The sequence below is a fragment of the Amphibalanus amphitrite genome, unplaced genomic scaffold, assembly GCF_019059575.1.
Source record: "Amphibalanus amphitrite isolate SeventyFive unplaced genomic scaffold, NRLGWU_Aamphi_draft 000435F_arrow, whole genome shotgun sequence".
Classification (NCBI taxonomy): Eukaryota; Metazoa; Arthropoda; class Thecostraca; order Balanomorpha; family Balanidae; genus Amphibalanus; species Amphibalanus amphitrite.
Genome location: NW_024881929.1, coordinates 1 through 127473, shown reverse-complemented (window position 1 = coordinate 127473; position 127473 = coordinate 1). Strand labels below are relative to the sequence as shown.

General features: G+C 49.8%; 6 protein-coding genes across 7 annotated transcripts; 2 read left to right on the top strand and 4 right to left on the bottom strand.

Annotated features, from left to right (window-relative positions):
- Positions 1 to 12537: 12537 nt before the first annotated feature.
- On the bottom strand, positions 12538 to 60301 carry LOC122391378 (WAS/WASL-interacting protein family member 1-like). The gene is made up of 7 exons (XM_043385190.1): positions 60268 to 60301; positions 46062 to 46429; positions 45151 to 45380; positions 44697 to 45066; positions 30691 to 30870; positions 17251 to 17476; positions 12538 to 12731 (listed from the first exon to the last, which is right to left on the bottom strand). Exons 1-7 carry the CDS (start codon positions 60299 to 60301, stop codon positions 12538 to 12540), a joined length of 1602 nt encoding a protein of 533 aa, XP_043241125.1.
- Positions 60302 to 61984: 1683 nt separating this feature from the next.
- LOC122391377 (galactoside alpha-(1,2)-fucosyltransferase 1-like) lies at positions 61985 to 63082 on the top strand. The gene has a single exon (XM_043385188.1). It carries the CDS (start codon positions 61985 to 61987, stop codon positions 63080 to 63082), a length of 1098 nt encoding a protein of 365 aa, XP_043241123.1.
- A 794-nt stretch (positions 63083 to 63876) lies between these two features.
- Positions 63877 to 65589, bottom strand: LOC122391376 (plectin-like). Its single transcript, XM_043385187.1, has 2 exons — positions 64786 to 65589; positions 63877 to 64668 (listed from the first exon to the last, which is right to left on the bottom strand). The coding sequence occupies exons 1-2, from the start codon at positions 65587 to 65589 to the stop codon at positions 63877 to 63879; spliced, it is 1596 nt and encodes a 531-aa protein (XP_043241122.1).
- A 14145-nt stretch (positions 65590 to 79734) lies between these two features.
- Positions 79735 to 85556, top strand: LOC122391380 (peroxiredoxin-4-like). Of its 2 annotated transcripts, XM_043385192.1 has the most exons (5): positions 79735 to 80222; positions 81331 to 81448; positions 81840 to 82079; positions 83088 to 83253; positions 84958 to 85556. In XM_043385192.1, exons 1-5 carry the CDS (start codon positions 80075 to 80077, stop codon positions 85018 to 85020), a joined length of 735 nt encoding a protein of 244 aa, XP_043241127.1. In that variant the 5' UTR covers positions 79735 to 80074; the 3' UTR covers positions 85021 to 85556. The 2 variants fall into 2 exon arrangements, with proteins under 2 accessions (XP_043241127.1, XP_043241128.1); XM_043385193.1 differs by lacking the exon at positions 81331 to 81448 and having other exon boundaries at positions 79986 to 80222.
- On the bottom strand, positions 85526 to 106954 carry LOC122391379 (solute carrier organic anion transporter family member 74D-like). The gene is made up of 12 exons (XM_043385191.1): positions 106783 to 106954; positions 98316 to 98489; positions 95636 to 95754; positions 95040 to 95261; positions 89997 to 90221; positions 89386 to 89526; positions 88769 to 89134; positions 88258 to 88453; positions 87758 to 87902; positions 87211 to 87416; positions 86882 to 87090; positions 85526 to 86508 (listed from the first exon to the last, which is right to left on the bottom strand). The coding sequence occupies exons 2-12, from the start codon at positions 98477 to 98479 to the stop codon at positions 86363 to 86365; spliced, it is 2139 nt and encodes a 712-aa protein (XP_043241126.1). The 5' UTR covers positions 98480 to 98489; positions 106783 to 106954; the 3' UTR covers positions 85526 to 86362.
- A 5717-nt stretch (positions 106955 to 112671) lies between these two features.
- On the bottom strand, positions 112672 to 127144 carry LOC122391401 (V-type proton ATPase subunit H-like). Its single transcript, XM_043385255.1, has 13 exons — positions 127049 to 127144; positions 125344 to 126008; positions 124201 to 124373; positions 121913 to 121985; positions 121344 to 121539; positions 120738 to 120953; positions 120177 to 120382; positions 115856 to 115940; positions 115351 to 115529; positions 114762 to 114894; positions 114415 to 114509; positions 113882 to 113995; positions 112672 to 113605 (listed from the first exon to the last, which is right to left on the bottom strand). The coding sequence occupies exons 1-13, from the start codon at positions 127142 to 127144 to the stop codon at positions 113521 to 113523; spliced, it is 2316 nt and encodes a 771-aa protein (XP_043241190.1). The 3' UTR covers positions 112672 to 113520.
- Positions 127145 to 127473: the final 329 nt, after the last annotated feature.

Below are 127473 nucleotides of genomic sequence, written 5' to 3'. Positions count from 1 at the left end.
GTGGTGGTGCCGATGGCTGCTGCGTGGGCTGGTCTCGGAGCGGTCGGCGCCACTCGTGGTGGCGTCGTCCGAGTCCACTACCCGCTTCCAGCGCCGGTGTACACTGTCGTAGGCGATACTGGTGCCGCTGGAGGTCTTCTGCGCCTTGATATTCCTCTTGCTGAGCTCGCCATCCTGCAGGTGCTTCCTCTTCTTCTCGAGGTACCAGGCTCCCTTATCGTGCACGAGGTGCCGCTCCCAGCCGGTCTCGGCCTCCCGCTGCGCCTCCAGCAGGTGCTGCGAGCTCAGCGGACCCATCCGCTTCCGCTTCCTCTTCCACACCTTCCGTGCGCTGTCGTACACGATGGCCGAGCCGCTGCCTGTGCGCTTCAGCAGCTGCTGCGTCTTGGTCGGCGTCGGCACGTCAGAGGGGTGATCACGCCAGCGCCGCCACTCCAACCGCTGCTCGTCGTAGTAGATCTGCGTACCGCTCGCTGTCCGCTTTGCGTCCTGCTGCTCGGGAGTCAGCTTGTTGAAGTTGACTGTTTTGTGACGACGCTCGCGGTGCCAGTAGCCACGCCATTTGTCATACACAATGGGAGTGCCGCTGTGGGTTCGCTTCAGGTTGGTAACGGACGGTGTCAGCTCCTCGAGCGTCAGCGGTCCCGTGCTCTTGTGCCGTTTGCGCACTCCGGCCACATCCCTGCGCCATGCCTTCAATATTGGATCGTAGAAAAGCGCGTGCCCACTTTCTGAGCGCTCGACGGAGCCGTAGCCGGCGCTAGACTGACTGCTTGAGCCGGGCGCCGAGCTATCGGCAGTGTCCAGTGGCTGTCGTGACCGACCTGTGAATCGTTTGTGGCGGCGCGGCGAAGACTCGTCGGCACTCTCATTCTCACTCTGTGCCTCGTAGCCACGCTCACTGGTGTCCGAATCCTTGCCTTCATTGTCTCGAGCACCCATTTATGACAGGTTAGAGCAGTATTACTAAATCTCCGCCTGCGGTTGTTAGGCGCCGACCGCTCATTTATCGTCATAACTGTTCTTGATTGCATTATTAAATTGTCGGGTTACATTATCACGTTTTCGTGACAATGTAGCTTTTTTTGCTAGATGCGAGACTAATCAGCTATGTATACCATACGTTTTTGTCTTACGTTTTCTTAGCAGCAGCGAATATGTGTGTGCCTTGTGGGCTTACTTTTACTCACTTTTGCTTCCTCTCGAATGAGCCATACACAACTCGCTTGCATGGAAAATAAGTCTTGTAATGACTGTGCTCATAATCAATGCCAGATTGAATGAAGCAAGTTCACAAATATGCAATAATGCATTTTTATTGGAAATATGCTTTATTTTTCATTGTTTTCAACGTGGACAAAAGGTCAAAAAGCGCCATTTTTGTAGGTTGTCGAGAGGTGACCGTGAAGTATTGCGATATCGTGACAAAGTCAAAGCTGTACCTCCGTTGAACTAGCACTTCAAGAGAGCGTGGGGTCGACAGCCTCCGGAAAAGCGTGGAAGCTGAGTGGGTATTTCAGCCAGTCGTTTGACGTTTTGTTATATAACAACGACATCGATTGTTTCTTTTTAATAGGGATCTCAGTCAGTTGTTATCGTTTTTTTTTTTTGTCATCGAAATCAGCTTTAATCCTTCCCCTCCGGCTTTTCTCGGGGTGGGGGTTTCTGAAAACGCAGTTAGGTACGTACCGCTCGCCCTACACGCTTCACCGTGTGAATTATTGCTTTGAAATTGAATCTTTTGTTCATTGACAAGGATGGCATGATTCAGGAAAGATGTGTACCTACAAAAAAATAGGATTTGTATCGATGCCCTAAGGTCCGGTCACGTTGCTAAGTTCTTATAATTACCTAAATGCCTAAGCCAACGGGAGAAAAGGAAACTGCGTTTCGTTCTGACGAACTTAGTGGGTTAAGGCCGAGACAACTTGAAACGTTTACTTTTCCGAATTAGAATAACGTCATTCAGTTTTTGTTGAGAACCCTCCCGTCGCATTTATTCTTTTCAGTAATTATATTTGCTTTCGAGTAGGTAATTTGAAATGTGTGAATGGCTGAGTGAACGGTACTTTTATAGGTATAAAAGCTGTGGGTTGGTGTTGGGCTCGCTGTGGTGATCAATGTCTTTCCGTGAACAAAACACTGGCTCTTAGAGAGAGAAAATATATGAAAAATTGACCTCTCCTCGACATTTAAAATTATTTGAATAGCCAAATATTACTGTATTGATATTTCGACCAACAGGTCTTCTTCAGAATAAGACAGTGTACACAAGTGTACGAGAATACAATAATCGTTTTGAAGGTTGTTGTTTCATTAGACAAACACTATTCGTTAGAATTGTGTTTTTCTATTGAAAAACAACCGGAGCGGTCCTTCTCCGGGCTATGTTTTGCATGTCTGGCCGCGAATTGGGGCAACTTGAGCGGGGCCTAGACGAATCGTTCAATCTTGGTAAAAAGTTCAGTGTATGGGCTCCCGCAGGCGATCTTACGATATTATTGTATTCTCGTACACTTGTGTACACTGTCTTATTCTGAAGAAGACCTGGGGCCGTATTCACGTCGATCATTTTCGTAAGAATTGTCTTACGCACGACCTACTTCTTACGAAAATTTGGTATTCACGTCGACAGCAAAAATATCTTACGAATAAAAAAATTGTCGTAGACAGTTTGCGATTCACGTCGACCTTTTCTTAAGAATTCTCGTAAGAATGTCGTAAGTGCGATTCACGTCGTGTCATCTTAAAAATTTCTTAAGTTTTTCGTAAGAACATAATGTTAACGGTATGGTGAACTTACGAATACTCACCGAGCTGTCGTAAACTGACGCAACGATAAATCAGTGCAGTAGGCAAAGAATGAAATGACGAATTATTTTAAGAATTGACACTAACGGTTGTCTGGACTAAGAATGGCTGTTATTATTGAGCAAAATTATTACCAGCGAGCGAGTGAAGCGAAGTCTTTTCAATAAAACGAGAAAATATCAGTATGAGCGGCCCGGCCCGGCCTGTAATGCTTTTGGAGGCCTATATCTCATCAACCGCTAGACTGATTGACCTGTGACCTTTTTGTTGGGCTGCCCCATCCCTTCTAACCCGCAATTTACTACCTTGATGCATCTAATTGACCATCGTGTCACGTGCCACGTGAGAAGTCAAGGGCGTCCAAGCTCTTTGCAGAAGTAGCGCTTTTGAGACTACCAATTTCTTAAAGTGGGCTTATATCTCAGCAACCACTGCATTAGGACGTTTGACTTGCGGTAATTTTTTAGGGTAGCTGCAGCCCTTCTACTAAACATCGGGTACCTACTCTTGATTCATGTGAGTGACCACCCGCTGCACGTGCAATGTACAAAGTACAGGTGTCACGTTTGTTCTTATTACAATAACTCGGCAATTACCGGCCGGATTGTGTTGAAACTTGTCATGTGGGTAGGCACCTACCGGGAAATGCGTTGTCATATGTCACGGTTGAGGTGCTACTGCACGTGCGCACGAGCAGGGGTCGCTTCCAGATGTCGAGAACGCCTAGACCGTTTGCACTCAAACTTGGCACACGGTTATAGGGACCGGTGCGAAGGGTGCCGGGCAAAATCCAGTTTGAGCCATTTTACACGTGCGCACGTGCAGGGTGCCGCTTCTACATCTCAAGAACAGCTGGGCTGATTGCGCTCAAGTTTGGTCAGCGGCCAAGCCGATCAGCGGCCAAAAGGCTGGGGAGTCTTACGGACCCCCCGCCCCCCGTGGTGTAACTTTCTATATGCATGGGGGTGCAGGTGCTTCCCCATCCACTAAAAGTGCATGTCCATCAATGTCAAGAAATAAGGCACCTCATGCAGAAGTTGGGCTTGCCCAGTAGAAGAGGGGCGCCCCCAACACTCAACAGTGGCGCATTTTTGGAACATTTGGAAGTCCCTCGGACTTCTGTACAGTGCATGTGTGGGGGGCTCACTCGCGCGCTGGCTCGTTTGTCGCCCCAAAAGGCGTCTTGCTGGTTTCACTAAAATGAAATGCACAAATGCATGGATAGTTGTAGAAAAACACGGAACAAATGGTGCATGGGCGCGTTTCGATTATTAAATCTTCATCAGCATGACATAACCACAAAGAAAACAAGATATCTTGTTTTCTTTGTGGGTATGTCATGCTGATTAAGATTTAATAATCAAACAACCTATACCTCAACAACCGCTGGACCGATTGACCTGTGGTCTTTTTGTTGGGCTGCCCCATCAATTCTAACCCGCAATTTACTATCTTGATGCATCTAATTGACCATCGTGGCACGTGCTACGTGAAAAGTCAAAGGTGTTCAAGCTGTTTTGCAGAAGTAGCGCTTTTGAGACTAGGCTTAGGTATACAGGTATACTTATAGTACCTGCACCCCAGTAAGTGGTGCAGTGGTAGCAACCACTGCACTGGGGCGATTGACTTGCGATAATTCTTGTAGGGTAGCTATAGCGTTTCTACCAAACATCGGGTACTCCTGACACGGTTCGTCGGAAGGTCATTTCATGCTCAAAAGGAACGAAATATACCATTCGAAAGCTGATGGTGATTGTAATTTTTATCAAACTCGTTCAATTGCCTTTTTTTAATTGCATTTTTGTTAAACCGTTATATTTTTTTATTTAACGGGCTGTCTCGGACATTCTTGAAATCATGGGCATGTTTTTCATGTCCCAGTGAAAGCTGAACGCTAAAAAAATATGTAGCGAAAAATATTATCTCGAAAAAAATATCCGTTTTCCACAGCCGACAAAAAGGCGCAATCACACAGCTCAATTTCACGATGGACCAAAGTCAGCCACAGAGGAGCGTGTAATGACCCTTATCGACTCACAGCCCGGCATTCTCGGCCCGCCCGACCGACCACGGAAGGAACGTTCGGCTCTCGTTCTACTAAACGAGTGTCATATTTGTTAGCTTAACCCGCGAGTTGCTGGGGGGGGGGGCGTTAAACGCCCCCACTTTTTTCACCGGGCCATAGCATAAAAACGGCGCGCCGCAGGCGCGCCAAATTTTGGATACCTGTAGGGAATTGATTGAAGTTTATTGTGACAAAGTTTCAAAAAAATCGGTCGGAAAATTTTTCAGATATCTAGGTTTTAGTGACGTCATGGATTCTGAGTTTTCGACCAAAAACGGCATGTGTTCAAAAAATCATATAAAATCACAGAATAGACATACAGACATGCCGTAAACGCCATTAGACTGCCAATACCATGATCAATCAAATGGCTATCTTCGATTATTGATTATCGTTCCGCATTTTCCATAATCTTGAACCGAATCCTGGCAATTTTTCGTGACTACTTCACGACCATGATACATGCATTTCTTAAATTGAACTTTTTGAGCCAAACACGTACACATATGATAAAATGAATGTCACCATCATGTTCTACGCCCCAAATTACTTATAAAACATGTGTCACAGGCTGCGAATATCAGTTTTGATTTTCGGGGATATGTGCCTACCCGGTTGACCTGACCTTGACCCTGACCTACGCTTGACTGACCCCGACATGGAGCTGACACTCTTGTAGGCCTTATATGATGGATTGTGCACCGTTTGGACAGAGTTTATGACGAGAGGCGCCCATTGCGAAGTCCTGAAGTCCATGCTACTGAAAGCCCGATTTCAGGTGTTTGACCTGACCTTGACCCGACCCGTGACCTCAAAATTCAACTTTAAAGTACTCATCTGAAGCGTCTCGTCGCGTTCTTTCGTTTGCCGCCTCGTGCGTTTCGCTGCGCCTATTGGTTCTCGAGTTATCGGCTGGGGGCGTTTAACGCCCCCCCCCCCCCCAGCAAACGGTGGGTGGCGAAATACCCCAGCAACTGCCGGGTTAACGGTCCACATCGCTATCAAAGTTATTCAAGATACCTGTGAAGAAAATTCATTGCTCTGCTAGATTTACAACATGCTTTAACCCTCGCCCGTATTGGTGTTTTTCCAGCCGCGTACGTATAAGGGGGGGGGGGCGTTGGACACCCTTGCCGTTTCGCCCGTGATCGAGCTAGAGCTTCGCGGAAAAAAACGAGCGTGTTGCCCATGACGAGAGGAAGCCGATGATACCCAAGTTTAAGGTCCTAGGTCATTGGTTGACCTTCCATGTCAGGTCAATGACCCAAAAGTTGGGAAAATCGGGACCTGTTAGAACGCCGTAAAGTGTCGCTGCTATGGGTTTTTTCGGGGTGCTGGTCACGAATATCATGTTAGTTTTTATCACAGATGATGTCTTCATGCATTTAGGCCAGGTCGGGTCAGGTCAGGTCAGGTCAACCAGTAGGGGTCCTGCCGGGTATTCGTAGTAGGTGTCAACCGCCTCTGACAGCTTCGTAACATGTTACGAAGGCACCAAAACTACTTCGTAAATGTTAATATGGTTGCTAAATTCGAATTCAGCTCCAAAAACTGGCCTAGAAACATGTAAAACTCGAAAAAGTGAACCGAGGTCATCAAAGGTCAATGACCTGACCTGACCTTCAGGTGACCTTGACACCCACCCTAATGCATGGGGGCAACATCATATCACATGTTTGAACGCTTGAAACCACGAAAAGACTGCAAACGCGCGGCTAATGCGAGCCGACATACGCCGAATCGCGATTCCGGCCAAACATGGTCTCGAAAAGTAGGTCACAGGTCAAAGGTCATTTGGGTCAGGGTCAAGAAATTTTCAGGGTGGGTGTAAAATTAAATAACGCGAGGGTACTGAAAGTTTCGTCGCGATCGGCCGCTTTTTACGCGAGTTATTCTCGAAAAACCGAGGGGAGGTCCGTTCGACCCCCCTCCTATACGGGCGAGGGTTAATTTACATTTTCTTATACATCCAGCTGCGCTCAGTGCCCGCGCAGGGAAAATCAGCGGGGTTTCACTGTCACTTGTCAGAGACTATACTAACGACAGCTGTTGGGCCGCGCGACCGTTCAAAGGTTACCCTGCCCTATGGGTGTGGATTTCCGCCGAGTTCGGGGTGCCCGAGCTCTCCCCATTCCACGCCGGCTTGGCTTTGGAGCCCACCCTCAACTCAGCGGGAATCTACACCCATTGCCCGGCTACATTCTGTCTCGTGACTTGCGTCGCAATGCTTGCTTGCATGACAAGCGTCTAGTCGTATCGTCCCCAAAAAATGAGTGAGTAGGGCACCCCAGTAAAAGCGGGACTTCTTGCCAGAAGTAGAGCGTCCACCGCAGAAGTGAGCATCTCCAACAGAACTTGGGATGGTGAAGCATAGGACGGGCGCCCCAGCAGTGGAGGGGCGCCCCCCCCCCCAGTAGAAATGGGGCGCATCAAGCAGACGTTGGGCTCACCCAGTAGAAGAGTAGCTGTATCGCTGGCCATGTATTCAGCTTGCAATCATGACTGACGGCTTCTACAGTTTTCAACCAACACAACAAAAATGAAATTACCACATCTGACCGTGGGTTTAAATTACTATAGTAGCCGTACCCTCTATATCTTCACACATTCAGCGCGGGGCGTGGCTCACCTTTTCTAAAACAAAACAACCAAGGTTTTTAGTATACCTGCCACGATAATGTGGAGCCCCATAACCTGTGGGGCGCCACAAGGGACCCTAGTGGGACCAGTAGCCTTCCTGGCTATGATAAACGATGCCGCCGTCCAAGACGAAAGGAGGCTTAAATATGTAGATGATTTAACAGTCTTCCAAGCATGCTCTGTGAATCAATTTAATGAAGAATGCACCCTACAGCAAGTAACGGATAAATTGTCGGAATGGGCCAACACGAACAAGATGGTGCTGAATACAGAAAAATGTCAGATTCTTCACTTCTACACAGCCAAAAAGCCTATTATCTTACCGGATATAGACCTTAATGGCAGCAGTATACCAACAACTGACCACGCAAGATTACTTGGGATCACGATATCCGGTGACATGTCCTGGCAGAAACATGTTGATAACATTGTGTCCAAGGGATCCCGAGCCCTCTACATGCTGCATGTAATGAAGAGGTTTCGGCCGCCACAAGAGCAGTTGGTTAAGGTATATACCACATACATAAGGCCACTGCTCGAGTACTGCGCCCCTGTATTCCACGCCGGACTAACTGTTCAACAGGCTCAGAAAATAGAAAAGGTACAAAAACGGGCCGTCAAAATAATCGCCGGATACGATGAAAGCTACCAGGACATCTTACAACGCCTTAACCTGGAAACACTCGCTAATAGAAGACAGACTTTATGTTTAAGACTCGGTAAACAGATGCTCAAGTCGATAGCACATCAAGACTTATTCCCGAAATCGAGAGGCTCGATATCCGGCAGAGAAACGAGAAGTTCTAACACTCTTGAAACGTTTTGCTGTGGTACTCGCCTGAGGAGGTCATGCATTCCACATATGACCTCGCTCATTAACCTGGATATCATGTCGTCCAGATAGAATATGGCCTGTACGCTACTGTTATCGTAATTGCGCCAATGTAGTTGCATTTGTTTATTTGCAGTGCCTCAAAACTGCTGTACTGTTATCACATGCGCTATATGGGCAAATGCTCGCAGCCATGAACTAAATACACCGTATCTCTCTCTCTCTCTCTCTCTCTCACGCGTCGGCCAGCTGACGCAATCGCGCCTCTAAAACACTGCCCAAAATGAATATCTAAATCACACACAGTGTTTGACGCTCAACTAATCAAACGTAACTTTCGCGAGCAAAACAGTAGCGCCCCCCTCCCCCCACAGAACAGAGGCGCATTTTGGAAGTGGAACATTTGGAAGCGCTGGCGGATCCAGAAAGGTGGTCTTGGACGCTGCGGGGGGCATGCCCCTCAAAACATTTCTCTCCAAATTCCAAAAACTTGTCAGGTTTCGAATCCTTACCCACTGCTATGCAGTTTTAAACAAACTTTTCTTAATATATATTTTTTGTATTATTCTCGGAAAAAAACGCGAATACTCGTCGATTTCAGACGCTGCGGAGGGGAGGGGGCATTTATTTGCCCGTAATGCCCCCGGATCCGCCAGGGTTTGGATTCCCCTCGCACTTCTGCAAAGTGCATGTGTGGGTCTCCATGCACTCTCGCGCTGGCTTGTTTGTGGCCCCCAAAAGGCGTCCTACTGGTTCCAATAAAATGAAATTCAAAAATATATGAATAGCTGTGTACATCCTTACAAGGAGGATCCCTAAATCTCAATGGCAAAAGTCAATTATTCAAAATAATTTATATTAGGACCAAAACGCGTTTCGATAATATCGTCATCAGTTGGTCCTAAATAAATGACACAAAATACCATGTTCAATCCAAAACACTTGAAAACCTACGGTAACATTTCACGTGGACATCTCAATGCATTACATTCACTGGGGAGAAGTTCAACACTCAGTCGTGACCTATCTCGTCAATAACATGTACAATGTATATACCTACACATAGAATTTTACAGTTGATGAACAGATAGAATCAATTTTGCGGCTGTCTCGGCTAATGTTATCCTACCACTTTTGGGGTTCATGCACTCATTTATTTCAAGAATGGCCGCCTCGAGCGCTATCCTTGTCATTTTGTCAATGTTTTCTTTGACACTCTTAGCCGCTCTCCAGTCTGGCAATGCTCCACATTCATGAGTGTGTTTCACAATGGTTTTGTCTCTCTGATATTGTATATCTTTCCGATGTTCCCTCAGCCGTATATCCAAACCGCGACCGGTTTCGCCATAGTATGGCTTGGAACACCCAAGACAGGGGATCTTATAAACAATGCTGTTCTCATGTCGTGCGTTCCGTTTGCTTCTCACTATTTGTTCTATGCTTTTTCCCGCTTTTTCCCTCAGTACTCAATGATTAAAGCAAAGGTCATTGCACCAAATACTTCTTAAGAATTTCGTAGGATATTCCTACGAATTTTGACGTGAATACCGATTTTCGTAGATATCCAGACATTTCGTAAGAAAAAACTTAAGAAGTGTCGACGTGAATACCAAATAATACTTACGAACGAAAATTGACTTACGAAGTCGACGTGAATACGGCCCCTGTTGGTCGAAATATCAATACAGTAATATTTGGCTATTCAAACCAGTAAAACGCCTTTTGGGCGAAGAACGAGCGAGCGAGATAGTGAGCCCTGCACGTGCAGAAGGGCGAGAGGGTACTTCCAACGGGCTTGTGCAAAGCACCCTTCTAACCGGTCGCCAGCGGTGTACCAAATTTGAACGCAATCGGCCCAGCCGTTCCTGAGATCTGGAAGCGGCATTCTGCACGTGCGCACGTGCAAATGGGGTCCAAAATGACTTTTGCACGGCACCCTACTAACCGGTCCCCAACCGTGTACCAAATTTGAGCGCAATCGGCCCAGCCGTTCTCGAGATCTGGAAACGCCCCCTGCACGTGCGCACGTGCAGTAGCACCCTAACCGCAACACATGGGAATGCATTGCCTGGTGGGTGCCTGCCTGTATACCAAGTTTCAGCGAAGTCGCCCCAGTAATTACCGAGTTACTGAAAAGGGAACAAATTTGGCACCTCTTATTGTTGTATTTTGCACGTGCAGTGGGGGTCACTCACATAGATGAAGAGTATCCGACCTTTGGTAGAAGGGATGCAGCTACCCTATAAAAATGACCGCAAGACAATCGCTCAAGCCGCTGCTGAGATATGGGCCTCTCAAAATCATTACTTTTGCAAAACTGCTTGAACACCCTTGACCTTTCACGTGGCACGTGCCACGGCGGTCACTAAGATGTATCAAAAGTAGTCAATTACGGGGTAGAAGGGATGGGGCTACCCAGCAAAAAAGACCGCAGGCCATTCGGTCCAGTGGTTGCTGAGATATAAGCCTATCAAAAGCGTTACAGGCCGGGCCGGGCCGGGCCGCTCATACTGAGATTTTTCCGTTATATTGAAAAGACTTCGCTTCGCTCGCTGCGCTCGCTCGCTCGTAATAATTTTAAATGTCGAGGAGAGGTCAATTTTTCATATATTTTCTCTCTCTAATATACATAATGTTCCTCGCAAGAGCGCTCCAAAGAATAAAAACACTGGCTCCATTGGTTAACTTTCAAATTTGATTTATAACTTCTGTACCTATAAACAATCGTCATTGGGAATATATTTAATGCATTTTATCACAATACAACGCAAAACGAATTTGGTAATATCACATGTCCAGGCTCAAGAGCACTCTCTCCTAATCGTCTTGTTCGCTGCGTCCGATTTCTGTATGATCTCAGAATCAGTCCCGCGTAAGTGCTCCGTCACCATGGCACGCCCGCTATCGCCTCAGCCGCTGCCGTGACGTGCGGCAGCTATCTGTCTCGCTCGGCATTGGTCACCGATTGGTGACGTCACTGGACCAGCCCGGCACGTGTAGCGAGATTATACAACAAATTTGCGTCTCCGCGTGGGATGTGAGGATGCCGCTGCTCGGAACACAAAAGGAACTGTATGACTAAGCGAATCTACCCATGTATGTTTGCATAGTCATTGAAGCGTTCTTATCCGTGGAATAAGTGCTCAAATAAGTTAGCCAGTTTCACGATCAGCCATACTTACAACAAATATACAAGCGTACGTATAACAAAGCTACGCTACGAACACAAAATCTCAGTACCTACACACGTATCACTTCGGCATCCATCGTCTGACACGCAGTATAAACGTCATACGACGAATACTGTCTGGCAATTAACCCACGAGCCGCTGGGGGGGCATAAAGTTGCCCCCCCTTTACGTTTTGTGAAATATCTCCGAACCCTGATGAGCTACGAACGTGAAACTTGGCATAGCTTCTAATGAATACCTAGGCAATGATTGAGGAAAGTTTGGTGGTTGTAGCACCTAAGATGACGTCACAGTGACGTCATAAATTTTTGTCGTTTTCCGATATGGACCGTTTCTGATGACGCTAAGCATGAAACTCGACTGTAAATGAACTAGACAGCACCTGCTGTCATCCTAAAACATCTTACTACACTTCCATCTAGTTTCTGACCAATAATCGGCCCTTTATATTCGGTCCCATATATGTGATGTATCGTGAGGAATATGAGAGTCGCAAATCTATAATTTCACTTATGACGTCACTGTGACGTCATTTCAAATGGGATCGACACCAAATTTGGACACAACCTCGGCTAGGTATTCAGGAAGATGTGTGCAAAGTTTCGCTTCTCTATCTCTTCGCGTTGCGACGATATCGTCGCAGAAGTAAAGGGGGGGCAACTTTATGCCCCCCCCCCCCCAGCGGCCGGCGGGTGGCGCGGAGGCCCAGCGGCCGCCGGGTTAAGCACACGACCCTGACGGAGATGCTCTTTCTGCATGACTCTACGTGTCCTTTTACACATGAACATGTCCATTTTGCATAGTTTAGGGGGCATTCTGCATTCCTCTCGCCGCCACTCACCAGGAGAGTTCAACCCGTCAATGAGTAACACAAGCTCAAAGCACTGCGAACGGTAACGCGACGTGCAATTTCGCGGCCTTCGACTTCAACTCAGAGCCATTGAGCGTGTGCCACTGCGCACCTCCTCACTTTCTCAGCACATGTTCGGAAGGCCTCTTCAGAAGAGCATGTCAGCAGTGGTCTCTGCGCTCCAGGCAGCGTCCTCCTCGTCAGGCTGGGCGGGGGCGGGGGCGGAGGGCGGCGCCGGCGCCGGGACTGAGGGCGCCGGCGGCCGCGAGGCGCGCGTGACACCCAGCTGGAAGGCGGCGGCCTCCTCCGTGGCCAGGCGGCTGGACGTGTAGGTGGACAGCGCTGTAACAAGGCAAGTACACACCGGTTAGACTAGCTCACCGGTGTGACGCCCCGCGGATCCGATGACGGCTCTTGTAACGTACTCACTATAGCGGGGATTGCACTGATAAACGCTAGTCAAATATCTGTGACAGTGGTCATCTAAAAACAGCAAGCAGTGAGCTCGCACAACATGTTAAACCTCTCAGTTAATTTTATCCAACATTCTCGTGAAAGGACACAATAAATATACCTACATCTGCTAGGTAACCGTTCTCGTCTTGGCGCAATGGTCTGTTTACGGTATAACAAATATTTAAGTTGTTTGTGTTAGGTCTTCTTGGTGTTGAGAAATGCCACATGGAACCGGCTACGTGTATTGGCGGTTCACAATGTAAACAAAAGAAGGAGCACAGACATGTTCGGACTCAGCCCGGCCAGAATCAATCCCCCGACCCTGTTCATTCATACAAATCCAAAGTCGTAACCATGGAAACGGTGAACACGTGAAATAACATGCGGGGTCCAACACCATGGCAAATGCCAATACAATAACGTCTCCCGACTAACTAGGAAACCTCACATCTGAGGGTGATTCCGTGGCTGTCGCACCGCTGGAGGATCTGGATAACATGCTGGAGGTGGTTTGAGTAGTCGTCGTCAAATGCCAGGATGTCATCTACCACCTTGCTCGTTCTCGGCACGCCAGCTAGTGCTGTGTCTCCGCGCCGTCCGTACTCGTCACCGGACGTGCAGAGGCCCATGACGGCGCGCTTGAACCTGAAGCGCCCCCAGGGTGTTATAAAACACGTCAGGTCTTGGTCCTCCTCTGCGATCGGGATCTGAAAGTACCCTGACTTCGCGTCCAACTTCGTGAAGAATCGGCTGCCTTGCTCGATTCCGGTGACGGCATCGTGAGGAGTGGTGACAGGATGGGCTCCACGTCGGACGTAGAGGTTGAGTTTGGTCAGATCAACGCACATCCTCACGGAAGTCTTGCCGCCGCTTCCGTCTGTCGGCGGCTTCGGTACCGGAACCATCGGGTGACACCACTCGGTCGGGTGGGACACGGGCATGATGACGTCTTGTGCGATCAGATCGTCCAGCTGGCGCTTGATGTCGTCTTTCCATGCGTGCGGGATGTTTCTGGCGGCTGTCACCGCGTACGGGCGAGCATCTGGCTTTAGTTCGATCCGCATTGGGCCGCCTGCCATCTCTCGTAGTGGTGGCTGAGTGTTGAACACCATCGGGAACGCCTTCTTCAGAGCGTCTAGATGCTCCTGCCTCTGTGCTGGAGTCGGATCACCTTTCCTTGGATCCCATGTGGGGAGAGATGAGTCGCCATCCACCGCCGTGTGAGAGCGCGCCGTTACCGGCGCTGCTGTCGTGTGTCCGGTAGCAGGAGGCGACGTTCCGGTTGCTTCCGTGATGCCGTAGATCTGCTTCGGAAAGTCCGGCGAGATTATCCCCAGGGCGATGGCGTCGTACCATGAGAGGAGGGCTGCCTGGAGACCCGGTATGACGGTTACGGTGGTGGACGTTTGGCGCTGTCCCATGGTGAGTGTGCACTGGAGCGAGCCGGCACACTTCAACTGGTGTCCTCCAGCGGCCAGGAGCCGGTCTGCCGGCTGTGTCAGATGTGCTGTGTCGATGCCAATCCGCTCCGCTTCTCTGGAGCCGATGACAGAGACTTCGGCTCCAGTGTCTGGCGTCCACAGTAGTGATCCCTGTCCACGCTGATGACTAACCAGGAGGGAGACTTGCGGTGTTTTCTTTGCTGTGACGCCTAGGATTTGCACGCCGTTCAGGTGGGGTCCGTCAGATGTCTGGCTGTCTTCAGAGCCTGACCGCGTGTGCCTCCGCCTAGATCTCCTGCAGACGGATGTGTAGTGCCCTTTGATGCCGCATGATCGGCACGTGGTGCCTCTGGCAGGGCAGGAGGCTAGCTGCTCCTTGGTGTGCCATGGTCCGTCGCAGTAGCCGCATCGCCTGCCACGGCTGGCAGATCGGTAGTCCCGTCGGTCGTTATCATAGCCTCTCTCCCGGTTGTCCTGGCCGTCCCGTCCGTATCGGCCTTCTCGGTACGTGTCTCGGGCGTCTGGACCGTGACTCCGGCCGGCTCTGCTGTCCCGGCTTCGTCGCTGCCGGTAGGCGGACACGGGGCGAGCGTGACTACCACGGATCGCTTCACTGTCCTGCGTCGCGTTTTCTCTTGCCCGACAGATGTCGATCGTTTTTTGCAGTGTCAATGACGATTCGGCGAGGAGGAGTCGCACTGTTTCCTCACATCTGATGCCCGTCACGATCCTGTCTCGGAGCCGGTCGTCTGCGCAGTGGACGCAGAAGTCGCAGAACTCTGCCAGTTCCTTTAAGGCCATTACATACTCGTCGAATGGCTCGCCGTCTGCTTGCTGTCTGGTATGGAACTCTTTTCTGTCGACGATGACGTTCCTTTGGCTCCTGAGGTGACTTTCCATCTTTGTTAGCAGAGTGTCGATAGGTGTGGCGTCTGTCACGTCCAGCGAGTAGCGTATTACACGCGTCCATTCGTCGTCAAGGAGTGTTAATAAGGCCGCCCGCTGTTCAGGGATGTCGAGGGAGTCGAGGCCAGTGAGAAGACGGTAGCCTTTATACTTCTCACGCCATGACGAGAACTCTCTGAGGCTGGCCGAACAGACCAGACGCGGCGCTGGAGTGGCTGACGGCGGCAGGCGGGGTCTGCTGTTCGTGGTGTCCGATGTCTGGGAGTCGTCACCGTCTCCCGATGCGCTCCCTTGCCTGCCTCGTAGAGCCTGGGTGACGAGATCGGCCATCCGCTGCTCCCGCTGGTTGGCGGCCTCAGCCTGGTCCTTCAGCAGGCTGGTGAGACTGGCGATTGCAGCGGCGAATTCTTCTCCTGCAGACATCACGCTAAAAAATTCCTGCCTCCCCGAGATTCGAACTCGGTACCCACGCGTGAAATCCGGGTACGCTAACCGCTAGACCATCGAGGCACTTGTAACTGAGTGGCGTATATTGTCTTCTATATCAACTCAGTGTGTTCCGGCTGCGCTAGCGATCCTTTCGAGAGTAAGCACGGTACACAATGCGGCATTACAAATTCAGACATGCGATTTCACCTCACGATTGAACTTCCGCTGGCCACGACCGCAGTGAATGTCAATGTGTAACTCACGGCGATGAAGTGTCGGCCGTCGTAGAGAGGTAGGTAATGCCGATGTCGTTCTTGATTTGTGGTCGGGAGTCTTGGCTCAGCTTACCGACCGCGCCATGTTAGGTCTTCTTGGTGTTGAGAAATGCCACATGGAACCGGCTACGTGTATTGGCGGTTCACAATGTAAACAAAAGAAGGAGCACAGACATGTTCGGACTCAGCCCGGCCAGAATCAATCCCCCGACCCTGTTCATTCATACAAATCCAAAGTCGTAACCATGGAAACGGTGAACACGTGAAATAACATGCGGGGTCCAACACCATGGCAAATGCCAATACAATAACGTCTCCCGACTAACTAGGAAACCTCACAGTTTGCTTTGGCTTAAACCGGTTTCTGCTGTATGCAAGTGTTTTCCATCCCAAAACGCTAATTATTTTCACGAGACAACGGATACTACATGCAAATGCTGAAGCTAGTGCTAAATGAGAAAGACACATAAGGAATGGCTCGTCACATAAGCGTAGATCGAATTCCGTAGCTCTTAAGTGCATTGTGCAACATACCTAAAATCTTTCCATCTGTTTAGTTCTAGCTGCTTCGAAACTTCTAGTGTCTACCGATTCTTTGCACATATGTTAGTGCACTAGGAATGTAAGGACGGATTAGTGTAACATGTCGCTGTAGCTGATGGCAAATTAACATCACATAACGCCTATCTATACCTTGACGGCATTGGAGCGTGCACTGAGGACATATCGGAGCTATTCGGGCTATCTACCACTGCAGGAGAAAGCTTATTATGCTACAGTTTCTACGACTGGTATCATACTGTCAGCAACTGGCTTGCCCTGGAAAGTTCTGTGGGTCTTGGCCGCCGAAAAGCCCACTGGAGTTAGGAGGTGCGACTTGTGCCATTTGCTTCCTCTGTACACTTGGTATATATCTGTAAATTGTCGTCAGTTTCGTCAAAAATTCAAAATAAGTTTCTGAGAAATGAGAATGGAAGGGGCGACCCGCTAGCTCCGCAACGCGAGGAAGGGTCATTTTCGACACGCGGGTGTTGGGCTGGTTCTGTCAGTTCTGTGTCGACTGGGTTGGTACCCATTTCGTTCGATTCCGTTTTGACTATCAAACATTTTGTTATGAAAAGACTTTGGTTCCTGTGACACAAACAAAATGTGTATGGTAGGTGGGAGTGGGACCCTCGCAAATATCGATGCTGTACAATCTTTGTGACAAGAACCATATTTAGAGAATGTTGTCCAGTCCCTTTGGTAAGTGCATTCACCAAATACAATAACAAAAATTAAATATAGGGATATGGGGTCTACATATTCCATTGCCGCTGACATCCCCCTCTCCCAGCCCTCGATTTGCCTCACTGGAGGGTTTCGCTGCGGGGTTGGCCGGCAGCGAGGAGCCGAGAAGTCCCTGGGAGGGTGCCGGCCGGTCGCTTTCCTCCGTCCCGTTCCAGTCCTCGTCAGAGCCGGTGGTGGCCTCCGTCTCAGACCGGGGCGGCTCCGGCTCCGGAGGTTGTGCCTCCAGTAGTGTCGACTCAGAGGGGTACCGAAACACCCGCGGGCTGAGCTCGCTGAACCAGACGGCACGCTGCAGCGGGGGGGGGGGGGGGCGGTCAGGGGCCGAACCTGGGCCCAATCTTACCAATGCCGTGAATAGGATTTGGCAGCACTGGCCGGAGTTTACGGCACTGATATCAAAGATGTCCTTTTTATATACTTTCAGGTAATCTTGTCCAATGATTTTGATAGCGTGAATGATTATGAATGTCGCCATAACGAATGAATAAGTGAATGTGGAATAGTTCTGAATGTTACCAAATGCCGTGAATGCGCATTCACGGCATTTGGTAAGATTGGGCCGTGACAACAGGGCGGTCAGTGGCCGAACGAGGCGACAAACGGGAAGGGAGGGGGACAATCAATCAATGATCAAACCAGACGACACGATATAGCACCGAGTCAGGCAGGTGACAAAGGCAGGCCAAGTGCTGAAAGCAGATTCGGATTTCCCTGGTGGTGTTTGGAGAACCGAGAATGTATAGGCCGGGGTGAGAAAATGCTCATCGCGCTGTCCCCATGCTCTGCGGCACAGCCTACATGCAGGCGTTCACTAGTGCTGCCATCTATGGATGCTTTCCAAAATCAGTTAGGTACCGAGTAAGAGAACCATTCGTCATGCTCCTGGATCGTCTGAATGCAGGGGCGCGGCCCGCGGGAACTTATTTCAGACTGGAGGGGGGGGGGGGTAGGCACACCATAATAGAGGTCAACATAGGCTACCCCCAAATCTAGTTTTCTCACCGGTTTTAGGCCACTTATTTTTCATCCCTTGGCTTATTTCAACAAAAAAGAAAATATTTGCAAAACAAGTGGGGTATTCCGTCTCAAAGCTGTGGGGGCACCGCCCCCACGGCCCCAGAGTTGGGGGGGGGGGGCAAGCTGCCCCCACTGCCCCCCCCCCCCGGGTCCCGCGCCTATGTCTGAATGTAGGTAATTTACTCATCTACGTGGAGGCATTGTGTCTATTGAAACTTGAATTGAAACGCATTCTGGTCAAATTTTCATTTATTCGTCCTCTGCAGACACAGTTGCAAACACAGTAATTATGTGATGTGCTGATATTTTTGCAGGCAATAGTTCCGTTATAGCACTTAACTTCATGAGAGAGTGAAACACATAGAGGTTTAGTAAGATGAAGAGTCGTATCAACTGGTATGCTGGTATACTATCAATTATTAGCCATCACTCGTTTTTCAGAGCGAAGTTTTATAGGAGCATTTGTCTCCTGTACCATCCCTCCAGGCCCGTCTTACAGTGTCGACGTTATGCTCAAAAGCACACATAGTGAACTGTGATCCCAGGTCACCGGCAGGTGTAAGTACAGCTACAAGACTATGACCTCACACTGTAAAAAAAGTTTAGCATTTGGGGTACTAACGGCTGCTATTCGTAGCACCTTTTAGCGTCAAAAGAACCCTACGACGTATTTACAAAGAAGCATGGTGCTAATACTGTGCTAATGATAGCTAACATTCCCATCAAATATTATAAGTTTAGATCACCTATTCTTCTACTGAGCTTAACGTCTACTTCTGCTAGTACCCAGTCCATCAGTGAGTGCTCTTTCAAGCTGGATTTCTAATTAGAACCATTTTAACCCATTAACGCCCAGCGGTACCAAAAGGTACCAACGCACATTTTGGTTTGCTGCGTTGAGACCACACGTTCTTTCGCCAGATAGATTCTGTCATCGGATAATGACCTTTCCGGATATGCTGTTGGGTATAAATAACGTGCTGATACGAAGAGCTTCGTCTGAGGTGCAGAAAAGCTCGGAGTGTTTCGAGGCGCCGCAGTCATGGGCTGACGTTGGGAGATAAAAACGTTTGTGGTTGCTTGTCTGTAAATATTTTTTTAGCCGAAGTGTGCTTACATTAAAGATGAAGAACTCGCAGCTGCAGTTAAGCAAAAAATCAGATGTTTCGTCATGAATCCTGGCGTTCCTAGGGGCAGAATTTTTGTTGGTACCTTTTGGTACCACTGGGCGGTAGGCTAAGCGTTTTTTCGCAATTTCATGCGTGTGCGGTCTTTGCAGAGGCGAAACAACGCTCAACGGAGTGATGCGGACAAATTGTTATTTGGGGAGCCATCCCTCAAGGGGACGCCATCGCCCGAGGGCATTGGGTGTGTAAGAGGGGCGCCTTTGAGGCCATAAGGGCGCCTATATGCGAAAGAAGGGCACCCATGAAGTTTTTAGGGCCGCCTCAATGCAAATGAGGATGCCCATAGGGGCACCTGCATGCGAAAGAGGGGCACCTGTGAAGCCTATAGGAATGCCTCTGAGGCCCATGACGCCCATAGTAGAGGCGCCCACATGCAAAAGGGGCGCCCATGAACGCCATAATGGAGCTTCCATACGAAAGATCGGTCCCTGCATCCCAAAGATGGCCACGCCTCTGAGGCCTATGGAAAGAGGAAGGAGCGCCTGTGAAGCCCATAGGCGCCTGTGGGCGCCTCACTGGGAACGAGGGGCGCCTGTAAGGTCTACAGAGGCGTTTTTGATGCCCATAGGGGCGCCTACATGCGAAAGAGGGGCGCCTATGAAAGTTATGGGGGCGTCTTCATGCGAAAAAGGGGTGCCTATGTAGGTTGAAGGTCGTTTGTGTAACGTTTCTCAGGGGTGGTGCGCCCTTTGCGGCAAATATAATCTAAAAAGAGGTCGGAGAGGGGAGCGCCTTCGTCGCCACCAAAAAAGCTGGAGCATTCATTGCTGATTGGTCATTCACTGCTAACGTGACGCATGGATGTTGGATAGGATGCTTTACCCTATAATTGCTGGTATTATTGCGGGTATCCCTGTGGAGCAACCATGTGGTTAAGGCCCCAAATGAATTTTGCTTGGGGGAGGGGAAGGGGCACGGTTTTGAGATCGTCCTGTTGTTTAGGAAGGCTGTTGCTGTTGTTCAGGAAGAAATGGGTAACGACGTCATATCCCAGTGCAGTTTATGCGGTAATATACCTACGGAGGAAATATTGATGCGGATGGTATTGACAGACGAGTTCCTGCAGACCTGCTGCTTGGTCAGTGGTACGTATACCTGAGAATGGGATGCATACCTACACCGCGACGGATTCGGACACTGGATTAGAGCTGGCCCTACCACGAAGGCAAAGCGTCTGCAAAGTACGTGGTTGCCACTAAAGTCATCTGTGGCAAGTGGCGAGTGGCGCTCTGCTCGGAGACGTACTTACATGGAGAGAAGCATCACGGCTAAAAGTAAGACCTATATTGACCAGGGTATGCGTGTTGACTGCTGCAGCGTGTGCCTCGGCGCGCTGCTGGTAATGACGTTCAGAAAACTGTTAGTTTTGTCATTTGTATAGAAATATTTGTGTATTTTAGGAAAATAAACGACCCTGCAAGCCTTGAAACCTGGGCTGTGGAGTCGGAGTCGGAGTCAGTCGGAGTCGATATCCCTAGCCGAGGTCGGAGTCAAAGGCGGAGTCGATTGTGGAAGCCGGAGCCGGAGTTCGAGTCACCGAAAATCCCGCGACTCCGCGCAAATGCCAGGGCTGCGGACATGGAGTCGGGGTTAGAGTCGGTCAGAGTCGACAGCCATACCTGGAGTCGGAGTCGGAGTGGGAGGTGATAAGTGAAAGTATGAAATTGGAGTCAGAGTCAGAGTCACCGAAAATCCATCGACTCCGCATCCTTGCTTGAAACAGTACAGTTCACTAGGCCGACCCACCACCATGAATAATAGCATCGATCTTTATGGCAGTGAGTTAGGCATAGCATGTCAGTAATGACGTCATAATCTGACAACTTGGAAAACATCAGAGGCGAGTGTTTGCCATAATGTTGCCGATGAGTATGTCGTCTAATATTCTAATTTTCACGAATGAGTTGCAAAGTCTTCTGGGCAAACATATCTTGTATGCTGCTGAAATGCATGTTTTTGCGAAAAAATGATGTCACTAACGCCCAGTGGTACCAAAAGGTACCACTTCAAAAAAGGATATTTCTAGATTTCGCACATTTACCAAACTCACATGGTACTCTTAGGGGTCCATTTACTCCAATTCAGCAAATGGGCATCCGTGTGCGTTCGCTGGGGAATTACGGGCGTTAATGGGTTAAGTGTTTTAGAAGTTGGTAATGCTGAATATGGTGCTTACGTTAGTATCACAATAGAACCGGACATGCTTACAGAGGAAACAAATTTGAAATTGGCGCCAAAGAAAGTAGCTTAGCCCTGCTTTACAAATCTCTGGGAGTCTTATCACCAGCCCTTTAGCACGTTTTGACGGCGCAGAGCGATATGCGCATGCGCGTGCCAGCTGTTTCCGGCCACGTGTTGCGCCATTTTAGTGGAGTCCGTTGGTCGTGGTGGGAGTGTGTGCACGTGCTCCGGTATATGAAGTGAAATAAAGTGAAGTGAAGTGCTCCGGGCACATGCCACCGAGTGATAGCTCTGGAATGATAGCTTAAATCAGCTATTATCGGTGGAATCCGTCGTGCGTGGCATGGGAGTGCGTGCCCCTGCTCCGGGAGGCAGTGAGGTGGAGGGAAGTGCAGTGTAGCAGTGCAGTGAAGTGAAGTGAAGTGCTCCGGGGCCGGGTGGTACATGAGCATTTGCCACCGACACATGCCACCGACACCGACGTTGATCGACTTTGGTGAGTCTGACACGTTGTATCTTTTGACATTATCTTATATTGTTTAAGTGCTTCATATTCCGACTTTGGCAAATCGCGCTTCTTGATCTGAAGGAAAGTTGTGTTGTTTGCGAAAATAGCTCCCAACAGAAAAAAAAATCTTGGAACTGATCCAGTTTTTTTTTTGCTCCAGGCATGGGGCCTGGTCAGTTCTTCCGTCGACTACCACTTACAATGGAGGACAACTACGACAACAACACGGGGTCTCCGGTTCCGTCTATCACTAAACGCCGTCTGGTCGTGGATGAGGTCGAACTTATGGCCATGAACGGAACGTCGGTTCAACGACCCCCCCCCCGCGCCTCCCCCAGTCGATCTCGCGTTAATCGTCGGTCACTGCGAGTGTGCAGGTATATGAGCGACCTTTCGTTATTTCCCGTGCGTTTGTTTGTGTATATATTTACCTTTGTTTTTCATGCAGATGATATGAAGTGTTAATAAATGTTCCATTATTATTTTCTAATTTTATAATGTGTTGGCTGCTTGAAAGATGCACTTACACGGGAATATTGCAGAATGCAAAACACAATCATTGAGACTTGTAGTTATCACTTATCTAGGATACAACCTTTTTTGCACGTCTTTTCGGCCTTACACAATTTCCTTTTTGGTAATTGATTAGTCCTTTTTGCAGCAACTAGTGAAAGTATGTGCTGCTAAAGAAAGCAGTTTTTGCGAACTTTTCATGCAGCAGCTTTAACTAGTATAGATATTCTACTTTCAGCCCCAATGCTTTCGTTAGCATTATTCTACTTGTCGTGGGGTAACAATAGCGCTAAAACGGTTCATATGTGAGTACGGAAGGTACTAACTGCATGCTATTCTTAGCACCTTTTAAAGTTTAGCACCGCTAGGGTACTGAAAATTGGTCTAGCAGGTGTAGGGTACTACATTTAGTACACGGGTGCTAAACAAATATGGGTACTTATATTAGCACCTTGATACTAAACTAGATCTCAGTTAAGTACGAATAAAATGCTTAGCTTAGCACCGCTAGGGTACTGAAAATTAGTCAATTGAAAAGTACCTCTATGGTGCTAAACTTTTTTACAGTGCAGTCACACTGCGATCGCTGCAAGGCGAGCTGGCAGCAGCCACCTGTTTTCTGTCACTGTCGACGATAAGATAGCCGAGCAGGACCAGATAACCGGATCAGGGTGATACAGCTCAGCACTCCCTGATCCGGGGCGGGTCAGTCGATGGCTTACTTGTATCAACGAGCCACTACCGGTACTTACACTATAGGCATAACGAGTGGCGACACGGAGACTCGGGACGGACACCGTATGTACTACACAGCTGTATTCCCAGTTATCAGTGGTCAGGGTGATCATTTCACAAGGATGACCGCTTTGAGGAATGGACGGTCAAAAGGTGACCTTACGAGCGTGAGAGCGGTTCAGGCATCGATCCGGCCTGAATTCGTAGAAATACATCATGGCGTGATCATAGTTAGAGGCCGATTTATGTAGGTTCAGTTGCTCCAATACCATTGTGCCTAATACAAAGTTTATATTATATGTCAAATGCACGGGCCGATAATATGATATGATCGCTTCGCGTCAAGATTTCTGTATAGAAATCTACAGGCAATCTTAAGTCAAAGATGAAAGAAATACCAAAAAAGGCCGGCGCCCGGTAACGTTTTGAATTATAAGCGTCGGAGAGCTCATGCGCGTGGGTCAGCCAGGTCGAGAATGCTGTATTGAACGACAGAACAAAGTTTGTGTAGGTACCAAAGAGGTTGGGCGTCGGCCGGCCCTTAGAAGGGCGGTGGCCAAAACGGGGAACACAATGATCGCCTGTCAAGCGACACGAAGAGCAATGCGATTGTGGACAGAACGGCCACAGTAGGTATGTAAGTACCTAACGCACTAATGAAGCGAGCGTGATGATTAAAAATACAGAGGGTGAGTGGATCAAAGGCGTTTTAGAGGGCAAACTGGGCCACGATGCTGCGGCTTTTATTTTGTCCAACCCTCGTATTGATCTGGTCGGACAAAGCGAGCAGTCATTATGCAAGGCAATATTGATTATTGAGGCAACATATTCCCCGCACCTGCTACATTGCATGATTAAATCGAGACATCCAGGCATTAAGACGGCACGTGCAGTGTACCACGCCTTTGAAACCTTAACACTGACTTAACCCTCGCCCTGGCAGGGCATTTTTCATAACACGGCCTGGCGGGGGGGGGGGGGGCGGGGGTCGAAGCGACCCCCCTCGTGATTGGCTCCTATGGCACCTAGAAACACCAAATTTGGTAGGTAGGTGGTCCCCCTGGAGGTCTCACCCAAGTGCAAATTTGGCTGCTCTCGGTCAATATTTAGGGGGCTTTGGGGGGGGGGGGGGGGGTATGAATGTAAAAATTTCGCTTAAAACAGGTCAAAGGTTTTTCGCTTATAACTTTTGATCTAATTAAGATAGAGCAAAAAGAAAAGCACCACTGAACTGAGCACGTCAAGGCGCGTCGAATGATATACTATTTGCATGCTTAATTGAACTTAAAAATTTAAGCACATCTTAAGTAGGTACAACTGAAGTCTTAAGAATGGTCGAAATGCTTAATGTTGCATATCATTCGACTCGGCTCTTCAAGAGGAACAGAATGACACCATTTTGAAAGCTGTATCTTTATTATATGACAAGTTATTGGCACAAACGTCATTTGACCTCAGTTGACCTCATTTGACCTGTTCCCATATTCCCATAGGCTTAACATTACGACGTAATGACCTGTAACTGACCTCAGGTCAGTGACATAAAAAAGAATTATATGTTATACAACTCGGTGAACTCAGCACATCCTGAAAGTTTGAAAGAAATCAGTCTTAAACTGTGAGTTGGACAAGTGCATAAAGAAAATTGAAATTTGACCATGACCTTGAACCGGTTTTTCTGGTACCTGGTGAACTGACCCAAGGTCACCCAGACCTGAAATTTTCAGGTCATATGTAAAAATGTTGCCCCATAAGCTGTGCGAAATATGGCGGCGCTGCGCGTCGCCGTTTTTACGCTATCTTCGAAAACCCTTAGGGGGGAGGGGGGTCGCATCGACCCCCCTGCCAGGGCGAGGGTTAAAATGCAATGCTTTAACCCTCTCCCATGTAGGGGGGGGGTGGTGGTGCAACCCCCCTGAGGTTTTTCTTAGCTACACAGGGGCGGATCCAGGAAAACTCCAAGGGGAGGGTCATGAATCGAAGTGGTGCCCCTACCTATACCCAAAATTAAAAACTCAACGGATTTCGTCCACTTCATTTTGGTGGTGCCCCCATTTTCAGTTTTTTATTTTTATTTTTTATTTTTAGTCAGTATCTTACCTCTTAGCCACAACCACATTTACCAATTGTAAGCAAGTATATATGAATGTGCTATGTGTATATATGTTGTGGACGCTGAGTAATGAGTACTTACCAGGAACGTTATCAGGTAAGCAAATCGTTGTCAGTCAGACGAACTTGACCCTGGCGTCTAAAGGGTCTGTCCTTGACACTTCAGGCTTGTCAGGGGCACCAAAGTCCTTCCAGGGACACCACAAACCTGTCAGGGGCACCTACGGCCTTGTAGGGGCGCCACAGGCCCGCCAGGGGCACCACAGGCCTGCCAGGAAGCAGGGGCACCACAGGTCTAGCAAGTATACACGACAGGCCTGTCAGGGGCACAACGGGCCTGTTGGGCCCATGAGCACCCCTAGGGGCAGGGGCACCACAGTCCTTCCAGGGGCACCGCAGGCCTGTGAGGGGCACCAGCGGCCTAGCAGGGGCACCAGTCAACACAGGCCTGCCAGGGGCACCACAGACCTGCCAGGGGCACCAGAGGCCTGCCAGGAGCACCACCGACCTCGCAGGGGTAACTTGGGCCTGTCAGGGCCCAGGGGCACCACGGGCCTGTCGAGAGGCACTTCAGGCTTTTCAGGGGCACCATAGTCCTCTCAGGGCGCAGGGGTAGCAGGGGCACCAGAGGCCTGCCAGGGGCACTACAGGCCTAGCAAGGGCACCACTGGTCTATCAGGGGCACCACGAGACTGTCATAGCCAGGCATCTCAGGCTTGTCAAGGCCCAGGGGCACCACAGGTCTGTGAGGGGCACCAGCGACCTAGCAGGGGCACCAGTCAATACAGGTCTGCCAGGGGCGCCACAGACCTGCCAGGGGCACCAGAGGCCTGCCAGGGGCACCACCGGCCTCGCAGGGGCACCTTGGGCCTGTCAGGGGCACGACGGGCCTGCCGAGGGGCACTTCAGACTTTTCAGGGGCACCAGTCCTCTCCGGGCGCAGGGGCACCAGAGGCCTGCCAGGGGCACCAGCGGCCTAGCAAGGGCACCAGAGGCCTGCCAGGGGCACCAGCGGCCTAGCAAGGGCACCAGAGGCCTGCCAGGGGCACCACAGGCCTAACAAGGGCACCACGGACCTGTCAGGGGCACCTCAGGCTTGTCAGGGCCCAGGGACACCACAGTCCTTCCAAGGGCACCGCAAGCCTGTCAGGGGCACCAGAGGCCTGCCAGGGGCACCACAGGCCTAGCAAGGGCACCTCTGGCCTGTCAGGGGCACCTCAGGCTTGTCAGGGCCCAGGGGCACCACAGTCCTTCCAGGGGCATTACAAGCCTGTCAGGGGCACCAGAGGCCTAGCAAGGGCACCACAGGCCTGCCATGGACACCACAGGCCTGCCAGGGGCACCACCGGCCTTGCAGGGGCGCCTCAGGCCTGTCAGGGGCACCACGTGCCTGCCGGGGACACTTCAGGCTTGTCAGGGGCGTTACAGTCCTGTCAGGGCCCAGGGGCACCAGGCCCGTGGTGTCCCTGCTAGGCCTGTGGTGCCCCTGGCGGTCCTGTGGTGCCCCTGTCAGGACTGTGATACCCCTGATAGGCCGGTGGTGCCCCTGGAAGGTCTGTGGGCCCCCGGGCCTCAAGGGGGGGGGCCATGACCCATGTGACCCCCCCCCCCCTTGGATCCGCCCCTGTAGCTACACGCCGAACCGTTTCAGATAGCCTGCTCAAATTTTCAGTAGCCTCTGGGGCATCCTTATCGCAACTTTTGGTATTTTCTTTTGTCAAGGTCATGTCAGGTCACGGAGTTATGACGTCATAAAGGGAACAACCTCCGGCCAGATTTACGCTAAATTGGAGATTGCTTCACATTGGTATAAATGCCGACTGACCTGACACACTGATGGATTGTTTTAGAATCACAACTGGCTGATTTGACATTGGCACAATGTCCGTTGACATTTGAAGGTTACTTAAGGTCAAGGTAAGGTCAGTGACCTCGGTTGACCTGTAATGACTTCTTGCACTTGTATGCCTTTTCGGGGTATTTTGATGCCCTGAATTGGAATTTGCTATCCATTTCAGGCATCGTCGGTTGTTTCTTGTTGTTCATTTTGGGTCAGGGTCAGGTCAGTGACGTCACCCGCCTGACGTGACCCAATGCACAAATGACCTTGCAGACTTCCGATGCTCCCAACGCATCATTTTTAGAGTTATGACATCGAAATACACACCAAACGATAGAGAATTGATCAAGGAACACGATAGTGAAGGTTTCAAGTCGATATCTCTTACCGTTTTGCCGCAATCGGCGCGGAAATCTGAAAAAAGTTAGATTTTTTCCGAAAATTTGACCTTTGACCGGTCATAAGTAGGTCAAATGTTGACCTAGGACCAAAAACTAAATCACCAATCGCGAGATCTCGTTGAGAGCAATCCGTTGGTCTTTTCCGCTAAGCTCTACGACGCTCCGTTTTCAAACGCCAGAGGGGGTCGCACCAACATGGGCGAAGGTGGCAAAACACCGTTTACGGGCGCGAGGGTAATCTTCGCCGGCAGGGCATTTTTCATAACACGGCCAGGCAGGGGGGGGGGGGGTCGATGCGATCCCCCCTCGCGATTGGCTCCTATGGCACCTAGAAACACCAAATTTGGTAGGTAGGTGGGCCCCTTGGAATTCTCGCCCCTGTGCAAATTTAGTTGCTCTAGGCCAATATTTAGGGGGGGGGGGTTATAAACGTAAAAATTTCACTAAAACAGGTCAAAATTTTTTCGTTTATAACTTTTGATCTAATTAAGATAGAGCAAAACAAAAGCAACAGTGAACTCAGCACGTCAAGGCGCGTCGAATGATACACTTTTTGCTTGCTTAACTGTACTTAAAGAGTTAAGCACATCTTAAGCCTAACTTAAGTCTTGAGAGTGGTCGAAATACTTAATGTTGCATACCATTCCATTCGGCTGTTCAAGAGGAACAGAAAGATACCATTTTGAAAGCTTTATCTGTATTATGTGACAAGTTATTGGCACAAACGTCATTTGACCTCAGGTGGCCTCATTTGACCTGACCCATGGATAAGTACACCAAACAAAGAAGCGCCAAGTGACATAATGTTTCGTGCTGAGGTTTTTCAAAGCACAAAAAATAGAACGAAGCGGATTTCTCCAGTATTTTCCGAATTGAACATTTTCCCATAGGCTTAACATTACGACGTAATGAGTAATGACCTCTAACTGACTTCAGGTCAGTGACATAAAAAACGAACTATATGTTATACAACTCGGTGAACTTAGCACAACCTGCAAGTTTGAAGGAAATCATTACAAAACTGAGTTGGACAGGTGCATAAAGAAAATTGAAATTTGATCATGACCTTGTACCGGTTTTTTCTGACCTGGTGACCTGACCCAAGGTCACCCAGACCTGAAATTTTCATGTCATATTTGAAAAGGCTGCCCTATGGGCTGTGCCAAATTTGGCGGCGCTGCGCATTGCTGTTTTTACGCTATCTTTGAAAAACCTTATGGAGGGTTCATCACCCCCTGCCAGGGCGAGGGTTAGGTAATTACGGAGCGAGCGAAGCGAGCGTAGTCTTTCCTTAGATTAACAGAAATTTCTGAGTATGAGCGGCCGGCCGGCCGGCCGTGCGGACGCTTTTGCGAGGCTTATATCTCAGCAACCACTTGACCGATTTACATGCGGTAAATTTTGTAGGGTAGCTTCATTCCTTCTACCAAGTATTGGACTATTTCCAATGCATGTGGGTGACCCCTTATGCACGTGCCACGTGCAAAACGAAGAGGTGTCAGTTTTGTAATTGTTGCAATATCTCGGTAACTACTTGGCCGATTGCGCTGAAAGTTGGCATGTAGGTAGGCACCCACTAGGCACTGCATATCCATGTGCCAGAGTTGGGGTGCTGCTGCACGTGCGCACGTGCAGGGGTCGTTTCCAGATCTCGAGAACGGCTCGACCGATTGCGCTCAAATTTGGTACACAGTTAGGGACCGGTTAGTAGGATGCTGTGCACAAGTCAGTTGGGACCCATTTTGCACGTGCGCACGTGCAGGGTGCCGCTTCCAGATCTCGAGAACGGCTGGGCCGATTGTGCCCAAATTTGGCACATCGCCAGAGACCGGTTAGTAGGGTGCCGTGCAACTGCACAAGTCAGTTGGAGGTAGCCCCTCGCAATTTCGCACGTGCAAGGCCCACCCTCTCGCTCGCTCCGTTAGTCGCCCCAAAAGGCGTTATACTGGTATTACAAGCCGTGTGGTTCAAGGGGTGTGGTTAAACACGTTGAACCACACGGGTGCTGACGTCACTATCATATAGTTGTGAGCTTTTTGGCAGGTATGGGAAACACCTCCCAACCCTAAGGCCGGGAATTCGTCACCTCGCTTTTTAGCAAAAACACCTCGGGCCTAACGGCCCTTGGAGTTTTCGCTTAAAACGTCGATGACATTTATTGAATCATCCCGGCCCCGGGCAGGAATGTGTTAACGCAAGATACTGTGCGACGCAAGTGCGTAATCACAAAATTGTAACTGAAGCGTTTCCCGCGTCGGCTGATCTCCGCATCAACCGGAACACATCTTACTCTAGCTGGGTCCTGAGGCCAGTTTTACCAACAGAAAAATAGGTAGCCGCCTGCCCGGAATTTTTTGCCTAAAGACCGCTTCACATACGGAGCGTAAACGCGCTGGGCACGCAAGCGGATAGGGCTTTACCATTTACGATCCGTATGTGAAGCGGTTTTTAGGCAAAAAAATCCGGCCCGCGGCTATTTTTCTGTTGGTAAAACTGGTCTCTGATTTACATTTTATGGTTGGAGTAACTAGAGATTATCAATATCCTCAAAAATGTATAGGTTTACTGCCGTATAGTGAAACAAATAATAAAATCGGTTTTTTTTTTTTGTTACGTTAAAACTTCTTGATTTATTAGCGGGTAAGCACAAAGTAGTCCCTTATACGGCAAATTTGACCGCGTTTGACCTCATTTGACCTTGAAGATATTGACCTATGGTCCTATAGTGTCATGAAATTAACACGCAATCCTCCACATTTGGTCGTTTTAGCTACCATGGAAGCTGAGATCTTAGGGGGGCGACATTCGCCCCCCCCCATTGGAGGACTGGGCGTGGTTCTCGGAACCCTTCCACTGCGCGTGTTAATGCCTGCTTTATATTGCTCTAATTAAAAAAGTGTCCTTGCATAGCAATTTGCCCGCCCCTGTGCCTACACAGAAACGTGTCGCCCCTAGTCGCTGGTCCAGTCCGCGCCCGGTGAAGGGCGGGGCGCTGCCGTGGCCGCTTACCGTGCTCTCCCGCGGCTGGCGGCGCAGGCTGGACTGGCCGTTGATGATGACGCCGGCGTTGGTGAACTCCACCGGACAGGCGGGCGGCTCCGGGGGCGGCAGCGGCGCGGGCAGCACGTCATCGTCGCTGGTCTGGCCGTGCTCGAAGCCCGCCAGAAGCACGTACGCCGTGTCGTTAGGCTGGGGACGGCAGGGCAATTGGGCAATGAAAAGTTGGTTTAAATTACACATGTTTTATATTTGTTATAGAGACACATTGTATGTCGATGCAGTTACATTTGGACATCGAGTGCTACAATTGCATAAAAGCCAATTTGGCAAATGCCAACAGTGTCATGCTGTTCAACTTCATAAGTGCCAATCTGAATGCCAATGCAGTACCTATAAGCGACGCATGCTCTCACTGTATGTGTATACAGTTTGTCATAATCCGTTTTAGTAACCAAATTTTGCCTTCAATGATGCTAACACTGTGCGACTGGGGGCAATAGCGGGCTATTGTGGATAACTTTAGCATAGATGGCCAATGGTCATTCAGTCCACAACAGTGCCTACAACATTACTGTGCGCTGTGACGATTGGGTCACTGCTGCTGGTGCTACAGCATGCATATTTATGGTTCTGTAGTAAAAATGGTGGATTACTTGCCTGGCATGGCATCGAGCATACAATGGCAAATGTCACCGCACCACTACAGCCTGGAATTGTTGGGCGGATCCTGTCTGATCTCTGCGCTCAACAAACGAAGCACTGCAATGTCCAGACATGACTACTCAGCCATACAAGAGCATAAGATTGTAGCAGGTCGAGCTAATCTTACAAGCAGCAGGCGTAAAAAGAAAGGCTTGAGAATGCCACTTTCATACATGGGGCGTCTTCGGATGGTAGGTGAACCGCCACTAAAATGTTATTCCCAAAGCTTGCCATCCCAAATAAATAGCTCGGGGCATCTGGCATATTGTCTGTGCGACCACCCGATATCCGTCGCCAGTCTCCCAGTTTTATCAGTCATGACTGGTCCTCCGTCCAATGCTGTAATGTGTTACTCCCGTATAGCCAATTGCTGTAATGTGTTTGTCTTGTCCCCACTCCCACCAATGCTGTAATGTGTTAGTCCACAGGCCTCCACATACCTCCAGTTGTATGTAGAGGTCTATGGTTAGTCCCGTCCCAACCACCAATGGCTGTAATGTCTTTGCCCGGCCCGACCCATGCTATACTGTGCGTTTGTTCAGCCCGGCGCGGTCGTGTCGCCGTCAGGGTTGTGCCGTCCCCCGTCACGGCGGCACGGTCAGGCCGCTGATAACAGCGCACTGCAATTGCCGCCCGGGTTTCACCGGGACCATCTGCCGTGCCGCGTGACTGGCGGGGGGGGGTGACGGCGGGTCACATCGGCTTGACCCGGCCACTCGATGTCCGATTTCGCCGAACGCGGTGCTGTCAGAAAGGTGCTATGAGATTATGAGATATTCAATTGGGCACCACACTGCAGGTTTCAGCCGTAAGCCGTATTTACTTCCCATATCCATTGGCCAGAGGATGTCCTTGGGAACGAGCGTCTGGCAGGCGGAGAATAGTGGACGATTTCCAAATCGTACGGAGCGTTTGTTTCCCAAGTTGATGGCTGATTTAGACCACGATTCGGTGGTATACAACTGCGTAAGAACAATGCCCAATGCCCATATGCAGCACGATGTATTTCGCAATCAGTCGATTTAGATGTCAGCCCATGGTGACGGCATCCCTTTCTCTCTGAAAGGCTTCAGCCAGCTGTGAGCTGTCCTGGGAAGCCGTTCATTGTCGGCTGCCCGGGCCGAGACGGGTCAGTGGCTCTCCTGGCCAACTGTCTGCAGTCACTGATGTCTCAGTCGAAACAGTGACCACCAGACGAGTGGGGAGCCGTGAGTGACCGGTCAGGGTGACGAGAATATTTTCAACGCGGGCACACTTTTCACCGCGTGCTCTTTGTATTAAAAACTACAGACATGAGGCTCGCTCCAATGCTGGTTGCCATTAGATTGGTAGGTATGTACCATTGGGTACATGTAGTTCATAGTGTATGGGATAATATAAAGAACAAAAGAGACCAAGTACTGCGGTGACTTTTGAGGACCTTTGATACATCATATCAAACGACTTGAAACGATGTACCCATCTGCGGATAGCCATCCCAAAAACGTGTCATGTTTAGAAGTCTGGCTTGAAGCTATAAATCGTCTCCTGAAAGCCATCGGTCGTTTGTCAGTGTCACTACTGATAAGTGTCGATCGGGAGTCATTTCGACTTGTCAGATGATGAGTCAAGTGGCGGTCATTTGCAGCTCACTCTGGTTTAGCAAAATAATTTCTTCTGCGAGTTGCTAAGAGCACTAACCACTTGCCGGTCACGTGCCGTCACCGACGACTGATCACAGAAAGTCGGTAGGGTGAGTCGTCCGGCCGATGCTGCGGGTCTCTCGCGTCTCTGGTGCTCGGAGCCGCACTGCCGATCGTCACCTGTCACCGTTTTATTGCCGTCACGATAAGTGTCGGAAAGTGACATGGCGAACTGGCCCGTGACGATCTGGTCCGTGATGATCTGACTCGTCACGGTGGCAGTCACGGTGGACGGCGCGGGAAAGTCGATGGCAGAGACGGCGCACGCTGACGCAAGTCAGCACGTACAGTCTGTCTTGAAAGTACCGCAGCATGGCAGGGTGGCGCTGGTGGGTCGGCGCAGCGGAGGGCGGTCAGGTTTGAGGGCCACTGGATCGCCTGACCCTGGGGGGGGGGAGGAGGGAGGAGAGGGATGGGCGCGAGTGAGCGGGCTCTCGGTGCTGCCAGGGCGGCAGACAAGGCGCTGCTTTATGAATACTTATACAGAGACACCAGCTAAGCGTAGTAATTCTTTTCCTGGCATGAAAGTTTTGATAAATGAAAATTGATGCTTCCCTTTCGAGCCTCGCCAGACATTTACGTGTTACACATGTAATCCGGCCAGAGGGTAGCGGGTGCGGCCTCCGTCGTTTGGCTCAGATTAAGCAAAAAATTGTGTGCGTGGTTACGAGACACAGTGACTGGTAATTACTTTTAACCAGGGATGCGGAGCCGTGGAAATTTCAGACGGCTCCGGCTCCGGCTCCGGCTCCTGAGAAAAAAATCGGCTCCGGCTCCGGCTCCGGCTCCGGGTGAAATGTTATGGCGGCTCCGGCTCCGGCTCCGGCTCCGAGTAAAATGGTCCGGCTCCGGCGGCTCCGGCTCCGGCTCCGGCGGCTCCGGCTCCGACTCAGTACATCCCCTACGCAATCAATTAAATACGGGTGGAAGAAAAATTGGATTGGTTATACGCGTTACTCTTTGCCATGACCGGCTCACCGCGTCCCCGCGCAAACGCACCTCGGAGAGAACTGGCAGAACAAAGGGCTAGGAAGCGATGGCATTGGAAACGCAGTCGCCGCGAATCGGAGTTCAGTGAACCATCGTAAGCTGACACCCGTCTCGGCTGCATTGGGGGGTGAGGGGTGGGGGGTGTGTGGGATGAGACGGTGCTGGGAGTCGCAGTCCACTGCACTGGTTTGAAAACAATGGCCGTCACCTGATGACTGGTCCTCATGTTCTGGGGATGCAGTAGACGTGGGGGGGGGGGGAGAGCAAACAGGAAGTTGTTTGCGTACTGTGGGATACTGGGGATATTCGGATTTTTTCATTCACTTGATGGCCCATGACGTAAGTACCATATGTTTTGCCTTGTACTGTCAAACCGAACTAGGTCAATTATTTTTTTTCCTCTTCAAAAAATAAAAAGGAGCCGGAGTCTCCCCTTTTTTGGCGGCTCCGGCTCCGGCTCCGGCTCCGGGCTATATTGTTTCACGGCTCCGGCTCCGGCTCCGGCTCCGGGCAAAATATGCCGGCTCCGGCGGCTCCGGCTCCGACTCCGGCTCCGGCTCCGCATCCCTGCTTTTAACATTCCCAGTATTGGCCGCTTTATAGCGTCTACTGATGGAAATGGTCCGTAGGAACCCGCCTTACAGCCGTTCGGCTCCTGATCGGCCATTTAAAATGATCAGGTCGGCCCTGATCATTTCACCTGCTGGGACCTGATATTTCCAATCACAAAATGCCTGGAAACGCGTGGATAATATGCGCTGACATGCATGGAATCGGCATCTTGGCCTGACATAGTATCGAGAAAGAGGTTACAGGTCAAAGGCCATTGGGTTCAGGGTCATAATTTTAGGGAAGATATAACATTGATCAATTCGAAGATATTGAAAGTTTTGTCGTGGTCGGTCGGTCGGTCGCTTTTTACGCGAGTTATTCGTGAAAAAGCCGTGAGGTACGCATCGGTTTGAACTCCTCCTGTAAGTGTGAAGGTTAAGATCTCGGGTCGATCGCTGATCTCTCGAGCATTATTCAGTGCCGGCGAGCATTATAACTTTTCCTGAGGCTAGGACACTATAACGTAACCTAAGTGACCCGACCTTGAAAGATCTGGGTCTGATTCATTCCGCCATCACAACTGTTAAGAAAAGATTTAAAATCACTTATCAGGTATGGGTGGAGGGATGTCGCAGCCCCGCCCCCCTCCAACGCAGCAGTGTGCAGAGAGCCTGCTTTGTTAAGTAATAAATCTAGCCAGCTACTTTGAAGCCGAAAATATAAAGAAAAGGGGTTCTGAGTCGCGACGGCGCTGTTCCGACTGCAACTCTAAATCTGACGTCGGCCTGCTGATCGGCTCCGACTCCGACTCTGACTCCGGACCAGTGCACTGCCATAAGATAAACGTATCACTTGCCGGTACGGGGATGGACGCAACTCTCCCGACTCTCGGACTGCTTTGGTAGCTAGACTCTGCAACATTCGTTGGAGTCTGCTAAAATTTTCAGCATCTTATGGAGGGGCAGGGAGAGAGAGAGAGAGAGAGAGAGAGAGAGAGAGAGAGAGAGAGAGAGAGAGAGAGAGAGAGAGAGGAGAGAGAGAGAGAGAGAGAGAGAGAGGAGAGAGAGAGAGAGGAGAGAGAGAGAGAGAGAGAGAGAGAGAGAGAGAGAGAGAGAGAGAGAGAGAGAGAGAGAGAGAGAGAGAGAGAGAGAGAGACAGAGAGACAGAGAGACAGAGAGACAGGGAGACAGGGAGACAGGGAGACGGAGAGAGAGGGAGGGAGACGGAGAGAGAGGGAGGGAGAGAGACAGAGAGGGAGGGAGAGAGAGAGGGAGGAAGAGAGGAGTTTTGATAGATCGTTAAACGAATAAAATTCACACTATACAGTCCCGTATGATCTCAACTCTCATCCTGAGCTGAACAGTGAACAGTGAGCACTCAGGAACTGAAATTGATTAACCCTCGCCGGCACAGGCCATTTTGCGTCCTTCGACGGCACAAGGGGGGATTGGTACGACCCCCCCCGTGTTTGGCCCCTGATTGAGCTGGAGCTTCGCAGAAAAAACGAGCGTGTTGCCCGTCACGAGAGGAAGCCGATGATACCCAATTTTAAGGTCCTGGGTCATCGGGTGACCTTCCAGGTCAGGTCAATGACCCGAAAACCGGGAAAATCGGGACCTGTTAGAAAGTCTTAAAGTGTGGCTGCTATGTGGTTTTCCGGGGTGCTGATCACGAATATCGTATTAGTTTTGATCAGAGATGATGTCTCTAAGCATTTAGACCAGGTCGGGTCAGGTCAGGTCAGGTCAACCGGTAGGGGTTGTGACGGGTATTCGTAATACGTGTCAACCGCCTCTGACAGCTTCGTAACATGTTACGAAGGCACCAAAACTACTTCGTAAATGTTCAAATGGTTGCTAAATTCGAATTCAGCTCCAAAAACTAGCCTAGAAACATGTAAAACTCGAAAAAGTGAACCGAGGTCACCCGAGGTCACCAAAGGTCAATGACCTGACCTGATCTTCAGGTGACCTTGACACCCACCCTAATGTATGTTATTCGAGAAAAACCTTAGGGGGGTGCATCAACCCCCCCTGTGCCGGCGAGGGTTAATATGCCGCTACCTGTTAATACCCATTATCTCAGTGACCTCCCGCATAAATCCGCATAATTCGTGTTTGGTATACAATTATCAAAGTGATCGTATCCTCTACCTGGAAGTAGGCGCTACGAACAATTGCTTGGCCATTCGATCGTAAAAAAGAAAATATTTGCCTGCAAGTTTTATGGATAGGAAACAAAGGAGTATAATGGGCTAGTTATTTTGTGATGTTTTTATGTAGCAGCCATTGGTGGTCTATAGTTTGAATGGTTCGTAACTTTTTTGGCATGATAGTGATTATACTTGTAACCAAGACTACTTTACTACTCCTTGTAATGAGATGGAAGAAAAGAAGACGAAAAACACCCAAGTGTAGGATTTGCTTTGGCTTCCTTTAGTTATGAGCAAAAGCCGCAAAAGGTTTCCATTCCATCTTACTTCCATTGGCTTTCGCTTTTCGTGTTTCAACCTCAACAAGGGTGGTGAGAATGGGATTTCTTTTTTATCTCGCATTAATAAATCCGAAACAAATTACCTTATCCTAAGTTACTGGATCAATCGATCAGCTTTTAACCCATAGTTCTGAGATTTTCACATTTATTCTGTTCCGTTCCATGATCGTAACTTATTGTTCAATATGTGTCATGTTCTGATAACAATGCAAGCAGTCGCGCTCATCCTTTAGATTGGCTACGTCTGTCTTTTCGTCGAGAATAAAACAGTTCCAAGGGTGAACCGGCAACCGGGGGATCGGCCGGGCCGGTCAAGTTCTCCACTCGTGCTCGCAGACGGCCCGTGCCCCCGGGCGACAGGCGCCGCAGCGGGGTGGAAAGAGTAAGGGAGAGCGGCACCCCACGCGACCTGCCCGGTCACTCTCTCCTGGCTCACTGCCGTCACGTGCTCTGGGGCTCTCAAACCACCGAGCTCCCGACCTTTAGTTCGCCGGGCCGCCGCAGCCCATGCTGCGGTACTTTCAAGACAGACTGTACGGCGTGGCTGACCACACATAGTGGTGCGATAGGTCGCGCGTCTGGGGTCAATCACAGAGAGTACCTTCTTCGTTGGCTGAGCTGAGCCCTGATGAGTGGTGATCCCACTCAAGGGACCAGAGCAGCAGCTGATTGCCATCATTCAATGGCTACCATTCATGATGAACGAACAACGGACGGATAGCGCTGGGGGCAAGCCCACAGGACAGCATTGGGCTATTGTGATGCAATAGCATAAGGCTTAGACTAAAACCCAGTGCAAAATAATATGCATCACTGAATGTATATCTGCATTGTGTTAGTTTAGCGCCAATCTACCATACTAAATAGGTACGGGCTGTCGCTGGATATAAGAGTTACCATATACGAGTATATGGTTCAGCGAGTACCTAACTATATACGATGGCTGCCGCCGACCCTAATAAACGGATGGGTAAGGCCGCTGCCAGCTACAATTCGTTAGAGCATCTGTGAGGAATATAAAAGTACGTGGTCATGTCCCAGTTCCCACTCCTGCCCCCTCCCCCCAATGAGCTTCCATGATAAAACCCAGCATGATCAATGTCCAAATTTGGTGGAAGGTCACTTCTAAAAGCCCGCTGAAGCCCTGAGTGTTGCAGTCTGATAAGGCGGCTTCTTATGGCTATCGGACAGCCGGCTAAGAACCACTTGTAGTTGAAGCGAGCGCCGGCAACTGAGGAAGCGCCAGTCAAGTTTATCTTGAAGGGTATTGAGCTTCATATATGCTTAATTTAGTTAGAACAACTAAAACAGCCTACGAGTTGGCATACAAAGCAAATTGATTGGATTCATTGAGAACTGAATGATAATGACGGTTGACTACTATCGCTGTGTACCTAGACCCGTAGGTACATACCTAACGCTAACGCTCGGAGGAAGAAAACGCATTCACAAGGCACAATCGGCATATACGACAATCATGTGCCATGTGTACCGTATATATGCGGATATGTGCGGTCCGTACAGTAGGTCTATTAAAAAAGTCCCCAGCACCAGTGGGCGCTGCCTCCGCTTAGCCGAACCCCCGTCTGCCTGTCCCATATCGCGCCGGGCTCAGGTCAGATAGGGTCAGCGGGACCGCTCGGTCCGGCCCGCGGGCGGTGGACGGGCGGCCGGTAACGCTTTCCGACAGCCAGCTGTAGAATCCAACACACGGGACGGCCGCCGCTCAGCACAGCGAAACCGGTGTTGAAGAATGGCAGTAGATGTTCATGGCCACAATGATTATGAGAAAGTCATTGTTAGCCCGTGCCCCACAGGAATGCCTATGCACGCCCTGTTGGAGGGACAATGGGGATTGAGCATCATTCTTATAACTCAGCTTTGGGCATTTAAGTGGCATTCGAAGTAGCGTCAAAAGTAGCAAAAAGAAGAAGAAATATACTTCAGCCAATTTTAGATCGGGTCTGAGCCAGAGGTCATGTCACCAGAGGTCATCGGTGGTAAAATTTTGCTTGGACAGGGTGCGGTGCGCGCACCGGTGCATTGGGTTTCCAGTTTCCATGGAAACATCAACAGACTCGGGAGCTCGCAACGCTAGCGTGGAGCCGAATTCATATCAACCGCCGCAACAATGCAGCAGCGCAGCGCAGCGCAGCGCTGCAACGCGGGGCCGTGAAACACCGCCCAGGGCTATCCATGTGTCAGGGCAATCCAACCCACGTGATGGGCTCGGCCCCAGCGGAGCATGAGGTCCAGGACTCCCGCCCAGGCCCCCTGTCTCCCCCTAATTCCTGTCATCCTTCCCACTCTGAAATCGACCGAGCCTAACCTAACACAGCAATCAGCTCGTTTACCACTATGTCTGAATAATATTGTCAGATTTAATAAAGACGAACGGCTTAGCACGTAAATAACAGCAACTGCCACCATCGGTAATATGAGAAAACCAATTGCTTTTCCACAAACACTTTAAAGTTTTTAGCTTAAAACTTGCTTGAAATTAATTTTACCAGCCTCGTGTTTCTCTTATTAAAAAACGCTTCGAATGAATCAAAAGTTGATCTTTAAAGGTCATTTGAAAAATTTGGCCTATGTTCAAAGACATGACCTGACCAGAAATGGTCATGATGCATAGCAGGATATAAGATTCGTATCGTGGAACTTTACGAACACTTTAGATGATTTCATAACTTAAGCATGTCTATCAAAAATAATTATGACATGGCTCATATATAAGCTGGGTGTGTGATCATGCTTACTAGTATGTTTAACGCAACTGATAATGTTCTGTTGGCCACAATTTCTATATTAAATTTTTTTCTCCCGGATTTCATATTTCTATTAATGACACCTTGACGATGTCGAGAAAAAAAAAACACTTAGGAGATTTAACAGCCTGAGATACATTCAGTATAAGGAAGGGTCAAGGGTGCTAGATCCCTTCCGTCCTCGCTATCCTCAGGAAAAAACAATCCGCATCGCCCCTAGTCTTCATGCTTCCCTCTCTGGACTGGAGGTCACCCCACCAGCCAACCTGTAGTTGATGTCGGATCCATTCCAGGACACATACTCCTCTTCGGGTGACCGTTTGGGAGACGGCTGGACCGTCCCGACACTCGACAGGGCAATCGTCCCACGGGAACAGTCTCGCTTCCGCAGATCACTGTCGCTGGCTCGCACAACCCAATTACTACACCAGAGCATAGTTATGTCATAGCTCTGCAAGGGCCTTTTCAGACTGAAAAAGATGGCTCTCAACAAAAAAAAAAAACAATTTTCTCATTCAGTATTGTATCTCATCAAGCACCACATGTTTTCAGAGTGTTTATTATGCGTTCCGTCCAAAAAAGCGCAGTTCAATTTTCTCCCATTGACTTGAGCGATCTCAAAATTGACCCGGCCTTTCTGTCAACAATGTCAAACTTGCAAAGTAAACGTTTCAAATACATATAGCGTTGCCCATTGAAATCGCTGAAAGTTGTAAAGCGATCGGTTAGTCGGTGTATTTAGATATGATGAGCACAGGAACTTTCCTTGAGGTAAGGTCACTTGACGTGACCTGGTGTTATGACCTTGAATTGAAAGACTTGGGCGAGAAAAATGGGTTATTTGAAATCTGAAAATGCTAGATTTTAACAACCAGTAAAACGCCTTTTGGGCGAAGAACGAGCGAGCGAGATAGTGAGCCCTGCATGTGCGGAAGGGCGAGAGGGTACTTCCAACGGGCTTGCGCAAAGCACCCTTCTAACTGGTCGCTAGCGGTGTGCCAAATTTGAACGCAATCGGCCCAGCCGTTCCTGAGATCTGGAAGCGGCATTCTGCACGTGCGCACGTGCAAACGGGGTCCAAAATGACTTTTGCACGGCACCCTACTAACTGGTCCCCAACCGTGTACCAAATTTGAGCGCAATCGGCCCAGCCGTTCTCGAGATCTGGAAACGCCCCCTGCACGTGCGCACGTGCAGTAGCACCATAACCGCAACACATGGGAATGCATTGCCTGGTGGGTGCCTACCTCTATGCCAAGTTTCAGCGAAATCGCCCCAGTAATTACCGAGTTGCTGAAATGGGAACAAATTTGGCACCTCTTATTGTTGTATTTTGCACGTGCACTGGGGGTGACCCACATGCATCGAGAGTATCCTATTTTGGGTGGAAGGGATGCTGCTACCCTATAAAAATTACCGCAAGTCAATCGCCCAAGCGGCTGCTGAGATATGAGCCTCTCAAAATCACTACTTTTGCAAAACAGCTTGAACACCCTTGACTTTTCACGTGGCACGTGCCACGACGGTCACTGAGATGTATCAACAGTACTCAATTACGGGGTAGAAGGGATGGGGCTACCCAACAAAAAAGACCGCAGGCCAATCGGTCCAGCGGTTGCTGAGATATAAGCCTCTCAAAAGCGTTACAGGCCGGGCCGGGCCGGGCCGGGCCGGGCCGCTCATACTGAGATTTTTCCGTTATATTGAAAAGACTCACTTCGCTCGCTGCGCTCGCTCGCTCGTAATAATTGCAAACACTATCCCGGCCAAATAGTGAGTGAGAAGGGAGCGATCCCCCAACCCCATGTTTAGCTCATGGACTATAATTGAGCTAGCTGCTAGAGCCTCGCGGAAAAAAAAAACGAGCGCTTGCTTCGTTACGTGACGCAGCGACTGGTACCCCATTTTAAAATATCATTGACCTCTTAGGGCAGGTCAAGGGCCCCAAAGCATTCAATCGGTTTTTGGTAAATAGCTTCGCAAAAATGGTCGCATTATCGTCATTTCGATACAATCGTGTTTTCTGTTCTCAGACGCGTCGATTTATATGCTTTTTTGTTTAGGTGAAGCAATTTAGAATGTTTACCTGAGGTCAATGTCATTTTAGGGCAACACAGGTCACGAAGCTGTTGAAAGGAGGACATGTTGCATAACATTTGATTCGGCAAGCTTGCAAAGTCCAAAGATGGCTGTCCCGACTGGCTAGCTCATTTTGATCGGGAGTTATTGACGAAGCACTCCTATCACCCTAGTGACGTCATAACTGACGTCACGCAAGGTGAACAATGCAAAAGTGAAGCATTAGACCTTGCCAAGAATGTATGAAGTCACGATTTGAAGTGCTTGAGGTGTAATTTTAGATCATTTCCGACGCCAAATTAACAGTTTCCATATTTCTTCATTATTCTTGACACTAAGTGCATTGCGGATTTGCATCATTCTATAACCGACAACCGTGCAGAGGTTTACTTAACCCTCGCCGGACCTATTGGTTTTCTACATACACGCCGGCCGAGGGGGGGGGGGCGGGTACGACCCCTCGCCGTTTCGCCCCAGGTGGAGCTAGCGCGTCGCGGAAAAAAACGAGCGTGTGCGCCGTTACGAGACGCAGAGATTGGTACCCGATTTTAAGGTCCTAGGTCAACCGGTGACCTCTGAGGTCAGGTCAAGTGCCCCAAGGTACGGTTCAGTTTTTGGTGAATAACTTCGCAAAAAACGGCCGCAGAGCCGCGATTTTGGCAGCATCGTGTTCGCCTTGCTCAGGCGCGTCGAATGATTAACTTTTTGTCCGGGTCAGGTCAACTTGGGGTGTTGACCTCAGGTCAAGGTCAGGTCAACACCCCCAGGTCACGAAGTTGGTCGAAAGAGGGCATGTTGCATATCACTCGATTCGGCAGGTTTTCCTGAGTCCATTGGTGGCTTTCCCGACTCGCTAGCTCAATTTGATCGGGAGTTATTGACGAAAAACTAATATGACCTTGATGACGTCATAAATGACGTCACGCAAGGTCAACATTGCAAAAGTGACGCATCTAACCTTGCAAGGAGTGCATCAAATCACGATTATGTGTGCTTGAGGTAGTTGGAGATCGTTCCCGGCGCCAGAACAGCAGTTTTCATTTTTCCCCATTGACTTATACCTAACGGTGAGATCACGAAAATGACCTGACCTCATATGACCTTTAGGAAAAATCCTAGATATACAAGTTGTGAGACTCATAATGGATACTAGATCCTGCAAGTTTCATTTCCCTGTGACATCTCCTCTGGCAGTGAGGGCGTTGCGAAGTTGCGACATCTGAAGACCGTGCAGAGGTTCACTTATGACGCCATAGGTCAGTGACCTGACCTGACCCAAAATGCGGTTGGTGTCAAAAGATCTGGCTTGAATCAAAGGTTAGGTATGCCAAGTTTCAGCTTTCTATCGCCAGCGTGTTCGGAGCTATCGCGAAAAAAACCCATTGGGGGCGGCACCCGCCCCCCCCCCCCTCGGCCGGCGAGGGTTAAGACGCCATGGTTAAAGGGACTATCCCACCTTTAACATGGGGTTTGAGTTGAGATAGCCAAGTTTGCGGCGAGGTTCAGAAACCACTATCTATCTAGGTTGCAACCCCCGCGGCCTCTTGGTGTTGAAGAAATTCGTTCCCTTCATTTGAAAATGGGCCTTGCGCAAGGCCCTATCTTCAACATGGAGCGACCGTTATTGTGACGTCACCTCGTTTAGTCATTCTGATTTAAATGGATTTGTTCGTTGAAAAATCGCTTAAAACTTGGTCTGAACTTTGTTGTGGTGCCTACAGAGTAAAAAGAATCAGCTTTATGACAGTAATGTGGCCTGGGGAAGGAGGTAATTTTGGGCTGTGACGTCACATATTTGAAAGTTTGTGTTTGGAATATGGGAGGCCTAAGATGTTTAATGAAAAATAAATACCAGAACCGTGTTCCTGGTCATCCAATCTATAAAGTCGGGCACAATTTAACTGGTTTTAACAACATTTTAGAAGGTGGGATAGTTCCTTTTAAGTGGCCTGACCTGAAAACGTGGTTGATGTCAAATGATCCGGCGTGAATCAAATGCAAGGCATATGAAATGTCAGCCTTCTATCATCAGTGTGCTTTGAGTTACCGCAAAAAATACATGGTGGCGGCATTCACCCCTTCTTCTCGGCCGGCGAAGGTTAAACCTCGCTTCGAATTATTGCAGATAATGATGCAACCGAAAACAAAGCATTTATCTGTGTCTAGAACGGCCGCTGACTTGTTGGACAAGATCCCCAATCTTGATTTGCTAGATGGGAATAAAATGCTGGGTATGTGATACATATATACCCCTCGATTTGCTCTCGCGCTTTGTCTATTTTAATCATTACTGTCGCTTTTTTATCCGAGATGATGTCGCCGCTAAACGGGTTGTTTTGTTTGCTTGCTTGCGTTGCATGGTCATTACGGCTTATTGAAGGGTTATGATAAAATAGGAATGGGGCGAGGGAGGATATGCACTACGTCTGCAGGTGTTTAATTTAGATCACAAAGGCATCATTTCCGGCATAGTGCAGAGTCATTATCTTCCCCCTCCTCTGCACTGCGGCATCTCTGCGCCCCTCACACGGCGTCCTCACTCCACGGCCGGCCGCCGCCAACTGACCCACTCGCCGGGCGCCGCGACCTGACCCGTGTCGCTGCCGCGACCTGCGCAATAGAGTCGGGGCTGGAATCCGGGGGTTCGGCCGGCCGGCCGCCTCTGGAGCGGGGGACTTTTTTTGTAGACCTACTGTACGTCAAATTTACGTCCAACTCCTTGGGACGGAGCGTCGGTTTGTGGGCTCACCTTGGGTTTGGCCGGCCGATGGATGTCCATGCCGTCATCCTCGATGTAGTCTGGCACCTCGCTGCGGTCGGTGAAGTTGTACAGGATGCTGTTGTTGACGCGCTGGTGCCAGGCGAGTGTGGTGTTGACCGGCGCCGGCGGCCGGCCGGCTCCGTTACCGGTCGCCTCGCCGGAGGTCTCCGCGGCGGCGGATATGAGCCGGGCGTTTACCGCCTGGGCCGAGCTGAACCGGGCCGGGTCACCCCCGGTCAGCGGAGGGCTGCTGCGCTTCACGGCGGCCGCCAGGGAGGCCCTAGTCACCGGCCCGTCGGGCAGCACCGGCCCGGTCGCCACGGGCCGGCCGCCGCTCAACACCATCCCCACCATGTTCCTGGCGCGGAGCGGCGCCGGCGCCGGCCGGCCGTTAGGCACGGGCTGCGCCGGCGGCAGCCGCAGCTCGCCGCTGCTCTCTGACACAGTCATCGGGCGGTCCGCCGGCACCGGCACGTCATCCGCGGCGGGCGGGAACAGGGCGTCTGCGCCGGCCGGCCGGCCGCCGCCGGACGCGCTGCCTTTCTCCGGCTCCAGCGGCCCGCCCCCGCCCCCGCCCCCGCCCGAGGGCGGCTCGAACAGTCGCTTCACGTTGCTCACCGTGTCGGCGGTCGGCAGGCTGGACTTCCTGGCCGGCAGGCTGTCCTGCAGTGGCTGAGGGACCACCAGTGGCCCGCCTGCGTCCGCCTTCATTGCGCCGCTCCGAGATCCTGGACACTCTCCTCCAGACTGGCTCTCGATTAGCTGCGAACTATTGACTGTCTTTAGCGACCCGTTGGCTGCCGTGGTTGACTTTTCACCTCTGAAAGCTACTCTGTTTCCTACAGTTTTCGGTGCTGGTACCACCTGCGCTGCTGACTCACGCGGTTCCTTCCGCGGGAGCTTCGTGCCATTCGACCTTGAAACACTGACTGAACTCACCTCTAATTTCTTCCCGTGTGCCTTACTCTCCTTCACATCTTGGCAAGCTCGTCCTGTCTTCGAGTTCTTTTCAAAGTTGCGTGGCTTTACTATAGGCGCCTCTTTCTGGCACAAGGTCACTTTCTTTACTTCACCACTAGGTGCGTCCTCGGTCCTTTTGGGGGCACCGGCTGACCTCACCTTTGAAAGCCTCTCACCTGCCGTCACTGAAGCTCGTCTCTCTCCAACGGCTGGTGCTCTCAGCGTCTTCGTGCCCGCTGCGTCCGCCCTCACTGGTCCTGTCCTCCCGGGCGTCGACCTTGGCTCTGAGCTGCCTCTGTCGACCGGCACACGTCGCCGCCCGTCTCTATCTGTCCGAGCGGGCTCACCGGACTGTCCCGGCCCACCGGTCCGCGGCGGCGGCGGCGGCGATACCAGGTCCCCGACGGACTTTGCTTTCCTTATCGACTCGGCCCAGGCGGGCGGGGCGGAGAGCGCGCCGCCGCCCGTCAGCAGGTAGCTGTCCTGGAGAGCGCCCCGTTCGAACGCCCCCTCTCGGCGCAGCAGGTCCTGGAGGCTGGCGGCGCGCCGCATTGCCTCGTCGCACGGAGTGGCGGCGACACGCCCGGCCATCGACTGGTAGCGACTGCACAGTCGCGAGACGATACCCGGCCCGTACTGCAGCTCGCCGGCCGTCGACTCCGGCTCGTCGCAGGCGCTGCGCGGCGACGGCAGGCCGACGATCTCGCCGAACGCGTCGATGTAGCGGCTGGCGGGCTGCCGGTGCGGCGAGCCGCCGGACCCTCCAGCGGTGGCCGCCGGGGTCCGCGGCGGGGGCGGGGGCGGCGGCGGGGGCGGCGGCCGGCTGGTGGGGGCCACCCTACCGTCCCGTCGGCGCCGCAGGGGCAACAGCTCCTGGCGCCATGGGGGCAGCTGCGTCGTGGGAGGTGGCTCAGTGTCGGTGGCCATTTGCCAGATCTGTCAAGTCCTTCCGTTCACCGAAGGCAGCATGCAAGAAATGAGCCTGCTGCCTTCGTTCTGCAGATGTGCACGATTGAGCCACTGGTATGATAATTACAACTGGAACGTGACCCAAGATGCCTCTGAAGTCTCTCAGTCTCACTTCCCGAAATCGTAGCACAGCACTCAGTCTCAATCATATGCAGAAGTTATCGTCCACCGCTTCCATAAAACGAACACGAGTAACGACGCAGTGCTTGATCCTTTGAATATCAACAGCCTTGCCATTTACCTTCACGCTGTATCCTGTCTTCTCAGCATGGTTCCTTTTTCACGATGAGCTGGCTGGAGGGTCCTGTGCCGTCCAATCGTCACTCGTCACTCCACTGCTGTCTCTGTCGATTAGCGCGAGACTCAGGCCTCCGTCGGTCCCGGCGCCGTCTCAGCCCGCTCCTGGTCCGTCCGCCGGGTCTGCCGGCCGGCTCCCAGCAGCGCCGGGAAGCCCCACGGAGCCGTCTGGGCCGCGTCTAACCACCACAATCGATCGTCGACGTGTGACCGAGCTGGCCGAGCCCGCTGCTCCTCCGGCGGTGTGTCAGCTGGCCGGTGGCTGCGTCCGCCGCGCCGCCGCCGGCAGCTGGCCGCCGCGCCGCACGCGCCGACCGGAACCCGGCCGCGCCGCTCGGGCGCTCCGGGCCGATCGGACGCGTCGGCCGAGCGAGCGGGCCACCGCCGCCGCCCAGCCGGCGTGCAGGCAACCCAATGGGCACAGAGATGTGTGAGGCATTGTTAATCCAATTAACAGCCATGGCTTGGGCACGGTTCCGAGAATGACGAACTGCCCGCCGCGGATGACGTGCCGACTGCCGGTGCCGGTCACAGGTAAGTTATGGTTGTCCTTTGTCACAAATGTATGTTTGCATACCTGTTAATCTGTGACAGCCAGACCTGGCCAACGGCGTGTCAGTCGGGTGGCAGGTTCACAGAGCTGTGGCCGTGTGGGACGATCCTGCCATCAGCAACGGTCCGTTGCAGCAGGCTATCCTGTGCACATCGAGCTTTGACATGTACTAACCCTCGGGGGCGGTCCAGATGCGTCCCGTGAGCTGTGACCGTACCAGCCCTCTAGATGAGTCCCTCTCTGTGGCTGCAGAGCTGCACAGCTGCTCGCCGCGCGCTGCGGCAGTGTGGGAGCGGACCGCCACTGTTTTGTTCGCATTCAGTGTGCCGTATCGGGAAGCGCCCGTCAGGCTGCGATACGCCACAGCCGCCGCACGGCCGACTTCTCAAATGTTCAAATGGTCGGTTTTCGAAATCAACTAAAAGAACTGCTAAATGGTAAATGAAGTCAAACTCGAAGAAGTCACCAGGGGTCACTAAAGGTCAATAATCTTTACATGACCTTCACGCGACCTGTATACCCACCATAAAGCATGGGACAAACGTCTTTTCCTATTATGGCAACTTAACCCTCGCCCTGGCAGGGGGGGGGGGGTCGATGCGACCCCCCCCCTAAGGTTTTTCGAATATAGCGTAAAAACGGCGGCGCTGCCAAATTTGGCACAGCCTATGGAACAACCTTTTTACATATGACCTGAAAATTTCAGGTCCGGTGACCTTGGGTCAGGTCACCAGGTCGGAAAAACCGGTACAAGGTCATGGTCAAATTTCAATTTTCTTTTTGCACCTGTCCAACTCACAGTTTTGGACTGATTTCCTTCAAACTTTCAGGATGTGCTAAGTTCACCGAGTTGTATAACATATAGTTCGGGTTTTTTGAGGTCACTGACCTGAGGTCAGTTAGAGGTCACTAGGTACGTCGTAATGTTAAGCCTATGGGAAAATACTAAATTCGGAAAATACTGGAGATATCCGCTTCGTTCTATCACTTTTGTGCTTTGAAACCACAGTACTTAACAGCAGGTCACTTGGTGCTTCTTTGTTTGGTGTACTTATCCATGGGTCAGGTCAAATGAGGTCAACTGAGGTCAAATGGCGTTTTTGCCAATAACTTAGCACATAATGACGCTAGAGCTTAAAAAATGGTATCATTGTGTTCCTGGTGATCAGCCGAATCGAATAATATGCGATATGATGCAATTTGGTTAACTTTAACTTAATTTATTAATTTAAGTTTACCTACTTAAAATTTAAGAAAAACTTTAAGTACACTTAAGCAAGCTAAAAAGTATGTCATTCGACGCGCCTTGACGTGCTGAGTTCACCGGTGCTTTTCGTTTTGCTCTATCTTAATTAGATCAAAAGTTATAAGCGAAAAACTTTTGACGTATTTTTAGCGAAATTTTTACATTTATACCCCCCAAAAACCCCCTAAATATTGACCTAGAGCAACCAAATTTGCACTGGGGCGAGAACTCCAGGGGGCCCACCTACCTACCAAATTTGGTGTTTCTAGGTGCCATAGGAGCCAATCGCGAGGGGGGGGGTCGCATCGACCCCCCCCCCCCCCGCCAGGCCGTGTTATGAAAAATGCCCTGCCAGGGCGAGGGTTAAAGGGAGATAATGAGCTTTCTTTTTTCTTAAATAAAAATTACTCGACATCTATACTATTTCTACTGTAGTTTCTATAAAATATGAAAATTTCCTAGCACATTTTCGTATGTGAAAAAGGTTTTTATTTTTGCAAAAAAGAAGCAGTACTTGCAGTACTTGTAACACCCACCGAAATGCGTTGTCCTTCTCTATAAAAAAAGTCGCAGTATATGGCGCTTTTGTTTCAAACAGCGACGCTTGGGTTTTTGCATAGGCGTAGGAACAGGGGGGGCCAGGTGGGCAAGTGCCCACCCACTTTTCGAGGTGGGGGGCCAACCATATGTTTTGGCCCACCCACTTTTTACTCGAGGCCCCTCGTCTCGATTTGAGAGGACGTCGTCACCTTCCAGAATAAACAAACTCGGTAAAAATAAGTTCCACGAGTCCCCACGCACGGACTCCAAGGGGCCGTGATGGATCCAAGGAGGCCCTATGTTCATACTTGTCAGTCGAAGCGCCTGAGACTGATGGCCTGAAAGGCCCTAGTGGATCTGAGGAGGCCCCAATATCCACACTGGTCTGGGGAGACCCCTGACACTGGCGGTCTGGGAGGCCCCTCTATCCACACTAGTCAGAGGTCTGAGACTGGTGGTCTGGGAGGCCCCTCCATCCACACTAATCAGAATAGGCCCCTGACACTGGCGGTCTAGCCGAGGCCCCCTACCCTCACTAGTCAGAGGAGGCCCCTCTATCCTCAATAGTCAGAAGAGGCCCCTGAGACTGATGGTCTGGGAAGCCTATCCATCTACACTGTAGTCAGAGGAGGCCCCTGAGACTGATGACCTGAGAGGCCCTTATAATCACACCAGGCAGAAGAGGCCCATGAGGCTGATGGACTGAGAGGCCCTTCTATTCATACTGGCCACAGGAGACCCCCAAAACTTTCGGTCTGGGAGGTCCCTCAATCCGGCACTAGTCAGAAGAGTCCCCTGAGACTGATGGCCTGGGAAGCCCTTATATTCACGCACTAGGCAGAGGAGGCCCCTGAGACTGATGGTATGAGAGGCCCTCATATTCATGCACCAGTCAGAAGAGGCCCCCGACGCTGATGGCTGTGAGGCCCTTCTGTTCATATAACTGGCCACTGGAGGCCCCTGAAACCGGTGGTCTGGGAGGGCCCTCTATCCACACTAGTCAGAAGAGGCCCCTGAGACCGATGGTCTGAGAGGCTCTTATATTCATACTGGCCACAAGAGGCCCCTGAGACTGATAGTCAGAGAGGTCCACTCCTAATGAATCTGAGGGGGCCTCTATCCACATTTACACTTTTCTAGGGAGGCCCCCGAGACTGATGGTCTGAGAGGCCCTTTTATTTATACTGTCCACAGGAGCCCCCTGAGATTAATGGTCTGAGAAGTGAGAGGCTCTTCTATTTATACTAACCAGAGGAGGCCCCTAGGATTGATGGTCTAACAGGCCCTTCTATTTATACTAGCCAGAGGAGGCCCATGAGACTGATGGTCTGAGAGGCCCTTCTATTCAAACTAGGCAGGTGAGGCCCCTGAGAATGATAGTCCGAAGAGCCATGCGGCGGCAACTGGCCGTGGCCATATTTCAGCTCGGTAGGGCCCCACAGAGCTCATGAGAGCACCTCAAGGGCTCCTAAGTAGACACGCTTATCTCCATAAGGGTGCCACGCCGGCTTATGAAGGCTCCTTGTAGGCATCTAAGGGCTCTTTCCGGCCTCTAACGGCTCCACCCGCCTGTGATGGCTCCACACCAGTGTTTATGAGCGCCACACAGCGGCGCCTTTGAGGGTCATACTAGTGTCTCTTAGGGCCCTATATCGGTGGCTCTGGGGGCCCCACACCGGCGCCTCTGTGGGCCACCACACCTGTGCATCTCAAGGCTCTACATATAGGTACATCTGAAGGACGCACACCGACACCTCTGAGGGCCCCACACCAGTATCTCGGAGCTCTGAAGGCCCCACGGCCCACACCGGTGACTCTGAGGACTCACCGGCTCCTGAGAGCTCCATGTTGATGTCTAACGGCTCCACAAGGCCACTGAAGGCACCACACAAGCTCTCACTGAGCTCTAATGTCCATGTACCGGCCTCTGAGGGATTTAAGCCAGCGCATTCATAGCTCCACACCAACAATTGCAAGGGCTTCACATTGAAGTATCTGAGGGTTCCACACCGGTGTCTATAAAGGGCCACATACCGGCATCTCTGAGGGCCCCATACTGGCGTCTCCGAGGGTCCACATCTGGCGGGCACCCATCAGCGACTGAAGGTCCCACACTGTCGACTCCGAGAGCCCCATCTACGTCTGGGAGCACCATGCCGTCTCTAAGAACCACAGCGGCTCCTCCGTACGAAAGATGGGCGTCTGCATGCCAAAGAGGAGCGGTTCTGAGACAGTAGGGCACCTACATGCAATAGAGGGGCGCCTATGAAGCCCATAGGGGCGCCTCAATGCGAAAGAGGGGCGCCTCTGAGGCCTACATATATGGGCGTCCACATGCAATAGAGGTCTGCAAGCAATTGATCAATGCCATGGGGGTGCATTCATAAGAAACAGGGGCGCCGGCATGGCAAAGAGAGGCGCCTTCAAGTGTCCATAAAAGAGAGACGCCTATGATAAGCGCACATTGTATGCGACAACGGGGCGACTGTAGGACATATAGGGATGTCTCTGCTGACTATACATAGGGCGCTTATATGCCAAAGAGGGCGCCTATGAAGCTAATGGGGGCACCTGGGAAACGAGGAAGACATTTCTGTAAGGGTTTTCAGGAGTCATGCGCCGTTTGCGGCGAATAGATTTCTAAAAAAAAAAATCGGAGGGGGAATAAGTTTTAAAAATGGTGCGGACTTTCCGCACTGTTCGCTTAAGCGGTTACGCCCCTGGGTACATCTGCCCGATCTCAGAAGCTAGATTTGGAAGTCATACTTGAAAGCAGTCAGCAGGACGAGGCAAAAGTTGGAGGCCCCTGAACATACGAGGCCCCCTGGAAAAGGAGGCCCCTTGACAGGGTGGCCCACCCACTTTTCATGACGTTCCTACGCCCGTGGGTTTTTGTTTATGTTATCGCCTTGTCGTTGCTTGGTTGTAAGGATTCTAATTTGAATTAGAGTTAATTCGGTTTAGAATTAATTAATTAGATTCTAATTCGGGGGTACATAGTGCCTACTCTTCTTTGTTTCCAAGTATTATTCTGCGCCACAAATGAACGGCATGCGCCAGAAACGCAGCCAAATCTTGCGATTGCGACTACGAAATTCATTATTTTGGCGTCAGAGCCTGAAGCGAAAAATACAAGCATATTTATTTCAAAAAGACTTCAGGTTTGTCGAACGGTGTTATGAGAATTTTGATAACAGTACTGCATAAGTTTTTCAGTGATGCCGCAAAAGTGTTGTATCTATCTTCTTTTATTGTGCAGTCGGCGGGACCGATTCAAAATTGAGTCGTTGCTACTAAAATAGCAGCATATGGCGTCAGATGATGAACAGGAAAATAGTTGCGTAAATTTAGACATAAACCACCCCCAAACCATCAAATTGATATCTGATAAGGTACTGAAAGTGTGACGTCGCAGGCGTAACGCGTTTAGAAGTTATTGGCGCAAAACGGGAGGGGGCGGCAGATTCTGCCCCCTCCCCTCCCAGCGGGGCGCGGGTTAAACCTTGATTTTTGGCGATTTTTTAAACATTTACCACTTTTTGACTGAAAACGCCATGTAGTTTCATTACTAAAATCAATATATCTAAAAATGTTTTGAAAAAAAAAAATCTTGAAAATTACACAGGAGACGTCAAATTGATGGGGAAGAGGGTATGCCAAGTTTCAAGTTGATAGCGTAAGCGGTTCATGAGTTATTCAAGAATAACGGAGGGGGTCGGATCCGACCCCCCCCTAGGCAGTCGCGGGTTAAGTAAAAAAATCACTTTAAAGGAAATTGCCTTTTCAATCATTCTAAAAATGTTATGAATAATGTCGGATACAACGCTCATCCTTGAACAATTAACAAACACAACATCCATTCTTCCATTTCCCTGGCAGAAACAGGGCTGGTGAGTCGGATTCGGAGTCGGTCGGACTTCGGAGTCGGCAGTTTTGTCCGGAGTCGGAGTCGGAGCTGGAGTCGCTAAAATCTTACCGACTCCGACTCCGGAGTTGGAGTTAACACTGCATGACTCAAAGTCATGCCTTGCACCTGGTTGCTTGCCATAATCCTGGTTAGTACTTGACGATTTTTCTTTCGTTGACCTTTCAAAATAAGGTTTTGTTGAATGTACATTTACCATTACAATGTACATTTACCGCTCAGTGGGCTCCTGGCTCAGAACACTGGTATAGCGACCTCTCAGCACGAGTTCGGTTCGGAGGTTCTATATCGGATGCGTTTTCCGTACGACGAGGGGTGAGGCAAGGTGCGCTTCTGTCACCATGCTTGGCCAATATTTTCTTAAGGCCGCTGATACAGCAACTGGACGCTACCGGCCTTGGTGCAATGGTCTGTGGTAAGCATGTCCCAGTAGTGGCTTACGCTGATGACCTCCTAGTCATGTCGGGGAACGCACTTGACTTGCAAAAGCTATTGGATTCTGTCTCAGAATTCTCAGTTAGCTGGAGGCTCGAATTTGTTAACCCGGTTCCGAGCGCAACCAAAAGTCACTGTTTCATTTTCGGTGCTGGTCTTTTAGCCCAGCGACCTGAGTTGCACTTATGCAACCAGTTGCTCACGTGTAAGGAATACACTGAGCACCTTGGTGTTCAGCTGCACCCGAACCTTCAGGGCCGAGTGCACGTAGATGCACGCGTGTCCCGTGGACGAGGCGCCTATTTCGGTCTCTCCCGAGCGGGTTTGTTCAGCTCGCAGCTCCCTGGCCCTGACAAAGCTTTCCTTTGGCGAGCCATAGTATCCCCGACCCTGTTATTTGGTTGTGCTCTGTGCCCTCTGGGACCCGCCGACATCTCTCGTCTCGAGTCCTGGCAAGCAGCAACGCAACAACACTCACTCAAGGGTGTATCGTCGAATTTTGATTTTTTTTAATCGTCTTCACTACTAAATTTTATTGGTCCCTGGCATGTTTGAAGCCGTAGGATACCAATCAAAAAAATCTGGGACGAAAACCTAGCCTGCTGCGAGCGGTTGAACGGAGGCCTGTCGGGACGGCGCCAGGCGTTGAAGTCTCCCCGTTAGTTACGCGCACACTACTGTTAGCGCCAGACCCCTTGAGACCCTAATTTTTCGCGATTACTTTTAAATGCGTGAAGGAATTTCAACCAAGCTCAGGACATGGCCGTTTCAAGACAGGCCGAAACTTTTACAATTTAGATATTTTATCGCCATTTCAATATTTCAGGCACTTGTCATTGACTCGTAATGTTAACTGTTTTTCCATCCTGGATAGAGGCTTTCTACGTCATGACATTAGGCTCCGCCCACGACTGCGGCATTGACCCGTGCCCATCAGCGACCTCTGTACAAACGACACCCCTGCCATCTGTGAAGGACTATGAATTTCGCTGACGCTTCACGTGCTATGAGTCAATTGCAGCAGACGGTCAAGTAAATGTTAGGCTCTTGTTGACTCTTGTATATGTTACAGTGCGTCCGCGAAATTCGTGAGTTTGCGAAGTAACTAGTTAATCCGCGAAATCTCTAGGGACCCCGCGAACTCACATAAACTCTCGTGAATCCGCGGAATCACTGCCGTGGCTCCGCGGATTTACTAGAGTTTCCAGTGCGTTCGTGAAGTCACTGAAGAATCGCGGGGATCTGCGAACTTCCTAGGTAATCCGCGGGATAGCGATTCTTTTTCAGTGAATCCGCGGAATACCGATTCTTTTTTCAGAGAATGTCCAAAAAACGTTAGTTAGAGCTAATGCCGATTGTTCGTAGAGGCTCAAAGACAATTGGAATTTGGAACCGAATCATGTTGCCGATATGGTGGTCGTGTTGTGCTTTGGCCGGCATGTCAATTAGGTACAATCAGTCTATCAGAATAAAATGTCGGGAGGTTTGGTAAGTTTTATGTTATATTGTTACGTAGGTACCCTAACTTTTTTTTGTAAATAGGTACTATTTTCTTACATTATAAAAAAAACTTGCGCGCAGCACTATTCCACTTAAACGTGGGTATTTGCTGTAAATAGTTATGTAACTATCTGAGTGGACCTCGACCTCGCAATTGCGCCATTTTCGCAATTTCGCAAAAGTCTAAGGTCATCATTTGACTTTCCAAGTCTGGTCAATGACTTAAAAAGTTGGGAAAATCGGGCCCTCTTAGAACTCCGTAAAGTGAGGATGTTACAGGGTATTTCGGGGTGCTGATCACGAATTTCATGTTAGTTTTTATCACAGACGATCGCTTCATGCAGATATGCCAGGTCGGGTTAGGTTAGGTCATGTCAACCAATAGGCGTCCTGCTTGCTATTCACATAAGGTGTCGACTACCATTGACAGCTTTGAAGAATGTTACGAAGGCGCCAAAACTACTTCGTAAATTTTCAAATAGCTGTTAAATTCGAAATCAGCTCCAAAAACCACTCTAGAAACAAATAAAACTCAAAAAGTGAACCAAGGTCATCAATGGTCATTTACCTTGAACTGACCTCAACGTGACCTTGTCGTCCACCATAATGCATCGCATCAACATCATTACACATGTTTGAACGTTTAAAGCCACAAAAAGACTAAAAACGTGCGGATAATGTAAGCTGACGTAGGCCGATTCGCGATTCTGCCCAAACATTGTCTCAAGAAATAGGTCACAGGACAAAAGGTCAGTTGGGTCAGGGTCATGAAAATTTTAGGCTAGGTGTAAAATTGATGAACTCGAGGGTACCGAAAGTTTCGTCGTGATCAGCTGCTTTTTTCGCGAGAAATTAGCGAAAAACCATGGGGGTCCATCCGACATGAGGTATGTGCCGTGTGTATACTGCATATTCACCGCATCGGGACCTCGGTAACGGACAGACGCAGCCTTCTTGAATAGTATTATCACGGAACATATAGTCTATGTCGTAGACTATATATTCCGTGGTATTATATACGGCTGAAGTCCGCTCCAATCGTGATAACTCGTATATGACTGAAAAGAATCGGTATTTCGCGGATTCACTGAAAAAGAATCGCTAGTCCGCGGACTAACTAGGAAGTTCGCAGATCCCCGCGACTCTTCAGTGACTTCACGGATGCACTGAAAACTCTAGTAAATCCGCGAAGCCACGGCAGTGATTCCGCGGATTCACGAGAGTTTACGTGACTCCGCGGAGTCCCTAGGATCAACCAGTGAATTTGCGAACTCACGGATTTCGCGGACACACTGTAACATATATAGGACCAAGAGGACCATCACTCCTCAACCTACTACTCAGTCGTGCTTCGAACAAACGTTAACGATTCCTAACAAATACGATTTTCGATGTAGGGTATCTGTTTGAAATACGAGCGAGCCGTATGATGTGAAGCTCAGGCAATTAACTTATTATTGCGTTGTTCGATGGTTGCATAGCGATGTACAAATCGGCAGCTACTTGGTGACATCCGACATCCCATTATCGCATTATCTGCAACGCCATAGGCTTTAAATACAGGTGAACATTTCCTAACCTTATGTCAGTTATATGCCATCTGCCCGTCATTTGCAGCTTATAAAAAAATATATATATCAGCGAACATATCAGCATTGTAGAAGCAATGCGCATTGAGCATTTATGACTCCTTAGTCATCATGTCGCTCTCTGGGCACTGTCAGCCAAGACGCTACGCACAACTCCGCCGGCTTTCGGCACCGCTCGACCGTCGCCCGTCCCCGCTCCCCGCCACAGCGAGAGTGACCGCGCGCCGGCCCGAAACCGCCGCAGGCCAAGACCACAGAGGCGGGGCTTAGCTGTGACGTCATAACGTATCACAGACTGACTGGTGATAGCCTCTACACACCGGATGAAAATCTTGCTCGAAATTTAACATTACTAGTCAATGACAAGTGCCTGAAATATTGAAATGGCGATAAAATATCTAAATTGTAAAAGTTTCGGCCTGTCTTGAAACGGCCATGTCCTGAGCTTGGTTGAAATTCCTTCACGCATTTAAAAGTAATCGCGAAAAATTAGGGTCTCAAGGGGTCTGGCGTTAACAGTAGCACCACGCGGCGGCTGGCGCCGTGCCGCCGCGTTCCCGGTCAGCCGTGTTTTAGCGTTCACTGACGAGTCGAGGTGATTATTCTAAGCTTTCCTAAGAAGCTTTCTGCCCTGCAGCTCATTATTGAGCAAGAATATCGCACAAACTGCATAGAACATTGACATGCAGGTTGTCGGCACATATGGAGAAGGGGATGTTTTGGTTAATGCCTCCTCTAATAGGAAGAGATTGTGGAAGAACAACACATTTCTCTTGGAAATTACTCATCCTCCTTCTTCCTACGTGCCTGCTTTAGTAATCGAAGTACCCCTATTGACTCTACGTTCTTGATTCGGCTGTCGATTTTATGCATGGAATTCCGCTATATTACATTTTCTCGCTCAATGTCCCCTGAGCTATATTGAGGCGTCACGGGACAGCAATGCTCAGCACACAACTGCAGAGAAAAAGTCAATGTGGTCATGCGTTTTGTATGCCAAAATGTGTGAGCCTTGGCGTGTACCAGCAGCCGTTGTCACCATTGTAATTTTCACGACTTTATCTTTATAAGGATGCAATTGCCCACTTCCCAGTTCCCAGACTGGGTTTGGAGATATAGTTTTACAGAAACATTTAGGAATGTCTGTAATGTAAGTTAAAAGCTAATACTGAAAGGAATCCACATATTTTCGAATTTCCTGTTTGCTGTATTGCTTAGTAAATGCCAGACGTCATGATGGCATGGTTGCGATTGATGGTATGCCGGATGGCCAGGGTACGAACTCACGGTAAGTCATCTTGGCCGGCAGGCATCAACAGGCACACTAGTCTTACACTGATATCGTCACCCTCAGTTATTCGTCACCATTCAGCAACAAGCCCAGAGCTTCGGGCTTTGAACCGTAAGGCACAGGTGTAGCAGCAAGACATTGCGCCGATTCGAAGGGCTGGAAGGGCAGCATCGCGGGGGCTGGAATGCGCCTGAGCGGCTGAGACCATCCCATTGGGACGGGGGTGTTCTGGGTGCACTCAGCCGCTCATGCTGGGAAATGCATCCAATGGAGCTCTACCCCATCCCCACCCGTTTCGAATGATTAGGCTGACCTTTAGTCTAGAACAAAGAAGGATGATGGTTGGCTGGTCCCGAGGATAGAAAGGACAGGTAATGACATCATATAATGAATCGAAGACGGCCCCGGCCCGATCCTCTGATAGAGGCTCATCAACACGTATCTCGTTGTGGACCATTTCGTTTTCCTCCACCGTGGTTTTTGCACCGACCTCAACGGGTTGGAAGATTACGATGTTCAGAAACCATTAAGGTCGTAATTGTATATTCGTTGAGTTAGGTTAGCCTTTCCATTCCATGAAGACTACTTTATAATTATTGGATGATAGGATGAGGTTTTCACTGTGTTGAACCTGTCCTACCTGCTCAGTGAACGAATATACAACGAATATACAATTACGATCTTAATGGTTTCTGAACATCGTTACCTTCCAACCGGTTCAGGTCGGTGCAAAAACTACGGTGGAGGAAAACGAAATGGTCCACAACGAGATACGTGTTGATGAACCTCTATCAGAGGATCGGACCGGGGCCGTCTTCGATTCATTATATGATGTCATTACCTGTCCTTTGTATCTATCCTCGGGACCAGCCAACAGTCATCCTTCCTTGTTCTAGACTAAAGGTCACCCTAATCATTCGAATGGAGAGCTCCATTGGATGCATTTCCCAGCATGAGCGGCTGAGTGCACCCAGAACACCCCCGTCCCAATGGGATGGTCTCAGCCGCTCAGGCGCATTCCAGCCCCCGCGATGCTGCCCTTCCAGCCCTTCGAATCGGCGCAATGTCTTGCTCCTACACCTGTACCTTACGGTTCAAAGCCCGAAGCTCTGGGCTTGTTGCTGAATGGTGACGAATAACTGAGGGTGACGATATCAGTGTAAGACTATTGTGCCTGTTGATGCCTGCCGGCCAAGCTGACTTACCGTGAGTTCGTACCCTGGCCATCCGGCATACCATCAATCGCAGCCATGCCATCATGACGTCTGGCATTTAATAAGCAATACAGCAAACAGGAAATCGAAAATATGTGGATTCCTTTCGGTATTCGCTTTAACTTACATTACAGACATTCCCAAATGTTTCTGTAAAACTATAATATCTCCAAACCCAGTCTGGGAACTAGGAAGTGGGAAATTGCATCCTTATAAAGATAAAGTCGTGAAAATTACAATGGTGACAACGGCTGCTGGTACACACCAAGGCTCACACATTTTGGCATATACAAAACGCATGGCCACATTGACTTTTTCTCTGCGGTTGTGTGCTGAGCATTGCTGTCCCGTGACGCCTCAATATAGCTCAGGGGACATTGAGCGAGAAAATATAATATAGCGGAATTCCATGCATAAAATCGACAGCCGAATCAAGAACGTAGAGTCAATAGGGGTACTTCGATTACTAAAGCAGGCACGTAGGAAGAAGGAGGATGAGTAATTTCCAAGAGAAATGTGTTGTTCTTCCACAATCTCTTCCTATTAAAGGAGGCTTTAACCAAAACATCCCCTTCTCCATATGTGCCGACAACCTGCATGTCAATGTTCTATGCAGTTTGTGCGATATTCTTGCTCAATAATGAGCTGCGGGGCAGAAAGCTTCTTAGGAAAGCTTAGAATAATCACTTCGACCCGTCAGTGAACGCTAAAACACGCGGCTGACCGGGAACGCGGCGGCACGGCGCCAGCCGCCGCGTGGTGCTAGTGTGCGCGTAACTAACGGGGAGACTTCAACGCCTGGCGCCGTCCCGACAGGCCTCCGTTCAACCGCTCGCAGCAGGCTAGGTTTTCGACCCAGATTTTTTTGATTGGTATCTTACGGCTTCAAACATGCCAGGGACCAATAAAATTTAGTAGTGAAGACGATTAAAAAAAATCAAAATTCGACGATACACCCTACGTGAGTGCAACAGTCAAAGCTGCCTTACGTTTGCCATCCAGAGCCCACCACACAGCTTTGCTCGCTGCTCTGCACATACCGAAGGTGCAGGAGACTCTACGTCGCTCCATCATCGCGTGCTTCCGTGATGCGTTCCGCGAAAATCATGCCGCCTACGCCAAATTCTGGTTGCCAGCCTGGCCACTCTTGTTCTTGGGGATGCCTCATCGGGACACTGCGCGCCTATCGTTAGATTTATGTTCATCGTATGTGGGGCCAATATGAGTGTGCTTCTACAGGTTGCTTGAGGTCATATCCCACCTGAGATCAGTACACCCCAAGACCCCCCTGTGGACTCACCGACTCGCTCAGTTGGCTCTTGGCTGATGGCTCAGAACACTGGGGAGGCATGGGCACTAATACAAATGATATTAGCGCCACCCATATGATAGTGTTATGTTGTTTTTGGTATGCCTATGTTTTGGTGTAGGTATGATTGTGCATTGTTTTCTGGCGTATGTCTTGTGTGCATTGTGTATGTTTGTTATGCCCATGCTTGTCTTGTCTCTACACCTTTTTAGGCGCAATTTCAAAAATTCAAAGACCAAATTCAAAAAGTTAACATTCAAAATGCACGTGAACGTTTTGAATTTGGTCTTAAACTTTTTGAAATTGCGCCTAAAATGCTGTAGACGTAATACAATTGATGATGATGATGATGATGATTACATTTACCTACATTTACCTACATTTACCTACATTTTGTTGAATGTAGGTAAGGACATACCCCTGTTTTAGACCAGCGTTGTTATTGAAAAAAGCTGAAGAAGTCTGCTGCGTCAAAACCTATTTTTATTTTGCATGCTATTTCAAAAGTACCTAGGTACTCATTTGCAATACAAAATCTTGGCGCGCGCAGAATTTCGTTTCAGGCAAGATAAAAAATATCCAACCTAGAATTTAATTTGATTATAGGCATGGAGTTAATGAGCAATGCCCGGAGTCGGAGCTGGAGTCGGAGATCGAGTTGGATTCGATTTTTGAAGCCGGAGTCAGAGTCGGAGTCGGAGTCGGAGTCACCTTAAAATCTATCGACTTCGCACTCCGCAGCCCTGGTCAAAATAGCCCTGATTGTTTATGACGATCGTTGACAACAACGTGAGCTATTCGTCTTTCCGACTATCGGTCGCCGGCTGGTGTAACTTTTTCAAACTTTCTCCACCTTAATTGCACTACTACTATGGCCTTTTTACGTGTTTATCGTCCTTACGACATACGAGAGCTCCGAATAACTACCTAGCATCGAAAAGTATTCCGTATTGATGTGAAATAAGAAAGTTCACTTCAAAGTACTGAATAAAGCACTGCGGCCGGAGCGGTATGGGCGTGAACGCTCTGTGTCGGCTGGCGGTTACCGGCGTGACGACGAATGCTCAGCGCAGCGGTGCTGCCCCCTCCACCACTCGGCGGTCAGTGACGGCGCGCTGCCGTGGCAGTAACTCCTCCCCAGTTGGGTCGTTGGCGCCGACCGTGCTGCTATCGCTGCGATAGCAGTCCTCAACGCTTTGTTCGCGGTGGGGGGTGCTTATGGCCGCGGCTGAGCGTATACTTGAACTGCAAACCGGCTCGAACACTGCCAACAAGCGAGTTCCATCAGTGTGTCCGAGTAGTGAGTGGAGAGACGTGTGACTGCTGGACTACCACCCCTCCCCCGCCGGAGTGCCGACAAGTGGTGTCCACGGTCCTGTGTGTGGTGGGGGAAGGTCGCCGGACGTGTGTCGTTTGCTGGAGAGCGCTGCGTCGTGTCCGGTCACAGCATGATAGTGCACCATGTGAAGGGGCGTCGCGTGCAACTGCTGCTGGCAGTGACGCTGGCCGCGGCCGCCCTGGTGGTGCTCTGGGTATGTCTGGGCAGCGAGGAGCCGGCGGTAGCCCCCCTGCCAGAGCCGCGGCTCACTCGGGACCTGCGCACCGCCTGTCGCCTGCTGCTGCGGCCTGACCACGATCTGCCGCTGACATCCCGGGAGCGCGTGACCTGGGTGTGCGGCCGGCTGGGCGTGCTACTGCCGTGGCGGCGCCAGTTCGGCTGCGGCCGTCAGGTGACCTACGAGCCGGCCGGCAGCCTGGAGCAGGACCTGCTGCGCTACGCGGTGCTGTTCGGCCTGCAGCAGCTGCTGCGCGCTGAGTCGCTCGTGGAGCCGCGCATGCTGGAGGTGCTGCAGCCGACGTTACCCGGTCTGACCCTGCCGGTGCTGTCGCCGAGGCCGCCCCAGGAGCGGTGGCAGCCGGTGGCGTTCTGGCCTGCTCTGGACCAAGTGCGCTGCCGACCCGGCGAGGTGTCCGGCGTCTCTGAGCCGCAGCGGTACCGGCTGCGGGGACCTCCCGACGGCAGCGCGCTCAGCCTGCTCCGGCCGTTCGAGGAGAGCCTGCGCCGCGAGCTGCGGCTGAGCAGCGCGCTGCAGCGGGACGCCGACAGAGTCCTGCTGGCGGCGCTCGGCCGGCGCCCGTCTGCCACCTACATCGGCGTGCTGCTGCCACCGGACGGCCGGCGCGCCACCGTGCCGCCCCAGTACCTCCGCAACAGCCTGAGCCACTACCGACGCCGCTTCAGTGACGCACTCTTCATAGTGGTGGTGCCCAATGTGTCGGAGACCTCACTAGTCTCCACGCTGATGATTGAGAGCGACGTAACTCTGCTGCCGGCAGAGGTGGCGGCTGACCCTTCTCTCTCGCTGGCTGTGCGCGCTGCCTGTAACCACTCGGTAGTGACGGGAGACGAGGGGTTCTGGGGCGCCTTCCTGGCCGGTGGCCAGGTGACCGTGCCGCCGCCGGAGCGCTCCGACGCCGAGGGCTTCGGCTGGCTGCGGCTCACCTCCCAGCTGGCCGACGACCCGCGCTGGACCGTCGTCAGATGATGCTCAACTGCCCTGCACACACAGCGCGGTGGCGACATTTTGTGATAATGAGACGGTATGCGGCTGGTGGTATTTCATTCTATTGGTGACGGACGTCCCTAACTGTCAGTGTCGTTTGAATAGCACAGGGAAATCCGACTAAAAGCTGACCGAGTCGAGTGACACGATACAAACTATCGCGCGCCGGGCTGCGCTGATAATGAATTGAAGCATGGTGTCGGTTGTTACACATTTATTTCGTATAATGGTGGGATGTAAGCAGGTGGTTTCAGTGGATTATTCCTCCATTTGCTAAGACAGAATTGCTATATTTCGCAGCATGAATGACGATTTGATCATGCGTATACATGTGCGTGTACACATGTATAAATTTCAAGTATGACCCGTTGTCCAATCCAAGCCCGGGGCTTTGTGGTCCGTCCTAGTTCTAGTGCCGTGCCTTATCACTTCCGTCTTTCGAGGTCGTTCAGCGCCGGTCGAGTCGGCCGCTTTTAGACGGCCGTCACTGCCGACTGAAGGTCTCTTACGTGCTGTCGATGCCGCCGCCGCACGCCGCCGACTAGCATTAGTGGAGCTTGTAAGTGTGGCTGTAATTGAACCGGGCCCAGGCCACCCAGGGCGTGTCCCGCTGGCTTATCTACATATCGTATACCTACGCTGATCAACAGTAAATATGATAGCAGCCATAGGCCAGATAGGATATCAATAGCACGCCGAAGCCCAGAGACTGTGTTTGTACACGTTTTAACGCTAAGGGCCAATACACGTGAGCATCAGAGGCCATTGCTGTTTGTTCAGCGGTCACCGGCGGCTGACCAGTCGTGTTCGGGTCTGAGGTGCGGCCGCGGGGGACCGCCCACGGCGCGCAACACCTCGCTCGCGTAGCAGCTGTCCAGCAGGCCCGCCTCGCGCAGACGGTTCTCCAGACGCAGTCGCCGGTCCGATGTCAGCTGACTGTCCCAGAAGGAGTGGTTGGCCGCGTGCGCCGGCGGCGGCGGCGGCGCCGGTCCCTCGTGGCGCGCCCGCGTGGCCAGTGTCTCGGCCAGCAGCCGGTCCGGGTCGCGCTCCGCCTCGACACGAACCTCACAGCGCAGCGCGTCCAGCCGGCTCTGACGCTGCGCCTCCTGCTCGGCAGCCAGCTGACGGCGCTGCTGCTCCGCGCGCAGCCGCTCCTCTCGCAGTCCGCTGCGCAGCTCCACTCGGCGCTGGTTGTGCGCCGCCTCTGCACGCCGCCAGTTGCGCAGCGCGGCGTGTCGCTGCGCCTCCGTCTCGCGCAGCTGCTGCTCTCGCTCACGACGCCTCTCCTGGAATAGGGTGATGCGCTGGCGCTCGGCGCTGCGGCGCGCCTGCTCGCGCAGCCGCACCGCCTCCTGCTGCTGCCTGGCGTCGACCGCCTGCTGCTCGGCGGCCGCCACGCGGCGCCGCTCCTCGGACATGGCTCGCTCGCGCCAGGCGTTGACCTGCTGGCGCAGCTCCCTGCCGCGCCGCAGTGTCTCAGCGTGCTCCCGCTGCGCCTCCTGGCGCTGACAGTTGACCTGCAGCCAGCCGAGCACCTGTGCCTCTAGCTGGCGACCCAGCACGTCTTTCTGCAGGCGCCAGTCGTGCACAGCGGCGGCGTGCGCGACCAGCACGGCCTCGCGGCGGCGGCGGGTGGCACGCGCCGCCGCGCGCTGCCGCTCCGTCAGCGCCGGCCGCAGACGCGCCATCAGGTCGTTGACCAGCTCCTCTCTGCCGGGCGTCTGTGGCGGGTAGGCGCGCTCCACGGCCGCCCAGCAGCTGACCGCGTCCTCGGGCTGAAACTGGACGGCGGCCAGCGCCGCGGCCAGTCGCGGCACCGTCAGGTCCGCCGGGCCGCCGCAGAAGCCGTGCCTGCTCCAGCCGGCCGCCAGACGCGCCATGTAGGCGCAGTCGACCACGGCGCAGTTGTCGCTCACCTCCTGCTGTGTCTCCGTGTCGAGCAGCGTCAGCCAGCGCCAGTCAGCCGGCACGCCGGTGGGCAGCTCCAGCGCCGGGTCGCAGGCCGCCACCGCCGCCCGGGACACCTCCTGCTCGAGACGCGCCTGTTCAGTGTTCAGCTCTGCCAGCACGGCCCCCTGCTCTGCCCGCACCGCAGCCAGTCCGCCGGCCTCGCCGCCGGCCAGTCGACGGTGCCAGTCGCGCAGCCTCGCCGACTCCTCGCGGCGGCGTGCATCCCGCAGCTGGTCCTCCTCGGCGCAGAGTTCGGCTGCCAGCGGCGAGTTGAGCAGCGCCTGACGCCGCTGCTGCTCGGCCGCCTGTCGGTGCGGCAGCGCCGCGCGGATGGCCGTCACCAGACAGGCGGCGTGGCGCACGGCGAGCACGCGCTCTGTGCGCAGCCGGTCCGCCTCGGCCAGCCGCTGCGTCAGGCTGGTCGAGGCGTCCGAGGCGAGCTGGCGCTCCCGGCGCACCAGCTGGCACAGGCTGGACGTGTCGCTGGACGTCAGACTGGCGGTCGACGCGCAGAGACGGGACGAGCGCCTCCAGGACATGCTTTCTCATGGAGCAACTACAGGCGATAGATGAGACAATGGCCTGCGATGAGCGGTACCGAGCACGGACGAGTAGATTAGGTCAAGAACAGATAGACGATGCCGAGCTTTCTTACCACTGGCAGGGGTTCAACGTGCCAGTTCAGTCAGTGTCCAGAATAGGACACCGGGCCGGGTCGTGGGTTCGGCGGGGCGTCACCGGTGCAATGGTGGGGCGGCCGTTGACGCTCAGGGTCGGTGCGCTTCGTCGGCCGAGCTTGATCTAAGAGCGACCGCCACAACAAGCTGGTTGCGGTCGTCTGTGGGTCGGCCGGAGTCGTCTGCAGACCGGTCACTGTAACCTCACTATAATGAGCCCGCCACAGGGAGAGTCCGGCGTGTGCAGTGTGCACTGTGCAGCGCAGCTTTACAGCAACCGCTTGGTGAACAGTTGTTTGATCAATACCGGTATTACGTTTATGAGCGGACAGAGTGAGTCAGACACATTACCGACACGGGGCCTACGATCAATACACCGGCGGCACTCTTTGTAAATAAAATGGGTTTAAAAACAGACTGCATAACAATTATATTTAAAAACTGAACGAATGCAAAGAATGCAGCGTTTGTTGCCCTCTTGAGACATATGATAAGGTCGGTTACGATCAATTTCTACTTACACTAATATTAGGCAAATGCTTTTAAGTGTCCCCAGTTTTTAAAATGATTGTACAAGTTTAAACGTCATACACCGAATGGGCCGGTAACTAACTGGGCGTATTATTGATTCGTCACTATAAAATGCCTTGTCAAGCCCTGTATTTGTCGCATTAAAATCTGTTAAAATCCTCTGAAATGGAAAAAAATGAACTCAACTGCTATCACGTTAATAACTGTTTTTGACTGCTGCTGCTAAGGAAACGCCTTAACATGACAGAAAGCTTCTCTGACAAGATATCGCTGATGTTCTTGGAAGATATGTACATGCGTATGTATGTACATTCATCCTGTGTTTTGTTTGCTTCAATTTCTTTTTTGTTTAACATAGGCAGGAGTAGGACTCCTGACCACCTCATTGGCGGCGGAACGGGAAGGGCACCGGGGCACCGTGCCCCCTTTGATTTTGGCATTTAAACATTAGCCCTATCGGCGTTGCATGGAAAGAATGGGACCAAAAGTCGGCAGTGCCCCCTCCCCCTTAATTGAAGGTGTTCCGCCGCTACTGGCCCACCTTGTCGGGCCAGATTAGATCAACACGAGGATCGGCGGGTGGCACAATAGTCAATAACAACCACGACAGCGGCACCGCCAGCTCCTAAAAGTGACCATCCCACCTTAACACTTAGTTTTGAGTTGAGATAGCCAAAATGGGGTCCCTGGCTAGTACTTATACCGGTGTGCGCACTCACAACATCGAGAAAGGCCTAAATTCGGAGCTATTTAATTTCAAAGTTGCAGCACTTTGGATTCAGAGGGGCCAATGCATTTGAATGCCCCCTCTGAATTTTTGACGTCAGCGCAGGTCTACTCGTATAATAGCCTTTTTCACGACGGGCTATCCGGCGAGTGCACCTGATTTGACCAAATCTGCACCTAATCTCTTTTACAGCAAATACCTATCTTTATTTTATGAATTCATTTCGGTGTTTTAACCCTCGCCCTCACATGGGGGGGTTGCCACCCCCCCCCCCCCCGGTAGTCTTTCTGCTCTGCACTCAACATTTTTAGAGCTAGAAGGCTGATTTTTCGTATAGCTGCTCCTCTATCCTTTCTTCATGTCCACTAAAAATTTCAAGTTTCTGTGGTTTTTGGTTTCGGAGATATGACCTTGTTGTTCAGGTCATGTCATGACCCAAATGGCCAATTCTCAACATCTTGCGTTGGCTATGGGCCTTGTGAGCTTTTAACACCTTGATTTCGGCCTTTTATACCAATCCTACCTCCCACCTATCATGAAACATGTTCGACGATGTACAGAGGTCAAGGTCAGGGTCAAGGTCAACCTAGGTCATCTAAGATAATTGCGTTTTAGGCAAGCTGAATTTACTTTTTTTAAATTTTTTTACTACATTTTTGGTAAAAGCTTCTCAGATCATGATTTCATGTAATATGGACACATAAACAATCGGTGCACACATCAGTATACACACAGACACACACAGACATACAAACACATATTATTGACCTTGACCTAACTTGACCTGAGATGACCTCAGCAGCAAAAACCTGGTCGGATAGTGTGACGAAGAGGTTCTAGTTGGCTTGACACCAGAAAACGGCATCGTCATCGGTATATGACAAGCAGCGCGCTTGATATCCAACGGTGACCTAAAACAGCAACATTTTTTAGTTTGACCTGACCTGGAAGGTCAATGACTGACCTGAGAAGGTAAAACTGGGTATCATTGGATTCGTCTCTTCCCAAAGAATCTTTTTGCTCTTACCGCTAAGCTCTATCTCCAACAGGAACGAAATGGCGCAGGGGGGGGGGGTGGCAACCCCCCCCCCCAATGTGCGTTCTAGGATGGGAAAATGGCATGTGCGGGCGAGGGTTAATCGATGATATTCTCTGATAATATGACAAAGCAGGCATATAAGCAATTAGTGCAACCCTAGCTGATAGCTACTAAGAGACACACTGAACCTGAAGTTTGACCAAATCTGCACCTGATCTGCACCAGATGTGTACCAAACGTGTACCAAATAGCCGTCGTGAAAACGGCTAATAGCGATTTTACAATCTTATACTAACATATTTTTGAAGCAGTGGTGGTATAGGCTTTTTGCGCACAACTACCGCACTTTTAAGATACCAAATTATTGCTTCCAATTAACGTCGTAGGAACAGCTAAAGCTCTGAAAAATAAGTAAAAGTAATTTTTTTTATATGTCAAAAACCGTCAGATATTTTTCAATAAAATTTGGTAGATATTCATTTTTGCTCACTATGACCCATACGACACCACTTCTATGCTAATTCATTAACTTTTTGAAGGTGGAAGGGTCCCTTTAATATCTGAAATGCGTTTAGATCCCCTTCTGTCGTTCATTTTATTATGAGTGAAATAACAAAAATACATGAGTGCACAGTTTGCTGACTTTTGAAACCTTCAGCAAAGTTGCATACTAAAAAGAAGCGCGGAATATGACCTTTTTTCATTCGATTCCGCTTTTAACCCGGCAGTTGCTGGTGTTGCGCCACGAACCACTTGCAGGGGAAGGGTCAAGGGAGAGGGGGCATTAAACGTTCCCAGCCGATAACTCGAGAACCAATAGGTACAGAGAAGCGCGCGAGGTGGCAAACGTCGACTAACTCGGGCTCAGCGACCGCTAGTCCACCAGGGCAGGCCTCCCAAGATCTGATCCTTAGGCACCTGCGAGGGACCCTCTGTCACTGACTGGTATGTATATGGGCTCTCAAGACTCAAAACTCTACAAGGAGCCCTTAGAGGCCGGATTGAGGTCCTAAGAAGCATGAGTAGACCCTCAGAAAGCAATGGGGCCCTAACCATAGGCTCTGAGGCACGTGGCGACACGCGGTGAGCGGTATTCAAACGAGCTTCACAAATACCTACTAAAATAGGCATTTTGCTCATTTTTTAAATCAGGTCAAAAGTCAGGTCACCTCAAGTCACCTTAACCCTCGCCCCGTTGGGGGGGGGCCATTTTGGCCCCCCCTGTGGTTTTTCCTGAATAGCAAGAAAACGGCGGCGCGCAGCGCCGCCAAATTTTCAGTACCTTCCCGGGCATCAATTTGACACCTTCACACCAAATTTCAAGTCTTAGGTCACCTTAGGTCAGGAGTTATTGAGGTCAAACTGAGGTCATGTTCGAGCAAAAATGAGCAAAAAACATGCAATCTTGAAACGCTCACCAAATCTATAGTTATCAAGCAATTTCAAAGTTCTTTATATGGTCTAGTAGACAAAAAGCGGCGCTACAAAACTGCTATCTCGGATTTTCAAAATTTTTGTTTTTTGACCAAAAAAAAATCAAAAAATTGATTTTTTTAGAAAAACTTTGAAAAAATCCAAAAATTTTCCGAATTTCGAAAAAACCGGAATATATGTGATAGTCCCAGCGCTTTTCTATATACATACCAAATTTCAGATCGATATCTCGTTTTTTGGCCAAGTTATAGCGAAAAAACTGTTCAAAAATGATGACGTCAAATTTTCGAACTCAATTTTTAGCAATTCTAGACCACGTACGGCAAAACAAAGACCACCATTGAACTCCCCGTGACGAGCTGCATCGATTCGATACCCATTTTATGCAAAAATATTATTTTTGAAATTTGACCTAATTTGACCTGACCTTGACCTGACCTTGACCTGACCTTGACCAAAACGTGATCTAAGCTGGCCCCAAAGGCTGCCTGACCCATATGATCGCATTTGTCATGTAAAATGGACCATAAAACATGTATCACACGACACTTTCATATTGTGACCCCCCCGTGACCTGACCTCTGTGACCTGACCTGGTATCAGTGACCTCAAATAGCAAAATATGTGTTTGAAGAACATTTCCTCATCGATGATTTTCAATGAAATGCATTTTACTCGATTTTACAACGCATTTCTTGAAGTGCCTGTAAACGGTGAAAATTGGACCTTTGACCTGACCTGTGACGTCATCGGTTTGACCTAGGTCAATAAAATTGGGTCACAAGGTAGTTCCCCGTTGGGGCTATCCAACGCCGTTTACCGCTTGTCGCTATGTTGCGTGGTTCTCGAGATCTTAGGGGGGGCCAAAATGGCCCCCCCCAACCGGGCGCGTTGCTCGGCAGAGCCCAACGGGGCGCGGGTTAACTGTCAAATTTCACCTATTTAAACATTGTTTGACAAACTGGCGAATGACTGGGAAACGACCAGAGCTATAGCGCCATAGAAAAGCGCATTTAATCCTCGCCGGCACAGGCCATTTTGCGTCCTTCGACGGCACAGGGGGGGGGGAGGGGTACGTCCCCCCTCGAGTTTGGCCCCTGATCGAGCTAGAGCTTCGCGGAAAAAAAACTAACGTGTTGCCCGTCACGGGAGGAAGCCGATGATACCCAACTTTAAGGTCCTAGGTCATCGGTTGACCTTCCAGGTCAGGTCAATGACCCAAAAGTCGGGAAAATCGGGACCTATTAGAAAGTCATTAAGTGTGGCTGCTATTATGAGGTTTTCGGGGTGCTGATCACGACTTATCGTGTTAGTTTTGATCACGGATGATGTCTTTAAGCATTTAGATCAGGTCGGGTCAGGTCAGGTCAACCAGTAGGGGTCGTGACGGGTATGTCGTGTCAACCGCCTCTGAGGGCTTCGTAACATGTTACAAGGCACCAAAACTACTTCGTAAATGTTCAAATGGTAAATTCGAATTCAGCTCCACAAACTAGCCTCGAAACATGTACCTAAAACTCGAAAAAGTGAACCGAGGCTACCAAAGGTCAATGACCTGACCTGACCTTCAGGCATGACCTTGTCATCCACCCTAATGCATGGGAGCAACATCATTGCCACGTGTTTGAACGCTTGAAACTGCATGAAAAGACTGTAAACGCGCGGCTAATGCGAGCGGACACACGCCGAATCGCGATTCCGGCCAAGTGAAATGGTTTTGTGGTAAAATAACAAAATGAGCATTTATTCTATATTCATATGTGATGGAAGTGCAACTGAAAGCTGGGAACTTGTGTGTTGATTGATTGTCATTTGGTATGAATGCATGTTAGTTGAGCACTTGCATGCATGGGTCAGATGCGACAAAGACTCATTCAGGTCCTTCCTGAAAAAATAGCTTGCTAAAACTTATGTCAATGTTTTAGAAAAATAACTTTTCATATGCAGGGTACAAGGGACAACCACAAGGTAAGATGGACCACAGTGGTCCGTCTTGCCCCAAATCTAACCTCTGTCATTATCATGACTATGAAAAAGCCCAGCATTGCGAAACCTTGCCTATCCTAAAGTGTGACTATAACATTGTTCTTTATAGTAAAGTGCAAATAGAAACTAATCATGCAAGAAAAGCGCCGAAATTAAATCGCCCTTACACCTCTCATATTAGATCGGTTTGACGAAAAACAACATTTTTCTCAATAACTCAAAATCCATACATCATGGCTACATGAGCTCAAGGTGGCCATCGATACGAAGGAAAACAAAGGCAGTAAGTGCACGGGAAGCAGTGCAGATACCAGCAGCGGTTCAGCCGGGAAGCGTGGTGGTCCGTCTTGCCCCATTGGGCTGTCTTACCCCATCTTCCCCTACCTACATGTTTGATGCTTTCTCATTTGATTTCATTTTGATAGCAAGCTGTGCTGTCATTTACCTATACTTATTAATTTGATTTCCCGTTGGCTACAACATGCAAAACGCAAGACGTTTCGGTACCATGTATGTACATAGATGTTACGGCCGTATGAAAACTCAATCCGTTTGCCAACGGCCTGGTCCGATTCAGGCCGTTTGCAAACGGCCTGGACAGCCCAGTCAGTATGCAAACGGACTGAAAAGTCAGGCCGTTTGAATACCTACGGGCTGAAATTCCAGGCTGTATGCAAACCGCCTGAAATTTCACACCGTTTGGAAACCGTCTAGGCCGTATGACAACTTTCCCTACATGTGAGGATGCTGTTGAATACATGATACCCCGCGCCGGGCCGGTGCTCTGAGATTCCGCGCCGGGCCGGGGGGGGGGGGTGTCTGAACACCCCCCTTCTAACTCGGCTCCTGGGCCACGTAGCGACACGCGGTAAGCGGCAATCGAAAGAACGTCCAAAATAAGGACGAAAACACTTCGGTCATTTTTTGGGTCAGGTCAAAGGTCAGGTCACCAGAAGTCACCAAAGGTCAAATGTTCACTATTTCAACATTTTGGAAACTGCCAACGGCTATCTCGGGAACCAATAGAGCTACAGCGCCGCGGAAAAGCGCATTCGATAGCCCTTTTACAGACCTTTCTGAGTAATGTTCTCAGATTTGACCTCAGGTCAACGTTTTAGCCTCCAGAGGGCAAAAACTCCAAAAATAGCCGTTTTTACGAGAAACGTTTTTTCGGCAATAACTTCTGACTCAAAAGAGCCATGACATTACTTTTGCCACCATCGTGTTCCTCTCGTCGAGACGCGTTGAATGAACTATAATTTGACCTTGAAAGGTCAACTTGAAAATTTGACCTCAGGTCAAGGTCATGATCTGACCGGAAAAGGTCATGTTGCATATCAGTCGATCCGCAACGTCGAGCCGAACACATCTAAGGTGTTTTCAGCGCTCTAGCACGTCTCTATCAGAAGTTATTAGCGAAAAACTGTTAGATTCTGTTCGTGACCTGAGATGACCTCGGGGACATAACGAGGGGTCACAGTTGCCATTTTCCGGTTCAGTGTGTCCATTTTATCTACATCTCGATGTTTGAGAGTGTCTAGAATAGCGTTCGTGCAAAACAGACGCTTTTCAATTTTCTCCCATTGACTTATAATGGAGAGGTCGCAAAATTGACCTGACCTTAGGTCACCGATATCAAAATTCCGAGATATACATTTTATAGTTAATGTTGCTCTTATCAATCGCTGAAAGTTTCAAGGCAATCGATCAATCGGTGTAGCTATGACGAGCATTCTTATTTTTTCTGAGGTGAGGTCACTTGGCGTGACCTGGTGACCTGACCTAAGGCGACCTGGGTCTGAAATTTTCACAACATGTGCGGAAAAGATGCACAAACAGGTGTGCCAAAAACGGTGGCGCTCCGCGCCGCCGTTTTTGAGATATCTGCGAAAAACCGCAGGGGGGGGGGTGTTCAAACACCCCCCCCCCGGCCCGGCGCGGGATACTGTGATACTGATACATGTTATATTCTGGTACTCGTACTGACCCTCCCTGTTGAAGCCGTCCATTCCGTATTCCTTAGCAAGATAGTAGGCAGTGGTATGTGAGAAGTTACAATTATTGTTAACCTGACTTACGTAACATCAATACCTACGTTTAACCCTCGCCCGCACATGCCATTTTCCCATCCTAGAACGCACATGGGGGGGGGGTTGCCACCCCCCCCCCCGCGCCATTTCGTTCCTGTTGGAGATAGAGCTTAGCGGTAAAGACCAAAAAGATTCTTTGGGAAGAGACGAATCCGATGATACCCAGTTTTACCTTCTCAGGTCAGTCATTGACCTTCCAGGTCAGGTCAAACTAAAAAATGTTGCTGTTTTGGGTCACCGTTTGATATCAAGTGCGCTGCTTATCATATACCGATGACGATGCCGTTTTCTGGTGCCAAGCCAGCTAGAACCTCTTTCTCACACTACCCGACCAGGTTTTTGCTGCTGAGGTCATTTCAGGTCAAGTTAGGTCAAGGTCAATTATATGTGTTTGTATTTCTGTGTGTGTCTGTGTGTATACTGATGTGTGCACCGATTGTTTATGTGTCCATATTACATGAAATCATGATCTGAGAAGCTTTTACCAATAATGCAGTCAAAAAACTTCACAAAAAGTAAATTCCGCTTGCCTAAAACGTAATTATCTTAGATGACCTAGGTTGACCTTGACCTTGACCTTGACATCTGTACATCGTCGAACAACATGTTCCATGATAGGTGGGAGGTAAGACTGGTAAAAAAGGCCGAAATCAAGGTGTCAAAAGCTCACAAGGCCCATAGCCAACGCAAGATGTCGAGAATTGGCCATTTGGGTCATGACATGACCTGAAAAACAAGGTCATATCTCCGAAACCAAAAGTTACAGAAACCTGAAATTTTCAGTGGACATCAAGAAAGGATAGAGGAGCAGCTACACGAAAAATCAGCCTTCTAGCTCTAAAAATGTTGAGTGCAGAGCAGAAAGACTACCTGGGGGGTGGCAACCACCCCCCCCCCCCATGTGCGGGCGAAAAGCAAATCTTATTATGAAGTGGATACGGACATCAGATGTCGCATATATCCAAATATGAGCACCAAACACAGAAATTGACCGGAATTGATGTAGAATCTTGCTGATCTAAGTTTTGTTTTGTTTTGTTGGGTTAGGCCCTTTCGGTCGACAAGACCATTGCAGAGCCGGAAGGATGATAGGAATTAGGGGGAGACATTGGTCTGGGCAGGCACCCTAGAGAGTCGCCGGGGCTGAGCCCGTCCAAATGGACAGGCCGACCAGCCCCCCAAGCACTCTCTGCACCCGGCTACGGGGTGCAGCTCCCTCGGGAGCAGCGGTGCCGCTTCAAGGGAGCAGCCCGCATGAGATAAAGTTGCCTGTCCAGCCCGGAAGGGGGTTGCGGCGTGGAGGAGAAAGATTTCTGTATCCTGAGGATAGAAGCACGGATAGGTGGCTGATGGGGCATTCCACGTCAAATCAAACACCGAAATCCGTCATCCCCTTCGATTTTTCTGAAAATTTGTAGGCAGACTGGGCATGGTTCAAAACTGAGTTACGTGTAATATTTTCGAATTTTGATAACGTATCGCCGAGATATAGGTCATCAAATATAGCCAAAAATGCCACACATCATTTTTTTAAATGCTTATAACTCTGGTTCCTTTTCTGGTATCAAAATGATATTAACAGGGTCTTGTAGGCAATTGATAAGGCTTTGATTTTTAATTATAAAATTAAATTGAAGTGACCTTGAAATGCATTTGACCTTGAATTAAAACAGAAAAATTTGAATAGCAAAAAACACGCCACCTTCGATTTGAGTAATTTTTACATATTATGTCCGTCACAATGTTCCTAACCATCTGTGAAAAAATTGGAGTGGGCCATTCATAACTTTCGCGGCAAACGCCGTTTTCATGCATCAACATCACGCAACCGCGCGTGACCTTGAAAGACAGAGTCAAGACATGCTTGCTTGTGTACACTTTCTGAAATGAATGATTGCTGATTAGTGATATCCCAAACTCTGCGAGAATGGAAATGCATAGTCATCGTAGTCAAGCATTCACGTTCCATTGTAAAAGTGTCTCAGGCAAACGGTATTTTGCGGTGAATTTTGAGCCGTGTGGAAATGCATCATGAAATAAATTCAACGAAAACATCATGGGCGCCGCCACCGGGGGGGACGGGGGGGACGCGTCCCCCCCACTCTCAGAATGGAAGGGGGACGTCCCCCCCAAACTCATCACGGAGCGAGCGAAGCGAGCGTAGTCTTTCGTAGGTTAACGGAAATTTCTGAGTATGCCGTGGTCACGCTTTTGCTAGGCTTATATCTCAGCAACCACTTAACCGATTTACCTACATGCGGTAATTTTTGTATAGGGTAGCACTAGATTCATTCCTTCTAACGAGCATCGGACTATTCCCGATGCATTTGAGTGACCCCATATGCACGTGCCACGTGAAAAACGAAGAGGTGTCAGTTTTGTAACAATTTCAATATCTCGGCAACTACTGGGCCGATTGCGCTGAAAGTTGGCATGTAGGTAGGAGGTATACCCACTAGGCAATGCATATCCGTGTGCCACAGTTGGGGTGCTGCTGCACGTGCGCACATGCAGGGGTCGATTCCAGATCTCGAGAACGGCTGAACCGATTGTGCTGAAATCTGATACATGGTTAGGGACCGGTTGGTAGGGTGCCGTGCAAAAGTCAGTTGGGACCCATTTTGCACGTGCGCACTTGCAGGGTACCGCTTCCAGATCTCGAGAACGGCTAGGCCGATTGCGCTCAAATTTGGCACATCGTTAGGGACCGGTTAGAAGGGTGCAGTGCACAAGGTAGTTGGAGGTATCCCCTCGCAATTTCGCACGTGCAAGGCCCACCCCACCCTCTCGCTCGCTCCGTTGGTCGCCCCAAAAGGCGTTTTACTGGTTGTTATTCTACTCGAAATTTGATTAGGCCCTTCGGTCCAATGAGACCATTTCAGAGCCGCAAGTATGAAAGAATTAGTGGGAGACATTGGTCGGGGCAGCCACACCAGTGAGCCACTTGGGATGAACCCGACCAATTGAACAGGCAGCCCAGCCCACTGGTAACTCACTGCACCCGGCAAAGGACCCGGCAAAGGACTCCAGTGCACTGGAGCTATAGCTCTATGGCTCCATACAACTATAGCTCCACGTGGAGCCATTCCCGCATGGGATAGAGTTGCCCGTCCAGCCCGGAGCAGGGGGTTGCGGCGTGGAGGAGAAGGATTTGACTGTCCTAAGGATGGAAGAGATGGAACGGCCGGTGCCGAATCTGAGAGGGTCTAGGATTGTTTGTTTTGTTGGGTTAGGCCCTTTCGGTCTGACGAGACCATTTCAGGGCCGGAAGGATGATAGGAATTAGGGGGAGACATTGGTCTGGGTAGACGCCCTAGAGAGTCGCCGGGGCTGAGCCCGTCCGAAAGGACAGGCCGACCAGCCCCCCAAGCACTCTCTGCACCCGGCTACGGGGTGCGCTCCCTCTGAAGCAGCGGTGCCGCTCCAAGGGAGCAGCCCGCATGAGATAAAGGTGCCTGTCCAGCCCGGAGTGGGGGTTGCGGCGTGGAGAAGAAGGATTTATGTATCCTGAGGATGGAAGCGATGGAACGGAGGTGGGTCCAGGAGGTTTAGATACTCAGTATATGGGGCGTGGGCCTACATGCATTGGTCTGACCCCTGCCACCTCGGCCAACAAAATCAAAATCTCCAGCTCTTATCCGACCTGTCATCGCGGAACTGCCGATTTTTGATATCGTGATCGACGTGTGTCGTATAACACGACTGGCCGAACACGGGCCTAATATATTTCGTCTAACCAGCCAAGAGCATGACTTTACACCAATCCGACCTCGAAGTCAAAATCCGAACATTTTCGAAGACTTCAACTCCGACTCTGGCCAAAACTGGCCAAAACAGTCAACTCCGACTGATTCCGGCTCCGACCCCACACTTCTGCAGTCACGCTACACTAAATTTCCAGCTTCTAAGAAATAAGCTATACGGTTGACAGGACCACAAAACTTTGAGGCGACTTGACTATTTGACTTGGTTTTCCTGACCTAAGGTTTTCTGGTATCAAGCTTGTTACACGGGCTGCAAAATTCGTATTTTGGAGCAGTTTTGCCTCATGTTTTTTTTTGCCAATTTTCGCGGCGCTTCGCGCCGATTCGTGCACCAACCAAAAAGAGAGATTTGTGACTATACAACGCCCCCTCCCCCACGCGGGTATGCAATATGCATTATCGATCATATTAGTGGCATATATCAGCAATAATACCGTGATAGAACACGAGGCTTTGCCGTGTCAAACTGAATCGGACATCAGATGTGTATACTGTATATAGGTAGGTACTCGGTGGGAATGGGCCGGTCAGTCCGTCCCCCCCAGTCAAAAATCCGTGGCGGCGCCCCTGGAAAACATTATCACGCAACGATATCTTCACGTCTTTTGATCTTCACTATACGAAAGAACATACATTTTTTGAGTATGTATGGGGAATTTCTAGTTAATCCGATAATAAATATGGCAGTTAGAGTCCTGCTAAGAGTAACATGTCGCCGGCTGAGGCGGGATCGGCCGACGCGGGAAACGCAGCAGTCACAATTTTGTGTTTACACGTTCATATTTCAATTGTTTACCAACCTATTTTCAGAATTCTTTCACCATAAGATTGCCTGTACATTTCTTAGTCTTCTCACAAAATTTGACGCGAATCGAACGTAATCAGCGGTAAGGAGCGCGATGTAAAGACGGAACCGTTCCGTTCCGTCCCGGCACAGTCTACAATTCAGGCGGCGCGTAGCGGTCGGCGCCGGCTGCCGAGTCGCCGCGTCGCCGCGGCGACAGGATGTTCACTTTACACCGCTATTACTAGAACAGTTGTGAACCGATTTTCTTATTGCTTGCACGATGAGATGTGCAATTCAATTCTGGACAGGTAGCCATAAGTAATTTCGCATCAATATTATGAGATACTGGCGAAAAACAGGAGGGGTGGGGCGAAATTCACTCTTCCCCCTCCACTGCGCGTGCTAACATACGTTTGCATATGTGCCATTTTCTTCAAAACTTATGAATGGCCCACTCTAATTTTATCACAGGTTGTTAAGAATATGGTAGGCAATAAAATACATGAAAATGAGCCAAATCGAAGGTGGCGTGTTTTTTGCTATTTCAATTTTTGTGCTTAAGAACAGAGTTAAGCAAATTTCAAGGTCATATATTTAAGTCGATGCAATTCTAAACAAATGCTTAAGAAATTACCTAAACAGTAAGGTTTATTTCATTCAAATCAAACAAGTACAACCAAAGTTATGGTCGTTCAAAAATATAAAGATGCAACATTTTGTAAAAATTTGATGCCCTATATTTAGAAGACCTGTGGTCAGAATGTGCAAAAAACATCAATGTAATGTCCGGGGCGACACAGGAACTCGCTAACAAATTTATAATGAAATCGCTGATGGTAAGGTGCAAAACAGCCGATTTTTGTTCGATTTGACGTGGAATGCCCCTGATCTAAGACGTTTTGGTGTATTTTATACCAGTAGCGGCGGAACACCTTTAATTAAGAGGGGCACTGCCGACTTTTGGTCCCATTTTTTCCATGCAACGCCCATAGGGCTAATTAAAAGGTCAAAATCAAAGGGCGGCACGGTGCCCCGGTGCCCTCCCCGTTCCACCGCCTATGGGTACATAACCTGGTATGTACATTGGCATACCCCATATGGTACGAAATAGGTTCGTTCGTTTTGGTTAGGTACATTTCCACTCAGAATCTGGTACGCGTCGAAAATTCCCAACGGCAACACTGGCCGTTGAAAGCAACAAACAACGACGAGGAGAAGGTCTTGTAAAAAGTTGAAGTCGCAGCGATTGCATTGAGCATTAAATGACGAAAAATTTTTTACCCCCACCGCCTCAGGCGATCACGTGCCGTCACCCACCTGACTTTACCCAGCTGTGGTAAGTTGTGATGACGTCAAGTATAGGGCCTGTTCCAGCGCCTCCAGAAACCTCCAGAAAGCTCCAGAAAGCTCTAGAATCCTCCAGAGAGCGTTCCAGCGCCTCCAGAAAGCTCCAGAAAGCTCTCGCCAAAGCTCCAGAAACCTCCAGTAGCCTCCAGAGAGTTGGAAGGTCCAAATTTCTCTGGAGGCTCTGGTCTACAATTATGGCGCACATAAGACAATCACGAATGTAAACAAAGGACTTTTGACTGATTATTCTACAACTTGAATGTAATGAAAATTACATTGCTATAATTTTGTTAATATTTCTTAATAAAATTGAAAACAAATTTTGCGTATCAAGAGAGAACAATCGTCATTCTTTTGGTATCTGTGATGCCAAGCTCCAGAAATCTCCAGATTGCGTTCCAGCGCCTCCAGTGAAACCTCTGGTAGAGCCTCCAGTCAAGAATTTCTACTGGAGGCGCTGGAACAGGCCCATAATTTACTACTTGCTTCCTACTATTGTTATTCACATACAAATATGAGCGGTGTGCGGCGAATGGGCTCAAGCCGGTTTGTTTGTTGTGACGTGGCGTTCCGGTGGTGATCGTGGGGCGGGGGCGCTCCGGTTATATTTGGATTTCAATCTTACCTATTTCAATTGAAATCATGATGCTTTTCTTCACAGCGACATGCTTAGCTCTTCTCGGCGCTACTGTATCAGAAGAGGCGTGCCATGAGTTTGCTGGTGGATCTGTTTACCCGCAAGAGGCAGGGAAGGCATCTGGTCATGCGCTTCAATGGACGAAGGCTATGAGTGAGTTTTTCTTGTTTTATTTTTCGAATCTGAACTTCTTTTTTTAGAATTTGTCCAAATACTTGCAGTTTTTTATTTTCCTTCCCTTTTGCTGCCTTGTATCTTTAATGATTGCAATCAAGGTGCAATTATATGTGAAGTCTGAATGATATTTCGTATAAAATACCAAGGTGGTAGGTTTTGGCTTAGGGCTGTAGGTTTTAGGTTGAAGGTTGTAGGTAAGGTTAGGTCAGGTTTGGTTAGGTTTGGTTTGGTTTGATAAGAAACTAGAAAGCATCTCTAGATAAAGCACCTCTCCTTAATTGCAGAACACAAGTGTGGCGCCTGCTTTACAACTACCTCTCAAAGTATAGTAGTTATTTTTGTATTATCATGGATTGGGACCATGTCCATATGTACCAGACTCGGTATTTTTCAGTGATTGGTTTTGGAAATGACAACCTTTTTCTTCTAATTCAGCTCACTTTTATTTCATTGACAATTTCATTGAATCAACTAAGCTAAATTCAACAAGTTTTAGGTGGATATGGGTTACCTACCTTTCCTTTCCTCAAGCCCCTCCTGCCTTATGGTCAGTATCAGTATCTGTAATAGCCAATTTGTCATCCTAAGATCATCTTGTCAGGATTTTGTAGATTAGTGAGAATATCTTGATATATTTCTTGCATTAGTTAGCTCCATGCTACAAAAAGAGGAATGTGGGCAGACAAAATAACATGTTCCTATTTGTGAGGTTCAAAGCAATGTGTATTGTATGTATGTTTAATCTCAGGTCATCCATGTCAGTGTTTTGCCGGATTTTCTGCTGTTATGTTTATGATCATGATACTCATTTTTGCATGTAGCAGGAATAAGGAGGGACCCAGATTGTTTTTTTTTATAAAGCATTATTTTGCTTTGTTGATGGTGAATTCTCTTACTCAGAGAAACCTATGCAATTGCAGCTTGTAACATTTTTAGTACATAGGTACACCTAGTGCATTTTGTACACTCCTTACAACACACACATGCCAGGTGCATTATCTCATACTATAATATTTGTGTGACTGCAGTGTATCCACATTTCACTTTCTTTCATTGTGTTTTCACCAATTTACCCATTTTACAGTTTCCAAGCCTGCACCCTACTGGGAGGGCACTGCTGTTGTGAATGGGGAGTTCACAGAACTGAAACTGACTGACTACAAAGGAAAATATCTAGTATTCTTCTTCTATCCTCTTGACTTGTAAGTTCATGATTGGCTTGTCCCCATCATCACTATTATTCAATGACCCAAGCTTTGTACACCCATGTGATGTAATGTTAATAGTAGTCACATTCAATTGCTCTGCTTGTTGAAACAAGGTGAAATTATCTTTTGGCTGACATTTGCTTGATATGCAAAATCTTTCCTCCATTTTTTCCTAGAACAAGAATCCATATTTTACTTTGTTGATGCATTATTACATTTTTGCTCTATTGTTTTGTATATCCAAATATTTTGATGTACAATAAAGAACCCCTTGATTCGTTTTTTGATACAGTTGATGTGACAAGTGGTCCATGCATGGTTTGGAGCACTGACAGCCACTTGGTGCGCCCTGTTCCCCGTCTGACCGGAGCCGGCCGGCCGACAGCACGTTCGTGTGTCCCACCGAGATTCTGGCGTTCAACGACCGCGTGGAGGAGTTCCGCGCGCTGGGCGCCGAGGTAGTGGCGTGCTCGATCGACTCGCAGTTCACTCACCTGGCCTGGATGAACACGCCGCGCAAGGAGGGCGGCCTCGGCAAACTGAGCATCCCGCTCCTCTCCGACATCACGCACGCCATCTCCAAGGACTACGGCGTCTACCTGCAGGACCAGGGCCACTCGCTCAGGTGAGGGCAGACGCCCGGGCACGCAGTGCTCCGACGGGCTCATCTGTTCGCGCGGGATCAGCGCCGGTACGGCTCTTGTGCTTTGCAAGTTCGTCAGTATCAAATCGCTGGGATTTTTGCCATCGGCTCTGTGATATCACTCATCTATGACCACCTTGCCATCATATCATGCACATATCATGCATTGATGAATTCATTCATCGTTTGTGAATTCTTTTTCATTCAATGACTGCAGCCTGGGCGAAGTCGTAAGCTGACACGCGTCCTCTTTTCTTCTATCCCTTACTTACCATGCACTCATATTTTGAGGACATCTGCTTAAGAGCGGAAAGAGTTTTAAGGTTAGCCTGCTCTTTTTTTACATCTGACAATTACCTTTATACCTTTTTCAGTTAATTACATTTTATCTGCAAGCTCATGCTGCTAGAGTCGGTCGTCGAATCAGTGCACAGTCACCTACAGTTTTGGTCTGTTAGTCAATATCCAGGTCACTCAATTCATTCAGTAGTTCAGCTATGCTTTGATCTGGCTGAGATGATTCTCAGTAGCTGCCCGATTTTGTTCCACGAGCTCGATTTCCATCACTCGCGGCGCGAGATTGCGGGGCTCAGTCCTATTGGGCGCTGTCACTTTCTGAGATTTTTTAATGATCTACTCACTCTGAATCATAACAGCTGTTTTTATCTCTTTTCAGCAGTCCATACCGGTAGTGGAAAATCGTCGGGATGCCTTTTGCTCCGGCATTTGAATTCACATTTATCGAGAAGAACGATGTTACAGATGATTTAGATTATGTATTATTTGCTCAAAATTAAGCTATTGGTAATCTTTTAAAAATAAAATCAGATATACAGCAGTACGATATCTCTACCTCAGATCTACCGGCCAGTGTGAATTATTTTCATTGTTCGGGTCCCCACGCTCCAAGTCGGCGGCGGCCCCAGTGGCGCACTCTAGCCTGGCCGCTGGGTCTGACGAGCGTCGCGTGCCTCCGCTCCCCGCCGCCAGAGGTCTGTTCATTATCGACGGCGCCGGCGTGCTGCGTCAGATCACCATGAACGACCTGCCGGTGGGCCGCTCGGTGGACGAGACACTGCGCCTCGTGCAGGCCTTCAAGTACACCGACTCGCACGGCGAGGTGTGCCCGGCCGGCTGGAAGCCCGGCGCTGACACGGTGAGTGGATTCAGCTGTGCTGTGTTTTAATCTCCACCTGTTGCCACCAGATGGCTAGACCTGCGCTCCCGTGGACTGTGGTATTGATGATTAGTTTGCTGTCTGTGTTTCACGATTTTACTTCGTACCTGCATTTACCGTGACATTGTTCCCGATCATCCTGCATAATTTTCCCCACGCCAACTGGATAGTCACATTTTAACATCGCAAGGAGCCTGCCATGCTATTAATGCAGCTACCCACGACATGGAAATAACGGCGGGCCGCTCGGAGCTTGGACGTAGTCCACTTTGAATAGGGAGTTAACAGGAGCGGTGTACCTTCACTACAGAAATGCAAAGGTTTACAAGGCTTTCAACGAAAACCCTAGTGAGGTGCCTTATCATGGGCTTGGTGTGGGATATTTGTCGTTTTATGAATTTAAAAGGATCTAAATCAGACTTCCTTCAGCTGTCGCCTGTCGCCATCACTGTGCATTACCTAGCTTTATTACGATTTTTACTATGAAATGACTAATAATCTCGGATAGCATTCGGATAAATAGAATTCTTGAAAAAATGGAGCTGAATGGTTCCTCCCACTTCTTTTATGACGTAAAATTACGATCAACGTAGGCATATGCCTGTCATTTTTCAATTAGCAATGAAATTTCGATGCCATGTATCGAACACTTTTTGTGTAACAAACTTATTAACCCTCGCCCATGTAGGGGGGGGGTTGGTGCAACCCCCCCCCCTGAGGTTTTTCGGAAATAGTACAAAAACGGCGGCGCGCAGCGCCGCCAAATTTTGGGTACCTTATGGGGCAAACCTTGCGCATCTTTTGATAAAAAAATTTGACCGGGTCATGTCAGGTCACGGAGTTATGACGTCACAAAGGGAACAGCCTCCGGCCGGATTTTCACAAACTGAGTGCCAACGCCCGAGGTTTCCTGCCGGTGGCACGGACATCGGTTGATGGATCGTGATGAAACTTCCCATGCTTGTTGGGGCAAGTATTGGCTATCATATGGTATAAGAAACTTGACCGGGTCAGGTCAGGTCACGGAGCTATGACGTCACAAGAGGAACAGCGTCCGGTACTATTTTTGAAAAGCGCCCGAACCACTATTTTGCTAATTCTTGTCACCTCAATGGGAATATGCAGCAATATTAGCTTCTATAGGGAGCAAATGGACCTTCCAAATCCAAAAATACAATCAGATTTCAAAAATTTAAATTTTGATTTTTCGAATTTCTGCCGCCGACTGTGACCTTGCCGACTTCCGGCGCTCCCAACGCGCCATTTTTAGAGCTAGGGAAACGAAATACATACCAAACGATAGAGAATTGATCAAGGAACACGATAGTGAAGGTTTCAAGTCGATATCTCCCACCGTTTTGCCGCAATCGCCGCGGAAAGTTGAAAAAAGTATATTTTTCCGAAAATTTGACCTTTGACCGGTCAAAAGTAGGTCAAATGTTGACCTAGGACCAAAAAATATACCACCAATCGCGAGATCTCGTTGAGAGCAATCCGTTGGTTTTTTCCGCTAAGCTCTACGACGCTCCGTTTTCAAACGCCAAGGGGGGGGGGTCGCACCAACCCCCCCCCCCTGCATGGGCGAAGGTGGCAGATCGCCGTTTACGGGCGAGGGTTAAAGCAATAGGTTCCGGGACTTTGAACCATTCTCGGCTATCGGCTTATAAAAGTGCATTTTTTCAGATTATTCCCGACCCTAGCAAGAAGCTGGAGTACTTTGGCCGCAGCGTCAAGGACGAGATGTAGGACCCATCTGCGGGAGGTACCTACCAGCGCGCGGCGGGAGGCGGGCCAGTCGGTGACGGTGAGGACGGCCAGTGGGCCGACCAGAGCGGTGATCAGGGCAGAGAGCCGCCACCCTGGTGGGGCGGCTGGGGTGTGCATATGTGAACGTCCAGCTTGGGCGGCGACTGTAGGTGTGTCAGGCGACGTTTTCTTAACAGGGAGACGTGGGTTCAAGGGCACGAATGGGCTGGGAGGGTGTCAAGAGCTTTGGCGGACGTGTACAAAGTCGTGACAAGTGACAGTCAGGTGCAGCTTTGGGCTTGGATGATAAAATAGCCAGGGTAGGGTGCGGGCATTTTACGACCAGAGATCTGGCTGAATGTGTGATATAACAGTGCGGCTTCTGTCGGCATTCCAATGGCAGAGTGTGCCTTGTTCGCAGATACAGGTGATACCTCTCGCTAGGTGTGAATTGTGAACCTTGTTGGGATTCACTCGCACCAACACCCCCAATAAGAATACAAGGCCTGTTTCTAAATACATTTGTTGACCTCCTGGGCCCTGTTTAATCATGAGCACATGTCACGGGTAAAACACGAATCATTCGATGCATTCTGGGGACGTGCATACGGTGCATGTCGCAAATCATTGGTCCTGATATTGAGCAACTGTTCAGCGTAACGGACAGGTACGCTCGAGGTACTGCGTATGTGATCACTGACTGTGATCAGACGGCCGGCCTGACCCAGTCGGGGTGACCCACCGATCGCCCGTCCGGCGGGCGGCGACGTCAACACCACGATATCGCGCCATACAGTCTCCACACGGTGCGCCATGGTATTGGTTACTTCAGTTGTTCGCGTGCTTCTTCATGCTCGAGTATCGACAACAGTTCATATATGCGTCCTGCTGGGTACGTCATTCAACAACATTCGCGCCATCAACACTTGCACAGGTGATAAACTATGATAACTGCACATGTACAGGTAGTGAACTAAGCGTCGGGCACCTGCAGTGGGCTGTTGGCCGGCGCGAGCTATGGTATGGCACAGTCATCGCTTCCACCTCATTGCTGACCTAGTTCGTATTGTCAGAAGGGCGGCTCGGGTAGTCTTCAGCGACCGGCGGGTCTCGGCAGCTCTCCGAAAATACTGAAGCTGTCCCAGCTATTACAAAGCTTACATACGCCAAAGGAGTTCGCTGGTCAGCCCTCAATTATACGGAGGCTGGGGTGACATACATGACCGAAACGCCCACTAGGTCACAGGCGTGCAAACAGGCACCAACATTCTCGCGCGCACACTCGCGCGCAGATGGTGCGGTATACGGACATGTGGCCTTACACTTTACAGCCTGCGCCGGGCTACATGGGCATGTCCATGGTGCCGTTGTTCTGCTTCTTCTGGCCCTTCTTGGCGGCAGGAGTGTCCTCGTCATCTCCGTACAGCTTCAGGTTTCGGCTGAGGTAGATCACCACCATGTCCAGAAGGAAACTGATGGCGAATGGAACTGAAACGGGTGCAGCGGGGATTCAAAGGTCAGTTGAAATTTGATCAACGCATTTGTGAGTTTCTGCTACAGTTGCAGTGATGGACAGCTGCCGAAAATGTTGGTAGAGGTATTTTTATTTGATCTGATCCAGGGAATGTTGCTAAGGCTAGTAATTACTGAACTAAGGGAGAATAGGATGGTTTGGTGGAAATCGAGTTGAACGGGGTGCTTGCATCACTGGTTTGCGACTGTGATAAGAAGCTATCTGCTCTGTTTTGTAGCGAGAGTGATTCCAGATAATGTTTTCCATAATTCCAAATCTCCTTTTATCCACATTAGACAGCTTTGCCACTTACGGACTATCTCCATTCCCGGCTGTCGCGGAACTCACTAATGACTGCGGTGTGCAGGTAGACCCGCAGCTTGTCGGTGTCGTAGTAGAGGCAGTTGCCCTTGCCGCCACACGCCTTCTCCTCCCAGACCAGACACGTCTGGTCGACCACGGCGCCGAACAGGATGGGCGCCGGGATGAAGGCGAACACGGACATGAGTGCCGTGGCCAGGCCAATGGCCAGGGACTTGTCGGCGTCGGCAACGGACCTGGGAGAGGTGTCGGTTTTCAGTTGTGACCCCGAGTGGTGACCAGTACGCAAACAACAGCACGCTTGCGCTTAGATGGCAGCAAACATGAAAATCCACTCATCGTTGTAATTTACGCACCTAAAGAAGACCAGCATGCCGCCAGTACGGTTGGTCGAGCCGACAAACTTCATCACTGCGAGGATGATCATGTAGGTGACGAACTGCGAGTCGCACGGAATGTCGCAGAGGCCGCTGACGGCGCTGGCCGCGTGCTGGAAGATTGTGCCGGCGCCTGGCGCGCTCTTGCCCTCCACCTCCACGATGCAGCTACAGTTGCCATATGTCTGAGGGATTGTGACGTGTCAAATATGCGAAGGTGGGCCAGGGCAGGAAGAAGTGTCATTGGGCCTAGGTTCTGAGCGACAGGTCAACGGTCAAAGCCACGACCGCAAACCAACTACCAGTCTGCAACTGGCTACTGGACATGGGCTGGGCAATTGGGCATGCTTGAACATCGTGGAGCCAGTACCAGGAAAACAGGTTTGTTCGTCGAGTTAGCTGTTCACATTGTTAATTCAGCCAGAATACCGCGATGACTGGGAGAGTTAGGTGCGCAACCTCCGTCGTACACCTTCTCGCTCTCGGCCCACGGACGTCGACCTGCCCGCTGGGGGTCTGGACTCACAGTGGTGCCGTTTATGGTGCTGAAGGTCTGACAGCCGGCCAGACACGGGCTGAAGAAGTTGGCCATGCCGTCCTGCGAGCAGACAGGCGCCATCGCGTTGGCGTTGCAACCACAGCCAGCGTTACAGTCGGCGGTCAGCATGAACCTGCGGGGCGGTGTGCGGTGTGTGAGGGGCTACCAAGAGACTGGACACGGGGTGGTATTGCGTAATCTTTTCAACGTGTGCTCTGCGATATGGACATCGGGTGGTACTTGAGAGATCGGAACGTTGGATAGTCACATTGTTGGACATGGGGTGCTGTCCTAGCGAGAGTTCTAGTAGTGGGAAAGTACTCTGGTCAGGAAGAGTAGAGAGCTCTAGCCATGGGTTGCGTTCGTCAGGTGACGGTCCGCGGTCTAGACATGGGACCTTTTTCTGTTCAGGGCATTCAATTAATACCTCCCCGGCCACACAGGCAGCAGCTACCCCAACTTCTTCCCCCGTGCCCGGGTCCACTCACTGTCCAGCGTCGCCGAGGGTGCCGTGCATGGGCGCCTCCGGGCATCGGACGGCCATCAGCGCGAACATGCAGCACGTCTGCACGCCGCTGACGAGCGCGCTGTAGCCGGTGACGAACACGGCGCGCGGCCGCAGCAGCTTGATGAGGATGCCGGAGCCGATGTAGCCGGCCAGGGTGACCAGCACGCCGGACAGACCTGGCGATGATGGGACGGTGTCATAGAGAGATCAGGGATAACCCGGCGAGGTCGGTCATCGCACTGTTCATCGCTGTAGACTGGAGCTGGAACGGGCATACGAGTGTACCGAGTATCCGCACATTCGGTGGTATTGTTTTTTTTTCTGGCCGTGACATAAATGAAGGACGAACTCTTTAGGATAATCACATATTGTTGTATAAGAAATTACGCTGTAGCGTGAGCAAATTTGTACATCATACCATCGCATCTTTCTCAGCTTGACTTCAAACATCTGCATACGTGCACCGTTTCATCTGTCGGCGACATATCTACCTGAGAACAGACTGGCTTTGGCCGCGCTCTGTTTGAAGGCCGCCTGCTGGTACTTGGGCATGAAGGTGAAGTAGCCGATGAAGCCGATGACTGCGAACACCACGTTCAACAGCATCACCATCAGCAGCGGGTTCTTGAAGAGCCTGAAGAGCGCCTCCCGAAGGCCGCCCAGCTGCTCGGCCGGCCGGGCGCCCGTATGCAGCTCGCTCATGCTTCCCATCAGCTTATCCATCATCACCTCCTCCGTCTCCTCGGTGGTGGCCGAGTCGGAGGAACTGTCCGGCGCCTTCGACGACGGCAGCCGCTTCGGGAACAGGCACATCAGCATCGACACCGCCAGCAGCAGGCCGGCCAGCACGAAGAAACCTGGAGTGGCGACGGGGGAACGCTATTTAGCTGAGTCTAGGTCGGGAAAAGACACGGAAGGGAAGTGTTTTCATCGTCACAACTGCCGTCTGTCTGTCTGTCATCTCAACAAAAATATCAATAGACATTGTCAATTGTCATATGACATCGATTCTGTTTAAATGTCCAAACAAACACTGCGGCACTGGCATTTGCTGATGCCCCGCACTTCAGAGCCCTCAGTGGCGCGGACGGCGTCGCCGCGGTCTTACCGAGCCACCAGGCTCCGATCCATCGCGGGTCCCGCTGCGAGATGGTCGGCTTCAGGCTGGGGATGACGAACTTGCTGAGCGAGAACGAGCCCAGCATGAAGCCGAGCATAGGTCCCATGACGCGCAGGCCGGCGGAGATGGCTGTTGGAGAGGACATATGTAAGCGTGCTGTCGGTGTTTAACAGGTGACAACTATAACATATAGCGGAAAGTACCTACGTATGCGGGGCTGCTGTGGGTTGTCGGAATGTGGTTTGAGTAATGAGTTGTTTATTGTCATTGAGCATCTCAACTCAAAGTTTACACGCCTTGAGTCATGAGACATGTTATGATAGCGAACTTGATGCCGACTTTGCAGTCAGCAAACTGATAGCCGCCGTATCAGATATGTTTGTGATCTGTATGACCCAGTTTGCGAAGCCGGATGTCGATCATTCATGTTCTTACACAGGGTTCACTCGGATTGAGTCTACAATGTCACTAGACACTAACAACACAACACAGCACAGTACTCTGATAGCAACTCTTTACGTTCCAACTCTCCAGCTGACTCCGATGCCACGCTTCATACCACGCACCGGTTCCCACCCAGTTCAACAACTGGCACCCACCGAACATGACGGGCGACTGTTTCTTGTCGACGCTGTCGTCCAGGTAGGTCAGGCCGAGCGTGTAGTAGGCCGTGGCACCGATGCCCGAGACGAACTGCGACAGGAAGAGCAGGATGACCGGCACCAGCGAGACGTCGCCCGTGTCGCACTGGCTGGGGTCGGAGGTAGGCGCCGCCTTGGCGTACTCGTCCAGGTGGCACAGCGACGCGTCCACATCCCGCGCCGCTGCCGGTCAACGCAGTGGTTTAAATGAGACATAACAAAATGAGCTTTATCAAGCGGTGATGTGCGTGTTACGGCACATTTTACCAACTGATGGTGCATTGCGGCGCAGTCTACCAGACAGTAGTGGTAGTGTGGCACAACCTACCTATCAGTGGTGCAGTGCGGCACAGTCTACCAGCCGATGGTGTATTGCGGCACAGTCTACCAGCCGATGGTGTATTGCGGCACAGTCTACCAGTCGTTGGTGTATTGCGGCACAGTCTACCATGCAGCCGATGGTATATTGCGCCACAGTCTACCGGCTGGTAGTGTATTGCGGCACAGTCTACCGACTAATGTTGTATTGCATTTGCAGCACAGTCTACCGACCAATGGTGCTTTGCGCCACAGTCTACCAGCCAAACATGCATTGCGGCACAGTAGGGTGGCACTAAAACGGGGCTAAAATTTCGTTTTGAGAGTTTTCAACGGGACGGGCAGCCAATCTGTTCTACCACCCGACAAAACGTTGTGTGTAAAATATTTTTGGAAAATATGTTTATTTAGAGGTAGCTCAACCAGGTCGAAGTTCACATTTTCGTAAAAAACGCAACTTTGCCGAAATTTGAATTTTCACGTGTATTTCTGATGTTAACAATGACATTGGACGTTGCCAAGACTTTATCAAGACGTTTCAGCACCTAAAGCTCAGATATAGGTACATATGAGGCACATAATTCTTTTGAAGGTATGCAAAACTTACTGTACAACTCCATGAAAAGAGAAAGCGGTATCATCCGTAATCAGCCAACACTTGTACACATCATTCGTCGGCTAGTCTTGCCTACTTAGAAGTTACGGTCGCCTTGCGTATGTCAGAATGCTTACGTCTTTGCTCCTGGACGACCTAAAAGAGGAGCTGCTGTTGGTCTTTATCCTTCGTGGGGGTCAGATCGATTTCCTGGCCATCAACAAAATACCTCGTTCCGAGAAGTTGTAGACGGCGTGAAATGACCTAATGTAGCGCATGACAGCGTTGTAGAATGGCTTGACCTCCCAAAGAATCGGATCCTTCAAGAGGAAGTCGGTGTCCATACCGAGGATGCTGAAGAAGCTTGTGAAGCCAGTTGTGATATGACGAAGTCTTCCGTGGACTTGCTAGAGACTGAAGCTATAGTAAAGGTGCACCACCGAGGACAGTGATGGCCAGCTCTAGCATCTCACGGTTGTCGCGTGAGTGCTGGCGGTCAAGGATATACGACCGAACTGTGCAAGAGCATCACGCGGGTTGTGGAGGTGGGATATGTCACAGTTTTTGAAGGTTTATGGCTTCGTTCCATCTAGACGCCCACTTTTTTTTGGAAGCGCTTAAACAAAACAACGTCCGGGCCGCTGGACGGGCCGAGGCAGGCTGAAAGTGTCTTTTATAGAACAAACTCGTAAATGTCGTGGCAAGTCAGGTGGAGCAAGTCCTGCTCGAGCCGCTGCTCGATGATCGTGCAGGCTCCTGTATTGAGGCTGGTGTTCGATGCACTTGTGTCAAAACTGAGCGCTTTCACTCAATCCTTTACTCTCACTCATCGAGGGATTCTAGAACAGCGTTTGTTGCGGCCTGTCAATTTGAGCCTGGCTAGCGAAAAATGTTCTGAAATGGCTTAGCAAAACACAACTTATCTTTTTCACGTGCACGTCTTCTCCCTGACATCACGAAGACACGGAGACCTGCCCTGTGGCCGTACACTGGCAGTGTCCCCCTGCGCATCAGTAACCGGGAATACATGAGCAGAATAAATGCGGATTACAATCGGATCACAATACTCAGCGAAGAAAAACCATTCCTGATACGTATTTATTTGCTCATGTAACCCCGGTAAGTGCTAGCAGTCTCGTGACCCTTCCCAACCACCGTAATACGAGAGAAGAGCTGAAGTTACACGCCTGGCAGCGGGCTACCGTCACCGAACAAAATAAGCTAAACTACGCTGAACGGCCATTGGTCGAATCACGCATTGCGTCACAGCGCGTTTGCGGCGAGAAACACTGTGGTTATGAAACAAATAGGAAGGCATCAATCATTCATTTAAACGTGTTACAGCTCAAATATGACAATGCTTGGAAAGGCGCGATACACATCTGAAGCCCCGTTCACAATATACGTTTTGTCAATATGTAGCAAGTATGACCCCATTGAGCTACCTCTAAATATAAATATTTTTTGATAAAATTTCATACAGATCATTTTTTTCGTGAGGTAGAACAAAATGACCACCCGTCCCGGTCGAAATTAAAAAAGTCGAAATTAAGTGCCACCCTACGGCACAGTCTACTGACGAATGGTGTAGTGTATTGCGGCACAGTCTACCGACTAATGTTGTATTGCAGCACAGTCTACGGACCAATGGTACGGCCCTCCAGCAAAAGAGTGGTTGGTTAGCCTATGTGCTTTTGGTGTAATAACTTTGAATAGCAGAGACACTCCTGTAAAATGACTCAATAGCAATGAGAAGAGGGTTCGTGCACACACTTCGGCAATGGTTTTCAACAGCCATTAGACGTATTCATCAATGCAGATCGTTAATTGTGATGTTGGCAACCAATCACTAAATACCTGGAGGGCCGTACTTTGCGCCACAGTCTACCAGCCAAACATGCATTGCGGCACAGTCTACCGACCAATGGTGTAGTGCGGGATAGTCTACCAGTCAAACGTGTATTGCGGCACTGGCTAACAACCGAGTATTGTGAACAACATTGAGTATTGGTGTGTTGCGGCACAGTATCGAGTAGTGGTGTGTTGCTGTGCAGTGGTGTAGATAAGGTGCAGATTTGGTGACGAGTTGCTCAAATTAGTTTCAGTGTATTTCTTAGTGTAGTGACTATCAGTTACAGTGGCGGATCCAGGGGGGGCAAAATGGGCATTTGCCCCCCCCCCCAAACGGCATGATTTTAACATAACGCCTATGGACGATGCATGGAAAGAATCGATAAATTGTTATGGTTTGCCCCCCCCCCCAAAAAAAAACTGAGCTGGATCCGCCTCTGATCAGCTAGGGTCGCACTACACCTTTTTAGGCGCAATTTCAAAAAGTAAGTCCAAATTCAAAAAGTTTACGCTCAAAATGCACATGAACGTTCTGAATTTGGAACTTTTTGAAATTGCGCCTAAAAAGATGTAGTTGCTTATATAGCTGCCTTCTCATATCATCAGCCATTACCATCAACATTAACCCGCGCCCGGCTGGGGGTCCTGGATTTCCACGCCCTGCTGGGGGGGGGGGTGTTTGAACACCCCCCCCCCTTCTAACTCGGCTCCTGGGCCACGTAGCGATACGCGGAAGGCGGCGTTCGAAAGAGCGTCAAAAATAATGAGGAAATCACTTCGGTCAATTTTTTGGTCAGGTCAAAGGTCAGGTCACCAGAGGTCATTGAAGGCAAAATTTCGCCGATTTCAAGGTCGAATGTCGACAATTTCCAAGAAGCCAACGCATAACTCGGGAACCAATAGAGCTACAGCGCCGCGGAAAAGCGCATTCGATAGCCCTATTAACGCCCTTTCTGAGTAATTCTCTCAGATTTGACCTTACGTCAACGGTTTTGCCTGCAGGGGGCAAAAACTGCAAAAATAGCCGATTTTTTTGGAAATAGTTTTTCTGCAATAACTTTTAACCCAAGCCTTGTACGAGCTTACTTTTACCGGCATCGTGTTTCTCTCGTCAAGACGCATCGAATGAACTATAATTTGACCTTGAAAGGTCAACTTGAAAATTTGACCTCAGGTCAAGGTCATGACCTGACCGGAAAGGGTCATGTTGCATATCAGTCGATCCGTATCGTCGAGCTGAACACATCTAAGGCGTTTTCATCGCTCTAGCATGCCTCTATCAAAAGTTATTTGCGAAAAACTCTTAGATACCATTCGTGACCTAAAATGACCTCAGGCATAAACAAGGGTCACGGACACCATTTTCATGTTAAGTGTGTCTAAACCACTTATAATTCAGTGTTTGGGAGTGTTTATAATGTCTTTCGTCCAAAAGAGGCGCATTTCAATTTTCTCCCATTGACTTATAATGGGGAGGTCGCAGAATTGACCTGACCTTAGGTCATCGATATCAAAATTCTGAGATATAAATTTTGTACATGCTATTGCTCTTAGCAATCGCTGAAAGTTTCAAAGCGATCGGTCACTCGGTGTAGCTATGACAGACATTGAAACTTTTTATGAGGTGAGGTCACTTCAAGTGACCTGGTGACCTGACCTTGAATGACCTTGGTCTGAAATTTTCACAACATGTGTAGAATTGATGTATGATAAGGTGTACCAAAAACGGCGGCGCTCCGCGCCGCCGTTTTTGAGATATTCGCGAAAAACCACAAGGGGGGGTGTTGAAACACCCCTCCCCCAGCAGGGCGCGGGTTAAAAGTTAAAACACTGAAATAAATTCATTATATGAAGATATTTGTTATCATAGAGGTTTAGTGCAGTTTTGGTGAGAATTAGGTGCATTCGCCAGATATGCCGTCGTGAAAACGGCTTATATCGCTTTGTGCAGGTGTTACGGTGCAGTATCGAGAAGTGGTGTGTTGCGGCACAGCATCTTGTGGTGTATTGCGCCGCAGCGTCGAGAAGTGGTGTGTTGCGGTGCAGTATCCTCCTGCATACATAGCCTCCTGCAGTACCATCCCAATAACGCTCTTGAGTACAGCCCGCGCTCCCCACATGCAGTCGCCGAGCTCTCAGTTACCTCCCCCGCCTCCCGCACCGTGTGACACCACCTTTCTCCACACTCGCCACTCCCGGTCCGGGTTTTTGCCACCCCCGCCCCTCTCCGCACTCACCGGCGCTGCTGAGGTTGCCCGACAGCGAGCCGGCCATGGCGGCGGCGATGTCGTCCGGGTCCGGTCCCCACACAAACTGTGGAAGTGCCGAGAGCAGGCAGCCGACAGCGTTCATCAGCATGCCGGCGCCCACCCAGCGCGGACGGTTGCCCCGGCCGCCGTAGTACGAGATGAGCACGGCGAAAAACACCTGTGCCACATCGTTACCGGCCAAAACGATACCTGTCGGGAGCGTGGGTGATGTTAAACTGAATTCTGGTAATTTGAATCAAGCAAGCAATTTGTGCAGTGTGCAATACGGTAAAAAAGAAATAACGACGCAACGCAGTATTCATAAATGCGGTAGGTGGCAGGTGCAACATAATTCTATGGCAACGCGAGGAAAATGCCAAAAGAAATTCAAGTCATCTGTTTTGGATCTATATCTAACATTCAAAACTAACGCAAAACAAGCGGACGAAAAAAAACTGAAAGCGTTGAGCCTGTCGCTTGTCGATTAAAGCAGCACATGCCTGTGAAAACAAATGCGCTTCCGTAATAAGCGACGCTGTCAGCTTATAATCCAATGCGTCTGATGGCGGCGCTGGTTCACTCACCTGTCACGCTGCTGGGGAACTTGAACGTCTTCTCGACTGTGGTCAGGATGGAGACGAAGTAGGTGTACCACATGCCCTGGATCAGGCCGCACGAGCAGTACACTAGCAGGTAGGTGAGCCTGACGAACCGCAGAAAAACATCAATCAGTTCATCGCACAGTCCAGATTGGATTGCCCACGGCCACCGCGGACATTATCAACACAGTTAAACCATGGATTCTACTTACATTGTTTTAATGACGAGACCCTCTGTGAGCTCCTGCTCTCTAGTTTTACGCTGAGGACCGTCCGCGGCCCGTGCCCCCCGGCTCGGCTGCCTCGCTTTCACTGCTCTCCCACACTGAGACGGACCCGGCCCGTCGGCCCAGCACGGTTCCAGCCACTAAGGCGCCGTCAGCTCAGGTGTCTGTGGCGCCCCGCAGCCTCCGTGCCCGTCAGAAACACGAGGCACGTGCCGTCGGCACCGGGCTGGGCTCAAATTCAGGAGAACGGAGCATTAGCATGTAAACTTGGGTCTTGGGCGATACGACATGATGCGGAATGCACAGAGAATGATGCTTCAGGGCGTTATAAACATCTTGGAATTTAGTATACAAGATTAGGGAGAATTGTAGGTGCTTTAGAATCCTCTCATAGAAACCTTTCGTTTGGTACCACTTTTATTTCCGCAGCTCCCTTATTAACGGAGTTAGACGGGGTTGGGCGAAAAACGCCCCTCCTGGGCTGCGGTGGCTTGGATTGACCCTCCCCCCGGGCCCGATCGGGTTAATTATCAACTCGTATGCTTAAAATTGGAAGCAAATAATAAATCAACGGAAATAACTGACCGGTTGGACTGGAGGCGGGGAGGAGACTTATTGCCTCTAAATTGGATCCTCAGCCACGTAGCGACAATTTTGGCGTTCATTGTAGGTAGGTACTAATTAGTCCATAGCTCGCGAACAAATGCCTATCTAGAGCTAAAACATTTCCAAAAGGGAGAAACCGATAGTCTTTCTCAAAGGGATTTCGGCTCTGACCTAAGGTGTTAGGGTAATGCTTTTCTCCAGTGGGTAAAACTGTCAAAACTGACGTTTTGTAGAACTGCAATGAGTTTTGCCACAAAGCTTGAACGATGTTACGATGCTGCTTTTGACGGCATCCTGTTTGCATTGTTGGGAAGCTCTAAATTAACTAAAATTCAATCTTAATATTTGAGCTAAGGATTTTTTGAAGCAGTCACCACACCTTCCGAAATTTGCGTTTTTGTATAGTCTTATAGTTAATTGACGGCATAGAAAAAGGTCTGTGACAGTCAATCGTTGGTGCCGTTCGATTTACCATGGTCTCCTCCCCGCGGCGCGGCGTGTATCTGAAAATAAAAACAATGCCCTCGAGCACGTCTATGCTCTTTATCAATGGTTCGTTGTTATCATTTCGTAGCCCTGACAAGGCGTTACCTTACAGTCCACAACGACACAAGTTCCGTCTGTCAGATAAAAGGTACGCTCTCCATCGTTTGAACCAGCGCTAGAGATAGGATGTCGAACCACTCGAGCACTAACAACGGGAAACGCCGCGTAGAAACATGATACCTGTTGACATACCACGCCACCCAGACAGCCATATACATAGCCGGCATTGCATCACCGTCATAATCCCAAGGCCGCGGATACCAGCGTGTTTCCTATACACCACAGCCAGCGTCCCCTGCCCTGTCAACGGGCGTTCGCCTATCTCTCCCGCTGACGCGTTGATGTGGCCTGATGTGTGCTGTGGATAGTGTCTGTGTATGTGTATCTGTTTGTGTTTGGCTGCCTGTAAACGACATGCAGTGACGAATCAGCTGATTCTGGGAAGTAATTATCAGCAGGGATGCATTAGCTCACGACGCTGATTGTTCGATCATTGGGACTCGACTGCATGCTGCAAAGCATCAGACTACCTATCGCGCTATCCCATAGTCCTAATGTCAGACCCGGTATGACCTGAAATCTGACGGCTAACCTACAAACTGATGAACAGCTTTGTGCGTACCAGTAAGTCGCAGCCTTATAAGTGACAGGAACCGATCGACAATTATATCCGCTTAGTGTTGTCTATGACGCCGGTTTAAATGACTATCGATGTTGCTATCAATGTTATCACAAGTTCCCGAGTATTTGGGTGAAGAAGGTAGTCGGGATCGCGCTCAGTTGCTATCGCGCCGGACAGGGACGGCTGTGATGCACAATACGCCGATTGAAGTGGCGCGATCGGACAGCTGCGGACCATGAGTCTTGACTAACTCATGACTAACTCAGAATGACTACGTGGAATCACACTACACAATATACGTAATTTGTTGGAGGGGCCGTAATTTATGACAAGTTTTTTCTCAATAAAATTAGTTAGTTCATTTAAAAGCACACTATGGTTTGTTTATGAACGGCCGATCGGTAAGCTCTGCGGATCAGCAAGCGTTGGGGAAGTAAGAGAGGTAAGCCAGTGGCAACGAGAGGTGAAGCTACATCTACTATTTCATGTTATTTTGATTGCATGCCCAATGCCCATCTCATTCTCATCTGATCATTGAGGTATCCTGGTATCCTGAGATCGCTCAAGAGGGTCGCCTGTCATCAAACGACCCTCCGAGGTGCACTTCTCATCCCGACCCTCCCGACCTACCACACACCGGCTGTATTTCGGAGACAGCACTCACCGATTTGCCAGAGGACGCATCCATCTTGGCTGGAGACAGAAGAATCCGCAGTTCTCCTCCTCGGGATTCTGCGCCTCGCCCTGGGCCACGGCCTTATAGCTGGCGTTGGGCGGACGCAGCGAGTTGCCGCCGCCCGCCCTGCCGTTCTTCGCGCTGGTACCCATCGCTGCAGCGCTGGAAGAGGAGCAAGACGAACGTGGGTACACTGCAGGGGACCTTGTGCTGTCGCAGGACTCGGCGGGACTCCTCCGCGGCGTGGCGAGTCGGACCACTCCGGGAACGGTGGGCAAAGGTCACAGCGGATAACGGGAGGATAGGAAATATCCGAGAGGCTCAGCGGCGCTGTGGCTATCTTATCGCGCTAACAAATGCGTACGGCCCATTGTGTAACCAAACACGCAGCGCTGTAAAGAATCTCACTAGATGAATGAGAATCACACGCTTCTTGGCCCACTACACATTTCAATTAAAAGAATTAAATCGAATAGTCATGACATTATCCGTTTTCGCGATTCATTGGATGCACCCTTTGGATGCACCCCCCTTCCCTGCTTTCCCTCTTTCATGTTCCGGGATGGGTGGTCAACGGAAACCGCCATTGAAGTGGAGAAATTCTGCAGTTCAGCTCTCACCAAGTCGAATAAGGTGTGACTCGCTTATCGCTAGCTGTCCCTCGAGGCAAGTCCCATGCACCATTACATGGCCGCCTCGTGACCACTGTGTCTGGTGCTAACTGTTCATCACGGAATATATAGTCTACGACATGGAATGGACAGGAGCTTCGATTAGCATGGCCACGTGTGTAACCAAAAATCAAGGATTTTGCCGGATGAATATCCGGAGGTCCGGAGGATGCGGATGAATTTCTTTCCACGTGGGTTTACATTTTCATATATTTTCTTAACATTTCATACATTTTTTCTTAACAATCGTCGAATGATTCGTCTTCAAGGGCCAAGTCGTAACTGTGACTTTGAAATGGTGACCGTATATTTTATTGGAAACTTTTGGCACACATTGTTACAGGAGCATTTATACATATTCATTGCATTACAGTTTTAACATTAGTCTAAAATTAAATGAAATTCGATGAAATTCGTCTAAAACTTGAAGATGAGGAAGTGCGAGCACTCGCGCTCTACTTTCAGGGTCCCAGGGCTATATATGGCCTTGGTCCCAGGGCGTATCGGTTCCTACAAAAACAGTACGTCCTTCCCCATCCTCGAACTCTGCGGAAGATGGAAAAAATACAGATGCGACCTGGCTTTCATGACGCTATCTTGGCTCTCATAAAAGAGAAGTTCGCCGGAGCAAGTGCCAAGGACAAGCTGTGCATCATTTCGTTCGACGAAATGCAGCTGAAACCAAGGTTGGCCTACCAGCGGGGTGATGACGTCATCGAGGGCTTCACTGATCATGGCTCTCTCTGCCGCGCCAATGCCTGCGCCGACCACGCCTTGGTCATGATGGTGCGGGGCGTCAGTGTCACCAAACGCTGGAAACAGCCCATCGGTTTCTTTCTGACTTCCGGAACGACCAAGGCCGTTGTGCAGCAGCAGCTGTTAACACAGTGTGTCCAACGTGTAACAACAGCGGGATTCACTGTGCTAGCTACAACTTGTGACATGCCAAAGAACAACCAGGCGACCTACATACTGCTCGGAGCTGCGGAAACCGGCTTGTTCACCGTGGACGGGCACGAGGTTGCTGCTCTGTATGACGTGCCTCACATCTTCAAATGCATACGAAATGCATTAATGAAATACGATATTGAAGTAGACGGTGAAGTAGCCTCTTGGAGTCATTTAGAAACACTCTATGCACTGGAATGCGCTTCTTCCCCACGGGCTGCTCCAAAACTAAGCCAGAAACACATCAGGCCAAACAGCTTTGAAAAATGAAAGTCAGCTATGCCCTACAGGTGATGAGCCGGACAGTAGCAGCAGCAATCACATTGCATGCGACCCACGGCAAGCTCCCGCGCACTGCACTCCCGACTGCTACTCTCCTGCTGCGCCTCAACGACCTGCCCGATGTGCTAAACTCTTCCGCCCGGTTCGACCCCTGCTCAAAGCGACGCGCGATATCCAGCCTCCATCCAGCAACGGCGGGAGAACACATGCAGTTTCTTCAGTAGAGCGACGCCTGGCTGCAGCGGTGGACGGTCGGTGGCGGCGCCAGCATCGACTCCATTCGAGGACTGCGACTTAAACGATAAAAGGCGTGGTGAAAATCTGGGACTTGTGTCAGGCTGCTGGGTGCACGTTCCTGTGCACTCGCCGCTTAAACCAAGATCCAAGCTACTGAAAATGAAAGAGTTTATCTCGGCAAAAATATGTATTAGGCACATACACGGTGCCTGTGTACCTATGTACTTATAATGAAGAAACATTATGACAACGTTTGAAACGTTTAACCCGCGCCCTGGTGTGGGTCTGAGCCACCTTCGCCCTGGTGGGGGGGGGGCCAAAATGACCCCCCCCCGTCTAACTCGAAAACGAAGAGGGCTAGGAAGACGCGGAAAAAAGCAAACGAAAGCCCATAACAAGTACGTTCGAAAGTATTTCGGTCATTTTTTCGCTAAGGTCAATATTGAGGTCGCTAGAGGTCATCATAGGTCAAATTTCAGTGTTTTCGGTGTTGCCGGACATATTCCGCTGTAGCTCGGAAACTAGAAGAGCTAGAGAGCCGCGGAAAAAAGCAATCGATAGCTCTTTTCAAGCTCTTTCGCCAAGGTTCGTCAGATTTGACCTCAGCTCAACGGTTTGGCCTACAGAGGTCATGCAAGGTCAACTTGGCAAATTTCGTTGAAAATGTTTTTAACTATAGCATGCATTCACGAGAAAATAGAGAAACGATTCATGCACCATCGTGCTTGGCTCGTCGAGACGCGTCGAATGATATATAGTTTGACCTCGAAAGGTCATTTTGAAAATTTGACCTCAGGTCAAGGTCATGACCTTACCGAAATAGGTCATGCTGCATATCATTCGATCCGCATTGACGAGACAAACACGATAAACGTCGAACGGAGTCTCTATCTCTATTCAATAACAAGTAAGTGCAGAAAAACCGCTGGTGACCTCTGGTGACCAGGGAGATGACCTAGCGTGACCTCAGCGAGGTCACAAGCAAATGGTTTCACATGGGCTGTGATTTGCTGACCCAAGACACTTCAATAACGAAATATAGGAACAATCACGCCCGATTTAGCTGAAAAACAACTACTTTTCGATTCTCCCATTGACTTATAATGGGGAGCAGCGATGACCTGACCTGACCTTAGGTCACATTTATAAAAAATCCGAGATAGCCATTTTGTAGAGCTGAGTGACATCTTCAAGTACTGTAAATTTTACATCGATCGGATAAAAGCTGTGCCTTTGAGAGAGCTTTGAACTTTTTTAGAGGTGGTGTCAGTTTTGGTGACCTTGTGACCTGACCTGACCTGACCCGAACCCTCCAAAAAAGGACATGATGTAAAAATGTTGAATAAACAGCTATACAAAGTTTCAGGGCGCTAACTCAAGTGGTTTCTGAGTTATCGCTGAAAAACCACAGGGGGGGGCCAAAATGGCCCCCCCCCCCCACCAGGGCGAAGGTTAACACAACCCCTCCTCTAAATGCATTTATGAAACGTGAGTGGGCCAATAAAGGCAACTAGTTTTAATTGTAACAAAAAAGCACTTCTGGGCACGTAAATGTGGTAAAATTCACCACCCCATATCGCCTCTACCGGAAACCCGTTTTAACCCCCGAAGGACATTGGCAATAGAGCAGGATCGTTCATGTTTATCAAAACAGCCGGCAACTTTCTATCGCAGCGAAAGGTTGGCTAGGACGAGAGTCATTGCTTTCACTGACTATGACAAACCTACTCGAACGGATTTCACCTAGGAAGTTACCAAACGAATGTTGGAAAATACATCAGCACCATGAAAAAACCTTACCCACCATCCTCAGCAACGCCGCCTCCTGCCGGCGTCCACCGGAAAAGGGCGGCAAACGAGCGAAGTTTAAATTGTCAGAAGTGATTCCAGACAGCGGCACCTGATTAGAATAAAATACACCTTCTCATATTGCCCCGGTACCCCGTTATGCCCCACCTTCTATTAGTTATAGGTCTGGCAACTATACTTTCATCCTCGTAAAGGAAGTAACCACAGCGAATCCGCACGACTAAATCATCAGGTCGCCAAAAACTCGGCAGTTACAGGAAATCTCGATCTTGTCCATTCCATGTCGTAGACTATATATTCCGTGCTGTTCATAGTCCTGTTATCATGTGCACCTGAACTCTTCTTCTTTATAGGCCGGAAGAGCCAAACGCGTTTCATCGAACTTCACGCATGCCTCTTTGGCATCGCCATTCAAACGAAAATGGCTTACCTAACCTTGCATTGCTTATGCTTTGAGTAAACGTATTTATATAGCTTAACCTGATAAGTATAGGTGCCTGACAATCAAAACGGTGAGACAGTGAAATGAATAGCCAATGGGCTGAAACGATGTCCGCCAATGTCCGCAGACAACACAGTGGATTGGGCTATTAGGTACGGGCAATAGCAAACAAGGTCAACGGTTGGCGGTTGCCTTGACGGTCGACAAAAAGCCATAAAATCAACTCCAGCCGGGTCTGTCACCGATAGGGTCTTCCGAGGCTTATTGTAAGCACCGCAACGTCCTTTATCGACGACCGCTGTGCAATAAAGAATAAAGATGTGTTTTATGTACCTAGCTGTTTTATGGCTGTGATAACGATACGATTGTCACATTTCTTGCTCTGACTGTGAGACTGTAGAGCATTTCTGTCGAGACGGTGGTGTTTACATGCAGATAGTCACTGCTAACTAAACTGACCACACTATTTCAAATGTCAGAGTGAAGTAAGCTTGAAGCAAAACCATGACATGGACATTTTCAAACATGAACATTTTCAAACATGACATTTTAAAACTGTTCGAGGAAACACTCATGTTCTTAAATGTTCTGAGAATGTTACCTCACTAACCAAATTTTACAGCAACGGTCACTAGCTAGTTGCATTGGTTAGGCCCATTTATGGCTGCAGCCTGCAGTCAGCATCATTTACGGGATACGGTCACGGTGACTATCTGTTGGTTGAGTGGCTTGCGAGGTGATAGGCACCTCTTGACCCGGGGAATCACGGACCAAGTCACCTGCTTAGTAGGTACACCTAAAGCACTGTCTGGTGTTCAAATACAGGTGTGGCGCAGGCCGACAATCGGCCACGACATTGTGAAGGTCTCGTCGTATATGTATAGGTATCGCTTTACACAGATAAAGACGAGTACGGCGTGCCTACATTGGATTCTACTAACAGTAATGCCGCCACATGCTCACATGCTCGTGATGAATAGTCATAAGCCATTGTGGACGGACAAAGTTCACCTTTTTGCGCGAGCATGGGCTGCGTGGGGCACGCCACTCAGTCACATGCATCAGTCTGGATGGATATGTATGGATCTGGTTGTGTGCGGAGTTTGCAAAGAAACGACAGTTTGCGAAGTTCTTAAGCCGGCAGGCGGGTGGCCGGGAGCAGGCGGTGGGCCTCCCGGCCATGCCTTCCGCGCGGTGGGGGGGGGGGACATTTTTTGCCCCCCCCCCGTATCTCCGATACTGGACGGATCCGGAAAATTCAAACGGCGTTCGATAGCCCTGTCAAATTTGTCGATGGAAACCAAATTTCATTGACCTCGGGATCACCGATGACGTCAAAGGTCAGGTCAAAGATAAAATGTTTCAACGTTCACGTGTCTTCTAGGGAAAGCGCGGAAAACGTATTTTGTCGAAAATCAGCGATAGGGCGTCAGTTGTCTAGTACATATGTTGCTATTAGAGGTCACTGGTCATACCAGGTCAGGTCACAGGTCAGGTCACCAAGGGTCACCACATAAACCCAACTTTACTAAGGTTGTGCGATGCATGTTTTATGGCCAATTTTTCATTTCCAACTCAATGGTGTTGGTAATAAGACCATCAGGTACCTACAGTTTAGGTCACTTTCTGGTGGAGGTCAGGTCAAGGTCAGGTAAAAAAGGTCAAATTTCAATGTTGATAGTTTTGCATAAAATGGGTATTGATTCGATGCAGCTCGCCACGGGGCAGAAAATGGGAGTCTAATGGTGGTCTTTGTTTTGCGCTACGAGGTCTAGAATTGCTAAAAATTGAGTTTGACTATTTGACGTCATCAATTTTGAACAGTTTTTTTTTCGCTATAACTTGGCCAAAAAAGAGGTATCGATCTCAAATTTGGTATGTAGATAGAAAGCGGTAGGTACTATCACATATATTCCAGTTTTTTCGAAATTCAAAAAACTTTTTGGATTTTTCGGCTATTATATTCAAAAAATATATTTTTTTTAATTTTCGGGTGTCAAAAGCCAAAAATTTCAAAAATCCGAGATAGCAGTTTTGTAGCTCTGTCAATTCTACACCTTTTATAAATGAAACATTTTCTGTATCTCTAAAGTTGTAGGCCTGACAGCTCTTCCCGCGAAACCTTTTTTTGTCGAAAATAGCAGAAATGACGTCACTCTGACGTCATTAGCGGCCAACCTATCATAGCCTTTGGAATTTTTTTGTCGCAATGTGCAATAGCTGTTTACAGGAGGATACCGAAAGTTTGGTGACGATCGGCGCAGCGCGGTTCTGGAGATATATCGAAAAAACCAAAGGGGGGGGGACAAAAAATGCCTCCCCCACCGCCTGGAAGGTTAATGTTTGCAAAGAATGGATTTCTCAAACGCCCTGAAACATCTATGCCTACCTATATATGTACTTTGTCTCCTATCGATGGAACTCAGACCCAAATCGACATCGTTTTTATATTCCGTCTTGCAAAGTGACACCGCCGATGGGGTGCAATTTGCAAAACCGTGCGAAAGGTCTTTGACATTTACTCTATAGTACACTGCACCAGCCCTCGCCCGTATTGGTGTTTCCACAGCCGCGCAAACGTTTACGGGGGACAGGGAGGGGATCGATTGGACCTCCAGCTGTTCGGCCTCTGATTCCGGTACAGCTTCACGATATATCTAAGCAGCGTGTTGCTTGTGAGTCGTGACGAGAGGAAGCAGATAGTTCTCAATTTTAGCCCTCGCCGGCCGAGGAGGTGCCTCCCCCACAGTTTTTTTTTTCGCGATGGCTTGGAACAAACCAAAGAAAGAGAGCTGAAAGTTGGCATACCTGACATTTGATTCAATCCGGATCTTGTAACGTCAACCCCATTTTCGGGTCAGGTCGGGTCACCACTGACGTCATAACATAAGTGCACCTCTGCATGGTCCTAAAATGTCGCAAATTCGCAACGGCCTCAGTGCCAGAGAAACTTTTATTACAGGGAGATGAAACTGGGCCTAGTATCCTCGAGAGTTGTAACAACTTGAAGGTACATACATCTCGGATTTTTCCTAAGGGTCACCTGGGGTCAGGTCGGTCACGTGACCTCACCATTATAAGTCAACGGGGAAAATGGAAACCGTTGTTTGGGCGCCGGAAATGTTCTTAAACTATCTCCAGGGATATGACCTAAAACAATCTTTAGCACACGGAATCGTGATTTCATGCAATCCTTGCAAGGCCCAATGCTTCACTTTTGCACTGTTGACCTTGTGTAACGTCATTTATGACGTCATTAAGGTTGTAAGTTTTTCGTGAATAGCTCCCGATCAAATTAAGCTAGCGAGTCGGGAAAACTGCCGATGGACTCGGGAAGACATGCCAAATAGAATGTGATATGCGACATAACCTCTTTCGACCAACTTCGTGACCTGAAAAGCTCTGGCCTGACCTTGATCCGAGGTCAACAATTTAAGCTGACCTCACCCGACCAGAGTATAATTCGACGCGCCTGGGTATGGAGAACACGATGGTGCCAAAATAGCGGCTTTGTGACCATTTTTTGCGAAGTTATTTACGAAAAACTGATCCCGTACTTTGGGGCACATGATTTGACTTCAGAGGTCACCAGTTGGCCTGAGTCTTGAGACCTTTAAATCGGGTACCAATCAATGCGTCTCGTAACGTCATACACGCTCGTATTTCCGCGAGGCTCTAGCTCATTTTGCGGGCAAAACAATGAGGGGGGAAGTCGTACCTATCAACTCCTTCCCACGGCCGAGGCATATGTAGAAAACTTATAGGTCCGGCGAGGGACATAAGTCATTGGGTCATTAGTTGGCCTTACACTTCCGGTAAAAAAGGAAAAACTTTATGAAGCTAAGATTTTTGGGCTATTATAGTGTCCCCATTCATTTCTGAATTCCGCGTCTTCCTCCACACAATGCATTATGCACTCCCTAGTCATAATCCTAAAAAGGTTATAAAATATCTACACTCCGCGAATCCCGAATTCTGTTTGCAATTGTATTATATAACTTAGAAAGTGCCGCATGCATACCTATTACTTACCCAACTAAGCAGATTTGTGTAGTTGGCAACTTACCTATGCTAAGGTCGGCCGTTTCCTGGTGTCTTCGTGGATCGACGACGAGTCTCGGGCTGCAGGGCGACTCCTGGGGACAGCACTGTCAGTCGGCGAGCGGTCAGCCGGGCCAGCTGCGGGTCGAGTCACTCACTCCGGGACGGCGCTGTGTCGCGCACTGAGAGACTCGAGTCACGCCGCCACAGCACCATCGACCCCCTCTTCACCCCCTCCCCGTCTCTTCGACGGTCTTATCTGCACAACGAGGCATGGGTGAAACTTTGACATTACCATTGGGGTCCCAAACGTCCAAGGGGGCCTCCATTTAGTGGGGGGCCTCCAAGCAATTAGGGGCCTCCAATCGTGGAAGCGGTAATTTACGAACCACGCCAGGCCCTCCTCTAAGAAATTTTCACTGGGGGACCAGAGGCTCAGAAGCCAAACTCAGGGTACCCCCAAATCCAGTTTTCTCTTCGGATTTAGGCCACTTATTTTTCGTCACAGCTCGGATGCCATGATTTAATTTTTTAATATTAATTAAGAAATGGTAGGTCACCTGACCCTACTGGTGGTCCCAGGCCAGCAGGGTGACATTGTATGTAAATTTCCCCTGCGGCGTCCGAAATCGACGAAAATTTCTGGCTTTTTCACTTTCGACAATAAAACAAAATGCCTTTATTATAAAAAAAAAAATTAACGGCACGGAATTGCGCAAGGAATCTAACCGACCCCAGAAAGTGTGAGGGTTAACTCTCGCCCGCACCTGGGGTGAGGGTTGCCACCCCCGAAGTTAGTTTTTCTGCTCTACACTTAACATTTTAAAAGCTAGAGACCTGATTTTTTGTATAGCTGCTTTTCTATCTTTTCTCAGCGTCCATTAAAAAAGTCAAGTTTCTGTGGCTTTTGGGTTTGGAGATATGACCTTGTTCTTCAGGTCTTGTCATGCCCTAAATGACGAATACCCAATATCTTGCGTTGGCTATGGGCCTTGTGAGCTTTTGACACCCTAATTTCGTTTTTTTTTTTGCCAGTCTTACCTCCCACCTATCATTGAACATGTTGTTCTGCGATGTATGTACAGATGTTAGGGTCAGGGTCAAGGTCAACCTAGGTCATCTAAAATTGTTGCGTTTTAGGCAAGTTGAATTTACTTTCCGTGAAGTTTCTTTGAATGCATGTTTAGTAAAAGCTTCTCAGTTCATGATCTCATGTAGGAATAGGCAGGGACACACAAACCGATCTGTGCACACATCAGTACATACACAGACATACACAGACATACAAACACATATCATTGACCTTGACCTAGCTTGACGTGAAATGACCACAGCCAGCAAATTAGTCGGATAGTGTGACAAAGAGCTGTTCTCTGGCTTGGCACTAATACGGCAGCGTCATCGGTATATGATGAGTTGGCCCGCTGCTTGTGTAGGTATTTTATACGACATCACCACACCACAATTTTTTTCTTACAAGATTTTAAGCTTCGCGGTCAAGAGCAACAGATTCTTTGGGAAGAGACGAATCCAATGATACCAAATTTTACCTCATCAGGTCAGTCATTGACCTTTCAGGTCAGGTCAAACTAAAGAATGTTGCTGTTTGGGGTCACCGTTGCCCGTTGGAATATCACGTGCGCTGCTCATCATATACCGATGACGCTGCCGTATTGTGGTGCCAAGCCAGCTAGAACCTCTTTGTCACACTATCCGACTAGGTTTTTGCTGGCTGTGGTCATTTCAGGTCAAGTTAGGTCAAGGTCAATGATATGTGCTTGTATGTCTGTGTGTGTCTGTGTGTATACTGATGTGTGCACCGATTGTGAATGTGTCCCTACAGAAAAGCTTTTACCAAAAATACAGTCAAAGAAACTTCGCGAAGTAAATTCAGCTTGCCTAAAACGCAATATTTTTAGATGACCTAGGTTGACCTTGACCATGACCCTGGCATCTCTACATCGTCGAACAACATGATCCATGGTAGGTGGGGTAAGACTGGCAAAAAAGGCCGAAATCAAGGTGTCAAAAGCTCACAAGACCCATAGGCCATAGCCAACGCAAGATATTGGGTATTTGTCATTTGGGTTATGACATCACCTGAAGAATAAGGTCACATCTCCGAAATCAAAAACCACAGAAACTTGAAATTTTCAGTGGACACTAAGAAAGGAATTAGAGAAGCAGCTATACAAAACATCCGGCTTCTAGCAATCAAAATTTTGAGTGCAGAGCAGAAAAACTACCTGGGGGGTGGGGGTGGCAATCACTGCCCCCTAGTGATGGCAATTACGGAAAGTCGGAATACCGATACCAAACCAAATACCAACCAAAACCACGGGAAAATACCGAAACCAAACAAACTTGGGAAACTGAGGGAAATACCAACTTTTTACCGATTTCTTAGCCTCTTATACATTAGTGAGGGCTTATGATACCAACAAAATGCCAAACACATTACGATTGAAATACCAAATACCAAGTTGGTATCGGTTTGGTATCGGTATACCAAAAAGTTGGTATCCGATTGACATCTCTACTGCCCCCCCCCCCCCCCTATGTGCGGGCGAGGATTAAATAACTTAAATATTAGGAAAACAATTTATTCAAACAGGTATTCCAACAGAGTCCCGCTTTTTTATAGGTGACCTCCGATTTATGTAGCATCTAAGTTGCCCAGGGCGCCTCTTATTTGTAGGTACAGTACAGAGAGCCTCCTACTTCGACTACATACTTGCACAGAGAGCCTCCTTTTTGTAACAGCTTAGCTTCTGCAGGTCGAGCGCCGGTCTTCTATTTGCACGTACAGAGAGCCTCCTACTGTTAGAGAGGGCCTCCTATTTGTCTAGGGGGCCTCCTATTGGTTAATGGCGCCTCCTATTTGTCCAAAGGGCCTCCTATTCGTCTAGGGGGCCTCCTATTTGTTCAGGAGGCCTCCTGTTTGTCCAGAAGGTCCCCTCTTTTTCCAGCGGGCTTCTATTTTCCAGGGGCCTTCCTCTTTATCCAGGGGGCCTCCTACGTGTTCAGGGGCCTCTTATTTGTCCAGGGGCCTCCTATTTATCCAGGGGTCTTCTATTCGACCAGGGGTCTCATATTTGTGCAGGGGTCTCCTACTTGTCCAGGGGCCTCCTTTTTGGAAGGACCTCCTTTTTATTAAGGGAGCCTTCTATTTGTCCAAGGGGCCTCCTATTCGTACAGAGGGCCTCTAGCTCCTACTTGTCCATGGGGCCTCCTATTTGTTCAAGAGGCCCCTATTTGTACAGGGGTCTCCTATTTGTCCCGGGGGCCTCCTATTTGTCCAGGGGGCCTCCTATTTGTCCAAGGGGCCTGCTATTTTTCTAGGGGGCCTCCTATTTGCCCAAGAGGCCTCCTATTTGTCCAGCGGGCCTCCTACTTGTTCAGGGGGCCCCGTTTTTGTCCAGAGGGCCTCCTATTGGTTAAAGTAGCCTCTTATTTTCCAAGCGGCCTCCTATTTATCCAGAGTGCTCCTATTTTAAGGGGGCCTCCTCTTTATCCAGGGGGCCTCCTTCTTGTTCAGGGGCCTCCTATTTATCCAGGGGCCTCCTATTTGTCCAGGGGGCCTCTTATTGCCCAGGGGGCCTCCTTTTGTGAAAGGGGCCTCCTATTTGTCCAGGGGGCTCCTAACTGTCCAGGGAGGCTCCTTTTGTGAAAGTGGCCTCCTGGGTCTATGGCCTCCTATTTGTCCAGGGGGCCTCCTATTTTTCCAGGGGGCCTCCTATTTGTACAGAGGGCCTCCTACTTGTCCATGGGGCCTCCTATTTGTTCAGGGGGCTTCTTATTTGTACAGAGGGCCTCCTATTTGTCCATGGAGCCTCCTATTTGTCTAGGGGCCTCTTATTTGTCTAGGGCCTCCTATTTGTCCAGAAGGCCTCCTGCTTGTCCAAAGAGCCTCCTATTTCTCCAGGCGTCCTCCTGTTTTTCGGGGGACCTCCTACTTGCTCAGGGGGCCTCCTACTTGTTCAGGGGGCCTCCTATTTGTCCAGGGGGCCTCCCATTTGTCCAACAGGGCCTCCGATTTGTCCAAGGGGCCTCCTATTTATACAGAGATCCTTCTATATGAACATCGGACCTCCGTTTGTAAAGTAGCTGGTGCGTCTCGGGGGCCTCCACTATTGGGGTCCCAAAATGACAATTGGGGTCCCAAATGATCGTATTGGGGTCCCACATGGGACCTCAAAAGTATACAAAGTTACACCCATGCAACGAGGGCCACTATCTGACAATCTATCTGACCATTTTCCGGAGCACACCGGCGCGGTGGATTTCGGTCACCATTCACAGGTCGCCGCCCGGAGCACTGCGCAGGGCACCGCGTCGGTCTCCCTGTCAGCCCCGATGCCTCCCGTCGGCGAGACGCTCTGCTCTTACAGCGTCAGAGCGGACCCGAGCTCTGCTCTTGCAGCGTCAGAGCGGCCCCGAGCTCTGCTCTTGGAGCGTCCGAGCGGACCCAATGCGACGGCAGCGGCGGCCGAACCGGGCTGTAGCAAAGACTGGCGCAGAGACGTGCGGCCCTCGGCCGTCACGGTCCAGGCCGAGCGCAGTGGGACGCTATGATTGGAGCACGCTGATTGGAGGATCCTGTGCCCAAAAGAACTGTGTCACGCCGGCCTTAATTGACAACGGCGAAGTTCAGGGACCAAGGTCGATGCTTTGGGGTCGAGTTTCAACGGCGATGACATATACTCAGCCGAATTACTATCAACTACCGTAGTCTATGGCATCGAGTTAACCCTCGCCCATATTGGTGTTTTGCCAGCCGCGAACGTATGCGGGGGGGGGGGGGGGGAGTCGTTAGATCCCCCCTTGCCCGTTGCCGTTTGGCCCCTGATCGAGCTAGAGCTTCGCGGAAAAAACAAGCGTGTTACCCGTGACGAGAGGAAGCCGATGATACTCAATTTTAAGGTCCTAGGTCATTGGTTGACCTTCTAGGTCAGGTCAATGACCCAAAAGTCGGGAAAATCAGTACCTGTTAGAACATCGTAAAATGAGATTGCCATGGGGTTTTCGGGGTGCTGATCGCGTATTTCGAATTAGTTTTGATCACAGATTATGTCATTAAGGCCAGGTCGGGTCAGGTCAGGTCAGGTCAACGCAGTAGGCGTACCCCACCTGGGCGTCTTACCCCACTCTCCCCTAAACGTATATCGCCCTGCCTGCTCCGGCTCAGTGACGCCGATGACCACTGTAGTCCGGGCGCCCCCCCCCCCCCCCCCACCCGGCTCAGTGAGTTGTCTCACCGCCCTTGTGAGATGGGCAGTGTATGTGCGCGCACTACGCCGCAGCGCAGCGGAAGACAACAATCGAGCCATCACCGCCGGCAGCGGACCGACCGACTGGCCCCCGTCCGCCCGGACTCTGCGCGCGCGGGACCCGGGTACCCAGTACCCACCTACTACAGAGCGACACCGCACTACGGGTGTGTAGCGTGCCGTTGACCCGACGCGACGTTTCAATTTAGAGATGAATCGACTGTGATTGAGCACAATCAGACACGACACTGATACCAGGTCGAGCAAGCGGGTAAGTAGGTCACTTCTATGCAATGAGTTCACATTTGCGAAGCGGACAAGTCTGACAGTCGTCCCAAGTTAAGAGCACATAAGAACGAGAGAAAAGTGAGCTGTATGCTGATAGTAAAAGAGTCTCGAATGTGTCACATAAATTGCGTAAAATAAAGGCACGTGATCGATTACGGCGAACATTGTAAATCAAGTCTCGTCTTGAAACTGCGTAGGACCATACGCAGTCAACTTCTTTCAGAGAAGTCAAGCGTGGATTTCACCCATAGACTCACAGTGAAGAGATCGCAAAGTTGTCCTGGCCATTGGCGGTTTACCGTGAAACGCGCTCTAAATGCATTCATTGCGTTGTTTAGATGACATCCACATTACACTTCCATTTACTGTGCTATATTGCGACATATACTGGCCCGACCATTTGACTACGGATGCACAATACAGTAAGTAGTTACATCACATTCAGCTAATCTCTCAGGGCAACTGACTACTGGCCGGCCCGATTCATTCATTGCACATTGCAGCCGCCCCGATTACAATCAGCCTCTCTGGGAATGTTGCATGGGAATAAAACCCCTCACGGCCGTCTACAAACAACGAATAAAATATAAAATCCAACCAAATACAGCCAGCGAGGCCTTCATAAGACCGTGCGTAGGCAGCGGGTGCATCCGTTATCACGAGAAAAAAGCAGCGGCGACCCCGATACAAGACTGGTGGTGTCGGTCTGTGTACGAGCAGACAGCCGCCGGTCTCTGTTCTCGGCGTGCCCGGCAACAAAACCCGACAGCGGCACCGGCCCAATCTGCCCGCTATCAGCCGGCGCGGCCCCGACAGTTGGCCCTCCCCGGGTGCCGTCGCCCGTCGCCAGAGACGGCGGGGTGGGCCAGCAGCGCGCCGCCGCCGCCGGCCCTCTGAGGGCTATCGGTCGGCCGCCGTGCCGCGCCGAAAGACACAGAGAGATCGGCACGAGCCGAGGAGGGCCAAACCGGACTGAGTTACGTAACCTGTGATAGCGGCGGATACCGGCCGACGAACAGTGGTGGCGAGATACCGGAGGGCGCTCAGTCGCCATGATAACGACCGGCGGACCACGCTCTCAGACCAAGCAGCCCGCGGGGAGGGGGCTGTGTTACACACTACACACACCGCTAACACACTAACACGCCACTGATACACTCACATACACGGGATCGCGGCGGCGAGGCTACTGGCTAAGCAGGGGACTAGCGGGAGGCGAGAGGGTTCTTCATGATATCACTGCCGACTTCGATCTCCCTCTCCTTCGTCATCTGCTTCGACAGGTAGTCCCTGGAGACAAAGACAGAGACAGGCAAGAAGGTTAAATATGCCAACGAGGACATCTGAGCCTGCACGTCAGTATCAGCGAGAGGCATTGCTGTGTATAGCAGCAGCGGAATCGTACATCCTTCCTTGTAGAGCAAACGTGATAGGACCGATCAGTTGTATGAATGTCTGAGACATTTATGACGGTTTAAGAATAAGCTATGAAGTATCAAGGCTTTAAGCATATATTATTGGAAAATGTTAGGGTAATAAAGTATAATACCAGGGAATAGTAATTACCAGTTGTGGACCATGATCTTCTGGACGGTGAGCAGGGCGTACAGGCGCACACTCGGGTCGTCCGAGAGCATCTTGTCCATCACGCGCTGTTTGCCGTCCAGCGTTTCAATCACCCTGTGAGCGCACACACACGGTGGTCGCTCTATCAGGCGAGTCCTTGACGACGTACGCCACTTGTTTTGAATCCCAGTTGAAGTTAGTTTAAACAGTTTGATAGGTGAGTCAACACAAGATACAAAGTTAGCGGCCATCTGAGTCAATCAAAGACATAACTTAGGCTGCCTAAACACGACATAAACAGCTCACAAAGGAAGAGCGATCCGAACGCTTGCATAACGCGAAGTGAAGTATCTCTAAGGACACTTCACTTATCACACCATTTCTCGCCTCTCCATATCATTGATCAAAGACACAACTGACAAATTTCACGCTGAAATCAGTCCCTGTTCTGGCCCCGTCAGGTGACTGCCAGCTGAAGACACGGCGGTGCCAGCTGGCGGCCACCTCGGATGTTGGGGCGGCGCACTACTCACCGCTTCCCCCGCGGGTAGTGTCTGACGTATTCGCCGATATCGTGACAGGCCACGCTGATTACCAGCGGGTCCTTGGAGCTCTGAATCAGGTGGATCTGCCGGGACCGGAGACATGGCGCAGGTAGTGAATCGGCAGTCATGGGTGCTTCAGATCGTCAACTTACAAAGCAGCGCAAATCGTCGGGGAAAACAGCTTCACTGAACTGGCGAGCTGCAGCTGAACAGCGCATATTCCGCTTAACGCATCGTAATAACAACTGCTGATTATATAACCCACTAGTCTGACCGTCCTACCACGTCCTGTCTGCCATAGAATGCCCTCCCTGCCGCCCCAACAGGACACTGACCAAGATCTTGAGCAGCTGGTAATTGTTGTCGTTCAGTCGGCTGGCGTTCTCTCTCCAGAACTTGTCCGACTTGTGCACCAGTGACCACTCCAGCCGGCCTGACTTGACCTCAGTGCTGTACTCGTCAAACGAGCTGGTCGACACCGTGCAGGGAGACGGGTCAGTGGTGCGGCCGAGGGGTCGGGGTGAGGTCAGACGGGGCATCAGATAGTGCTACCGCCGGCTCGACATGTCACAAACCATCCTCACTTCGCAGGCAGTTTACTCACGGTATAAGGACAGCTCAGACAATAACTAAGCTGCACTGGAGTTGAATTTAAAAATCGCCTGCAGTGCATACAGACAGAGTGGGACCACGAACAAGCATATATGAATGGCACTGAAAGAAGAATTCTATAACACCTCTACCTTTTACCTGATATTACCCAGGGCCCACCGTGACTCTTCCGTCAGCTGAGAATAGTCTGATGCCATCTGAGTTCGCAGATCACACGGGTTTCACCCGATATCACAGACCCTCACCTCGGTTCATCTATCCCCTGACACTCGCCTGTTACCTGAGCCTCCTCCCGATGTCCCCCGGGCCCACCTGAGATCCTGGACGCTGGCGGTGAGGTGTTCCGTCAGGAAGCTGGCGTCTGCCATCAGGTCCTCGTCGCTGCTGTAGCGCTGACTGATCAGCTCCAGGTGACGCAGCACCTTACACTGCACCATCTGGATCGAGTTGTCGCGCCTCACACTCGCCTCCTGCACCTTCTCGATCAGATTCTGCCGGCAGCGACAGCCGCTCAGCGTGGGAACGCGAAAACTTTACTTACCCCTTACATGGTCAATTGTGATTTGTTATGCACACTTTTAGTGAAGATTTCAAGTCTGGAGACAATTTACTTACGGCTTTATGAATGCTTAAGTATCGTCACATCGTCGAGGTATCGTCAAATGCTTAGGATCAAAATGGGTCAACGCACAACGATTGGTCACTGTAGCACTTTGATATCCAATACCACCTTGGAATTTCATAACTGATAACCACCGTCAATCAACTGCAATGACTCAGTAGCGGACAATGTGAGCTGTCGCGTTCGAGTAATTACCCGGAATGTGGCGACACACATCCTGACCACCTTCTCCTTCTCTGTGTCGATCAGAATGTCGGCCAGAATCGGGATCAGATTGAACCTGCCGCACACAGGAGGCAGGCTCAGTCAACGGCAGACGAAATTATGAGCAGGGGTGTAGGATCGCAAAATAGGTTGGGGGGGCTGAACCCCGGACGCCGGTGGGGCGGCGACGAAAGGTGCTGAGCGGGGGGGGGGAGGAAAAAACCAGCAGTGGAAAAGGTGTTGACCGGGGGGGGGGGGGGAGCGTGGACCATGGTGGTGAAAAGCGGGTCTATGACTTGAGGGATATGACTTAATCTCCCCCTGGATCCAAGTTCAGGCTTATAAAATAAGGCGTAGGTATTTATATTCCGGCTCAACGTTTTGCAACCACATTTATGCAGTGTATTTTCCCGCTCTTTTCAAATGCAAAGTGATGCCACTAAAATGGTATATGTATGCTCTTCTTATATACTTAAGGCTGATGAGAGATTCAATTTCTTGATTGATTCAGTATTTAGATTCCTATCCCCTAGTTTGGCAAACTGTTTCAGGGGTTCCTTGGAGGTACCCCTGCACTTTCCTAAAATCTAGGTACTCTTTTTTCACCAATCACCCACTTCATTTCGGAAGGGTCAAGTTTTTGTGTAAAGATTGTAGACTGTTTAATGGCTCCCTTTTGGCTGTTTCAGGGACCTCCTCGACTATTTCTTGGGCCACGATAGCGGTATCGACAAAGTAGGCGGATTGTGATCGGTAAAACAGGACAGTCACAGAACAATTTCTGTTGTAGTATTTCGCAAAACCCCCGCATTCTGCATATCATTGGAAGCAAAATTTTGTTTTTAAAGTTGTAGGTCGTGTAGCCAAACGAATACCTACTTCCAAAATGCACGAAACAATTGCAGGCACATACCTAGGATTTGGCCAAGGGGGGGGGGGAGCGGAGGATCCCGGGGGGCCTCCTCTCTACAGGGCGCCTCCTCTCTACAGAGGGCAAGGGAGGATCTAGGCGAACGTTTTTGTGGGGGGGGGGGGTTACAGGTCGGCCGACTTGCCGGGTCTGATGGATGAATTCTGACGACCGGAGGAGGGGGGGGGGGGCGAGTATGTCGAGATCAAAAGGCATATTTCGTCTTCGTCGTTTCTAAGATGAAGCTTTATCGTTATAAGTCACTCGGCTCAGTAGTTTAAGTTAATTCCACGTATAGCGTCGCCACGGATTTCTTACTGGGGGGGGGGGGCGTATCGACCGACTTAAAAACCCCGAGAAGTTGATATTGTTACCGCACTTTTAGCCTAATGCATTAGTAGCATACAGTAGCGATCTCTGTATTGACCTGTTAACGAACCGGCGGCGCGAAGCGCTGCGAAAGCCGAAAATTTGCAAAAAAAAAAACGTTTGTCAAAACACAGCTCCAAAACACAAATTTACGACCCTTTTAGCATGCTAGTACAAGCCAGAGTTCCTTAACAGTATAGGTAGTCGACTACAGAATGATGTTCCACTTTTCACAGGCAAATATTTGCCTGGAGTGGTAGGCTGTGCCGCATCACACGGGCTGAGTTCACAAATTATAACTTTGTCCTAATGCTCACAATCGACAGGCGCTTAATTGCGTGATAAACGGCACAACTAGCGCTCCAGTCAACTGATAGCTTCTGAGGAGTGGAACACCATTCTGTAGTCGACTATACACTTAGGGAATTTTGATTCAATTTGACAGGGTTGGTGTTATTACAGTCACGACCTTTTTTATTGATTGGTGTATGAATCGGAGGCGCGGAGCGCCGAGAAAATTTGCAAAAGCATTTGTCAAAACACTGCTACAAATCACAAACTTTACAACTCTTTTAGTATGGTAGTACAAGCCAGAGTTCCTTCACACTCCACAGTACACATATGAATTCCGATTCAATTTGACACGGTTGGTTGGTGTAATTACAGTCACGATCTCGTATTGACCTGTAGGTACACAAATTAAAAAAAAATCAAAACACAGAGGGGCCTCCTCTCTAGAGAGGACCACCTCTCTACTGTGGGCCTCCTCTTTTCACAGGGCCTCTCAACTACAGAAGACCTCCTCTCTACAGAGGACTTCCTTTCTACGGAGGGTCTATCTCTTTCAGAGGGCACCCTTTCTTCAGAGGACCTCCTCTCTAGTCTCTACAGGGGACCTCCTCTCTACAGAGGACCTCATCTCTGCAAAGGGCCTCCGGCCTCCTCTCTACTGAGAAAGTCCTCTCTACAGACGACATCCTCTCTTCAGAGGGCCTCCTCTCTTCAGAGGGCCTTCTGCTTTCAGGCGGTCTCCTTTCTACAGAGGGCCTCCTCTCTACACAGGGCCTTCTTTCTACAGACGGTCTCTTCTCTACAGAGGGCCTCCTTTCTACAGAGGGCCTCCTCTCTACAGAGGGGCCTCCTCTCTACTGAGGAGTCAGAGGGGCCCTAGCGGTCAGACACAGACACTAGCAGTTATTCACAGGAGGCCCCAGGAAGTAAGAAGGACCCTAGCTGTCAGGCTGGTCAGAGGCCCTGAATATCCTGACGTGATTTTTGGGATTCCCTTGAATTTCTTTCGCCTCCGACGTGATTTTGGCCCCCGTGGCCTTCGGCCCACGGGGGCCTCCTGAAAACCCCGAGGGGGGGGGGCACCCCGTCCATCTTGGGTACATCCCTGAACAATTGTCCTCATCGTTCGTCCTACCGTCCGAGTTCCACCCACATGGCCTTGCACCCACCCCTAAACAAACGAAACGAAGCTGTCAAGTGTCGCGCCTTTGTTTTGTTGTTTTTTCTGCTTTCTGCGCCGCTTTAGCGTGCGTTCGGCATCCGGAAAATATCGCTTCGATATTCTCAGCCGGAAAATTATTGGTGGGTGCCTATCTTATCATGTCTCTCTTAACATGTCTCGTTATCGCGATACTGAACGTATTTCCCTGATTATCCGGATGCCGAACGCACGCATAGAAACATCCAAAGGTTTCGTGCAAGGTTTTGTGCTGTATCGTCAGCTTATTATGCCTGCGATGGCGTCAAATTCCGTAAAAAGGATTTGGCCTTCTTCTGAAGGCGAGACCTAAGAGATATCTTAGAAAAAAGATGAAAAAACAGTTAACAGTTAGTGAATGTGCAAATTTCTTTCACCAAATCCATTTAAGATAATGCCAGTTTATTTTTATTCATTATGACGTTATTATTTTAAAGATTTGACACAATCATAAACATAATCAGCTGACGATATTTCACCGGCCTTGATTTCACCTCTATTTTACTGATTTTACTCAAATTTTACTAGTCTTGTTACAAAAACGGTGTGACAACGTTCGGGGGGTGAGATAACCGTTCTTGGAGTTCTATAGCCTTGCGTTCTTGTAAAATACCGCAACCAAAGTTGCTTGGTGACGCCTGCTGCACTGGCGTCCTAACAAACATGTTGACCAATTGATTATTTCAGGCTTGCTAAAACCACAGTTGATTTTTGTGTACCTTCCTGGTTTGGTTTTGCTAGTATGTTCTTTCTAATGACTCGAAAGTCATTTTATAAATTAAATTTACTCCCTCCATTGCAATGCACATTTTCAAAGCCCCAGTTAGTTTTAAGGCCAAAATTGGGTAGTTAGTCGTAAAGCTGAGAGGCGCTTTACCCAGACTCCAGAGATGCTTTCTAATCGGACCAAACCAAACCAAACCTAACCAAACCTGACCTAAACTCACCTACAACCTACAACCAAAAACCTGCAACCTAAAATCTACCACCTAAAACCTAAAACCTACACCCTATAGCCGTACCTACAGCGCATCTCCTTGGTTTCAAAAGAAGTGTGACGCCTGCTTTACTACTGCCCAAAATTGTAACTTTGCCAAGTTGAGCTTTCTTTAATTTGCCAGTATTTTATAATGTTGGGGGGGGGCTGCCTGGCAAGTTGAGGGGGCTGACCAGCAGGTTGGGGGGGGCTGAAGCCCCCCCAACTGTATAGGATCCTACGCCCCTGATTATGAGTCAGACGATACGGCAAGGGCTGACAATCGGGAAGCTCACAACAGGGTGGGAAGGCTGTAATGTGTGAAATGAGTTAATAAGACGCCAAGCGGAACAAAGAAGACGAGGGGAACAAACAAAACATAAACAGTACAGGGATGGGTATTGACGTCGTCCTATTTTGCACTTTATCCTTTTTGAAACGAAGTTATCATACATATTTAAAAATTCAAGGCGTGTTACAGGTGACATAGACTGCAGACAAGCCAGAAATGGTGTCATTCAATGCCGACAGCGTGGCAGTTCTGGTGGGAGAGTGCAGAGCCACTCACTTTCCCATCTTCTCGGCGATATCGCTGTTGAATGTGAGGACCCAGAGGCAGAAGACGAGCTGATACTGGCACTGGAAGTTGACGCCCGAGCTGAGCACCGATAGCAGTGTGGACACGCCGTCCACGCGCAGAAACGCGTGTCGGTACTCGTCGACACGCAGCAGCAGCTGCAGACAGCGCGCGATCGTCGGAATATACTGGTTGTTCTGTGGAGGCACAGACATTGAGACACGTCAGCGCATGGCCAAACTGCAAGCGTCGCCTATTTCTGATCCAGGGCAGACAGGCAGAATCGGAGCACGTGGTATATTGACCAGAATCTACATGTAAAAACTATGTCGTTTTACGGTTATCGCATATGTTCATATCAACGCACATATCACAAACATGTACGATTGTACGCATTACAAAGAGTCAGCGTAGTCCGATTAAACTAATTGAGCAGTTTATGTAACAGCTGCCTGTCAGGACACTAAAGAGTCCGCCTGTTTGACTGTGGACCACGTTCAGCACCTATCCCCGCTCGCTGTCCTTCCCCGCCGCGGGCGGGATGCCACTGACCGGCCGTTTCAGCTGGTCCTTGAGCCAGGTGAAGTAGAACTGCAGGTCACCGCCGTCCATCAGCTGGCGGCCGTCGCAGGCCAACCGCGCCAGGATCCAGGCCGTCAGGTTGACGCTGATGTCGTCCGGACGGTTCAGCAGGTTCAGGAACGGCGCCCAGACGCTCTCGCGCTTCTTCTTGGCGTAGTCGCGGAACACGCGGCAGTTCTCCTTCTCCTGCGGGGATCCGGACGAAACGGACTCAACAACCGGGACCTGTGTGGGGATTTAGGTAATATGGAGTAGCAGTTCAGAGCTCCCTTTGCAAACTGGCGATTTGGGGCTTAGTTCGGGGACTCCGCAGGTCGAACCCATTCGATATGAACCACCGACATAAGTCTTGCAGGGACTTTGCGGTATATAAAAAATCAAAGTCAACTCAAGAAGCACAATTCACGTTAAAGTAACGACCAAGCACACCCATTCTCGCATTATGAAGAATGGTATGACAAAAATAAGCAACGGATCAACAGCAAAAACACTCTCAAACGCCTGCATGACGGTTAGGACGTGGGCATCACACAGGGTGGGAAGCATCAAAACGAGACATGATCCCCAGAAACCGACCGTGAGCATGTCCTCGATGAGTATGAGCAGGTACTGGATGGTCTGGTCCTTGCAGATGTGGCCGAGCAGGTTGAGAAACGTCTTGGCGCACTGGTGGCCGTGCTCACGCAGGATGGCGTTGCGTTTCTCCGGGTTCCCCACGGCGTTGTCGTAGGCCAGGATGAAGTTGTAGTCTTCCTGGCTGATCATCTGAGACCTGCGGAGGTGGATGGTTTGAGACTAAATATGGTCGTTCTAAGCAGGATGAAGGGATTGGGAAATGGGCGGGGCAGCTGTCCATGTTGCTGAGCCTTATGTGTACCGCTCGTGTCGATAGTATCGCTCAACATAAAGAAGCTTTCTTGGAGCCATGAAAATCCTTTCCAGAAGTGCAAGGTGTACAAAAGACATCAAAAGCATTGCCAAAACATCCAACTACATTGACTAGGTGACAAATTTCACCAGTCAGCTGCAATTTAAAGAAAAGAAATAGGCTGTGAGCCTGTGATACATCAGTCAGTGTCATGTGTATTGTGTATGACATAGATCCACTGAACTCAAAAGTGGCCTGCTCCTGCATAGGTACTCACTGTAGGTAAGACTGCCAGTTGACTTTCTGGGCCTTGATCTCTGCTGCCTGGACCTGCAGCAATCCGGTGCATTCTGAAATGAGAAATGTACCATCTTATGTTAGATGTCGTTTGCGTCAAAATCTGTCAATAACAAGAGACTAATTGCAGCATTTTCTTTGCAACGCTAAGTGAAGATCTTACAGTTAACATATGAACTAGAACCAAGACAGTGACCCGGTAGAATTATATTTCGCAGGTGTGGGTTTCCATGAGCTTTAAAAATAAATTCTGAGGCATGGGGCAGGAGTGAATGAACGTGCATTTAAGTGATTATCGGCGAACACGAGAACTCGAGTGACTTTGGGGGCCAGCGACCGGTCGTCAAGGGAAACAATAGCGACGGTGTCGCCGCCTGGCGATGAAATCCGCGGTGGTTGGTCAGCTGCCTAATCTAGCCACCAGGTGGCACTACGTTCGCATGAGTCACTATAAATGCAACAACAGTGATTGCTCATTCAAGACAACCAAAGTTATTCCTGAACCATGCAGGAGTGCAGGGGACATATTCTCAAAAAGTTTATTTATTCACAAAATGATCATTGGATATTGCTTGCTTATGTGCTGCAGTGCAAATGAAAACAAGCCTTTTCTGATATACCTACCTAGTCCTACATAGTTGTTTTTAGGCAAGGAAAACAGCAAAATTTCGCCAATGTGGGATGCTGCAGAAGGGACCGAAGCCCTTGGCCCTTGCGCCTTGCTTGTACTTCACTAATTGTCAATGGCATATTTTGCTTTTAGCTATTTACACCAATACAATGGCATTCCACACTGCAAGTCTGCAAGGCATGACAATGTTGACGAGAGCTTCTCAGTGCTGGGAAAATCTGTCAGTGTGTGGTGTTGAGATTTGCTAGAATCCACACCACAGTGTAGGCCCTTACAGGGAACTGTGCTATGTCTTTGTGCTGGAGCATCTTTGTCTGAAAAAAAAAAATAATGCATAAGGTCCTGAGACATAACTGGGTCAGCCTGGCCAAAGAATTCACTTTTATACACTTTTGCCATATCACAACTGTGGGTTTGGACATGCAGCAAGAACTATAGGATTTGTTGACTGCAGGCTGATGCGGATTTCCAGCCAGGTTGGCATGGATTTGTCACCCCAGCTTGAGTGGTCAGTGCTTCATTCACCTTGTTGCCATGCTTTGACTCTGGATTGCATTCAATAGCCAAAAACCTATTGAAAATTATTGATAAATATTTTCCGAACTCTCTGCCCCCTGCTGTGGTCTATGCTCCCTCTGTCAACAGCTTTAAGGGCAGGCTTGATAAACACTGGGCTCACGCCAAGTACACCTTACACTTCAACGACTGATGCAGTGACACACTGACACATAGCTCGTCATGTCTGTTGTGTATCGAGTGGTCAGTACTTTCCTTATTCTGCTACTTCCGATTGTACTTCATGCTTTTGGCTGACTCCAAAGACTCCTTTTTACTCAGAACGTTTCTTCCATACTACACAAGGCCAAGAACCACAACTTCCAAGGTTCTCCATGAGGCACACTCTCTAAATCCAGGCAGAGTAAATGACGTCACAAGAGACATCATCCTAATACACAACACTCCTCCCCACTAAACAACACTTTACAGGTTCATGCGCACTACAGGTTTACGCTCACGCTGGGGATGAGTGCGCAGTTCTGGGGTCTTCCGGATGACGTCCGCTGGACGTGCCCTAGGACCTACAGTCTCTTGTTCAGTGTTCGCCTTCGCTGCTGACGCTGCTTCAGGTGACTGTGTTGCAGCGATCCCATCTTCCTCCAGCACGAGCCCGCGGTTACCGGTTGAAGTTACCGACTGTTCCACAGCGCTATGCAGTGGCGGTCCATGTTCCCGCTGCACCGCTGGTGCGTCTTGCGCTGGGAGATTGCAGTGCTCAGACGGATTGATCTCCTGCCGCAGATTAGTCACTGGAGGTCGGACACCTGGCAGACAGACAATCTGATCGATGTGTCGACGCCACACTTCGTCTTGCACTTGGACTAGGTAGTGTTTACTGCCTTGACGTTCGATGACGTCTCCCTCCCTCCATTTCTGTGCACCTCGGTAGTCGCGGACCAGGACTGATTCGCCGACTTCGAGCGTTCTGTCGGTTCCCTTCTGTGATCTTTCTACTTGTTCCTGTTGCTTCTCTCGAACTTCACTTGCGAGGTTGGGCTTCAGGAGGTCCAGGCGGTTTCGTAGCGGCCTGCCCAGCATCAACTCCGCCGGTGTACGTCCTGTTGACGCTTGTGGCGTACTGCGGTACGCCATCAGGAAGTTCGGGATGTTGACCTTCTTGCCTTTTGAGGCCTTCAGCAGGTTCTTCAGACAACCCACTGCTCTTTCCGCAGCTCCGTTAGTGGACGGCTTGTACGGCGCTGTGACACTGTGCTTGATTCCGTTCCTCTCCAAGAACCCTTCGAAGTCCTTGCTGACGAGTTGTGGACCATTATCCGTGACCAGTTGGTGAGGCAGTCCCCACCTAGCGAACAGGTTCAGCAGGTATTCAATCGTCTTCTCTGTTGTGATGGTCTTCATTGGAGCGATTTCCATCCACTTCGAGTAGCTGTCGATGACAACCACGTAGAATCTACCTTCCACAGGACCAGCGAAATCTAGATGTATCCGTTGCCAGGGTCCCTTGGCATACTCCCATGGGTGGAGATCTCCGCTTGGTGGCTCTGCTCGCTTTTGCCAGCAGCCTTCGCAGTTCCGGACTTCCGCCTCGATCTGCTTGTCCATGTTCGGCCACCAGACGTGCCCTTCCGAGCTGCTTCATCTTCACCATTCCTTGATGTCCGGCATGCAGCTCGCTCAGCACTCTGGATCTCAGGTTCGGCGGAACCACGACGCGACATCCCCACATTAGACATCCGCGCTCCACGGTCAGTTCGGTTTGCCTCATCTTGAATGGTTGTAGCTCTTCATTTACGGCTTCTGACCAGCCGTTGTGCACGAAGTGCATCACCTTCGCCAGGATTGGGCTTCTGGCCGTCTCTCGTTGAATCGCTGCGGCCGTCACCGGACTTAGCGACTCCAGTTGTCCGATCAGACAGACAGTGCACTCGTCTTCTGGTGCTTCTGACTTCAGCACTGAGCCTTCTCTCGGTAGACGTGAGAGCCAATCAGCTACTGGAATCTGTTCCGACTTCCTGACTTCCACAGAGAAATCGTACTCCGCCAACTTCATCGCCCATCTCTGGATCCGTGAGGCAGCCAACGTCGGCAGCGGCGCCTTAGGTCCAAAGACGTGAGCTAGCGGCTTGTTGTCCGTTACGAGCTTGAAATGGCGCCCGTACAGGAACTGCTTCAGTCGCTGAAATGCCCAGACTACACAGAGTCCTTCCCTTTCTATCTGAGAGTATTTCCGCTCGTGTTCACTCAGCGATCTTGACACGTACATGATCGGCCGCTCATCCTTCCCTTGAACGAGTACGGCGCCTAGTCCTTCTGGACTAGCGTCCGTGATCACCGTCACCTGCTCCGTCACGTCGAAATGACGCAGCACTTCCGTTGATGACAGCTGTCTCTTGATGCTGTTGAAGCTGGCTTCACACTCTGCAGTCCACTTCCATTCGCTGTCTTTCTTCAGGAGTTCATTCAACGGCCTTGCTGTCTTCGAGAGGTTCTTCAGGAAGCGGTTGTAGAACGTGACAGCACCGAGAAACTCACGAACTTCTTTCTGGTTGGTGGGTGCTCTTGCGTTCAGCACGGCTTTCACACGTTCTGGATCTGTTCTGATGCCCTCGGCTCCTAGCCTGAGCCCTAGGTACCGGACTTCCTTTGTCAGAAACTGACATTTCTCCTTTTTCAGACGCAGACCGTGTGACTTCATGATCTGCATCACTTCGTCCAGTCGCTTCAGTGCTTCTTCTTCAGTTCTTCCTGTGATGAGCATATCATCCAACAGACACTTCACTCCAGGCACATTCTTGAGGATTCTGTCCATTTCCCTCTGGAAGAGCATTGGACTTGACTTCACCCCGTATGGTAGTCGCAGCATACGGTGCATCCCCCATGGTGTGTTGAGAACACAGTACTCCTGGCTTTCTGTGCTGAGGGGCATCTGCAGATACGCTTGGGAGAGGTCAATCACTGAGATGTATCGAACCGGTCCCACTGTTGCAAAAATGTCCTCCATCTTCGGCAGCGGGTGCTTCGGCACTTCCAGGTTTGGGTTCAGCGTTACCTTGAAATCTCCACAGAGCCTTACTGATCCGTCCGGCTTTGGCACGACTACGAGAGGCGTGGCCCATTCGGCGTTGCATCCTCTGACGTCAGTTCTTTTGTCACTCCAAGTTCCACCCATTTTGACAACTCTTGCTTCACTTTGTCCGCGAGACCATATGGCACAGGTCGTGGTGGCTGGAACACTGGTTTGGCATCCTCTTTCAGCTCTAGATGAGCTTCAGTGTTCTTCATCTGACCCAGCGTACCATCAAACAGCTCTTCATTCCTCTGCAGAACATCTTCCAGCTTCCAACGCATTGTCTTCTGAGATTGCATACTTCCCACCAGCTGTTCCCAGTCCAGTCTGATTTCTTTCAGCCAGTTACGTCCCAGTAGTGGAGGTCCATCTCCTTCCACCACATGCACTTCCAGTTCCTTCTGGTTTCCTTGGTACACTACTTCTGCATCTGTGACACCCAGCACAGGGATCTTGTGCCCTGTATATGAGGTCAGACGACATCCAGCTTTCCGCAGACTCAGTCCAGGAAGCACACTGTCTGGCATCAACGTCACTGGGCATCCTGTGTCAACCAGGAATTCCACATCCTTGCCATTTACGGACATGCTCACCTTGATCGCCTTTGACTTCTCCCTGCTTGCTTGATACACACAATAGTTGTCTTCCTCGTCATCTTCTACTTTGTCACCTTCATTACAGTTCACCCTCACTCTCTCTTCAGCACTCGGGTTCCTGCACGCAGCTTGGAGATGACCCGGCTTTGAACAGTTGTTACATCTGACATGTTTCGGCACTCTGCAGTCTTTTATCAGATGGTTACCTTTGCCACATCTGAAGCATTTCCTTTCATCTTCCCTTTGACTGCTTTGCATCATCTTACCTCTTGCATTTTTCATCTGGTTTTGCTGCCCTCTCACAGCTTCATCCTTCTTTGGCTTTCTTTCTGCCTGCTTCCAGTTGACCTTGTTCACCTTTTCATCTTTCCTTGATGCTCCTTCCTCTGACACTTCCATCTTCCGAGCTTGCTCTCGAACAGTGGCATCTGTCGACCATATAGAGATGGCTTTGGTTAGAGTCAGCTTTTCTTCCTTAAGCATGCTCTCCTTTACTCTGGATGAGGGACATGTTGCAACCAGCTTATCTCTCACCAGGTTATCCACTTCATTGACATCAAAGTCACACTTCCGAGCTTGAGTTTTCAGCTTTGCTACGTATCCTTCCACTCTTCCCCTTCGTACACCATTGTGTTGAAGTGATGTCGCTCAACTACTGCGTTTACTTTTGGCTTGAAGTGCTTCTCCAGCTGATCTTTCAACTTTTCATATGCATTTGTCCCTTCCCC

Coding starts and splice junctions, on each gene's coding strand:
- LOC122391378 (XM_043385190.1), bottom strand. CDS start 60,301: ATGATGGAGCGACGTAGAGTCTCCTGCACCTTCG. Junction 45,381..46,061: donor CAAAGTCCGTCGGGGACCTG/GTATCGCCGCCG, acceptor GTGGTCCCTCAG/CCACTGCAGGACAGCCTGCC. Junction 17,477..30,690: donor GCCAGCCGCGGGAGAGCACG/GTAAGCGGCCAC, acceptor CCCCCGCTGCAG/CGTGCCGTCTGGTTCAGCGA.
- LOC122391377 (XM_043385188.1), top strand. CDS start 61,985: ATGATAGTGCACCATGTGAAGGGGCGTCGCGTGCAACTGCTGCTGGCA.
- LOC122391376 (XM_043385187.1), bottom strand. CDS start 65,589: ATGTCCTGGAGGCGCTCGTCCCGTCTCTGCGCGTCGACCGCCAGTCTG. Junction 64,669..64,785: donor AGCTGGTCAACGACCTGATG/GCGCGTCTGCGG, acceptor TGGCGCCTGCAG/AAAGACGTGCTGGGTCGCCA.
- LOC122391380 (XM_043385192.1), top strand. CDS start 80,075: ATGATGCTTTTCTTCACAGCGACATGCTTAGCTCTTCTCGGCGCTACT. Junction 81,449..81,839: donor TTCTTCTATCCTCTTGACTT/GTAAGTTCATGA, acceptor GCCGGCCGACAG/CACGTTCGTGTGTCCCACCG. Junction 82,080..83,087: donor GACCAGGGCCACTCGCTCAG/GTGAGGGCAGAC, acceptor CCCCGCCGCCAG/AGGTCTGTTCATTATCGACG.
- LOC122391379 (XM_043385191.1), bottom strand. CDS start 98,479: ATGGGTACCAGCGCGAAGAACGGCAGGGCGGGCGGCGGCAACTCGCTG. Junction 87,903..88,257: donor ACCCTCGGCGACGCTGGACA/GTGAGTGGACCC, acceptor ACCGCCCCGCAG/GTTCATGCTGACCGCCGACT. Junction 87,091..87,210: donor GGCATGCTGGTCTTCTTTAG/GTGCGTAAATTA, acceptor CACCTCTCCCAG/GTCCGTTGCCGACGCCGACA.
- LOC122391401 (XM_043385255.1), bottom strand. CDS start 127,144: ATGGAAGTGTCAGAGGAAGGAGCATCAAGGAAAGATGAAAAGGTGAAC. Junction 115,941..120,176: donor ATCGCCGAGAAGATGGGAAA/GTGAGTGGCTCT, acceptor TGTGTGCGGCAG/GTTCAATCTGATCCCGATTC. Junction 114,510..114,761: donor ACCAGCTGCTCAAGATCTTG/GTCAGTGTCCTG, acceptor CGGTCCCGGCAG/ATCCACCTGATTCAGAGCTC.